Source organism: Cyclopterus lumpus, chromosome 5, assembly GCF_009769545.1.
Source record: "Cyclopterus lumpus isolate fCycLum1 chromosome 5, fCycLum1.pri, whole genome shotgun sequence".
Taxonomy (NCBI): domain Eukaryota; kingdom Metazoa; phylum Chordata; class Actinopteri; order Perciformes; family Cyclopteridae; genus Cyclopterus; species Cyclopterus lumpus.
In genome coordinates this window covers 21,624,089-21,768,267 of record NC_046970.1, presented here as the reverse complement: position 1 = coordinate 21,768,267, position 144,179 = coordinate 21,624,089, and the positions used below count along the sequence as shown (strand labels likewise).

Genomic DNA, 144,179 nt, shown 5'->3' with positions numbered 1-144,179 from the left:
TGCTTAATAATACACAAGGACGCACCGGCATACTGCAGCTAAGCTTTCCCAGAGAATACAAATGTGCCTTTACATTTCATTCGGGTTGGCAGAGGGGTCAAATAATGAATACATTTGATTGATGGAAACCTTGATGATCAAAGTGATTGAAATCATTCCAAGTGAGTGCGGTGGGTGGTGGTGGGGGGGAGGGGGGTCAGTTTGTTCTCCAGCCAGCAGAGAGACTCACCCACATAACTGTACATGCTGCATGGATCCAAGAGCGAGACTGCAATAAACAATCGTGTGCACCGTTTTCCCAAAAACAGACCCATGGTTAAATTCTCGCTAGACCTCCGTTGTTACCTTTTTACAAAGGCTTGTGCTGGAAATGGGAAAATGTGTGTGCAGTGTATATGGAGCCCAGGTTCTAGCTTCATTCTCCTCCCGGCAGACGCCATCTGCTCACTGGGGAGGTTTTCCAAACACTTCCATAGTAAAGACGAGGGAAATGAGACACATGGCTACACTACAAACACAGCAGGCCCCGTTTTTTTAGTATTATTATTTAAAATGAAGAAGAAAAAAACAGGCCACTGGATCTGAAAAAAAAAGAGTGACTGTGCCTAAATAAATATATGCCAAAAATAAAAATGATTGCACTAATTCATGCCCTCATGTTGCATTAGCATATGTATGTGCACACACGCGCATGCACAGATGAATTTCCTCATTTGGTCATTTTTTTTCAGGTTTTCATTCTACAATTAGTGGGCTAGATTTGATCCCAGACAGTTTCTTTATATTCTATACATTAATAGTGTATACAAATAGCGTATAGTCTATGATATTTCAGCTAATGGATACATGATTTGTATGAATAACATAAGTAGGGAGTTCATGAAGACTATTTATTCTGAAATATTATGGGCTATTGACAATCGGAGAGAGGATGTCCTCTAACTGATGGATGGAAATTAAGTGTTTGCTCTTGTAATAGCTATTCACATATAAACAAACGCTATTATCTCGTGAGGTTGTTACATTTTGTGCATTAGTTGTACATTTTGAGTAAAGCAACAACTAGAAATTAGACCACCGAAGAGCCTTTTAACGTTGGTAATAAATCTTGTGAAGAAATTCGCTACTGAATACTGACTTCCTTCGACTGGTATGAATTTGGCACATAACCCAGATTCGGGGCTTATTCCATTCCTATCATTAATAATAATAAAAAAAAAAACGTTTTGGATCTCAGAATTATTAACAATGGAGAGAAAAAAACAACAACACCAGAAAGCTCCAGAAGAGCGATGCTGTGCATTTCCTGAGTCATCATACACCAGATTCTTCCTAGGGCAGCGTTGTGTGAAATGGAGTGTGAAACGAGTGCACTTAACATCCCTGCAGTGGATTAGACACATTATCTTACACCAAAGTTCGAGAGCATCTTGCCTCTCGCCTGCGAATCTGTCATCAAGTTACATTCACCTTTCCTTCAAATCCACTTCATGTTCCCCGCATGCCTCAGTCGATTTGATCAGTCGGTCCACGCCCCGGAGCTCCAGACATGAGTGACAAGAGTTTACTTTCTCGAGTGTCTGGTTAATGCTGATTTGTTAATTGTCTTCTGCTCCTTATTTGTCCCTTTATTACAAACCCTCTATTATATACTTGTATTTAGAGATTGTAGAATGATTTCTATCTTTTATCTAGATAACAAATAAACAGTTGAAATTCAGCTCTGGGTCCTTTGACACATATAAAAGCAGCTATTGCTTATGTACTGTGAATTTCTGTGGCCGTTCACTTGATTGTAATATATCTCTCTTATTCATTTGGATAACGGGGGCCCAAACATAGAAGACGTGGTGGAACTAAAATAAGGCTTTATTTGGCCCTTCTGTGGGAAGTTTTGTCATGCTCCGTGTGAGTTTTCTCTTGTTTCCACTCAAAAGTCCAAAGACATGCAGGTGAGGTTCATTGCTGATTGTAGGTGTGCACGTGAGCATGAATGTGTAATCTGTGGCTTCGTCTGATCGGAGGTGTGTGTGCATGTGTGTGTGTGTCTGTGCCAGGAGTAATTCGATGAATTGTAACAAATGGCAAAAAAAAGTTGCATTAGTTTCGATACGAGCTGCTTTGAATCCGACCGGTGTCTGATATAGGATCACATATCAAAGTGGTCCCCCGATTAATGATTACAAAAATACTAGATTCCATGTGATGGGCCAATTTTTACCTGCAGTCGTATGCAACGTATTCCCTGTGATTGCCTGGCAACCAGTCCAGAGCCTCTCGATGGACCGCCCCGTAAAGGACAAGCGGTTACATACGCCGGATGGAAAAATGGATCCACATTTTTTTATCTCATAACAAAAAAATGATGTCAATTTACAAATGCTTTTTTTGGGGTGTCAAAATAAAGCAGCACAGTGAACAACAATGTCATGATACTTGATGAGGAAGAAAACTGAAATAGTAGAAAGGTAGAAAGATACATGGAGAGCAACACTTATAGTGCACCGATGCAGCAGTGGGCCTACATCACAGACCGGATAGAGGCATCTCTCTCTCAATGTTACTCTCTCCACCATAAGTGGACTAACAAGACTACAGTGCAGTGGGGGCCAAGATCACAGTGTCACTCTTCTGGGTTGCCAAGAGGCATTCTGGGGAAACCAGGACTATGAACCACAAACTGTAGTAGAAAGAGACCAGACAGCTGGATTGAAAATGGGGAACGCAATATAACGTAATATATACTCTTTTTTTGGTCTCCAGCAGGAGGGGGGGAAGGGAACTTGCTCTTTAGCTGCTAAACGTTCCACAGTGATCATCAGTTCGTCACTAACTGTCTATGTCGGCTGTTTGCTTCTGGGAAAGTAGCGTACAATGAAATTCTAGGGGCTATTTCCGTGTAAGCAGCTGCCTGCTGTGACCGTTAAACAAAGCTATGCGAGCGGTGAAGGTGAACCAAAAATGTCAATATGTATTATCGCTGCTTTAGATATGACATAATCTCCGGAATGCACAATAGGTAATGACACATATGGATAATACGGCTAATTAGGATTTGGAATATGTGCCACCGAGAGAGATTTCCCCTTTGATTTGTGTTGACATTTATATTGAATTAATAATTCAGACAAAGTGGCGATGGAGTAACAGTTTCATTAAACCAACGAGGGAGGAAACAAATGAACCCTTCAATAAGTAAAATCCACAAAATCAACAGATGAGATCTTCCCTCCCTAACTCCCAACCTCCCACAGCTCTCAGCTCCCCTCAAGCTCCCCGCATGCCACTTTCCTTCCAAACCACCTCCCCTCCTTCCTCACCTCCCACTATCCCCTCCTTTGCATTAGTAAACTGCATTAGCATACGTACATACACGGGCAGTTATAAAACAATATATATTAAATCGGCAGCCCCCCCAGAATGCATTAAATTACAGCATAAATGGGAGTTTTCTTCTTTTTTTTCCGACCAATGAATGACGGTTACAATCGAGACGAATGTTACCAGTAACTGTCGCCTCCTATCCCCCCCCCCCCCCCCACACAAAAACTAACACCTGTGATTCCTTTCTCTTGCCTTTCGTGTGCGCTCGTGTAATGTTTGCCGATTTTTTTTCCGATTGTAGTGCGCCTGCATAATGAAACGTGCCGGCTCTTCAGAAACCGAACCGCATTCAGACAGATTGCATCTCTCCTCTCCACAACCCCCGGCACAAGCGAGAGATGCTTTTAGTGACAAAATATACTACAAAGATATTTTTTTTGAGCCGCCCAAGCGTGGCCTGAGTAAAATTTAACAACATAGCAACGCTCCCGCTCGGGATCTTCTTTCTACCTCTGAATGTGGGTGTAACCGGACTGAGGCAACAGTCCTCTGAGATCACGCTGCACTGCACAGAGTTTTTAACCCATTTGTGTTCTCACTTTGCCTCGAAACCTCTTCTCAGATTAGCATTGTTGGAGGTAGTTTATTAGTAGGAGGTATAGTATGAATCTTTTCATGTTTACAGGTTATGGCCCGAGACACAACTTTGAAAAAGTCCCAAGTAGCCACAGAAACAGATGATGTTCATTTTCAATGCATTTTTAAAAGAAGTTAGAGCTAAAGGATTTGGCTACAAAAGTCCAAATTAACAAAAGAAACAAAATACATATATTGCGTATACACTTTCCAAGATTGTTGTTCTGGTTTAACGTTAATAAACACAACATGTCTCCACGGACGGGTTTCAGAGTTGGGAGCGCTGACGCTGTCTCCGGCTGCTTGTTGATAGCCCACAACACCGTTATGTAGTTTTTTCCTTTAATTTCTCACGCACATCTTTTTTCAAACTATACCGCCAGATGAGCATTTTGTTTCAAAATCCATATGGCGAATGCTTTTCTTATGCTCTAAAACGCTGTCTTTGTTCTACTTATTGCAGTCACGGACACAATGGGATCCATTCTAGTGAGAGTAACGCCCCCAGAGATTGGTGTCGAAGGGGCACACACACACACACACACAAGAACGAACACACACACACACACACGCACGGCCACACACACACACCCACACACACACACACACACAAGTGTCAGCATGCCTATCGACCAATATAATATCTTCCACAATAATTCTGACACAATTCTGAATCACATACATTTCTTTATTTTTTTTAAAGCTCTATTTAACCCACTTAAGGTGGCATGCCAGTTGAGTATAGATTTCAGGTCATGTAGCTACAATTTATAAGGAACTCTCAATTGACACAACATGGGGGTAAAATAAATCTGCAGTTTTAATGGCACTCTGTGCTGGTTTTACGTTGGTTTCTACAATGGCAGAGGATATTTCTTTACAGCCACCACTTTTCAGCACAGGTGTGGATAAAGGTGCCGTAAATACTGGCTCAGACATCAGCATTACAAAAGGATGCCTGGGCCCGCGGACAGCTCCGGTTCTCATGCTCACACTCTTGCCGGATGGGAGGAAGGCGTTTGATTCAAAAAAAAAAAAGGGGGCCTCCGCTCGGAAATAGATTGCCGGGCTCGCTGTGATGAGATTAGTGGGTTGCAGGTTTCTGGAGAATCGACAGGACATGAAGAAAGCTTTAATATGCTGCTATATGGCTGATCCGCCCTAGAATTAGCGTCTTCGGGCAACCGAAGGCGAAGTCTGAATCCTCCCGATGTCCCGTGGTGATTCATTTAACTTTGCAACGGCTGATTAAACTGTCTCTGCTTTCTTTTTAACGAAGCGCGACAGGCTGACAGTCTGATGGTGAAACCTGTTATATTTCGAAATCTGCGGCGCACCGCATGCAGCCACCGGTGGCATTGGCCTATTTAAGTGAGACTCGCAAGTCTGGTGCAGATGTACATGCAGCCACAGAGAGGCAAAACAGACATAACTCACGGTCTACATCAATAACAACTCCAATTTAGGTTTACGAATTGGGGGTTGCAAATGACTGTGTAAGTGCGTAAGTGTGTTTGGGAGATAGAACTGAAGATGGAAGTAAGGAAGGTGGAGAGAAGGCATGGAAACAAGCAGGAAGGGATTTGTGCTTGTGGTGGCGTGGGGGGGCGTGGTTAGGCTCAGCTGGAGGAGGGGAATGGGGGGAGTGGCTCAGGGAACAGGTGCAGGGAGGCCTAATTGGCCTCAGCTGGAACTAATCAAATGTTTGGTGTCTTCTCTATATTAAGCTGAGGAGGGATGGAGGAGAGCAAGAGTACGCAAGTCACATTAAAGCATTACGAACCGATACCTTGAGTGGGCTTGATCATTGGTGCTGTGGGGGGGTAAACACACTCCTGTTACAGTGCTAAATTGAGTATTTTTCATATCGGGGAAAATAAAAAAAGTAGCTTGAGCAGACCATGTGCCAATTTACTGAATCTCTGTGCTATTTTATTTTAATCCTCCACATTAACAGGGCCTGCCTAAAATTAAAATACCCCCCCTCCCCCAGCCCCACACACTATCTCCTCTGACCAACTGCCGTGCGCACAGTATGATTTAAGTTCTGCGGAAATATCCGTCTCAACCACATCCACCTACACTGTGCACACAGAGCTCAAAAGCATATACGTGGTGTTGAAAGGCACGTACGCGGAGGAAATGATTCACGCTCAGGAATATTGGCACATATTACACATATACGTGCTACACATATGATGCATTACACATATCTAGGAACATGCAAATGCACACACGGCTAGGGGGGGCGGATGCGAAAAGGGAGCGAGTCCATGAGAGCTCTTCTGAGATCCCTTTAGCCCACCGTGGGTGTTTTGTCTTTCCCGCGAGTGATGCTCGTTGTTTTGCGGAGGCATGTTCAGCTGTAGGATTAATGAAAAGCTCCATCTTAGTCATGAAAAGAGCATTTTCACAATCTATTTAACATCATGCGTACCAAAGGCTCACATTAGGCACTGTTGACTTATGCTCGCCTACAGCAGTGTTTTTTCCGATGCATTCATTGCCACTGCTGTGATCTTCTGTGGGTAGGCTGCCCCCCCTCCAACCGTGCCCATTGAGTCGCTTGCATTTCTCATGTTCACTGTCAGAAAACCTCATTCTTCAGCGCGAGATGAAATATGGCACGCAACTGGAAGTCTGAGGGAGTTATTGAAGAAAAGAGAGTAATAAAGCTTCCCAGGACTTGCATGTTTTTTTTTTCTTCTCTCGTTGGGATGATGTCTTTTCTTCCCCCCCGTCACGGCGATGGATGATTGTCCACAGAAACGGAGGATTCGATGGCATCGATGGCACCGAGCATGGCACATTAGCCAATTTAGTTGAAACCTTCATAGGTCAAACACAGCACTCTGTGAGCTCGGGCTAAGTGGTGCCAGGGCGCAGGATTGTAATGCAGGATGTCTCTATCTCAGTGGCCGGGCTGACCCGACAAAGACTAAAGTGGTGTAATAGGCTGCAGTGGAAAACCTCGCAGAAGTGCATTCCACGAGTAGATTTTTACTTCAGCGGTCGCTCCTGTTGAATTATTTAGCGCAAATGGTTGTAATTACACGGTGACTACAGTGAGGACGTTCAGGTTGTGGAGTGTCTAGGTCATTGCGGGGATCACGGGACGGCGTGATAAACTCGAGGCATTCCAGGAACTGCTGGATGCTCCTCGCCACCGCCCTCCTTTCCCTTTTTTGCTCTCTCAGCGTATTTTCTCTTCCGCGAGTGGCCGGCGTCAGGCCGGGCCCTCTCAGAGCTTTTAAAAGGCTGTTAAAGGTCCTTGTGAGACACGGCCTCCTATCCCTCCGCCGCCACCCACGCCGTCCGCCCAGCCCGCACAGTCCGCACACAAAGCCCTCTCAGCAATCACAGCTTCTCGGGATGTCAGCTAGCATTACCGTAACCCCCCCCCTCTCCCCCTTACGCCTGCGATCAGGGCTCAGCCATGCAAGTGGAACCGGGGTAAAGCGAAGGCACTCGCTCGTGGCAGCCAAGGGAAAGACCGGTCATCACCGCCACACTGACCTCTGAGGGCCTTTCGAGGATTGCGATGTGACGGCGTGGGCGGTGAATGATGGTGAAAGTAATGCTCGGCTTCATTTTGTTGGTGTAAACACGGAGCAACTAGCACGGCACAACGAGATGCAGCCGAGGACTCAAATAAGAGACAAATGTCATCCAATTTTTCTTTTCTTTTCTTTTTTTTTTTTTAAGGGTAAGACAACTGGAGGGCCCATTATGCGGCCCCGGCTTTTTCCGACGCTGTCCAGGTTGGTTCGTCTGTCAAGGTAAAGTGGCAGAACTGCAAATTCTGCCTGACAGCCGAAGCTCCCCTCAAGGAGACTAAGTGGCGTCAACCTGTCGTAGTCACACACCGTTACTGACAAGGTGATGATGAACACCTTTCATTAAAAAAGGCAGAAGTTGGGCTTTTTTTTTTTTCCGAGAGTGCATGTTCCGGTCTTAATGTCAAAGGGAGCGGACCGGGGGCCGGACGATAAAAGCCTCGGGGCTCAAGCTCAATATGATTTCATACGCGAAGACCTCCAGTATGTCACCACGATGCGCACACACTCAGAACTCCAATCAGAGTCGCAGGGGAAAAAGTGCATTCCTGGTTGAATTGGAGCCCTCTTTCCGTCGAAGAACGTTTCATTCCGGCCACGAGCCGTCAACTTTGCAGACGCTGCGGTAAACATATGATAATATGCGGATTCACACTGCTCAAAAGCTACACTAAAAGCGATGGGGGCGCCAAATGACAGCGACAGATAACGATTTAGATAATTTAAAAAAAATTCTCTACCCAGAAATCAAGGCTCGGGAAGTCATTACACTGCACACAGCAATTCCGGCTGGTCTGTGATTGCTTTAAAGGGACAGGAGAGCTCATAGCTGGCAGAAGAAAGCATTGCTGAGGCCGGTTTTCTCCGGGTCAGAGCACTGATCGGGAAGCACCTTTTGACTCAAATTGTGATTCATCACTTCTGTGGGCAACCGACACCAGAATGCAATTTGGGAAAAGCAGGGCTAATCAATGTGGTCTCAGTTCAAATTGGATGGCGCCGTTGGCCTGCAGTCTGATTTGAACTGATAACAACAAATGTGTTTTTAAATGAAAATCTCGCCTGCCGTAGCTTCAAAATGCAATATACATGTCGAGCTCCTGGATTTTGAATAAATACTGTATCCTGTAGCTGAAATATTGACTGTTTTCTGGCATCACACTGTCACACTGCCGAGAGCTGTGGACAGATGTTCAGTATTGGGAAGAGGGTTTAAGAGTCAAACTGTGTGGCATTACAGCAAATCCCCTCAACGGCTCATCACAGGCGAAAACATTACTGCTTTCCGTAACACACAACACTAACAATGACATTTATGATAATAATGCCAGCCCTGATACTTTTGCTAAAAGCAATACCGCCACATACGTACGATTACCGTGCGCTCCCGTGTGATAGCAAAGATTGAAACCTACATTTTCATTGATTATTCAGTTAAACAAAAGGAGAATATGTGTCACGGTGGATCCATTAGGGCCCACTGGCAGAATATAAATTATGATGTTAGCAGCAATAAAATAGCTCGGATCTCTCGGTAAACACTAGTGTCTGAAGTACCCTGGCTGCCAGCGTATGGCTTCAAACAAGACACGGCTCCCACACCTACAATCTATCCACAAATCATTACTGGCCTAATGAGCAACATCAAACCCCAGACATTACGAGAATTATACTACCATCTCCATGACAACTGCAATCGCATTTTTAAAAAAAAAGAGCGATCCGTCCCTGGCGAACTTTCCGTTTTCCTTTCGCACGTTGTAGGTTTCACAGCCTAAAACTTTATATCATCACGTTGTTTTTGGCACTGCAGGCGATGGAATTTGTTCTGTTTCAGCTCCTGAAAGTGCAGGTTGGTGCTTTTTTTTTTTTTTTTTTTTTTAACATTAGAGGATTGTATCCGCACTCGCAGCGACCACACATATACATTGATATTTTTTTTGTGTTGTGTGAGAGGAAGGAAGGAAAGTGGAAGAAAATAACTTGGTTACCTGATATTATTTATTATCAGATCATTTAAAAACATAATAAAAACAATAAAAAAAAGAGGATGAAATGAATTTTAGATGTCCACATTTCCATATCCCCGTTTAGTGCAAAATCCCAAATGTTAATGTGTTACCTCAAGTGGAAGGACAAGTTCTTTTTGTTGTTGTTTGTCTTTCCAAACAAATGGTTGTCCATTAAAAGAAACAATACATCTAAGTTCCTCTTTTCATAGTCCTGGTGGAGATATAACTGGGTTTTCCCATTTTGTGATACAGATCGTATATCCTCAGTTGAATTACTAAATTATCATGTTCCTTTTATTCCTTTTTTTTTTCCACATTCTGCACCCCCATCGAGACTAAGACAGTGACGGGAAAAAAAAACAAAAAAAGGAGGAAATTCTGGCGAATGTGTTTTGCTCGTTTTTCGTTTGTCTCTCTCACAACATTTATCTTTCACTGCAGTTCTTTCCATTTGCTTGTTGTGATGTTCCAGCGGTTTCAGGGTCCCATATCATGTTTACATGCATACGGTAAAAAAAGGCAATTGTAAAGTCATTACGGCATGACTGAGTGAGGTGGGCCTCGTGTACATTGTGCTGTTTGCATGATGATGCTTTTAGCCAGAGAAAGCATCGCTGCAGATACATACGTGGAGTGTTCAGCTTTTACCGGCATTCAAGACCATTAAAGACGCGTTATTATCTTAATGGGTAATCAATTTGGGTAATGTTCTCTTATGACACGCAAACATGGATTAATGATATACAGTATGTGGAGTGGTATGAGCAGCTGTTACTGTACTTGGACTATTATTAAGATTCATTTTAATACCAATTTCTGTACATATGTTTGTTTTTTTTAGGTACATTAGCTGTGCGGCTGAAATATCTTAATTCATTATAGGATTCATTTGCAATACCATACTGATATTAATTAATTTGGTGATCGGTGATATTTTTTTATTCATCCAGTGAAATATATCAACATATATGATATATTGAAATCTTGAATTTGGCGTTTTGACAATCATGTTCCCATCAAGATTATTTTGTCCAAGACTTTTTGGTCCATGACCAATTATCAGCATGCTAACACGCTAAACTGGCATGACGACCATGGTAAACAGCAGCATGCTAACATCGTCAAGGCTCCCCCTTATAGAGCCACAAGCATGCCGCACGCCCGTAGTCTTGTTTTATACATGATATCATTTATTTATTATCACGGTGCAGGCTACACAGTCCTGCCACATATCTTTGTGAGCTGGGGCTCTAGTGAAGCAGAACTTTCTATTACGAGGGTACGGGGAGAACCGCGGGACTTTAAGCGTTAAGAGCCGGGGTCAAAGTTCCTCTATGACGAGTTTCCCTTCAAGAATAAGTCCAAATTTTATCTGGTTTCAGATATCCGTTATTACAGGAGTTGTATTCTGGACGCAAGGATACACGCCCCCCCCCCCCGCACCGAGTGTGAAACATGTACATAAATAATATGCAATCCCTCTCACTTTGTGCTGAAAGGACCATTTCTAGTTTTTGCAGAGTACCACCTGTTCATGAATATCTCATCCCGCCGCACTTTGTTACACAAGAAGCAAGGACTCAAGGATAATTTATTGGTATTACGCAACACAGGCTTGCACAACGCAGAGCCTATTTGTTGCGCATGGAGAAGAAAAAAAAAACATGACAAAACGTAAACAGCGGTGCATTCCTCTTTTGGGAAAAAAAAAGAAAGAATCTGCATTGGGGAGGAATGAAAACGGCAATAATTCTCTGGGCATCTCAACATGAAAAAAATCCGACATTCATACCTCGCGAGCGTTACTGTTTTGCATGCGGATGCAGAGCTCGAGTTGATGTGCTTGTTGAGTTAAATGTTCATCACAGCAAATTGGACGGCAGTTTAATAAGTGGCGCTAACATTTTTTAAAAACCGAAATGGATTTGCCCGACACGGCCGTTTCCTTGTTTAGTTATTACTTCAGATACCGACAACATACATAAGAGATATACAGTGCCATCTTCCAAATGGATTTACGAGTAAATCCTTGTGTAGACATAATGGGCTGCGAGATGGGGGCTGCGAGGAAAAAGTAATCAGAATTTGGTTTTAGGGTTGTGTCAGTTAATTAACACCTGATTAAGCGGTCAGTGGAGATGGCCGCATGCTGCTCTGAGAGGACGGCTGCTGCGCGAGCACAATCAAAAGAGTGTCCATTAAGTATTAGAAATGTTTCAGAGGGTCACTCACCCTCTCTGCACGGCGTAGAAACAAAAAAGAGTGTCACGCAATTACACAACGACGTAATGAAATGGAGCATTTAATGTCCCCGCATTTAGTGATACACGACGAGAGCAAAGGAAGAAAGTCTTATTTAGGATTTCTGTGCAGGGAAGAGACTTTTTAAAAAAAAAAAATGTTATGGAGGTATTGCCACGAAATCTCATCAGCAGTTGAGCTTTGCGCTCCAAAGAAAAAATCCTTTTGTTTTCATGCCCCTGAAGACTTGTTACAGTGTTTCAGGGCCAACTCGTTGAAGTCACGGCGGTGTCGACCGATGTTTTTTGAGTGAGAGGCGGTATTATTTTCTGGAAGAGACATCTTTCTCCTCAAACAATGTCCCTTTTCTTTCTCATTCAGATAATCTCATTTGAGATTGCATTGTTGTGCTGTCCTCCCGAAGCGTCACGTCGCTATTACGTTCTTGAAAAGACCTGCGATAGTGTGCGTTATTCTCACTTGTCGGGCTGATATGAAGGGAATTTCTGATTATTGATTTTTTCTTTGGCCTTAAAGAGTCTTAAAGATCCAAATGCACTTGTTTGGTTTGGCCTACAGGTTAGTCTCCTCCAACAGTCACAACAGTAGGCCTTTAACCGCATCTCCATTACTCCATTCTTCATGTAAATTCTGTCAACTGGTTGCATTTGGATACAGCTTTCTATGCATTGTGTGTGTGTGTGTGTCCTGAAAGAAACGCTGTGAACATGTCTGGTTATTAATCCAAAGGGTGAGCCTCAGGCGACCAGAGACAGGTGTCAGAAAAGTATAGATCAAAGTGTCACAACGTGACCGCTGCTTCGACCACTATCTACCAAACCAATCAATGGGACTATGACATGAATAGTGCCATCGACACACACGCATCGAGGTACCACGTTGACGTGTATTTGTATATTGTCAATGCACTTTCTTACTTGTTAGGACAAAAAATAAATACAAAATAACCTGTGAAATTGTCTCTTATCGCACAGAACAGAGGTCTTAAGCAAATATGTGTTAATCCCCTAATCAAGCAAAAGCATCCTCTTATCCAAACCACCTGTCCCTATAGAGCCAATCACAGTTGCAGGCTTTCATTAACGGTCTGCACTAAACGTCTGTGTTTATTTCTCTTTTTTTTTCTTCTTGCAGGATTCTCTGCCACAACATCCAGTTTTTTTTTTTTACTGAGCTTGAATTGGGTGAGTTTTTTATTTTTTATTGTCGGGCACTTTAGTCTGTTGCCAGTTACCATTTTTGCTGCATTAGACTAAAGCTGGCGGACAGAAGGCTTCTCGGCCTCCACACTGACCATGCATTACGTGGCGAGTGCCCACCTGCAGCTTTTGAAGGAGACACCTTCGCCGCCAACACCTGCTGCAGGTCTCAATGTGTTCGTCTTTGGTTTATCACGAGAGTTCGAAGAATAACGAGAGCTTTGTTCTTGAAAGGAGAACAAAAAAAAAGAAATCCACACAAACGTTCAAACTTTGTTTGTTGTTACACCCTAAACATGTTTGAAAGGTACGGGGTTAAGGAACAGGTGTTCACACTCGTGAGCCGGCAGTATAATTAAATCAATTATGCATGACAACAATATTTAGTAATAAAGTCTCTCTGTATATAGAGAGAAAACAGATAGATCCAGCATCTGCTGCGGCGAGCATCGGAAATATCAGCATAATGTTATTTCTTTTTACTTTTACTCACAGATGCATTCATTTATTTCGTTCACTAGCAGAATGAAAACAAGCGGACAGATAGGTCTACACCAACACGCTGACATGAATAGGAATGCAACTAATTTTCAGTGAGGAATCACTATCAACGCATTCATAATTGTGTCTACAGAGCATCATAAAATGGTAAATAAATGTCCATTATAATCTCCTTGAGTCCTTGGTAACATCTACAAATTGTTTTTTTTTAATCCAACCAACGGGTGTTAAAGAAAAAGCAACAAACCACAACACTGGAGAAGCTGCAATTGCTTTAAAAGTGACTAAAAGATTAAACAATATGGATTTTCAGTTGACAGGCTGAGTGATTAACCAGCTAGTTGTTTCAGTTGTAGACATGAGGCAAAGCTTATAAAGATTATAATAAATAAACATCCTGACTGTATTTAAACTGACCCTCCAAAGAGACTATTTCATGCAATGTTTGCTGAGATGCTGGCTAAAAAGAAAAAAAAAAACACTTGCATCTATTTCAATTAAACTCTTACTTTCCTTAGAATATATAATATAATTAATCACATAACATTTACGTCTTTGTGGTTTTCTTTCCACAATACTTACGTTGAATTTGTGCTTCTGGTGAAACAGCGCCCTCTAGAACAAACGTGCAGTCACTGCCAATCGACGTCCATATTTACATGCAGGCACGCACGCCGAATTGAAGTTAGTGAAGTGAAGTTAGCGTCAACATACAAAGTACACAACTAAGTAGACGTCGCTAATTAGCTGCTAACGGCCAGGATTCTGTAAAAAGAAAAAGGGAAATGCACTCCTCGTCTGTCTTGTTTTGTGTGTGTTTGTTTTTTTACCGATGGCCACAGCCCACCGTGCCACGGCCTCTGACCCGGGGCGGTTGTAATTAATGCTTAATATGCGCTTCCTTTTGTTTTGGCTGGGTTCGTGTCACAGAACAGTAAAGTTAGTTCACGCGTTCATACACAGACCCGAGAAGCGCTTCCTCGGGGCTCCTCGGGAAGAAGCCACCCGTTGACTGCTTTAAGGTCACACAGGTGGTCTGGTTGTTGCATCTTTTAGATGTTTTCATCCTGTGGGAATAAACGGTATGTTATTGACATCAAAATTAAATGAATGGAGGGACGGTGGTGTGCAAGTTACATATTTAATACAGGCATCCGGGTTCTTTTTAGAGGTGATGAGCTTTAAAATCTGTGAATGGATACGTGGTTTGTTGTATTAACTCCACAATCTGTACTCTGATTGAAAAGCTACAGGTTTAAATGATACTATATATATATATAGTACAATTTATTATTTCATGGCTTGAACATGAATCTAAATATCATTTGAATATCATTTTGAATTGCTCAAGTAACTGAATGCCATGTGGTTTTGTGCTCAGCAGCAAAGTTGAGCCTCTTTCAAGTATTTCTTACAGTCGGTTGTAAGTCAAACATGAGGTTGGGACACATGCAGTGAGGCTCTGTGGGACAGCAAGCAAGCAACTGTAATACAACGAAGGGCAGAACTACTGAACATTGGACTGAAAAGCAGTACAAGGCATCATTTGATTTGGTATTTTCTCCAAAATTCTGACACATTTTCCAACTATTTTGTCTTATTTCAGAAAAAAATGGGTTTAGTGTGAGCTTGTTTTTTTCTTCTTTTCTTTCGGTTGTTCCTTTTCGTAACTATTTCTCAAGGTTTGTTTGACGAGGAACACGAGGAGCTGTTTGTCAGCCGGTTCCCCTCCTTTTAATCTGTGCTTCATAAGTAAGAGGTTCCACATAATCGGGCCTTTCTGTATCTTTCTCTCGGTTACGCTGGAAAAGAAAAGTCACGTACTCTGGAGGGGGGTGGAGATAATTCCTCAGAAAGTTCTGGATTCCTCCCCAGAGTCCCTGGGTCTTGCACATTTTGTATCAACTGCAGGAGATTAAATATTATTAGTACTATTAATAAGATTTGCATTATCGGTTTCGTGAAGGTGGCGCCTCCGCCATAGAAAAATGTCCCTCTTGCGTTTCTTTTCTCACCACGACAATTTATGTAAAACACTTTGATAAGAGACTTGATAAGAATCGGATTCAAGGGGGAAGATTTGAGGTCAGATTGAGACTCAAACCTCAACTGCAGCCTCGAGAACACGGGGCACTGGCAGCTATTTGTGAGACTTTACGCAGCCCTTGTTCCCATTATCTCTGGAAATCCAACAAACCCCAGAATATACTGATGTGCCCTAGTTTTCCATATGTTGCAGCATCAAGAGATTCTGTTGGAAATAGGTCTCTCGGGGGCCAGCGGTTTGATAAGACATAAATTCCTTAATCCTGACAGGCAGGCAGGTCTAGCTCAACGGATACAGTAAATCAATCAATGTGCCTGATAAGTCGCAGCCTTCTGTATCGACTGTGAGCCCCCCCCCCCCCCCCCCCCCCCCCTCCACTTTTCACAGACACTTTCTAGGACACGCTTGACAGTGACGGCTTGTGATATAGACTTCACATTTCAGCTTCCCACTACTACAAAACGAAAAGGAAGAAAGAGGAGGGAGTGTATTTGACCCACGCTATGAAGTATGCTAGGCATCATTAGCGACCAGCTCTTAGAGAGTCAACAGGAGGCTGGAGATGGTTCACCTCGTGCCATCTTTTCACCGGTACATTAACCAGCCTCACAGAAGGGAAGTGAGCGAGCGAGAGCGCAGCCTTCAGTGCCAGAGGCTGCGAGACACCAGGACGTTTGGATATATTTTAACCTGTAGCTTCAAAATTCAAGCCTGCCCTCTCTGAATCATATTCAATTCAGGCCCCAAGGTGCAGCATGTGATGATAGGTAGGAATTGAAAGCTTTAAAGAGAGGAAACCTGGTAGCGGGGGATGAATACCAAGTAGAGTTGGCACATTCTTTCTTCTTCTTCTTCTTCTCGGAAAGCAGAGCTTAAACAAGTGTAGGAGCCTCTGTGAATAAAGGATAAGACTCTGTAAAGAGGAACGGTGGGAACCGAGGGATACGGGGGTGTGCATTTCATCATTACAGCGAGATGTTAGTCATTGAATCAGTCAAGTCAGTGAACGGGAAGTCAACAATTTTTAATACGCTCCTCTGACTTCCCCGTCGGAGCATCTTCATCCTTTTTTTTTTTTAAAGCGGCATGAGATTTCTCACATTTCAGTCCATTTGTATTTCCTTCCAGACGCAGCTCGGTGATCTCGGCCCGCCATTAGCCGGCACGGGGAAAAAGCACCCAGTGCCAGTAAACAAAAAAATTAAGGGATGGCCCATTTGTTCCTTAAACCGACTGTTCCTCAACCCCGTCTTCAGGCCTGACTTACCATTTCCTCGAAGCGAGGGCGTTACATTCTCCGGTTTGACAAATCGCAGCTCTGGCCTTCGTGTTAACGAGCCTGGTTTCGCCGGGGCCCCAAAATGTCTGCAGCCGGTGCAGAAATGGAGCGTCTCTCTGTCTCGCAGTTGTCGTGAAAAGTTGATATTCGGCGAGATAAATTGCACCCGTGTTTCCTCAGGGTCCTCGGCGAAGAGGGATTCCGACGGCCACATTTCAGCCATTGCGTAATCCCATATTTTGAGCAAGAATAAGCACATATCTCAGGGTTCTAAATAAATCACAACTGTCACCCGGGTTTTGCCGTTTATGTAATTAATGCGCCCTAGAGTCAAGATATTCAAGAGCTCCATCTTGCTTGCTGTCCAACAGTGACAACACACATCACACGTCAAGGGGAAAGAGATCATTTCAATCATTTTAATTTTTTTTTTTGGGGGGGGGGGGGGGGGGGGGGGGGGGGGGTGAAAAATGCTTTTCCCAGAAGACACCTCTCTCAGTGATGTGCAAAATACATACATCATACCGGACATGATCCCATCTATTCTGTTTTATTAAAAATCATTACTGCACACTTTCACGGTAAAGTCTGAGAGAGTTGAGACACATAAAACAACACAAATAATTAATATATTATATTGTAGGTGCAAAGCAATTAGTACATCTCTGACATTGCAGTACACTCACTAGTCATAGTTATCTGCCCTCTGTATTGTATTTCAGCACTGAAACGATCTTTAAATTATAATTAAAAGTCAGAAATTAGACAGTGCTGAGGAGTGTGCTGCAGAAATTTTCCAAAATTGATACTGATATAGTAATTATTATTGCGAGAGAGCGAGGCTGATTTCCCTCAGGAAGGATGATCATACTGAAATAAACAAGGTTTTACTGTGGAGATTGATTGTGATTAGTCGTACCCTGGCTCTTCGGCAGTTGTGTAGAAAATGCTTACGGTGGCCTAAAATGAAAACGGGGTCACGTTTACCCAAACAAGAGCAAACAAAAATACGCAGTCAGGTGACGTGACAATTGTTTGGAAAGCTTTAACGGTAATTTCCCGTAATTTGGTCCTCTCTACTACTGTATCGCACACTTCAGCCTGCCCTACTTTTCTCTCTGCCAACTGTTTACTCTGACAACCGTAGCCGGTTATTATTGTGAAGTATTTCAAAAGTGGTGGGGAACACCGACTCAGCTTGCAGGCTTTGGCTGAGCGGCTGTTTTAAAAAAAAGAGAGAAAAAAAAGGAAACGGTTGAAATGTGAGAGAAGAAGCATGCACATTGGGGGGGGGGGGGACTTCAGAGATCTGAGCGAGTGGAGGCTTCGCACTATCGTCACGTACTGACACAAACTGATATCAAGGTCTCAAATCCATAGTGAGGCATAAAGACTCCGTTCACCAAGGACGCTTTCTGAAAGGCCTGAAGATTAATAACTCTGCGAGGAGAATTGTGTCACAAATTGCCCGTCTTATTAGTTTTCATTCTGTTTTCATGGTTTAATTGACTCTCTTTGTCATTTCAGACCCGGTCATTCACACATTGATCGTCCTGCATTCCCTTCATCTGGTTCTCACGCCCATCTCACCTGCAGCCCGTTCCCTCGTTAGCCACTCACTCACTAGATCCCCTCACTCCACTTGTCCTCTGCCGGATTGTCTTGTGTTTTCGTGCCAAGCGCTCCAGCATTACGTTAGTCTCTATTCCTGATCTGCCTGTTCTGACCCTGCCTTCCTGCCCCGTCCTTCGACTTCCTGCCTGCACCGTCCTTCGACTTCCTGCCTGCCCCGTCCTTCGACTTCCTGCCTGCACCGTCCTTCGACTTCCTGCCTGCCTCGACTTCCTGCCTGCCCCGTCCTTCGACTCTCTGCCTGCACCGTCCTTCATCTTCCTGCCTGCCCCGTCCTTCGACTTCCTGCCTGCACCGTCCTTCGACTCTCTGCCTGCCCCGTCCTTCGACTCTCTGCCTGCACCGTCCTTCGACTTCCTGCCTGCCCCGTCCTTCGACTTCCTGCCTGCCTCGTCCTTCGACTTCCTGCATGCACCGTCCTTCGACTTCCTGCCTGCACCGTCCTTCGACTTCCTGCCTGCCCTGTCCTTCAACTTCCTGCCTGCCTCGTCCTTCGACTTCCTGCATGCACCGTCCTTTGACTTCCTGCCTGCCCCGTCCTTCGACTTCCTGCCTGCCCCAGTTTGGACTTGTTTGCCGCATGGACTGATCTCCCGGTTCTGACCCTGCCTATACAAAGTAAAGACGCTCTTCTTTGTTACCCCCTGTCTCCCGAGTCGTGCTTTTGGGTTCCAGTTTGTAACACCTGTTACAAATTGTGCGGTGATCCAAATGCACCATACTAAAGAAAAGTATAGATGGAAAAAAATGTTTTTGTTTGTTGAACTCTCGAGCAGAAATGGTTGGATGGACAATACCTGCGGTATCCGTTCAGGTTTTGAACTGTTGGGCGGACCACACGAGAGATTTGAAGACATCTCCTTGGACTCACTCTGATTAATAACGGGCATTTTAAACATCGGTGACAATTCATACACGAGGAGATGAGTCTATCCATCAAGAAAATAAACGGGAGATTAATGAACTATGGAAATATAAGTTAATTGACTAGTGTTACCTGATGTATCGATGAATGCTATAGATTATTAGAATGCTGCACAAACATGATGCTGAAAACGACATTGCAGCTAATGGCGACAACGCAATGAAATTGCTGTTAAAAGTAGAACAGTGTCAACATTTTTCAGACCGTGTTGACGTGCTGGAAAAAGAACAGAACAGTGACAGATGGCCGACTCGGCTGAGTGTGTGTGACGCTGATTGTATTGCAGTTGTTTCTGGTTTTGCTGCTTTAAAAAAAAGAAAAGAAGAAGAAGTTTTTACCCTCCAGACCACTTAAAAAATTATTGATGCATGCTTTTAATGCTCATTTCAGTCATTTTTTTTCTTCTTCTCTCCTTTTCGCTTGAAACATAGTGGCAACCTTTTTCTAATCTCTCCAGTCCTTGTCTGCAGCTTAGGCCGGGGCACTCTCCATACTCCTTCCTCGGGGCAGCCTTCCTCTACCTTCCTATTGATCTGCTGTGCATCATCAACATGCCGGAGTGTCAATTAGAGAGCCCCTCCTGCCCATCTGTGAGAGGAGAGCTAAAACACATCTATAAAAGTTTCCCTTGGCTGGCTTCGCCATCCAGCAGCTGCTCGATCTCAAAAGATGAAGAGGGGAACAATCTGCTGAAAATAAATATAGATATTAACTGGATATTGGTGTCCTTGTTTGTATTCATAATATTCCACTTGCTAAACCGATGGGACTGTAAAATGCTTGGGCCATAGCGGCAAAAAAAACTCCAGCATGAAGTGCTGGGGAAAAAAAGAGAAACACGAGGCAGTTTCAAGGGAGTCGGCTGATCTGCACAGAACATTCTTCTCCTTCAAAGAGAGCACATCTTGGGTTTTCATTCAGGTGGCGCACAATTGTAAAGGGCCAGGCGAGTCGAGGAGAGTGGAAGCGCGTTCCATATTGAAAAGAGTCGCCGGGCCGTGGCGATGCTACTCTTTCGCTAACGCCCGGTTAGACGGTGTGTTTCGCCACATCTTTTCCGGATCAAATCTTTTCTATAAACCTCCTCCAGACATTATGAAACGTTGCGAGACCAGACGGCCACACGGTGTGTGTGTGTGTGTGTGTGTGTGTGTTCTTGTGCAATCAACGTCTTCTTGTTTTGATAATATTTCATTCCAGAATATTCATTAAGTGAAACCTGCACAAATTGAAGTTGTCAAAACAGACATCTTCAATGTGCAAAAGTAAATACGGACTGTTTCGAATGTGTTTTTTTCCGTAAATAGACATGTTTTTGCACTTATCATAATTTGGCCGTTTCAGTAGATTCGGCATGCTGTCGCTGGCGTGGCCGTCTATAGCAACACACTCTTATTTGCCTAAAGGTTATTGTATGGCCTTTTTTTAAAATTAATGCATAGTCTATTCCCGAAAAAACCTGCTTTGGGCACCTGAGGAAAGGTTGTTCCCCTGTGAGGAAATCTCCAGTCATTCCTGCAGCTGTCTTTGACATTTTGTAGCTGGTAAGCATTTTAGTTTTTTTCGCCATTAAGGGCTCATGTGTAGATATGCACACATTACGGTGCCTCCGAAACTGAGGGTGGCTTACAGTTACACTGTATATCTAAAATAAGATATACAGTGTAAACCGGACTCAGTGAAACATTGATAAAATGTAACCGGATTTCACTGTATTTCCATTCGCTTCCTAGGTACGTGTCATGTTGAATTGATGCCTTCAACCAAGGTTGAATGTTTAAAAATGGCAATCACAGGTTTCAAAAGAGTGATGTTAGTTTCTGAAATGATTTATTCAGAGGATATAGCCAGCTGTCACCTGAAGCCCTGAGTGAGTTCTTTAAAGAGTGATTTGCATATACGTCGCGGTTCGAGGATGGAAACAGTTGATAATGCATCTGAAACGAGACAAAACAAGCTGATTAACACGACGATGCTCGACGTGATCTCGTGAGGGAGATGTTTTTCCTCCGGTTGCACTCGAGATGCTCCCTCAGATTGGCTCGCTGTTTGTGAGTCTGAAGGAGAACGCGGGCTTGTCTCTCCCACCAGCTCTATTCTTTTGTGCAAACATGACGTTTGATGACATCTTTCTTAAAACCCGGAGTCTTTCGCGGAACAGTTTTTGAGCCCCGTCAATTTTTTTTTACTGCTTTGTCTTTCTCCTGCCTACCTCATGCAGAGGTGTGTTGGCAGCTCGCTGCCTTCTCCTCGGCGTATGCTCAGATGTTATGGTTTGTATTTGGTTGCGCGCGGGGGGGGCCAAGGTGAGTTCGCTGGCTTTGCGGCTGTCATGTGCTCTGCAGCAGTTGGAGTGAACCTGCAGTGAATGGACTCGGGGGGAGGGGGGGGAGAATTACTTCTCCATCAAGAGGAGATAGTTGGGTGTATTCAAAGGACCTTGTCACTTCCAATATGCTCTCAATGAATCTCAGCCTTCAACCCCACTCCGCTGGAAAACCAACGGCCACAGCTCCATTCTGTCTCAGTGTGCAGGGAGATTGTTTCGGGTTTGGGTGTCTATAGTTTGTGTCGGAGGAAGAAGGAAATAAAACAAACAAACAGAAGCGAGGGAATGATATTCTCAGATTGTGTATGAAAGAATGCAGACTGGAAACTCGAAATCCAGTTTTGAAATCTGCATTACGCACCTCACCAGCATGTTTATACTTAAATCGTGCATCTAATAGCTGTCACAGCGGTAAAAGCCCGTTGTGGCGAGGTGAAACAATTTGTTGATTGTTGCTCTGTAATGCGTCGTCAGTGGCCCTCGGTGCAACATGTTTATACCCCTTCACGGGGGAAGATCACAGGCCCCACCAGGGATCTAGATGACAGCGCTGTCATTCTGAAAATGTTCGCGTGCTAATGGTTTGAGCAATATGTTAATGAGTGCTTAGAATCAGAAGTCGGCTTGCTTATTGCAGGGATTTTCTTGAGGTGGGTATTTCCCCTTTTTGCCGACTGTGGATATAAAAGCTGCTCTCCATCTGTAATGACATAATTACAATTTCAAACTCATTTCGGAGACCATACCCCCATTGGTTTGTTGTACTTTTTTTTAGCCTACAAGGCACCGATTTTGACAAGCTTAAGAGACTCCCGAGACCCACATATGAATGCCATTATAATATATGTAATTGATTTGTCCTGTAGTAGGCAGAAATACATGGGTAAGAGGTCCATTTGGCACAAAGAGATATCAGCTTTATCTGGAGCCCATTCAGTCATTTTGAACTTCCCTTTTTAAATCCTTAATGTTTCTGATGCTTTGTCAGGCTTTGAAGAAATAATATGGCAGCAATGGTGAGATATTTTCTGGTAAATAAGGATTTCTTATCCAAGTACTACAGTCCTGTCCTCCTGGAACCATAAAACAGTCCTTTTTTCAATTTGATTTAAAAATCCGTTTGATGTGAAATCAATGGCAAGAATAGGAAATGTAATAGTCAAAGAATGCCACATTATTGTGATCGCTGGCTATATGGACATCCACGGTGAAGGTTGATGGTCAAGAGGAAAGAGCATGTGGCTCTGACTGTCAAACTCGAGAGTCCACGGAAACCCTTTTGAATTCAAAATGGTAGATGACGGAAGACCGTATGAGAAAAATAAATTAGTTTGGGAGCTGAACTGTCTCTTCATGCCACATAACGCCGCACTAAAAAGGTTAAGCACCAAAAAAAAAAAAGAAGAGGTATTGAAAAAGCAAATCACCTTGCCTCCTTTGCTGTTCTGTTTTCACTGTGCATTGTCTCACTGTCTTCTCTTTTTCATCTTTCAGGAATTCGCTCTGAAGCCTGTGGACCTAAGCAGGCCTGAGGGCTCTGACATATACCAAATCCCTGCCCAGGGGAACAGGGGAGATTAAAAACTTCTGATTGAGGTGGAGAGGAAAGAGACACACAGAGAGAGAGAGAGAGAGAGAGAGAGAGAGAGAGAAGGGGGGGAAAGACGGAGAGAGAAAAAAAAGCTTATCGTTCACCTTTGTTCTTCCTAATGCCCCGAGTGAAGGATCTACATAGGCGAGTCTGTGAATAACAACAGGCACCAGAGCAGCTGCCCACCACTATGGTCAGATGACGGAGTGAAAGAGGAGAAGAGAACAGGATCACGCCCCATGAAATAGCCAACCTCGTATTCCAAAATTAATTGAATGACTGGGAGAAAGGAGAGACATGAGAGGAAGCCTTTTCTGTGCCAACTGCTTCAAGAGGTCTTGCAATTAACCGCCTGGCCGTCCTAAAACAATACCCGGCTTCCGCTGCTTTCTGATTGCCGGCTCTGGTCGTAACCGCGTGGAATGCGCGCTCGGGCCGCGGCCATGTTTCAACCCCCGGTGTGTCGACCGGATTGGAACAGCTGGATTCTGCTGCTGCTGCTGCTTCTCTACGGCTCCTTCAAGGCCGCTCAGGCCGCGAAACCCAAAGGGCCGGGACAAACGCATTTGAACTCCATCCGCATCGACGGGGATATCTCCTTAGGTGGGCTGTTTCCGGTACACGCTCGGGGCCACGACGGCAAGCCGTGCGGGGAGCTAAAGAAGGAGAAGGGCATACACAGGCTGGAGGCCATGCTCTTTGCCCTTGACCGCATCAATAATGACCACAACCTGCTGCCTAACATCACGCTGGGAGCGCGCATCCTGGACACCTGTTCCAGGGACACGCACGCCTTGGAGCAGTCGCTCACCTTCGTGCAGGCTCTGATCGAGAAGGACGGGACAGATGTTAAATGTCTGGGCGGGGGAGCGCCGATCATCACCAAACCAGAGAGGGTGGTGGGCGTCATTGGAGCCTCCTCCAGCTCCGTCTCCATCATGGTGGCAAACATACTGCGCCTGTTTAAGGTAAGACGTACTCCTTTTTTTTCCTTCTTTATCTAGATTTGATTGTCCACTTCTTCGTATGCGTGAAATTCGCAAAAAACAAAGAATATGAGCTCGCTGTTTCGATACCGCACACACCTGTGATTTGTGTTGTTTTTGCTTTATTGATCCTCCTGTGTTTTTGTTTTTCTTTAATTATTAATAACGCTGGCTGAAATAAAAAAAATAAAATAATAGGAGCTGCAGAACACTGTTGGAGATCTGCCGCCACACAATGGACACTTTAGAGAGAAGATACGATGGTAAATCTCATCACTGGCTGTTGCCCTGCAGGAGTTGGTTGCTAAGCAGCGAGAGGTATTGCCTGTCACAATACACTAGTGATTAATAGGATATGACTTAATTTTATTTAAACCCCATAGCCCGTCTTCCAATCGGTTTGTTGTATACATTTGTTCCACGGTGGGGAAAAATATCTTCTGTTCATGTACATTTTGAACATTTGATGAATTATTGAACACATTGTGTGTCTTCTATCCAGCCATCCACGGCGCGTGTAATAACTCTTTCTACTTTACTGAAGCTTTCATTGCTATTTACTGCTCGACTCACTGCAAAATAATACACACCTTTTTTTTGGGGGGGGAAATTTGAAAATAATGACGTTTTACGAATTACTGTCATGTGTTTCCAACAGTTTCATGGGTAATTTTAACACAGATATTACTCAAATCACGGGCGAGGGAGTGGCTTATTCACATGTTGTGTAGGAAAATTTTAATTTCTTTGCTCGGATAACGCTAAAACCAACTTTAAAATATAATTTCAGATCCGCCGCTCTGCTTTCACCTAAACAGCAGATTATAATCCTGATTTCAAAATGTACTTTCACCTTGATCTCGTGTGAAAATGTATTCCCTTGTACTGGAAGTACTGGGAGGTCAGCTGGTGGCTCAGTCACGTAACTATCACCGCAACTGATTCAGTGTTTTAATTACGGACACCTCAGAAGGCCAAGTGTTTACTGTCAGCGTCAGACTGTTGGTGGTTATTGCACAAAGCAATCCCAGGATAACAACATGGCAGGTTACACATTTTAAAGACCTATCCTCAAAATGACCCCACTGCAATGTTTTGTGTGTGAATGCAATGGAATAATGAAGAGTGATCTCACTATTTTGAAAATCAATTTATAATTTGGATCCATTGTGCTTTTCTTCATTATCCAATTACAACTTCTCAATTGTGAGGAACAGCTGCTTTTCTTTCTCTTGGGCGATACATAAATGTCTGTTTTTGCTAACATCTGACATTTTATAGAACTGGTGGATCAATTAATTCTGAAAATAATCATTCCTTGAGGGAAATGAAAGCTAGAGCTGTGTGTTGTGTGCCCTTTGAGGCTCTGGGCTCATGATACTGAATGCTAGACTACTCTTCAACCAGACTCTGGCACTGCTTCGAATGGTGTCTTCAAGTGCGAGCAACACTACGCCAATGCCATGCTGGGGAGATGCTTGGCAGGCAGATCGGATATTATTATTATTATTGAGCCGTGATTAGGATAGCACTTTTTATTCCGTTGGCTGCGGGAACCCTGTGTTTTCACATCACTGTTGGCCATCACGTTTGATGTATGGTGAGTCATGAGGTAGAACCTGATTTCACATGTCGGCCGTGTAGGGCGACATGTGAAATCATCCATAACAGATTTACATAAAGTGAGTCAGCGCTGTTACACTGTAGCAGGTAAGTGTGGGATGTTTGGTGGATTACCTTTTTTAAAATTTGTATCTGCCTCAAGTAGCTCCAGATTTTTGAGGCTTTTATAACATAAAAATGTACACGGTGCAGTGTGTGAGAGTTGGCGGCATCGAGCAGTGATTGAAACCGACTGAACCTTCTCTTGTGTGCCAAGTGTGTAGAAGAACTACAGTAATCGACACAAATACGGGAGTGGCAATATCTAGAGCCAGTGTTTGGTTTGTCCCTTCTGGGCTACTGTAGAAACATTGCGTCTGGCTCTGTGAAGAGGACCAAACGACTCATTCTAAAAGGTAATGATTCTTAATTTCAAGTGATCATACACTAAAGAAAACATATATTATTTATATTAAATTCCATATAGGCCAAAAGATCCAATAGTGTGTGTGTAGTAGTTCATCTAATATGCAGCAGCCTGCAGTGTATGTATGGTTTAATAAGCTCCCTGGTCCCAGAGTGTCACAAACCACATGGGACGCATCCTGTTTGTCGAGGCCCCCGGCGTAAACTGGAGTGAACCCACTGCCTCTTTTTATATTGTAACGTTTCGATACGTTTCCCTCACGACACGGAGACAGATTGTTGTCCTTGGAGGAACGCTTTATTGTTAGCCGTTACCAACCCACTGACGAGGCACTCGCATGCTACCAGCGCAGACGGTTTTAACAACACGGCACCCGTCTAACACACTTAACTCACTCCTGTTTTCCCCGCACGGGCCGAAAACCCGCCTCCCCTCTGCTCCACCAATCACAGGCACGCACCTCCACCAGCGCCCCTGCGATTGCTAGAGAGAAGGGGTTGTCGTCCGACCCCTCCCAATACAAAGCCCCCTTTACAGGGTCGCTACAATATGTTCTAAGGTACCCCTCTAAGGTATTATTATCCTGTAGATCTACAAACGAGCATGCAGGAACTCTTATATTTCTTTCGGTCTCGCACATAAATTATGCGTCGCTGCACAGGTAGAAGTCGGCACGCGGTAATGAGCCTCTCCAGCGGCGTGTTCTCGATCCCTAGCTCACGCGGAAGCCTCAAATCTTTCGTCATTAGCGCAGCGCTCTTTCCCGCTTCATTAATGCACGCAAGCCCCCATCCTTGCATATTTAATTTAGATTTCTCTGATCTCCTTCCTCTTCTTCTCAATGTGTATATTAGCATTTTCCCCCTCATCTCCCCTTTTTTTTTTTTTTTGCATTCAGACAGCTGGAGGTTAAGAAAGCAAGCTTCGGGTGAGACGACCGGTTGAGTCGATCAACGCCGTGAGATTGTACCGGTTCATCTTCAGCTACCGCCACCCGGGTTATCAAGCCGCCGTCTCGAAGATCAAACACTATCCAAGATAGTCGCCGATCAATCAACATCCACTCTAATTGAATAACGGTCATTGCTAATTGAATAACGGTCATTATAACGATCAAAAAGGAGAAAAAGGCTCCCGACGTGCAGTAAAGCGGTCTGGTCTGTTATATAGATTAAACCGTTAAACCTTTAATGGAGAGTGGTGTGTGGTCATTTAGGTGGAGCCTTGAGTTATGGCTTCCCAGCCATCCATAGGTTAGCCAGATGCCAGCTGGCTCTCCCGGTCCTCCTGGACCTGCTGATGGTCCAGCTTAACTTTACGACCGCCTCACATAACATGCCCTGCGCCAGTAAGACATCCTTTGCTACATAATCTCGCATGCATGAGAGAGAGAAGAGGTACAACCTCGTATACTAGACATAAATGTTTGCTTTAAACGGGGGAGGGGGGGGGGGGGGGGGGGGGCAATGCCTGCAGTCGAGGGCAAACTCGACATTTGTAGACATGCACATTTACTGCAGCGTGTAAAAAAGCACACGTGTGCACACTTACCATGTGCAAAAACTCTGCCGCTCCAACACACACCCATGTCTGTAAACACTTCACACACAGAAATACACGCGTCCACTTGATAGCGCATTTGCGCGCAAAAAAACAAAAACATAAAAAAAACACTTGGGAAAGCCGGCATCAGCGTCAGCCAGCACGGTGTTGTTAGCAGGTTTATAAAAAAGTGTTTCGTCAGCACTCCGCTGCATACAGATGTGGTCCGGAGCAGCGGTGATGAATATTTTACTCCAACCTTACGTAATGGTAACACTAGGCAGCGGGGAGCCGGAGATCATTTTTAGCGTGGTTTGACCGGGAGGTGGGAGAACGCTGTGACAAGCAGGGGGGGGCGGGGGGGGGGGGGGGGGGGGGAGGGGGAAAGATAATTCACGATCACAGACGAGATATGTCGTATGATTACATTATTCACTTGCGCAGCAGATGCGTGCATGAAGTTGACACGCATCTGCTACAACGCATTGCACTACCAGGTATGTCCCACTTTAATCGTGTATATATATATATATATATATATATATATCAGCAGGTGATCCTGACATGGATTTTTTTTCTTCTTCTTCTCCCAATCAAGTTTGGCTCGTGTTCAGTGAAAAGAAAAAAGTATTTTTCCTTTAGTGAATTTTTGTGACGCACACGAGTAACCCAATAGAGAAGGCAGTGAACCAGGAATAAGACGCCTTCTAGTCCGCGCCGCTCATTGGAAAACATTGTAGTGGGTTTCTTGTTCTGACATTACAGTTCACCGCTGGCTGGACAAAGCATCTCGCATTCACTGAAGTGGCTAGTATCAGTATTAAAGGGGACCACGCAAGAGTAACAAAGGGTCCATTTAGAGGAAGAAAAATGTAAAATTCATGCAAGAGCACACAGGCCTTCAGCATCCCACTCATTCTGGCATTGTTTTTTCCTCTCACCCCTTAGTTCACACAGAAGCTGACCTACTGAGTAATTGTAGATGCACATTCACATTGTGTAGGAACCTTCTCAACTGTCTCACACATCAATCTACGTGTCTCAGAGGGTCTCAAGAGGCACAAAACAAAACAACAACCACCACATGATCTTTTCTTTTTTCACATTTGATCCAGACCTGTGCTGCTGCCACACACACCATCTCAAGTTAAAGGAGCTCATCAACCTTGAAACTTTAAAGACTCGTGTGAGAGAAATTGGAGCGGCTTCATACCGCACTTGTTCTTGTTTTGGTGTGAATCCGGAGCTTTAGTCCTGTTGCATTATCTTTTTTTTAAATTTTTAATTTAATTACATTTTTTGTGTTATGTGATTTCTGTTGTGTCCTGTGACTGTTGCAATTGTTCTATGCTGCTGTCTTGGGCAGGATTCCCTTGAAAAAGAGGTAATTGTATCTCAATGGGACCGACCTGGTTAAATAAAGGCTAATAAAAAATAAAAATAATAAACACCGCTTTAGCACGGCATCGCTGTAATTAGTGTTGTGGCGGTTAAATTGGTCTCAATCCTCCACGGGTTTAGTTAAGCGCTTCAAACTGTCAACGAAAAGTCAAGCAAATAATATTTAGTGCAGGAGAAACACTATATGTAATGAAAAGTTGATTAGAGATTGCCCGGAGCTGCCATTGAGGAGCCATGAATTCCTTCTTGGCGTTTGTAAAATTGCTGATAAAATCATGTAAATAATGAACCACGGTGTTGAATAATACATTTTTAAGACAGACTAGCAGCAATATGCTGGTTATTATTCACACACTATGAGATCACACAATGAAAATCAAAAGGGGATTCTAGCTGTATTTTTGGGCAAGCAACCAGCATTTTGGGTATTAAAAGAAAAAGACACCGTTTTACACTAATAATGTTAAGCTAATGTTTGCTTTTAGTGGCGCGTTTGCGTGACTCATGTGTGCGCTTAAAAAAAAAAAAAAATCACTTATAGTAACGCTGCAATTATATGACAGCTGTGACGGTAAAAGCTATCAGTGTCAATCTCCTGTCGAAATATATGCAAAAGGTGAAAACTCGGCCACCCAGCGTACTGTGGGCAGGATGGCACACGTCATTAGCAGCTGACAGTTTCTTTCATGATTCCTTGAATGAGCGAGTCGATCCATTCTGCAGCTGTTTTGTGGTCAAAGCTCCACCGCATCCCTCTTTCCCAGAGGTGCTCACCATCTGCTTTGTTGCAACCTCCTTTGAGTGAGATAATGATTATTTCCCTCCAGTGGATCCTCTGCTACTGTTAACATTTTTTTTTTTTGCTTCAGACCTGTTTTAGTATTATCAGTCAGGGTTAGTATTAATGCGCCACAACACCTCGCACGTTTCTCTCTTTGGCAACTCATAGATGAGTTTTTTCTGTCCTACGCATTAAATCGGCTGCGTTTGATTTGTCTATGTAACGAAAAATCGAAGTCCAACCTTTGTGCCGAAGAGCTATCTATTTATTTTTTATTCTTTTTTTCAATTCACCTTATTTTCATTATAGGTTTTCTGTGAGAACGAGGGTTGGGCCAGAGTAAAACATGTCCTACTGGTTTGATATGAAGCCAAGCCACCGGACTGGACTGGTATATCTGATTTTACCACTTGGTAAACTAACTAACTAAGCAGTCACTCCACCAAAGTAACCATATCAAAATTAAAATGCTGTCTGAATCAAATGTGTCCCCAGTGGCTGCTCTGGTTGCCCTGTTAGGAATGCACCTCACAACCCCAGTGTGTGTGGTGTAATATTTTATGAAACAACACGAGATACTGTGCCACCATGAGTATGCACATTTTATTACCTTTCACTTCTTTCTCTCTCTCTCTCTCTCTCTCTCTCTCTCTCTCTCACACACAGACACAAACAGCAAGCGATGCAGCGCTCGGCCCTCAATTGTGTCTGTAACATCAATTGTCGCAGTCCTCAGTCCACAAGTCCAAATGGATTGAAAAAAAAAAAAAAAAGTGCAATACAATAACTTTTTTACCAATTCACAACACGTTGCCACTTGGCCATCAGGATCTGAACTAATGCACAGTCACACCCTCGCCATGGCGGGGGCCTTCGGGAGCAATTCGGGGGTTCAGTATCTTACCCAAGGACCATTCGACATGCGGGCTGGATTAGCCGGGGACTGAAACACCGATCTCACGATTGGAGGACGACCCGCTCTACCTCCCCGTAACGGCTCCACAGACATTGGAAAGCTCCATTCGAAAAGCTCAGTTGAAGCTTGCTGGCCACTCCGGTCTATGAGCAGAGAACCGGACTGACTGCTGAGCCCAGCCACTGGCTGGCGTTTGATCTACGAGTCAATTTAACATGCAGATCCCTACAAGCAAGACATGGGAACATGGCTCGGGTCTTGATGTGTAGCATTGATTAATCATCAAATGGCCTAAACTCCACACAGTACACACAGCGCTGCTACGCTAACAAACTAACACAACATGTGCTGTGCGCCTCTTTCCAAACCTTTTCTGCGGTGGATTGTGCACGGCCTGCTGGGCACTAGTGGCTCCATTAGTCTGTTTTCATAAACGCACATAATATTAATCACATTGTCGTATTGCCACTGGAATAGGAGCGGAATTGGTCGGTTCTGCTGGTTTGCACAAAATCACATTGGACCAAACCCAAACGGTCAGCTTTTCAAAACATTTAATTCAAGCTTATCTTTTAGCCACTGGGCAGCGCTTCTATAGAAAATGTTATCAAATTTATTAATTTAAATGCACGCTTTTCATGTTAATTTAGAGTTCGTACTCTAAAAAATAAAATAATTTAATCCACTTGAAGAATAGGGTATTAATAATCTTAAGCTTTAAGATGTGGGTTTTATTTCGGTCCATGTTTTTCTGTGTACATGTAAACAGAATTTAAAGATTGACAGACCTTGAAATTTAGCATGAGTGGCCGTATTTCATATGGCACTTATTCCTTTTCTTTACACTGTTTCATCACTGCTTGATTGAAATTTAGTTGTTTCTTGCATTTCATCACTGTGGTTGCCCAAACGTGTAGTGACTCTGGATAAGCCTGACAAATAGCATGGGCCCAATCATTTAATATCCATTACATTTCTTTAAATTTGAACCTCGTTTTGGACCAAAACACGGTGCATTCTCAAAACAAGAAAAAACAGGTCCATGTCATGAAATGTGACGCTTCATCTCACCTTGTTCTGATTTCTACTCCCCTATAAACCTTCTAGTGACACGGTAGAATGACTGCCCTGTGTCACAATTGATTTAGCAGCTCATTTGGGGGAATGACAGCTAAATCAAGATAAACTAGTATCAGCCCATCGAGGCATCTCACTTCAAGCTAACGCCCTCGTTCAGAGAGCCAGTGACGACGCGGTTGTTCGCACCGATTGCTTCTCTATGGAGCCATTAAAGACGGTTTTCTTCCTCGGAAGTACGTGCACTTTAATTTCATGCAAGAAGGTAATCATAAATTGTTAGTGAGAGCAATTTGCCGTGTACTATATGTAGTTCCATGACAAATATGCACAATTTACCAGCCACCATATTGGGCCTATATAATTGGCCAATGTGAGCCAATCGCAGATATATCTGTAACAATGCATATCCAGTTTGATTTGCACAGATATGGATTTTTTTTTTTTTAAAGAATCTAATATGGAAAGTGCCTCTTGAGTAATTTGGAAATAGTGCCATCACATAGTTGATCCAGCAGAGTGAGGTCCTACTTACAATACAGTGACGGGCCGGCTTGGCACGAGAAGTAAGACTTCTGCAATGCCAACCCAATGTTTCATGACATAGAGGACCAGAACTGTGTGGCAAAATACAGCCACTTAACCAGCCCCTGAGTCCAGCACCAGGCGGTAAGCCGTCCCTATCGCTACAATACACGTTAGTTACGTTAGCTTAAGCCTATTGCATTTTACACTAGCGGCTAGCGGCCCTTCCCTTACTTAAAACCGTTCTACTCTTATTGGTTTTAAGTCACTGCATTCCCCGGTTGAACACCGCTATTGAATTTGAGCCTGCATGCATGTTTTTTTCAGCCTAACTTTATTGAAACAGACCAGCTAATATCCTACCGGTAGCGATGGCCACGAGCGATGAGACCCTCCTCATTGAAGCACAGGAGAGGAGAGAATCGAGGGAAAGTAAAGACTCTTCACAATGAGCTGACATAAAATGAGTGCGCATTAAATCTAGTAAATAAAATGTTTTGTTTGTTTCTTTCAGGCAATCTTAAGGGAAACACTCAAGTTTGTACTGTAGCTGTAAAATATCCTGCCTTCTTTACATAATATATATATATATATATATATATATATATATATATATATATATATATTATATAATAATTCGCTATCAACATTTTTCTACTCCCTAATGAATGGTCTCAAATATTCCGTATTGGTCAGGTTATGTTAGATTTACTTACATATTTCAGTATAAGCACAGTTTAACAGAAAGCTGGATTGCATCAATGTTGCTTCAAACAGGAAAGCTGCAGCACAAATGGAAAGATATTACAGGGCATTATTACTTTGTAATTTTGAAATGAGAGCCATCTTGGCCAGAGTATACTGTAAGTCAATGTGTGAGCTGCAGATAATAATCCTGCTCAGTTCAGGGAGATAATATCTGTTCCAATTATTCCTTTGCCATGTCTCCTCACACCCCCCCCCCCTATGTCCTCCAACTACTCCATTAACAAAATACTGACTGTCTAATTGATCTGTCTCTGCTTTTGATTTTGATCAGTCAAGATATTACTTGGTAACAGTTGTTCTTTGACCACTGGCTTCATTCAGCATCATCCACGTCATTTGCTTCTGCTCATGCACACACTTGGCTGCACCTCCCAGTGCAAGGCTCTGTCTGTCTCAACACATGAGAGGAGCAATTTGTGGAAATATTTTTTTCCCCCTGATTTGACCAAATCCAAAATCGGATCCCTCCCCCTTAAAAAAAATAGAAGGGGTTTACAGAATGGCTCAGATTTGATGGATGGATATGCCGTAGAGTCATTTTCTGCAGGCCCTGTAGACCTGTGAAGGTGGAAGGTAGTTTGATCCCGTATATATTGGTACTGGCTGTTGATTCGTGTCCCTGCTTTTAACTTAATGTTTTACAATGTTTTTGGCTTGTGACCCTTTTGAATTGAAGCAATATCTTCTTGTGACCCCTTGTCCCCAGCTACATAGCAGTTCTTTTTTTTGGAGTCTTGAAAAAAATACAATTACCCAGAAACCCTGAAGTGAAGACACAAAGCAAAGATTGGTCTCAACCCCCTGATGGAAAACCCCCGTTTCAGTTGTATTTTTAAAGTTAAATTAGATTGTCAGTGTAAACAACGGCCTGTCATGGAATATATTCTAAATCAACCTTGGGGTTGATATTGTGTATTTGTTTCCACTGGTTTACAATATGTCATTTTCTACTTAATATTCACTGTAAGCTTAACTGTAAGCCCTTTAAATTGGAAATAAAAATAAATAATAAAAAAATGTATACCACCCAATACTGGCCTTTTGAGGCCTATACAGATGTTATTATTTGGGAGTTTAAAATTCTGATCTATATATACATCTTTAACATAAGCACATGCAATCCTGATATGATTATTGGCTGACATTGATACTAATAAATATCTGCAATGAGTCGATATAGTTAAACTGGATAGGTCAACATTTTGGTGTAACTCTAATACAGACAATTACATCGGCGTGTGTACTATGTACATTACGCTTTGACGTAATGGACCAACTGATGAAATACAATTGGATTGCTATTTTATCACTCAGGGAAATAACAATATCTTCATAATGGCTTTATTTTCCACTTGTGTAATTTTGCTGCTTGGTGAGTAAGTGTCGATTCACGGTGACTCATTTGTCTGAAGACGATCCGTCGACACACACAAGGCCGCAAGACAGACACTTTACAATAACAACTGTAATTATATGTCAAATATGCCTCCTGAGGTTTTCACAAAGTTAAAAGAGTGTACGCGATTTAGATACATTTTTTATTTTTTTAAAATTTGGAACAATTCCTGATGTTGTTTGTTGTGATCATTTGTGATCGGTGTTTTCTTTCTCTTCAGTTTGTTTTCCTCGCATCAAAAAGAGACAAATTACCGGTGGCGGGTTTTGGCCTCCTCTGGAGGATTTGTGTGTAACTGCTTAATTATATTGTTTTACTCTATGATCATATTTTTTTTTTTCTTCGTCGTGATCTCATCTCACCAAACGCTCAGCGTCTGATTCTTCGTCGCAAATCAGACATAACGACATTTCTGTGTCTTCAGTAATTGACGAACGTCCATCCAGAATCCAAATCCAGACCTTCCTCCATCTGTCAGCTTCCTGCATGCCAGAGACGCTCGTGTTTGTCTGTACGTGTGTGTGTGTGTGTGTGTGTGTGTGTGTGTGTGTGTGTGGGTGGGTGGGTTTGACCACATATGTGCAAGTGTCTTACAGGCTGCGAATTTACATATTTCACTGTGTATATCTGTTTAGTAATATGGACATGACTCCAATTCAATGGACAAATGTTTCTGATAAAACTGCCTGTATTCCCTTTTGGCTCAACTTGATGTCAACAGAAAGCACATTTTTACTGCATAAAATCCATCAACGTTTATTCTTTTTTATTCTATTGGTGTGGATTCGTGTGGCTTTTATGGAACCACTGAATGGGATGGCAGAAGTGAGTTGGAGTTAATGATAGTTAATGTATATTTTTTACTTTATTTTAGCCGTAACCCACGGAGGCTAATTCTAATCTTTACAATCAGTTCCTCAGCTGCTTCACTGGAGTTACAGTCCAAACTTCTGAATTATGGCTAAAATACTATATCACCAAATAGGTCAATTTCATCACTCGACAACAATAATCTTAGATTTGTTTTGTCATTTTTGAAGTTAACAAAACATTTAGTCCATTTAGTCAACTACCAGCAGTAGTTTTATGAGGTAATGTGGCATGGCCTGTAAATCTAGATTGGATATTATAAATGTTTCCGTCAAATACTAACTTTAAACTTTTAAATGAACGTTACAGATGGGCAGCATTAGCCACTAATATGCTACGAGGTGCACAACACACCTCCAAGCATTGCACCACTTTGTGTGTATTGGCTATTAGTGGCTTACGTGCATCTCTTCAGGAGATTCTAAATTCTTTCAGAAGATCACTTTAAGATCTACTTTCTGATGTTGGCAATCTGGTTTTGGTAACTTAGTCAGAATGCTGACACGTAAAAAACGAACTGGACCAATTACAATCCAGCTGATCCTGCTCAGCAGCTGGCAGTAAAACCGACAGCCACTCGGCTACACTGCACTTTGCCCCTGGGGGGAACATTATCTTTAAAAATAAAACATAGCTCACGCATATTTATACCACAGGTGGATATTTCACAAGCGCAAACTTCCAATGTATCCTCAGCACTACCCGACAAGTCAAGTATATAACTGAATACATCAATAAATGATATTGCAAGTTAAAAGATTCAAACCAACTATAAAAAGAATTATAAAGCTTCTACTTTTACGTCCTCTAATCGGTTTTCGAAAAAGAAGATTTTTAGACAGAATTTTAGAACGTGTAACTGATGGTGATATTTTTTTACATGGATTTGTACTTTACTTTATTTGAAGTTAAAAATGACGATAATCAACACCATTCATTCATTTTGGAGTGGTTTTATAAACATGACGGACTAAACATATTTAGATATTTTTCACTCTCAAATAACAGGCCGTGTGCAAAGGCCTTTAGTCATATAGCATTAGCAAGATTATTCCTATAGAACTTGTACTACTGGCGCATTAGTAATGCAGTCGGAATAAGTCACACGTGATGATTTGAAAGTGACAAGATTTTCAACTTTTTGGTCTTACCGACAAACGGACATTCTGGTTGCCTTAAAAGTTGCGAAGGATAATAATTACAGATATGTGTATTCTTTTTATTCAAAAATAGCGCTGAATTGTTAAATTATGCAGATATTTAATCAGGCAAGTGGAAAATAAATGATCTTCACTGCGGCTGCCCCGACCGATTGGCTGCTGATCGTTACCAGCTGATCCCAGATATCGCTACAAGGTGAAAGAAAAACAATCTGTGCAAAGGAGAGCTCGTTAGCGGTTAGCTGCCAGTGGGCAGGATGTCCTGGACGTTGCATTGAGTCACTTCCTGATGCATTAAAGCTCTATTATGGAGGAATTAGTATTGGGTGAAGGTATATTATACCTGTTTTTGAGATGTTTTCTCTCATTTTGTAAAATGTAGTTTTTGGTGAGAATCTTTAATCAATACAGTTGTTTTAAAAAAAAAAAAAGGAGATGTTTTCACAGAAATATGAAATAGACATTAGAGGGAGATGAGTGACCTGTGGGACTTCCTAACACTAGCTCTCAGTATCTACAATACATGATTAAAACTACTAAGGCCAATTATTTTTAATCAGGCTTGTATTCACAAATAACCACATAACACAACATCATAAAAAAAAAAGGAGAACATTAACATTTTGATATTTTATTTATCTTTTTTTTGTCCTCCAATTGTTATATAATGTTCTTTTTTATAAAATAGGCCCCACATATCTTTGGGCTTTTTGACTGTCCGTTGCTGGGAAATTGTGATCAGTATTTTTCACTCGTTTACGAGCTTTTGCTACTATTATATGGACAAAGCGATTATTCCATGGCCTTTGATAACCAATCCAAGCAAAGAAAAGACATGCTATGGAATGAGGTATGCAATGATTTGGATATTGACGTGTGGGTGTATGTCGTCAAACCTCTGATAGCAGATGTCAATTTATCATGAAAAGGTCCATAACACCCGCTGCCCTAATATATCTGTCGACGGGCGAATGGTCGAAGTGGTTTATTATTGGACAAGATGATGTATTGATCTCTTATGGTTAAGGCCCGCCTTCCGTGGCTTAGCTATGCTCTTTTCATCCTTATCATACCCAAGCCAACACCTATACAAGTGATTACAGCTCCGTACCGACCGCTGCTGTAATAGACTGGTGTCAGATGGGGGGGGCGAGGCCAGGCTGTGCCCACAAAACATAATCAGCTGTCTCTGGGAAGCCTGAGCACTTCTTATCAAGCAGCTCGACTGAGCAACACAGATCGATTGTCAAGATGCTGTAATATCAGATTGACCAGGAGAGAGAGAGAGAGAGAGAGAGAGAGAGAGAGGAGCTAAAAACCTGTGATGGGACGTTATTTAAAAAGAAAATCTGGTTCATGAAATATCATAACCTTTTCTAAACATGAAAAGTACCCAGTGTTTCACCTGCGGCCGCTGCAGTTGTGATTGAGTTAGTAATTAGCTTGTTTTTCGAGACGCCTCGGACAACACGCAAATTAGGTTTGACCTCCGGCGATCGTCAGTCTGACACCGAAGCCGACGAATGCCAAACGCTGGAGAGAAACCTGCAAAAAACGCGCTCTGCTCGTGTGTTTCCTCCTCTCTGTGGCGCACGTCCGTGTGCTTAAGCGCCTTTCAACCTGTGTGTGTGTGTGTGTGTGTGTGTGTGTGTGTGTGTGTGTGTGTGTGTGCGCAGTCCGGGTGTCTTGTTTGTGAAAAGGCCACTGGACCTGTCGGAAATTGTTGAGGAGCAATGTTAACCCACCGTTCAATTCTCTATGTAGTCTTTCGCAGACTGAAGACAGTCTGCAGCGAGGCGTGAGAGAGACCATTACACACATGTCTGGCACGCTTTAGATGATGAAGAGGTCTGGGAACCCATCCTCCTCGTGGAAACCCGCCTCTGGCCCGAGACGGTGCACGCAGCGAATACGGGCCACAGCCAAGCTTTGCCGGGCTCTGCTGACACGACACACACATGGTGGAAGCGGCGCTGTGTCACACTCGGGTGTTAATAATGGAAGGAAATGAATAGTGATCCCGCGTCAAGAGGAAGATGGGAATAAAAGACACACAGGGATTTTATATTATTAGTGGGGCTACGAAGGAAAAGAGCATTAAGAAAAATTCCGGATTCATCTTCTTTGTGGCTCATTTGACATATTTGCTGTCATTGTAAAAGTCCAGAGAATCTCGACCTGCCTGGTGCTTGGAAGAAGAAGCTCCGAAGCCAGAGATATATAATAATCATTATTTAATCATAACAAGAGTCATCTGTATACATACATGGTCCCGGCCTGGACGCGCTCACGTGATTTCGCTTCCACAGTCTCCTGACTTAGCCAGCAGGTTCTATAAGGTCACCACGTAAGAGACCGAATTCGCGTCTTACAATTAGATTTATTATTCTCAGTCCATTCGCTGAGCTAAGCTCCCATTGGTTAGTGGAGGTATTCATGCAAATACCTTTCAGAGACATAAGGTTCACACCTGAAGGTTAGTTCCATTGGCCACTTCAAAGAATGCCTTCAATCGATAAGCTAGCGGGGTCAAAGCTCACACTTCCGGCCAAGGACAGGAAGTTCCCCTTCAGAATAAAACCTATTATCCTGCCTTCAGAATAAAAGCAACATCTCAGGTTTCAATCGCCATCCCTTTTGACTATGAACAATAAAATATTCATTCTCATGCATCATACAATAAATCATTACATTTGTCAGCAACAAACAGAATAATAAAACAGTGATCCTCTCTTATGCTTTATAATACATTCCTCAGAATATTCCTCAAATTAATTATCATAACTTAATTATCATAACTTTCTTCATGTATTAATTTAAAACATAACCTCTTATTTACATGTGCAAGTGTATATAAAATCCACTACAACTCAACATAATATACATCATTCTTGTAGAAAATGTTAGCGTCTCCTTGCGTTGGTATTTCCTTTAAATCTATTTGCCAACTTCTATACAACAAATCACCTCTGGCCAGATCCTCCTCGAATTGAACATCAATAAAACCTTGCACCGCTTTTCACTTTATACTTTATATACAGTATACACTTAAATTCATTTTAATTACATTTTTACATTTTCATTTCCTTTTATTATTTAAATGCTTGCTTTAATGTAATATGACCCGCCCTGCTATTTTATCTCTCTTATCCTATATTGCAACATCCATCTTAACCACATTATAAATGTACTTTAGGCATTGATATATCTTGTTTTTAATAAAAAAGGGAATCCCCATTGCAACAATCTCCTGGGATTCACTTACTTTTCCGGTGACTTTAAATGCTCATGTTGTTGTGTGTGAGAGAACCGCGTCAATGAAGCAATTAGGGGAATTGGGACTGCAATCGAGTGTTAAGTAGTCAGAAAGCACGTCTGCCTAATCAATTCTGACCAATACATCTTGTCGGCTGCTTCACTCGACTGAAGGAGCGAGAATCCCAAAGTTTCTTACGATGTGATTTTGATTTAGTGTGTTTTAGATTATTATGATAATTATTATGATGTATGAGGATTTCTTTCGACTTAGCCTCAATTAGACTAATCCATAATGGGAAAAAAAGAAAGATGTATTTACTTCTTTAGTATTTAGCTAACCGCCGAAACATGTGGGCACAGCAGTTAAACGTTTGTAATATCACTACCAACATTTTCCTTTATCTGTTAATTACCCGGTCTCAACCAACTTTATGAGAGGCAGCCAAATCAAAGAGATATGTACATTTTAAAACCACCTGTCGTTTTCTGCATTCACATCTTAATGGTTGAGCTGGTGTTAAAACCCATTTAAGACTAAACACCCTTCTCAGCAGGATGAGCAGTTATTTATTTATAACAAACCTTGTTTATTTATCAGTTTTAAAAACTCAACAAATCTCACAGTTGAGTAAATATAAACTTTCAATATTCCACATGAATAATGCATTTGCACTCATGGGTCAGTAACTTTACAATCCTCCCACAAAAAAAGAAAAAAGGCCTTCGCAAGATAATTAAGATTAGACGTTGACCTTGGATGGTTAAAGGTTAAAGACAGTTCAACCCTGTTTTATTTTTTTTCCGACATACTGTGTTTTCCGTTTACTATTGTCTGTATTCTGTGTTTATGATTTAGGCAAAATTACATCTTTAAAAAAAGATTGTGAGAGCAGAGGAGAGAAAAGCAGGCGCGCAAATGTCACCAAAACATAGCGACATAGTTTTTCTGTTCATTCAATATGCTGTGAAAAGATGTTCATACCATCCACACATTCACCTTTTTTGCATCTGAGGGACAACATCTTAAAAAAGTAACAACTTGGAAGTAAAATGCATCCAAAATGCACTGCATCCCCATTCTGGCAAATTCTACAATATTCCGGCATTTACAACCGATTCCATTTTTATCATCAAATTCCCCAATCAAATTCATAGAGCCATATAGTCCACATACCTTGTTGTGAGCAGTTTATTGAAGGAACTAATATAGTATAGTATAATATTGTTTGGGTGAACTGTCGTCGGGCAGACTGGCAATTGTTGTGGGTAATCTAAACACAAAAAGAAAAAAGCATGAATTTACCAGCTTCACTGTCACATTTTCTACAAAGGCGCTATCATTCTTCAGCACAACAACGGTATGCCAACTAGGCCTTGGCATGTAAACGTCTCCATTCGGTGAGAGAGTCTTTTGTCCCGGCGATATTGTGAATCTTGAATATAAAAAAAAAAAAAGTCAGTGCAACAGCCTCGACTTATTTTCCAACGAGGCTGTTTTTCCCTCGTCATCACTCGCTGCTTTTGCGCCAACGTCATGTACACAAACCAACAGACCGACTGCCGTCTAGCCCGCTGTACTCAGTCTGAAAGAACAGCTGTAGACTCGCTCTGGCCTCATCTTTAATTAAAAAAGAGGATGAGAAACGGGGAGGAGCAGCGTGGGATTGGAGTCAAATGTGAGTGACTTCATCCCTGGGCTGGTTTGGCCCAACTGTAAACTGGTAACTTCATAACCTGCATTTAAGTGTTAATTTAAGTAGTAAACAAACAAGAATGGGAGCATAAACTGTTGTCTTATCATAAATCTAATGTTATTTCATTTCGTGCATTTTGACACATTTCATTGGAGGCTGTACAAGGAAACAAATCACTGAGGATCCATCATCCTAAAACGTCTGATCTGGTTCTAAAAAAAACTGAGTGCAGGATTTTCTTCTCATTAATATGTCTATGAGTATATTAATAGTAAATGTTCTGTAAATGTAATATTATCTTTGTTGATAAGACTGTCACAATAATTACTATATCGATTTATTGTAAAATAGACTTGACGTCAATCATTTCTATTAAAAAAATGTTAGATTCCAATTCCAGTCTGAATATCTTTGAATGGTAAAAATTAATTGCTCTCTGAAGGGTGCACTTGCAATATTATACCAGTGACATAAATCTGTGTCATAAAATGACAATATCGTGTATGGCCATTATTTATATCCTCCAGTATATCATCCAACTAAATTAGTCATTGTGAAAGGCCTAGTTGTTGATTAAAAAAAAAAAAAAGAGTATTAAAATGAGAAAACGTCTTGATTATGTACGCCCACATATTTCTTCTTTTAAGACTAATCATATTCCAAAGCATTTAGAAAGCTGCACATTTCAGCTGACATCAACTAAACAAATTTGTATTAAAAGGACGAAAATCACCATATTGCTGAGCATCAGCATGCTGTCAAGAACCAAGCAGAACACAAGGTTTTTATGACTCAGCGGTGGTGATTACATTACGGTGGTTTAAGTGTGGTTTTCTTTCCCACAGTTCAATAATTCCCTTGCTAATTATGATAATGTAACAGACATATGAAAATGATGAAGTGACGATATTTAGTACAGAAATGGATGTTAACTGCAATTTATGGGGTCAGATCTGTCTCAATAATTGCACACAGAGAGATTCACAAACGCAAACACAAAGATTCACAACAAAATGTGTGAATCTCTCTGTGGCCATTTGCAATTATTGAGACTGATCTGACCCCATAGAAATTTGATTGGACGAGCCGAGGCATACAACAGCGAGGCGATAATGCACTTGTTGCATTAGAAGAAAGATGGAAAAAAAAAGATGTCAAGTAGGACAAATAAACCCTGGAACAAAGTGAGTAAAGGTGGAGGAAATGTGTCACCGCCAGGACCTCACCTAGATCAGGCTGTCCCTCCATGATGGATGATGGTGAGCCTCATCGGGGGACCCGAGATGCCACAGCAACCTTAAAAAAGAGGGCCGCGCAGTACGGTGGAGTCTGTTTTTAAAACACGTTTGAGTGCCTTGTGTTGTTCTCAGTGGTAAGATGGTAAAATGTAGGCTGGACCAGTTTCAATAAGACGTCGGTCTCGACAAACAACGAGGGCGCATGCTCTACAGCCTATAGATTAAAAACAAGATAAAGTACTTTTTTGGTATTAATAAAAAAAAAAAAAAAATTGTTAAAGTTCCATAAAAGGTTTTGACTCTGTGGGTGCGCGCCAGAGAAGATGAATCACTTCACACCCTTCAAATCCACAGGATAGAGCTTCTACTGGTGAGCAGCGTGGTGCTTCTCTTGCAGCGAGTGTGACAAAAGGCCCGGTCAGGCTGCAGGGGGAAAGTGAACGGCTCAAAACACCAACATACGCTAAGCTGTGAAAGAGATACGGCGCCCTCTGCACAAAAAAAAAAAAAATGAACACGGCAGAAGGGATTTCCATTTTCAGCATCACAACAATCTTAAGCATGCAAACCAAAAGAATGGACCGATTGAAGAGAATTGAGGCTAGAAGGAGGCCAAATGTATTAATTCATGCATCTCGATGTTAATCCGTTACCCACGCATTTTTTGGAATAGTGAACACGACATCCTTCCTCATTAGAGTGATCATATTAAAAAGTCTCCTTTCATAGAAAAATACACTTTACAGTTTGGCATAATCAAACGACATTTACATACAGGACTGAGATCTTAGTAACATTACCACATGTAAAGTAGAGGGGAAATGCAGCTAGTTCTGCATTACTAAACGATGATGACTATATATATATATATATATATATATATATATATATATATATATAAGACATCGCTTGGGAAACTTAAATGGATATTATAATGTCTCCTCTGGCTCTAGAGGAGCTCTCACTGAATCTCTGTCATTTTAAATTTAGTTTGTCTCCTGTGTCCCTGTTAGTACTTCAAGATATTTGCATTATTTCACCATTAGCTGTCTAGGAGTGGTTAAGTTACTGCTGATGAAAACCCAACATTTTCATCAGTGGCGCATGAATTTGAACCTCTCATTGTCTCTCCTTCCTCACCGGCCTCTCTCCTCTGTTTTGCTTTAAAAAAAAAAAAAATCAGCTATAGACTACTTCATTTTTTTAAACGCAGTAACCAGGATACGGATCGTTTTCTTTATTCAGTCCGAGGTCGCTACGTAACACACGCATCACACAAGTACACTTGCATGCTATTTAATTAGTCTCCACCCGCACACGAGTGCATGTGAAAATGAGGCAAAAAAAAGAAAAGAAAAAAAGAAGCTTCCTTGTTATAGAGCATTTCTGCTCCTTGTGCTTAAATTGGGTCCCGGGGGGGGGGGGGGGGGGGGGGCTGTGACGAATGAAGGCTTGACCATCCCCACGCAATGTCTCCGCTCAGGCGTGGGTGGGGAACCGATGATGAAGATCTGCATGCATTGGCAAGAAGGGGACCACGTGACACTTGAATTGCATTATGCGACAACTTTGTTTGCACTCTTCTAGCCCTGGCCACGGATCAGTCCGCTGCTTTTCTAACGTAATGGACTCAAAGAGAAGCGCGTCATTACTCGGCCTTGTTTTCTAATGAAGAAGCACGTCCCCGGCATGCCGAGTTGAGGCCAGCCAGCGCATCTGTGGACAAAGCCTATAAAAGTCCCGATGCCGAGACCAAACCTTTTTATTTTCATCGTCTCCCAACTTTATGGATGTGCAATACTGGTTAGAGTGCCCCTTGAAAGTCTAATTCCGGTCTCTTACGATTAGATAGATCTCTATGGGAACCTTCCAGTGCAGGAAAGAAAAAATATGTGTTCAACATTCTTAAAGTAGCCAAGAAAATGATGGACAGCAGCAGATTTCTTGAGCAATGTCTATATGACAGACACGCTTCGCCTAAAGCCCGGTGGGTTTGTTTTTCTCCCTTCTGGGTGGAAATGCAGGTCCCCTAGGGTAAAAAGCAATTTATCCAAATGCAATAAAAGTTGCTTAATTTGCACTATGGTTTCATACTTTTAATGGACCGTCTCTTATGTTTGTGTTTGTGATTTTGCCCTCTACTGTAAGCCACATTTCCCCCGAGGGACGATAAAGATGAACTGAACTAACCTGTGAGTTTGTCTAAAAGCTGTTCGGTTCTCTCACCATCTCTGACCCTTTTATAGTTTAGCTAAATCCTCACATCTCTGACATCATCTATTTAGTATTACAGAACAAATGATGGCTGACACTCACATCAAAGTTGTCATAAAACCAGAATTAGCCCTTTTACACGAATAAAACAAAAGACTTGAATCGAGGTGTGATTATGATTCAGCCGTATCTACTTGTGGTTCCATCTCTCCCAAGTGTTAATTGAAGGGTGTGAATATTTGTGTCTCCAAGGTGTCTTCAGCGCATTGTTAGGCGCACACACAGCCACAGTGAGCAACGCAGCTTCGGGTGGAGCGCCGGTGCAAGGTGTGCAACTGTTCAAGACTCGAAAAAAAAAAAAAAAGAGGCATCGTTACCGAGCTGTCGATAACAACGATGGTGTGAATGCGGGGCCCCTAGTCATCGTGCAGCTGCTATGGCCACGTGTTGCCTGGATAACGCTGAACCATCCATCCATTATCACCCGCTTATCCGGGGTCGGGTCGCGGTGGCAGCAGGTTCAGCAGGCCGACCCAGGCTTCCCTCTCCAGCATTCAACCAGCATGCATTTCTCGATGCATAATTCAACCAGCCGGGAAAAAAGAAACTCCAGGAATGAAAGGGGATTGCGTGACTCAGAAAAAGGTGTTAGCCTGACTGCACACCGATTTGTGTGTCTGTATTCAGCTTGCACTCATTTCAGGCTCCAAAGTGAAGTGTGTTGGTTTTAAAATACCCCAAAACTCACCCTCGCCTCCCTTTTCTTGAAATCATGACCGTTCGTATAGTAAAGTTTGTATCTAATAACTTCTCCGATGGTGTTGGCTGCCTCTTTAACTCAAACAGACTGTGGGTTTTGTTTAAGTGTCAGATGGTGTCGTTTCATATGACTGAGTTGTGATAACGCTGAGCAATACTTGGAAACATTTAATGATCACGCTTTTTGCTGTCATTACTGTACACAATGTTTGATGTGTTTTCTGTTATTTTCAACATTAATGTATTCAATAATCCTCTTGACAGTAACGACATTGCTATCGCCATCGCGTTCCCTTATTTGGCAATAAATGGTGACTTTACAGACATTTATTGAAATGAAAATCAGCACAGAACAGTGAGAACAGTTTCGCCCCATTATCTACCTCTTCATGTTGACCTATTGTTCAATAGGTCAACATTTAACCAGGAGGATGTAGACAGTACAAGTATATATTTATACTTTATTTATCCCCGGGGGAAAATTTGTTTGAAGCCGCAGCAAGCATGTTTACAATATATACAATAAAATAAAATAGCAGGGCAGGCAGGACATATTACATTTAAGAAATTAAAGTGACAAATATGAATTATCCTGTAATTTAATGTAATTGTATTGCAGATCCTACAAAGCCTCGGTAGTTAATAAGTACAAGGGGATTCATTAACAGGGAAATGTAGAGAAATAACCATATTAAGTCTCTATTGTTAGGGAGTCTTGACTTTCCTTGGACCCGCATGTTGTGACTCATAACACATCTCGCCTAAACAGGCAATTGGAAATTATTGTTTTCACATCTTTATGAAGAAAAATACTCGCTCACACTCTTGGACTCACGGGACAACACATCGCTAATAACAGGGAGTCTCTGATTAGTTCATAAAATTACATAGAGAAAAAGCAGAACACTGTCCACACTAATGCTAAATAAGTAATCCAAATAATGAGCCTATTCACGGAGCAAACAAAAGCAAGAAGTACAAGCTGCTGTTTCTGGAACTATCTTTCTGAGTGAAGCAGCCAAGCGGGCTGAGGAACGCTAGCACAATCCACCCTTTTTTTTTCTCTTCTCAGTAAATTGAAGAAAGTCGAAGTTCGCGTACGCACTTAACACCCAACGAACCAAAATTCCATTTCCGAAATTATCCCAAAAATAAACTTGAGGAGCATTTCTGTCGAGCACAGTGATACCTTTGACAACATGTGTTTGCTTTCCAACTCAAACGTAACCCCCGATTGGACCCTTCACATACACTTATGTTGTTTTATCTGCCCTACATAAGTCTGGTGGTATTCTAGTTTTACTTTATTGTCAACAATGCCATCAAAAGACCCAAACTAAAAAAGAATCAATCTCACTAACAAGCTTATTAATGCTGTCTGCTCCATTGTCTATTGAGAATACATGAATGAGGCACACTGTGAGACATGTCCGTCTAATACAATGAAGATGGCGCTGTGGTCTATCCCACATGCACCGTGCTGCTGCTGCTGCTGCTGTTAATAGTGCACCAATTGAGATGAATCTGCAGAATGAAAATGTCCTCCTGTTCAAGTAATTTGTTGTTGTTTTTTGGGGCGATACAAATACATTGAATTGAACTGAAAATCAATATGTTGAATAAGCCCTACTCTTTAAGTTACTTCAGATGACACGTGTGTGAATGGGTGGTGTCCAGTTGGTGCATTTGCTTTACGATCCAAACAGTAGAATTAAGTGATCACGTTAATTGCATCGTCTGTGCTCATTTCCCCAAAATCGATGTGTGCGCTACCTTTTTTATTGATAAGCAAAGTTAATTTGGGTTTCTTTACAAAATTACGAGAGAAAGAACGTATTCTTTCCGTTAATGACTGTAGGACTGTTTGCTAAAAGGTCAAATAAATAATGCTCCACTTTCTCAATAGCAATGAATCGAAATACAAATATTAGTAAAAATGTCACCATCGCAGACATCTGATCTGCTGTACAGTTAAAACCGAATGGTGAATTACATTAATGAGATCAAACATGAAAGTTTAATTTGTATGCAATTAAATATGACATTTTATTTTTGCCTCACACTAATTCGATTTTAATCAGCTCACTGGACACTTTTCCGGCACGACGTTTTTGCAATGTAATTATCTAATGTAAATAAATATGTAATTTATGCTGTTATTTTATTGGTTATCAATCAGTTCCACGACGACTGATAACCTAGTTTTATGTCAGCTTTACAAACGTGCCATGAGCTCTTAAAAAAAAAAAAAAAGCAAAGCAAACTCACTGTAGTGGGAATAAAAATGTACATGAATAACCAACTAAGATTGGCCTTTGCAGCCACCGTAGAATATCACTAACCCTAACACCCAACCCAGTGTAATGTGAATTCCTCTTCAATTCCCCACCATAATGACAAGAGAAGGAAACCCCTGAATAGCTAGAAGGAGGCATGTTTATCACTTTGTTGCACAATGTGAATCAAATCTTTTGTGAGAAGGGGAGATTTTCCTTTTAGTCGCTCCTAACACCGGGTGAAAATGATCCGAGCTTGGGAACGCTTTCGGCTCCTTTTAGAGTCTGGCGATAATGGAGTGACGACAATGTAAATATCGACGTCACAGCGACATGCTGCGATCAATCGATCAGATTGATCAAACCTGGTGGTGATGAATTGAGGATTGATGCTCACCTCTTGAGGAGCTTTGGTCCGGCTGCTCTTTGTGGACGGAGTCGGTGGCAAACTGTCAAGATGATGGGAGCGCATGTTTGTGGCGTGTCCATCTTCACGTTCTCTCATGGCTTTGCTTCGTTTGGTTCAAAAACCAAAGATTTGGCATTTTATTTATGATAGCGGATCATCTTTTCCAGTAAGAGTAAATTAGTATCGTTACTAAGAGTTGTAGCGACAAGTTTGAAGCTTCATTCGCAGCGTAGACATTTGGAGTTGTTATTTGTAATAACTTCCACCTTCTCTTCCCCCTCTGTCTCTCAAACACACACACACACACACTTGTATTCATAACAGTCGCCACATAATTGAATATTGTCTGTTATGGAGGACAAGTGAGGGACCGACCGGTGAACATGGTGAAGTGTAATGTCATCAAATCGACTGAGCTTAGTTTCTTACGGCCCTGAAAGCCTTTTTGCTTTAGGTCATTGGAACACTTGTCGTGGGCGAAGTGTTTTGCTGATGGCCGTGACTTCATAACCCTTTGGTTTTTTTTTTTTTGTACATCATATATAGCGTTTGACCGATGGCGCCGTTGAAAATGTTCTTTTGTACAAAATTAAGACATTTTTATGTTTGGTGATAATTGAATTGTCAGGAATAAGTGTAGCATATAATTGTGTTTTTGACATTTTCCATTGAGAGCTTACTTTTTTTGAAAAATTGAGCTCAGAGGTGAACAAGATGAAGTAAATTAAGCGTCCCCATCGCTTGCAGCATGCGTCTAAACCTGTGGGAGTAAAAAAAAGATGAGGACTTCTCTCAAATCCCTCCCCTTTTTTCCACTTCTGCTTTATTGCTTTACCTTTTTTTCTTCCTCATTTTTTTTTGTGTTGCCCCAGTGTCTGAAAATGTGTTTTGCCAGTTTCCCTTTCCATTTAAATCCCCCCCCCCCCCCCCCCCCCCCCCCCCCCCCCCCCCCCTCTCACCCTTTCTATTTTCATAGTATTTTTCATGTCTTAGTTGATGGGCTCTCGTTGGCTGAATGAGTTCATTCTGTTATCCTCACTTTCTTCTGCTGACTATGTCCCATTCAGCTCAGGAGTCTCTTAGGGGCCAGGCGGTGATGCAGACCGCCATATTACAGCGATTGCATAGCATTTGGTGAAGCAAAGCTTTTGCTGTGAAATAATAAAAGTCTGGTGTGTCAGCAAAGGGTATTATTTTTGGAATACACCTTCTTAGGGAAGAGGAGTGATTCTATTTAAACACAAAAAGAAGATTAATCTTATATCCCTCTCTATTTTTGAAGTTTTGGAGACTTGATCGTAGTCATTCTAATTAATCTTCCCTACTTTGAAAGGGTCCACTTCCGTCACATGTATTCTTCTCTCTGCCTTTATCGTGGGGCCGGGCAATGCAATTTTCTCCTCTCTAAACTCTGATGGTGACTGTAGAACGTAGTCTTTCAAAAAGGAACTCCAGTGGGTATTCATGAAAAATGCATGAGCGCCGGCTGCACATGGACGCTCACTTACGCTGAGGCTCGGAAAATATGACAGTGACAAACAATGGCCGGATATGTCAGCGCTACTACACGGAAGAGGAGTATCTGAACGAATGTGTTGGTGTGTTGCATGATTATATGTTTATTCCAGACTCTGGTGGGGCTGGTGTGTAAACCCAGACTGTTGCCAAAACCTCAGAGGGACTTTCCTTGCGTCTTCCTCAACTTCCAGGACAGTAAACCTAAAAAAAAAAAAAATTGTACAAGAAGAAACACTCAGGCGGCCTCTTGTTCTCGTTTAATGCTTAATCAGGAATTGTTATGCTGCATCTTTCCCTCATGTCTTTGAAATCAACATCGTGAGCAGGGTTTCCGTTATCCGGTTAGAACTGTTATTATTTTACAGGGACAATCTGGCGAATCGGCAATATAAATCTCTACCGTGATAATGTCTGACGAAAATAATTTTCCATCCAAGCACAATTTGAATTCACGATTGGCTCAGAGAAAATGTCCACAATAGAGCAAGAGCACATTTTCTGGAACTAAGCAGAGGGGGGGGGGGGGGGGGGGGGGGGGGGGGGGACAATGACGTCAATGAGTCTGATTTACATGTGAAGTCAGATTTGATGATCTTCACTCTTTTATAGCCGGCTTTTTAAGCTCAATAAAGCGGATCATATATAACCGGTATGTCTCCCCCGTTTGTCCGGGACATTGAAAATCTTCTAGGACATGTTGACTGACACGAAAGCCTGATTGTGAGATCAAAAAAAAAAAAAGAAAAAGAAAAGACCAATAAAATTATTCTTTTGTGCGAACGTTGTCTTAGATTATTTTATGGATAGAGAAAGAAGATGAAGCAAATCACCAAATGGAAATAGTGTTTGATCAAATGTAAGCGGCGAGCCTATGGTGATGGGTTCTTGCGATAATCCTTCGTGACACATGTTGCTTTGTGTTCCCCCCAGAGAACCTCAGCAGATTGAAACTATATAATTTATGAAATACGACCCTTTCAATCTTGAACCCCTTACCTCGATTCTCCAAAACAAGGGCCTCTAAATCAAATTGATCTATTGAAGTATGAAACAAGGCAATACATAAATTCTTGTAATGTCTTCCTGTAACACTGTTTTGTGGTCACAGTTATCACAGGGGTGACACGGCATACGGTGGGAGGGGGGAGGGGGGGGGGGGGGGGGGGGGGGCTGATAAGCCAGAGTCTCACATGAAAGACATGAATAGCTAACAGGCCGACATTAAGGCGGTTTTCCCCTCTAATGCTGATAGTCATGGTCTATTTCAACCGCATAACACAATGATACGAGCAGGAGCTACAGGAGGTGAGGAAAAGTCGACTGGGAGGAAGAGAGGAGTCACCGTGAAAGTGAAATAAATGAAACAAGACCGATATTCTGGGCTATGTTTTAGTGAATCGAGGGAACAATGGCAAGGTAGTGAGGTGAAAAGAGTCAAATTAACTAAACGTAATGAAAGGAGAGAGAAAGGATGAAGAGTTAGCGCAGTCAAATTGCAACATTACTTTTGCCAAATGTCAGCAAAGCATATTTTACCTAAGGGAAGAGAAAAAAAACAGCTGTTGGGTATGTCTTTAATCAGCTGGCAAAAAAAGAGTGTTGATAGTAATTTTTTTATTTTTTCACAGAAGTACCTCTCTTTCACATTTTTTTTTTGTAATCCGAGTCAACCTAATATTTTGGGATTGATTTTTGGCTGGGTGTTGCCATGCTTTCACTTTTAGCTCATGCCCAAAGCCTGCTTGGTAATGGAATTTGAGGACGCCCTTTTTTTGGTGACTCACATCTCCGTTCCATGAAAGGAAAAGAAGGTCACATTAAATGGGGATTTACATAAGGCTATCTGCACGACGATGAATTCCCAAGCTGTGATGTCAGATCTCAAAAGGCACATAAATGCTCTTTTGGAGAAAATCAAAAATTCATCAGAGACAAAAAAAAAAAATGATTGAGGGATCTGTGGCAGAGACCCTTTTGGCTATCTTGTCTTTTTAGTATCGCTCGGTGAAGTGCGCACCATTTTTGTTACGTGGGTGAAGACATAATGTCATATCACCGTCTTCAGGGATTTGCTTTCAAAATGTCTTTGCTAAAAAAGACCCAAACAGACAAATTTCTACCCCCTGAAAACAAAAAGAAGCTCTCGTTGTCACTGTCAAAGGCTCTGCATGGCTTCCCATCACTCTCAGAATGACAGAATAAATGTTTGATGGTGCATCGGGGGAAACACCACAACAAAAAACATCAAGTTCTCACCCTGTCGAGCAGAACGTTGTACAATATTGTAGCCTCCGTCGAACGGTGGTACAAAGATTTACAATCCCAGGTGGCCCTGTTCACAATATTGGACATATTGTAATATTGGACAGCACATAAAAGACACTGATCTATTTAGGCTGGTGTTATTCCATATAGGCAGGGCATTGATAAGAGCGGCCTAATTGAACGGCGAGTTGAACGGGGAATCGATGGCACACGGTGGAGAGAGCTCTCCTTGTGGCTAGTCGCATTATTAGATTTCATACAATCTGATAACGCTTTTTGCTTTTTGATTGATCTCTTCCATTTCAAACATTCAGGACTCAGATCAATGGGTTCTGCCCCGCAGCCTCAAAGCAGTAGGAGTCCTGGACAAGCGGGACACGGGTCATTACCCTGAGGACCTGCATTCAAGTAACATTGCGTGTTGTGAATTTTGAAGGCGTCGGTTAATCTCTTTAACCGATCCTGGCAATACACGTCATGAACAATATTTACACCGAAACATCGAATAAGAGCCAATTCCTGTCCCGTTTGTTTTTTTTTAAATTCTTTCTTGATAAGCTTCTGTCAAAAAATATTTGCGGAGCAGTGATGCTTTAATAGAGCCTGTCAGATGAGAATCAAAAAGAGCTTTTCACTGTCCGGGTCTTCACATTATTCCATGTGATCTTTCCACAGTGTGTTTCTAAAGAAGTGGGATTTGACAGCGAGGGGAGGAGAGTGAGTAAGCAGAGCTAAGTGCCCCTCTCTATTCTCTCAGCCTGAATCTCTTGAGATGGTCTCCTGGAGCCGGTGGGTGTAGCCATATGAACCGAAGGGCTGAATGAACTGTAATGAGATTAGTAACTACAGTACACAGGAACAACCATTTTATGGGGCTGCATGGCTGGTATTGAATATCCTCTTTGAGCTGATCCTGCTGCTGAGCTCAGGCTAAGTGTATGTCGCTTATGAGAATATAATCTTTAAAGATAAAGCTACTCAGCATATACATGTTTTCTAAAGGCGTTCACAGAAAAGCTTCGGCGTCTACAGTATGTTATTTATATCTAGACGTAATCCATACATTGAAGAAATGCTCACATGGTACACAATAGACGGGAAGAGAGCGGCAAAAGAGATGGATGACGGTGTCGTTTAAAAATTTTTTTTTTTTTATTATAGATTGATTCCAAGCATCTGTAGTTCCGTTCATTTGGTCCGGGACATAAGTGAAAAATACATTGTTTTTATTTTTGTGGTGATGGTCCGCCTGCATCATCCGGCGCAAAAATACAATTATGGTAGAAATAGAGATGTGCGGATACATTTTTTTTCCTTTCCATCTCTTTTGTGTTGTTGTGAAAACATCAACTGTATTTATGAAATTTTCTCCCCCAAAAAAACACAATTTGAAGACATTCCTTATAATGTTATAATTTAACTTAACCCAATGAACATTTTTGACTCATGGGCCTTGAACGCATCATAATATGACACAATGGAGGCCTCCGTTACTTAGCGCTGCCCACCGGCTGCTAACAAACTAACGCTACTAGCCCTCCAGATTTCAACTGAGATTTGTTTAGTTCACAAAGTAGCATTTTCAGGGGGAAAATATGCTCGACAGTACGACATATGTACTGCTAGCTGGGCAGTTAGAGAGTGACACAGCTGATTATATGATGACGGTTCGGTGCCGCACTCCAGCATTTTGATAATTATGGTTTTGATTTTTGCGTCAATTCTGGACCAAACAATGATTTTTTCATAAGTCTGTAGAATATGAAGTGTAAGCCAGGACATCTTTCGTGACGATATTTAATTTAAAAAGGGTATTTGACTACAATTCTGCCTTTTGACAAATATAACGATTGTGCGGTTAGTTACTTACTTACTTTCAAATGTGTGCTATAATCACATATCTACTGTCATGAAATCCTGTGAACACTATAAAAAGCACACAATCATTTCCTTTGGAGACCCACGTTTTCGATGCTCTTGATCCACTTCCTGACCGTGGCGTGAAAGCAAAAAGCACCGACCATGAGGTTTTGTGATTTATGATATATGATTATAGTATCAAGTCAGAATGTAAACTATTATTAAAGCCCTCTGCTGATTTGTATGCACGTCAACATGTGAGTGCAGGGAGTGAATGGAAGTTGTTTTGTGCTTTTGTCCGTCTCCGTGTATTTTGGCAGTTCCTCATCATAAATTAAGCGAATCATAGCTTCTTCTTCTTCTTCTAGACCACACAATAATATAGTTTTTTTTTTTTTTTTGGCTAGCTCTTTGTGACACCACAGACCACAAAATAAACACATGAGAACATTAAAGTGCTGCATGACTCATCATCAGTCACCATTATTGGTCCGTGCAGCGCTGATGAAGATGGATGACAGTCACCAAAACTGTCAATCAGTGAGTTTGCTTTCAGTCCAAAAGACTTCACTTTCGCAAGACTCGATACGTTAAAAAAAAACCCAATATTGAACACAAAGCAGACCATTAAAAAAAAGGTAACTGATATCTTTCAATCCCTGGTGTTGTCCAAAATGAATTTGATATATATATATATTTGTCACAGTCATGGGTAGTCTCTCAAACAAATGAAGTAGCACCATGTTTCTCCATTTCTTAGCATTCATTTTCCAATTCTGCTTCCAGATGACATTTTGATCTGGCAGTTGGGTTTTTATAAAACTCTGTGGTTCTCACACTGCATGCTTTTACCCTTGAATTCATCCTCATGAAAAGTTAATGCATTCTCATATAAAAGCAGAGAAAGATCACCGGCTGATGATGAGGGGGATACGAGCAACACGCTCCCCCCGGTGAGCTTCCATATTTTAAAGCGAAGTGAAAACGGAAGCAAAAAATAACACTGTCGTGCTCCACACCTCTCATTTTACCGTATTAAATCCAAACGCACTATTGAACAATGAATGAAATGAAATACCCCCAAAAAATGTCATAGAAATCCATAACCTTGGAAACACTTTTGGATGCAGAAAACTGTCGTGAAGTTTTTTTTCTTCCCAATAGTGACACCATGAAGGGCTACTTATCACAAATGATATTGTTCAGCTTCCACCAGCACCTTTTTATTGTTTCCCTGACCACCTACAATACTCATTCATTTCCACTTCATACATTCTGTCATATTTCATGTAATGTGTTTATGTAACTTTGTAAATGCTGTTTCATTCTGTACACATGACATCTATTGCATCTGTCCATCCGGGGAGAGGGATCCTCCTCTGTTGCTCTCCTGAAAGTTTCTTCCCTTTCTTCCCTGTGAAAGGTTATTTTTTGGGGGAGTTTTTCCTGATTCGATGTGAGGTCAAAGGTCAGGGATGTCGTATGTGTACAGATTGTAAAGCCCTCTGAGGCAAATTTGTAATTTGTGATATTGGGCTATACAAAAATAAACTGAATTGAAATTGAATTGAAAATTCAGACTGGCGACCTGGAGAAATGCACGGTCCTCCTTGTTGCTGCCTCATTTAAAGCCTTCTCCAGGTCACGTTATCTTAATTAATGCAAAGGGGACACAAATGGCCTCACTGGCTTCAATTAGGACTTCACGGCCACTGCTACAATGCTCATTTTGACAATTGTTCCTCTAGTAATGCGACACGAAGTGGAATCGAGGGTTGGGCTTACAGCATCCATATTCTCTCCATCCCTAATTCATTAAATTAAAGATGAATATAACTGCATTTAGTACTTGGTATTATTAGCCTTTTCGAGCTTGAACCAGTTTGCTTAAAGCCATTATTGAATAACATATTTCTTATAAGCTGGCTTCTCCACTTGTAGCAAAGTAATTGCTCACCCCCGACCCCTATGATCTGTGGTGCGATAACTAATGAGCTTATGAAAATCATAAGTTCCTGGCAGAAACAGCGCTTAATATTAATGAATATACCCCAAACTGATTTTTGGATATGAAATTAAACATGAGGATACACTGCACTCTATCTCAAAGTTTGGATTCATTTATTTTGTGTTACAGCTGACAACCATCGTAGAACATCGACTTATTGGAGAGAGGAGAGACAATAACATAAATTGGTGGCAGGGTCGAGGTTGGGGGTGGGTTAGAAGTGGCGATCGGCATAATTAGGTGGAGTAATTAGGTTGTAGTAATCACTCGCCCAACATTGTCACGGAGTCTTGGAAGCATCCCCTGAATTATGCAGGGGGAAGTAGGTCCGACGCTACAATGACTCTGTTTTAATGAGTGGAAAAGAAATGGTGTTGAAATAAATATTTGATTAGTCAAGCAACGGCAACAGTAGTGATTATTGCTAGAATGATTGATTTGATTATTTGTTGCCCAATTAGTGTAAATTAAAAGCTGATATGGCGAACTTCTTATTTACAAATCCAGCAATCAAAAGGTATTATTAGTCTTTATTTGAGGTTGTTTTTCTGACCACCTGATATGAATATTGTTACTTTTAGCTCCGTTTTGGGCTCAACCAGCTCAGGAGTGAACGTGTCAGGCCTTTTGCACCTGCATACCTCACTATGTTCAACATCTGGTTGCTAAGCGTGTCCGTCTGCAGTGTGGCGCGGGCCAGGAGGCTCACGGGAGGGTTCATCCGAGCTTTTATTCCAGAAATGCCGCTGATCAGAGTCAAAAGCTGTCGACTGGAAAAGCGCCGAAAGACTAATACGCTCTTTGGATCGGAGGCCAACCAGTCGAGTCTGAACTGTTTCTCACTATGATCGACCACTTTCACATTACTCATAGTCACTTAATCCGTTGTTATTACAAGAGAATTGACAATTTAACAAAAAGAGAGAATTAAAAAGAAAAAACTCTTAGTTTCAGCTCTATTTGGGGTATTGTTCAGTAATATCCACAGTAACCCCGTGGAGCCTTTGTTGTGACCCTAATTCAAACGTCGTAGACATGGCTGAATCTATTGCAACATGTCAAATTCAATATTCATCCTAACATTAGAATTATGAATAGATTACATTTTAACTCACTTTCTTCTGCCCGTCAGATCTAATTAGCCCCGGGCCTCATGGCTCAGGGAGTGGATTCTCTTTCTTCTCTTTCTTCTTCTTCTTCTTCTTCATCTTCTTCCTCTTCATATTCTTCTTCTTCATCTATTTCTTCTTCTTCTTCTTCTTCATCTTCTTCCTCTTCCTCCTTGCCAGCCTCCTGTGACCCTGCTGTCTGTGGTAGGAAGCTGGCCATCATGCTGTTATAATCATTTAGCCCACCCGTCCTGAAAGCAGGCTGTGAAGTGCCAATCCCTCCCACCATGTGGCAGCCTGCACCGGGCCTCCTGATCTGGGAGAACATGTGCCAGAAAGGGAGTGTCCACGGGCACCGTCCCCGGGCTATTTGAAGGTTGCTGTGTGGCACACTTCCACGGGGCACACGTCACTTGTCGATCTCTAGTATTGTATGATAAGATGTCTCCATGCATACCGTGAGGTATACTGCGTATATACAGTAATCTGGTGAAACATGCACACACAAGGATCCCTCCACGTTTGCTCCTGAGGTTTCCTCCATCTTTCACCTGTTGGGGTTCTTTTGGTCAAGGGACCGAGGATGTTGTATATTGTACTTATTGTAAAGTCCCTCAGGGTTAATTTTTTGATTTAGGGCTACGTACATATAATTACTCCGCTTGACATCAAATGAAATGCAGGGGTCTGCCGTGTTCAGTTTTCAGTTTTTAGCCTTATTCTCATGGGTCATGATGCAAGCTAAACTGGAAAAAAACCCACACATAATCGGAGAGAGAGAGCGGAAGGGAAAGGTGAACTCGCACATCTTGACACGCTTTTGAAGGCTGAACAGAAGTGACTTGCACGTCACGCCGAACGTGTTAATTACTTTGTGACTCGAAAGCGTGATAGAGGGATCTCATGAGAAATAAGCCACACCTTTCTAGAGAGGAAAAGCAGGATTTCATGGGAGAAGAAGCTCCCAGCTCGGAGACTTCCATTTTGAATGACTTGCTGTGACCAATAGCATTTTCTCCAGCTGTTGCAATTCTCTAGCTTATTCTTGGGGCCAGGGAGACTATCTCACTGACTTGCCAATAAAATGTCTGTTGCAACTGGAAAAGAGCAAGAACTGCCAATTGGTTTCACCTTATCTACCTTAAACATGCCTCTGCTGACTTCATGCTTCTTCCCCATTTCTTTTTCATTGCACTTTTACCATTGTCTCCCTCTCCACATGCACATAAAGAATTTAGCAAATGACTGAAAATACATTATCAAGCTGGAGCTTTTAAAACAAGTAACTTTGCTTTAATAATTAAAGGTTAATTTAAAAAAAAAAAAGTTAATTTAGTGTTTGTCTCGTTGTACAATGATTAACTTAAACATCAAAACAATATTGAATAATCCGTTGATTTGATTTTGTCTCCTTAGGGTCTGACACTAAAGGAGATTGTATAATATGAACAGTTTTGTCGATAATTGAGTGTTCATGCTCTCTTTGACAGGGACTGGATATCTCTTTCTTTCTGGAGACAAGAGAGGAGGTCAGGGGAGGTACAACTGGTCCCCGAGTGCTCCTCAAAATCAGGGCTCCAAAACAATTGTGGAAATATAGATGACAAAGCCTGGCCAGGGAATTGCTCTCAAAGGGTCTGATTGAAAGCTTGTGTTAGGGAGGCAGAAGCAATCAAAGGACTTGTGTATTTGAAGGGAAAGGAGGTCATGTTGAGAGCATGATAAATCCAGCATCCTGATCCACCATTCAAAGGCCGCTGTTCTTCAATTATTGGTGCTGCTTGCTTGTGTTTGGCACTCTGAAATATTGTCTCCCCGTCTGCTTTTGATGTGCAACAGTCCTTTAACGTGTCCGAAGAGAGGCGTGGCGTTGTCGATGCAGTTGCATCTCATTGAATGACCTATTTCCATATACTACATGCCTGTGGCATTGTAATGACACAACGCTAATATTAAGACCGAATGTGGAGTTGGAGCTTTTCTTTTAGGTGGAGGCAATCTGAAAACACTGAGGTGCCACGCTGGCAAGTTTGCCTTGCAGGAAACTATACCCGGTAATTGAGAAGCTGCCTGTTGGCTCCCAGCGCCGCCACCATGCCAATTATCACAAGGCACAAGGCACCTGCCGGCTCACAGAGGAGAGCCATGTTGGCTATTAGGGCTCGACCAAGTCAAATCTTAGACCACAAACATTCGTGCGATTTTAGTCGACAGATCATTTAGGTAAATTAGTTATTAACTTTATCAGTAAAACTAACGTTCTCCACAAAGAATTATCCCCCCAAAACAGCAATTTTAGTCACAGGACATGCATTCATAAGCTTCTTGAAAATAAGTCATTCAGTGGGAAAAAAGCATCGACTTAAGAAATCTTAGTCAACTAAAACGATCGATGAGTAAACTATCGACGAAGAGGAAGTAAACATCTATACGTCTACAGCAAAAGGCTTCCATAATGTTAAAGCTGCGCTTGTCCATGTATTTATTGATCAAATGAAGAAATTGGAGTGACAAGATGAAAAAAGAAAATATCAGCAGCTCTGCTGGCTGCTTTAGCTTCTTTAAAGCTACTAGTTTGGCTTTTCTGTCCGACACCTTTACTGTTTAGTTGACTTGTACAGTTGCTGTTGTCATCAGCAGCCGCAACAGGCAGATCTTTTTAAGCAAAAATATTCTAATAAAACCCACTGCCCTGCACCAAAAGTTAGCGGTTAGCTGGTGAACATAATGGTGGATCTAGCAACTAAACAGTCAGGTGTTTTCCCCCTTCGGTTAATGGAGAGCAACGTGAAGCTGGAAGGATGAGCTACATTAGTCAGGTGGACAGAAACATGCCTCCAAATAGCTTTCTGTCTGCCGGGTTTGTAAATAGGCAATATTGGCTGTTCATGTTTGCCATATCAAAGTCATAATGTGATAATATGCCAATGTTGTGTTTACAACTTGTTCCAATGCGCCCCCCCCAAAAAAAATCAATATATGCAGTTATTATTTTTTTGGCCTCTTGCCTTTTAATAGATGGGACATGTTGAGACTGGTAAGGGGGAGAAAGAAGCACTTTTCCACCCTTGTGACACCACGAACCATATCGGTGTGCACTCGGCACTAATCATCACAATTAAGCAGATGTTGTTTTTTTTTTCTCCCTCCAAGCCACTATATCACCCGCATTAACCCTGGCACTGCTTTCAACTTCAGGCACATTTAATAATGAAAGAACTCCAAGATCATCAATCAATAATTGAGTCGTTTATTCATTAAACAACAAAAGGAAAGCAACAGGAACAGAGTCGGTAAAGAAGATTCCGCACTATTTATACCGAGCTGACAGGGAAGCCTGATCTTTAGACTGGAGATTGGACTAAACTATTTTATAAATGACATATTGGGACTAATATCTCTTGCGGTTTGCCGACAGGTCCTCCAGTAGGATGACAGATATGTGGTATGGATAATTGGGCTGGCGATAACTGTAATCTAGGCACTTCATGAAGATAATCGGCTCTTGGTTTGACAGCTCAGTTAGGGCTATACAATGTTTAACTCCCTGTACATACATAAAAAAAAAAAAATAGGTAAACATATATTTTTATATTTTATTCAGCTCAGCAAGAGAACTTTAAAGTTCCACTTTCTGTGTTTCAGTGTGATTAACTGTGTGTCAAGGGACTAGTAGCTCAAGTAGCCGTACCTCCCTCACCTCCTGATCACAAACAAGACAAAAGCTACTCAAGAGCATGGTTTTTATAGCTATTGAAGACTATAAAAGACTGCGAGTATCCCTCCATTTGTTTAGTATTTTTACTGCATTTTTCCTTGGCTTTGCAAATGCTGTGTGGATAGCATTAAAAAATGCAGAGCCGCTGCCATCAGCAACTTGCATACTAATGTAAATCATGGGGAGAACTTTATTATTGGACTCCCAATTTATTCACCGTTAACAGCTAGCAGCTACTCATCCCATGAAAAATAGAAAATAGTCTAGAGAAGTGTTTTTATTCTCAAGCTCTGACTGAACCTGCTCCGTACAAAAGTGATACTTACATTTGAGGGGAATACTGGGCAACGTTTGGCTGAATTCATTCATTTGTGATGTATGCGGTGATGAATTGGTGATGGGCTGTTTTTTCAAAAGACCACACTTAGAAGTATGTGTGTGTGTGTGTGTGGGTGTGTGGGCGTGGGTGGGGGGTGAGGGGGGGGGGGGGGGGGGGTCGCGCCTCTCGTGTGATTTTATGATTTTATGCAAATGAGAAAATGTTCAATTGCTTATTGTGGTGCACATATATCACCAAATGGTTATTGTCTTAAGCATCGCCCATATTATCATCTATATTTGTCCGGGGGACAGAACTTCTATCAAGGCCGTTGTAATTGTGATTTATTTCACTGAGCAGAAACAGGAAAAAATAAATAAAAAATTCTTCCGAGTACAACCGAACCTGATTTCAGTCACACGCCGTAAATCATGACAAACAGACTCACTGTTCGTTCTAATGAGATTCATTTTAGGCTATTTATTTTCATTGACTACGTGAGGAACACTGTCCGAGTCAAGCAGTGCATGCGTGTGTGTGTGTGTGTGTGTGTGTGTGTGTGTGTGTGTGTGTGTGTGCGCACTGGGTTTGTTTGAATGATTTCTAGTTTGCGAACTCTAACATAACACCTTTGCCTTGGCCGTTAGATAGAAGATTATGGTATTTGCAGGGGATTTATTCATTTCATGTGTCGTAAAATAGTGTTACTGTTTCACTTTCCTAGAGCGAAAGGTGACGTCTTCAAGTGTCTGGTTTGGTCTGAAGAAAAGTCTGGCTCAGTTCAGTGTATTATAAAATCTGTTGCATGTGTTGACCATTAATATTCTTTCCCCTCCGTCCCGTTCTGATGTCTCGGGAACACCTCGAGGAAATACATTCAGATTTGGTCGAAGATCAAGGTCAGTGTGACCTGACAAAACACTGTGTAGCCATAACTCAAGAATTCATACGTTAATTATGACAAAGACACACAACCTCTTCATGAAATTCCTTCAAAGATGATATTACATGAGGTTGTTATTGTAGTATTATCACATGAGGGAGAAACTAAACGTGTGTGTCACTGTGGACCAATCATTGTGCAATCATATGCTCTAATTAGTCCACTAATCGGACATTTCCATAAGCAATTGGATGTAAATGAATGCAAAACCTTTTCTTTTCACGATACGGTATGTGGACTTAGTTTAAATTTGATCCTTTCTTGCTTTTATGTAATGCTATTCATCAATAGACTCTGAATAAAGACACGATTTGAACACTCCCAACAGTCACACAGAACACACAAAACAGCAGGCCAGAGTAATGATTTATGTCCAACCGTGCATGTTCAGTCATTTTAGGAGAGGACCATAATAGGTTATTGACCAGCAGTGCAGTGAGACTGATGTTGCCGTGGAGGCATTCATAATTACAAATTCTCCCCGTCAACTTGACCACCTCTCGTCTTTTTTTTTTTTCGAAAAAATATTCGAAAGTCTTAAAGTTTAATTGGACGCTTTCTGTTTGCATACGAACTGTGTATAAATATATCAGGCACTTTATAGAAAGTATGCAGCAGGAGACATTCTGAACATAAAAGTTATGACTTTTTGCCCTTTTTATGCTGTAGCATTTTAATGTCTGTTCGGGAACGCGGCACATCAACATTAAAGAGCAGAAAATCACACGGAATGTTAAATAAACCCTCAAATGCAACCGTTCCCTTTTTCTTTTCTTTTTTTTCATTTCCATCCGCTGGATGGAGACGAACGAGCGACTTGAAACGAGTGCTGGAGGTGAACCGATGTAAGATAACACAAAAGGGAGAACATAACCTCATAACATAACCTGCCAGTACTGATAAGGGTGTGGATTGACTCGAGCGTTTTTTAAAGGCGCGTGCATTAAAGAACAACCTTTTTTTTTTTTCAGGGTCAGTGAATGTGACACCCTGTGCAAGCTCTGTGGTCTGTCCAGTTTGGGGAGAATAATTTGAGGGCCAAGGCAAACATCTGTCACTGTAATCCAAGCAGCGCAATAACGTTGATGGTCGGGTTATAAAGTGGCATTTTATTGGTTTGTTGATGGTTTCCATCTTGATTTTCAGTCTCTCTCTTAAGCACACTGCAGAGAAAAGAGACCTTTCTTTTTATCCGTCCCAGACCATCGCTAACACTTTTTTTGTCATTATCTACCAGCTGGAAGTGTTAGTGTGTGTGTGTGTGTGTGTGTGTTTTTTTTCTACCACCATATGGTTTCCAAAAGGTGGGTCGCCATGTGCCGCCGCCGTGTCTCCGTGGAACCTGTGTTATCTTTTGTGCTCGTGGCTGTGTCTCCTCAGGCGTTTCGTGTCTTCCTGGTTGCATCAGCGTTAGTGACGGATAACCGGGCCATGCACCGCGGAGGACTCCCGCATGTGCTGTATGTTGTGCAACAAGACACGAGGACGTGACCCGTGTCTTGTTGCACTCTCGCCGCTCGCATTTGTTTTGATCTGCGGCGGTGGAGAAACTGGAAGCGGTTCAAGCTGTTTCGCTGAAAGCTGTTGGTGTTTTTTTTGGCAAATAAATCCATCGCTCTTTGTGAAGGTTGACACGCGACCAATGAAGGAGCTGGCCACTGTGCAAGTGTTAACGGCACCTTTTTTTTTTTTTTAAATTGTTGATGTAATTTGTCTCACAATACAATCTGTGTGCGCTGCTGTGCCTTTTTCACAGCAGGGAATTGTTTTACTTGTACTTGGCTGGAAAAGCACGAGAAGTTCAAACCTCATCCATTTAAAAAAAAAAAAAAAGGAAAAAAATGGTTTTGAAAGTGTGGTTTTCATATTTCATCAGAAGCTTTTAGTAGCGGTGGTGTTTGCATTTTACATTCAGGTGTTCAGTTTCTGAGATTCAAATAATTTATATAGTCTTTGCTTCCATATTAAAAAAAAACAACAACAATTTCAGTATTTATAATCTGATTCATTTAAAAAAAAAAGATAAACGCTATTGGAATTAAAACAATAAAATACACCAAGTGTATTTGGTACACTTATAATGTACTCTAATGTTATTAAAGTCCTAGTGAAGGGTTAATCAACTCCATGACCATTTTAGTGGAAAACGCTTGTGGTGCTGCTGAATTGCACGAAGTGATATTCTGATAATTAGTCAACCCTCTTTAATCTACATTGGGTGGATTAAATATTAGAAGTCAAACAAGATTTAAAATAAAAAATTAAAAAGGGCTTAACCTTTGAAGGAAACCTTTAAAATTGTTCCACTAAGTTATACCCAGAAGAACATAATTTCCTCGAGCACTGAAACAATTTTCTACATTGTTAATATCATTTTGGGAGGTTATCCTCAACATCAGTTAGCCTGTGCGAAGCAGCCACTCATTATCTCGACATGTTGCCTTATCTTTACAGATCGTAAACCCCTCAGAGGCACATTTGAGATTTTTGGGCTACACAAAACAAATTAAATTGAATTGAATTAAATGGCGCGTGAAGGAAAGTTAAGTCCCTATATGAGCTGACAGCTGCTTCTGGGTTAATAGATGATAGTGTTTTTCAAATGGTGCCTCTTTCCTATAAAACCTGAAACCAGCCTGGAGCCACGATGTAAGTATTGAAATGTCAGTAATCTCTTCTTTTTGACTCTCATGGAGAGACAGTCGTGGTGGAAGATGATTTCAGCCAACAAAACGGGTCAAACAGGTGCTGTCCAAGTTGGCAGAACTCAGTGTGTGTGTGTGTGCGTGTGTGTGTGTGTGGTCTCAAATAACCCCCTTTAGAAGGTGTGAATGGACACGCATTCCCTCTGAGCTGCGGGACGTCATCGTCATATCAGACAGAGACGGATGATGTGAGGAGGCGTTTCGATGATGGATCTGTAGGCTGGACCAGGACTGAATGTGACACACTGAGCTGACCAAAAAAATGCTTCTGGAGTAACATCCTCTGTTGTCAGATTAGAGCAATCCTGTTTCTCAAGGAAAATTTGAGCAGCCGCCCCCCCCCCCCCCCCCCATTGTGTTGTGTTCCCACATTTACGATTAAAGATCGAGAGGATGTTGAAAATTGTTTTTCAGGGGTCCTTCGGTCTTCGTCTGCGCCGCTAGAGTGCGAAGGAGTTGTTTTCGGAGGCCCTCTCATGTGTCATCCGTGGACTCGAGGATATGTTCTACAAACCTCAGCAGCTTGAGTAAAGAGGTCACTAGAGGTGCCATCTTTGGTGCACAGAGAGGAGGAGAGAAGAGAGTCGGAGACCCAGATAGCGAGGAGTCGATTCCTCACACACTTTGTCATGAGGCCTTTAACAGATGGGAGGTGCTATGTTTAGCACAGATGTGAAGTGCTTCAAAGAAGCTCGCAGCATGTTGTATATTCAAAGGGATCCATGGGAACCCATGTGGCGAAGTCTGGACTTGCAGCGTGTACTCTGCATTGGAGCTTCCTGTATTAATAGTGAGCGTGTGCTTCATTTTTGGTAAGTATTAAAGTGTTAGTAGGGCCGGCAGATATGGAGGAAAACTATTATATCATACTCATGTATGTACAAAATGAAAAAGGGACACACCACTCAAAACATTATTCAATTTCACTCTATTGGTAATGTAAGGGACCATAACTGTATGCTGAACGACCTGAATCTCAGCCATAAAGAATATTTGGACAAAGAAGGTTTTTTTTTCCCCACATATTTACTACATTTTTAATAATTTTTAAAGCTTTTTATTTTTTTTTTATACCTCTTTTACATCTCCGAAGAAACGTAATGCTGATATAACAAAGTGTGCGTTGTGCGTATAATCGACGTGGAGGGCGTGTCGTGGCCGAGCGTGACATCGGTGACAGTGAAGAAAGGTTTTACTCATGTGATTTAAAAGGTGTTTCATTAAATATATCAGAATACACACAAAAGGAAAGACCTCCTTTTCATGGATTATTGAGCTTTTCAATATGCAAGCTGGGTTGGAAGGAGTTAAAGTCTGAAAGGCTCAAGATATTTAACAATGTCCTCTTATTCCTTTGTCTGAGACTTAGTCTTCCAGGTCTAAAAGGTGAAACTGTATTTAATATCTCACCACCAAACTGTTCAATACTCAGCGGATTAGTTTCCCATATAACTGATGTGTTTTTTTTTGGTGATGGCTAAACATACTCTAAGTTTCTTGTTGTCACTTGACATCCATTTTGATATAAATCAAATCTTTCGCATGTGATTGGACCGCTAAAAAAAACATTTGACTTCCCTTGAATGAATTAGACCTCAGTCACATTGTTTTGGAAATTAACTCAACGTTCATGCTCACTTCTATCAAAACACTCATGTCTTTTTATCTCTCCATATGGCTGTGAGATATACATATTTATTTGCATATAAACAGAGATAATGGAACATTCAACAGTGTACTAAAAGGTTTACTTTAGTGTGAAAGAGAAACACAACTAGCTGCATGTAGCTGCTTTAAACCTCTGTACACATTTAATTTATGATACATTATCACTGACTGCCATAAACGGAAACAATATTCACTTACAGGTTGAAACAATAACCTACATTAAATGTTACTGCACTGTGACAACTTGATTTATCCGTCTTTATTGTACTAGTTAATTGACTTCCTCCTTCATATTGTAAAAGCTCATTAACGGGTCTATGCATTTTAAAAGTTCTCCAACTTCAGCATTTTCTGCAGCACAAAGCAGATTCTTTGAGTTTTTCCAAGAATCTCTATCAAATACAGAATAGCTTCAAATGGGGCACATGTGTTTAGTTTGCAGGCTAACACGAGTAACATTTATTTGTAATCAATCTCGGGTCAAACAAGAAGCTCTGCTCGGTAACCGTAAGGTCATTGCTCTCATCAATTCCAGACTAAATCAAAAGGTTGACAACTTGTTGAGCTAATGTGAGAACGCGGAGCAGAGGTGAGACACAAAAATCCATATCTGGAAAGTCCTCCAAAGGAAAACAGACGCGCACACAGAAGCACCCACACACACACCCTCAGTGTGCAAGAGGCTATCTGGGTCCATCGTGTGTGGTAGTCGAGCTCAACTGGTCCGCGTGGTGGGAGAAGCTTTTTACTCAAGAAGTACCACAGTGTTTTAAAAATACCCTGGTACAAGTAAAAGCAATTCAAAATCTAACGTAAGTATATGTAGAGCATCAAAATATACATACGGTCCGAAAAAATATTCATTATGCAGAATGTCTTATTTCAGAATAGTATATATATAATATAGCTGGATTGTAATTAGTGATGCATTAATGTGTAAGTATCACTAATGTGGCTGATTAAGGCAGGGATTATTTGAACTGGCTTTTTATCCTGCCAGGTAGCTTAATCTATGAAAATACATTATCATTCATTTTATTACTATTGGTATCTAATAATTATATAGTGGCATTAAAAAGTACAATATTCACTTCCAAAATCTGGTGTGGAAGAATAAAGAAGAAATGCTCTGACTAGTGTCTAGAAGAGCTATATAAATTCGAGGTATTATTATTATATGATATGGCAGAACTTGTACTTTAATAAACGTATTCACATTCCACCTCTGCTTTTTACATTTTTATTACTATTGGATAACTTATTGGATTTGACCAAACAGGTATCATCATTTGCAACCATGCCTCTATTATAAAAAAGTAATACTTTTGAGAAAATCACATTCATTTGTTCATACAAACTTTATAATATAGCAGGAAGTGGTCTTATTTGACTGTGCGACAGTATTTCAGAAAACAAGGCAGCTGTACATTATTTCTGCCATCACGGGGTTGGATGTGGGTTTTTCCGTGTGTGAGGACAAACAAGCCGAGGCCACCTCCCCCGCTGTCCATGATCCTCACTGGTCACATCAGCAGCATGTTCAGCATAGTTCACAAAACTTATATTTTTTTTAACTTAAAAGAGTTTCCATCACTTCAGTGGAGCTGAAGCAGGCGGTGGAGAGACTACAGTTCCCCAGAGTGATCTCCGATATTGAAGCAGGACTTATGTCGCTCTCAGTGGAAGACAAAGCAGGATGAGTTCAATTTTATTGGCTTTGACTTCTTCTCTCAATTCATTGGAATGTCAAAATATTAAAGGTCAGCTCTGAGCGATGGAAATATTCTGAAAAGGTCTCGAGCATGCTTAGAAATCTTATTGGCAGCCTCTTGGGGCCCAGCATTTGACAGCGGCCGGTATGGCCTCACTCGTGCAGCTGTATGTGACTGCACTGGAGATAGGCAGCGTTCTGTTGGCTTACAGTTTACAATTGTAACCTCAATCAACACTCCGCTTAGCCCCGCCCCCGCTGTCGGGAGCCCACACCGTCACTAACTGCACTAAATAAGATCAAATCATTTGGGGTGAAAGAATAAATAAATTCCAGACATAAGGGTCTGCAATATGCGCTAGAAGGATCTATAAGAAAGAAGCTGAAGACTACAAATCACAGTGTAAAAGTGAACCCCCACATCAGAGACAAGACAATAAAAATGAATTAAGGAACACAACTGTGGAGCCGGGTAGGTCTTTATTCCCCGTCACTATTATTAAAAAGCAAAAGTAACATCTGTGTACATTCAGTATACCTTCATTAGCTAGCACAGCAGAGTACGAGTGCTAGATAATAAGGTTCTAATATACGTTTTTAGAAAATTACGCAATGTTTAACCTTGACGTGCTCAAAATGCACAAAACCAGCCAGAGCGTATAGCCAACGGTCAATTAGCCGTTGACCTAAACTCATAATTACTCTGCAGTGATTAAAAATAAACAAGGAAAAACACACAGGGGGCACAGAAAGACATGAGTGGCCAAGAAAAATAATGGAGATGATCAATTTATTTGCACTTCATGTGATATGGCATCGGCCCGAAAGTCGTAGCCGAATGTCCCCATTGTGTTCAGAGCTGTTTTGTTAAATCATTATGCGGGAATTGGTTTTCTATTCAGGAGGCTCGGCTATTTGCTGCTCCACTTACTCTGACGGTGACAAAGTGAAACTTTAATCTCCCCTCAGTGTCAACAGCAGCTGATGGGCAATTAAGGAGAAACGCCCGGATACTGAAGTGGTGCGTTTGACTCAAAGCGTTCACCCCGCATCCCTCACTGCAAAAAAAAAAAAGAAAAAAAAGAAAGAAATTCAACGACTTCTCTTAATGCCGACGCTTTCCGGACCCTGAATATATTTTACGGCCCTTAAATTGAATTAAAAAGCCATGCGAAAGAAGTAAGTCAGCGTGTCTCTATTGTCTGCGTCTGTGCAGATTTCGAGCGCCCGTGAGTCTACGTGAGTTTCCATTATATAGTTAAACAACATAAAATTAGATGCCATGATGTCAGTAAATTGAATCTGCATGAAGCTTGAGCAGAAAACTGCAGGCATTATCTCGGCCTGAATATAGTGTCTACACTGCTGTTTTTGCCGACTGACACTTATATATAATAATAATAATAATAATAATAAGGCAGCTGTTGCTGTACTGCAGCCAACACACAAAGCTCCCGCGTTGTGAGTGTGCAGCTCTCTGACACAGAGCACAACAAAGCCAAACCCCACTGCTCACGCAGGGAGAACGCAGACCTTGAACTATTTAGACTTTGGAGCCTGGCAGATATTTTAGGATTTTCGTATGTGATTATCTCGACTGCTCGTCTTTTTTACATCTCCACTTGTCGAAAGACGGCAGGCAGAGCGGGTAAATGTCGATGAGAAGAAGAAAAGCCAATGTGAAAGCGTCTTAAACATGCATTTTACTCTACTGGCCATCGTCTGGCAACTCCTCTGGTTGTAAAAAAAAAGAAGAAAAAAAAGAAAAGTGGAATTGAATAAAAGTCTATGAGAAAGTGACCCTACTTCTCAGTAAACATTGTAAGCATGAGTTTATGGTTTCAATCGCTAGACTCGAGTCATTTTCAGTACAGCATGATGTTCATTTAGTAAATTATGGTCCCGTTTAGAGCGAGCAGGATATGATTTAGGGCGTGGCTACCTTGTGTACGACCTCTCGAAGTCCGCAGTACAAACATGGTCACTTCTGCTCACTGGTTGCAAAAAAAAAGAAGCAAGATGGCTACCGTCAAAATCCAGGAGGATGTCAAAAAAAAAAAAAAAAAGATCATTCTAGCAAAAAACTTGTTGAATGCATTTATTTCTACATGGATTACTGTCAAAGTGGAATTGCTGCGTATCTTCACACTTACCCACCACCTCTAAGTCAATGGCACAGTGTGAAGCCATCCTCAGGACTTTGTATTTCATTGGTGTGTGCGTGCATCCTTAAGTGATATCTATTAAGGATCTTTCAGCTTTTATCACCAAGTTAATGTTTTTTTTCTTCTTCTTTTTAACAAAGTTTATGATATGTAATGTGAAAATTGATACAGACTAACACAATTGGAAAACAAGGAATATGATACTAAAGAAAAAAAAATCAAACTGTTCCCATAAGGCTGGGGTCATGAAGATAATCAGCCTGGCTCAGCTCATGCTGCGTTGAAAACGGCATTCTTTTTTGCGATGGAATAAAGATTGCAAAGTAGTGGGGGATAAACTGTGTTTACCCATCCATGTTTTCCATATACAGCTTGATTGAAGCAGATGCTCTGCATTTGCACCACGCTGCAGGTTGCAAGGATCTGTCAGGTGACTGCATTACAGATGCAAATATAGTCAGCTATTTTGCATGCCAGCATAATTTGCACAGAATTCACCTACACCTCAGGTCCCAAACATTATCATCATTAAGTTGGCCCCCTCATCTTAACAGGATGCTCAACAAACCAAACAATGGAGATAAATGCGCCCTCTAAAAAGTCTTAAATGATGTTGTAAAACAAAAAGGGATGCTACACAATATGTCTATGCTTTTTCGGAGCCCAGGGGCGATCTCGTGATCTTTGGAAATGTTAAATTCAAATTGATATCAATAGGGCAAAACTTTAATTAGAAATCCGGCATTTCAGAGTAAATAGTCAAATCGTGGAGATTTTCCATGGTACTGATGAGCAAAACCTTCTTCGCTTACCTATGCATCTCCATATAGATTCAGGGAATAGATCATTGTCTTTTAATAGGAGCTATTTGTGCCTAAATGAATGTAGAGTCTTGAGACTCAAATATAATGTAATGTGAGACAGGTGCTGCAGTAAGAGCTGTTTTTTTCTCTCTCTCTCCAGTCAAGTCAACATATACGCTGTGTCACACGATTGTCACTGGAATGCATTCATGTTATACATCCCCCTCAGCAAACAGCAACTTGTCACCTTTCACAACAAAAAGAAAACTGCAGCGTTCGCCGAAAAAATCTGCTATTTTGGTCCCAAAAGTGTGCCCGCTAATATAAACGACTTTGCACTCAGCTGAGTCCTCGATGAGAACGTTGCATGCCAAGCAAGCGCGGAGGCTTCCTTCGAATAATTCACTCAGAGTGCAAGCTAATTAACGGGATTACGTAGATTTTATTAATCCATGCATCATGTTCTGCACACTTAGGGAGTTCTTCTTCATCATTTGGTGCAGTATGTGGAGGAAGAAGAACAAGGATGAAGAGGAGGGCAACACATCTGGCAAAACCCTGTAAAAAGTGTGTAATTAGTCAAGATGTGCTTATTCACAAAAACATAACGATACAATAACTTTAATTACAAGGACACATTGTGTGCTAATTTCAAGTGTCGACAGAGACCTTTACTAGAAAAGCAGCGTTAATAGAGAAGAAAGTGCAGTGAACATTTTTCAAGGAACCTTTTAGTTACATGAAGTATATCTATTTGTATTCCCTAAATAACCTCAATCAGATGTATGTTTGGATTTGTTGGGCGAGCTCGTGAAATTGCAGCCCATTAATACACGGTGCCATTATTCCATTATGCTTTCCATATCATTATTTCATGTTTTTCCCCGGCCGAGGCTCTCCCAGGCGAGTCATCTTCAGGTCCTTGTACTTAAGTGAATGGCCTCAGGGACTCGAACCTGTCGAGCTGTGTTAGCTTGGACAAGCTGTGGTGGAGCGGACTGAAAATACCACAAACAAACCCCCATGTACCAGACAACAGTATAAATACTTCTTTCTTTTTTTTTTTTTCCCATGTAATTGGTCGAAGAAATCTGAACTTTTCCTTCCAGATATTAAAACTATTGGTTTGGTTTGAATGAAATAATAAAAAGCAAACAAACAAAAGATGCGAGCTCTGTCCCTAATTCATACTACATCTATACGATATGTACAACGTTCTAATTGTCATTTTTGCCTGTTGTTTGATCACTGAGTATACAAATATAACAACACGTTTTTTTTTTTTTTTTTACATTTCATACCAAAAGGAAATGACGTGTGACGTAATGCAACTAAAAGCTACTGCGGACTAATCTTCACAAAGGGAACATAAAACGTTTATTTAGCTGTTTTTTTTTGTATATATTTTTCCTTTGTGCATTGTAGTGTGGGGAGAAAAGTGTTTGTCACATTCCAAATTTGTAATCAATATGCGTTCTGTTTGATTTGAGTGTCACTTTTCTACTGTGAACACTACACACTAAAAAACAACGTAGACCTATTTTGCATTATGGAATTGGGACATAGTGACATATTCAATCCAACATGGTACGTGGACATCACAAAATACAAAATGAAACAAACCATAACTAGCATATAACATAGTGAGTATTTATATTCAATTAAAGACACTAAACCTGACTGCTGTTTCTCTGCTATATATACTGTTTGTGTGAAATACTATACATAGTGTTCTACTGAACCCATCTCATGATATCACGCCATCTGGTGAGATGTCTATTAATGTTGACACAACTTTGATTATGTCTACTGGAGACCAAACACCTTCGAATTGATCTCATCTCCCGGTTTCCTCCTCAATTCAGAGTATTCAATTGATGTTACATGCTTAGCTCTAGTCCACTCAAACACCTGTAGAAAATGGTGCTCGTGGCTGAACAGCGACACGTGTAAGCGATGTTTAACTGTGGGCGTCTTGGAATTTCCTTAAAGGGGCAGTGGACACTTTTCCCCCTCTTTGTCTTACCAAGTCGTATTAATGTCGATGCTGCGGCCTGTTTTTTTTTTTTATTTCTTCTGCTGCCGGTGGTAGTTACTGCAAGAAAACGTACATTGATGCTCTTTGGTAACTGGGGAGAGCTACCCATAGCAACCGGGGGAAAACACAAGCGCTATCATCGTCTTGCTTTGGTTGCTCGGTGTTTTGACTCCTCTCCTCTTGTGCCGTACATCAAGCCTTCATTTTACCGGCAGATCACACCTGGTGGCAGAAAGAATTGCTTCGTAAAAAAAAAAAAAAGTCGAGGCTTAAAGACATCCAATTTAAAAAAAGTTAAAGCAACAAAAAAAAACTAGCGACACTTTAGTATTCATGCCATCAAATCTTACACAAATGATTTGTTTACCAATTCTCGTTAGTATCACCCAGATAGTTTATTAGATCCACACCTTTCTCCAGGTTTCCGTCTTCTTTTCTAGTCTCTGTTCTCTTTTTGTGTCACATGCGCCCTGTAGCCCAGGGCCCAGTCCAGATGAAGCTCCAGTTCCGTGTCTTTTATATATATTTCTATCCAAATAAGTGAGTTTGGCTACAGTGGTTTTCATCTTAGTGGGAGGAGTTTGCCTTGAAGTTCCATTTTTAATAACAAGGGTTATCTCTGTGTGTGTGTGTGTGTGTTTCACAGCCTACAGGTCTGGTGTCTGTGATAATGAAATGCCAGATGAGGCAAAGAGGCATCTAGCAACAAAAAACGGGCTGTTTTTCATTAGGATGGTGTATCTCTGAGTGCACCTTCTCCTCATTTTGTTTAGGCACACCCAAAAAAAATATGATGTCTGATCCTCATTAAAAGGGCACACTGTGTATCATTACCAGGAAACACCCCGGCTGTCTGTTTGGTGAATCAATGTGAGCCATAGGGATAAAAAAAATGTTTTTTTTTTTAAAATCCATTTACCCAAACACAGTTTACATATTAAAAGAAAAAATGACACATTCCCCCATTGTGAAGCACAACAACCACTGCCATGAAAATCCACAAATGATGGTCACTCAAGACTGGCTTCTTGCTTCAGCTGACCTATTTATTTTCTTATGTAACTTTTTTTTTTTTTTCTTCAGCACACGCATCAGTAAAATCTTTAGAGCAGTGGGAGCAACAGACGCCCGCCATGATGCAATATCTCGCATTCACAAAGCTTTACTCTTCTAAAAGCTGCTGCTGCTGTGTTTCTATCTGTGTATACACCAGTGGATCGTTTTTTATTTTTTTTTGTATTCATCAAAGATGCTGCAGCAGCTAAGCAAGCACATTCTGTGGTGTGTGAAACACGCTGTGTTCGGATGCTAAGAGACGTGTTTATGTTAAGCAAGTGACCTCGAGTCCTCGGTCGGACGCGCTCGTCGTCTCCGCCCAGCCTGCTGCAGCATGAGCGGGTACTGAGCCTGTGTCTCTAAAGGCTTGGTGGGGGTTCAGGATCCGTATCTCTGTTTGGAATCTCAAAAGGGATGAAGGATATTGGATGCCCACAGACTTGACTTTTTTTTTTTTCTTCTTCTTCTTTATTTTGCCCTTTGTGAAAGATAAACAGAAATATTTGCTTGCGGAGCCGAAGAAGAGCGATTCAAAAGTCAGCGCTCAGCTTCAGTTGCTGTTGTTTAAGACCACAAAACCAAGAAAGAAATCTTCCGGGAAATCATCCTCCCGTCACCTCAAGAACATATAAAGAAGTAAAGGACTTGTGGATCGCATCAAACCATTTCTCAGATTTGTACACATGTCAAAGAGTTTAAGATACGAGTGCTGGCCTCCAAAGCTCTTTACTGGTTCATCCAGACCTCTCAGATTGGTCTGGTTCAGGTCTGGTTCAGGTCTGCTTCCTGTCCCCAGAGACCAAACTAAACACGGAGAAGCAGCTTCCAGTTAGTTATGGAGCCTCGGAAAACTTAAGGGTGCAATAACAGTAACAAATCATGTTTTCCGACTATTTATTCATATCTTGCATTGCACTGTAATTTGTATTCCCATTTAATCAGCTGTATTGTATTTATCTTTTTTTTTTAATCTTTAATACCTTTTTATATGGTCTCTACGCACTTTTTTGAATTAGCCTTGTTTTTGAAAGGAGCAACTACAATAAACTTGTATTCATCAATCCCTACCCCATAAGTATTTTCACTAAACGCTACTTCAAGCTCATAACACTATCAATATTCTCCCCTGTGCAGATACCGCAGGTGAGCTACGCCTCCACCGCTCCAGAGCTCAGTGACAACACCCGCTACGACTTCTTCTCGCGTGTCGTGCCCCCAGACACCTACCAGGCCCAGGCCATGGTGGACATTGTGAAGGCCATGCGCTGGAACTACGTGTCCACGGTGGCCTCGGAGGGGAACTACGGAGAAAGCGGCGTCGATGCCTTCATTCAGAAGTCTCGGGAGGACGGTGAGTGCACTCGGCTTCGTATATCGTCACTGCGAAGATATTACTCATGCGAGCGTTCTGTATTTGAGAAAATCTGTGAATCTGACACTTAAAGTGTTCAAAAAAAGTCCAAAAAGACTCTGCAGGACCAAAATGATTCGTACACAATCAGGGCTCTATACTTTTATTTATTTCATTATTATTATTATTTGTATTTTTTTTAAATAACAATAATGCATCTCTTTCAACATTAAACTGACAGAGTGCAAGATGCCGGGTGCAACTGATTTAACTAAGATGACGATAAAGACAAAATAACAGGATGTACACGAGAACTAAAAAAGGACAATAATGCTCATAATGCTTCATTCTCGCATGCTTACAATGTTGTTGTCATGCATTTATTGGTGAAAATGGACGTTTTTTCCTCTTCAGTCAGAACCGAAGTAAACAATTCAGTGTTTTTTGTGTAGAGTGTAGCATGAGTGAGTTTCTTAGGAATCAATGTTTTTTTTCTTCTTTCCTCTGGCCCAAACATAAACTGCAGTGTGTTGGAGTGCCGTGCCTCTCATCCCCCGACCCACCAATATGTACCTGCAGGCAACCATTTTCATAGACAAGCTCAGACAAGCAACATAAACCCTTCCTGCCAGCGAAAGCAGTTCACAGTTGAGCATCTAGCAGAGGTTTTCCAAGGAGTTTGTGAAGATTGAGCTCACCGGCATGCTCATGTGTGCTCTGGATGTATAAGTGGGCAGTTGTTCAGACTTCGGATATGCTAGAGTCTGTATTGGAGTTTCACGTCATCTAGTGTTCACAATTAGCTTATGAGACTAGATTAAACGCAGTTATTAGGCTTCAGGATTTGCAACTAAGCTTTGATTTGATTTCAAAAACATATATATTCCAGTAATCCAGTAAGAAAGAAACAAAACAGATCTAAAAGACCTCTCCGTCGGTTTAACGAATCAAACTAAATGTACATCAGCATTTTATGGTAGAAAGAAAAAAGTCATTTCTCTCATAAGTAATACACCACGACTTTTCAGTTGGCGAGTTTGACATTTTTTTAAATTATTTTTTTTACCCCAATCCAGCAAATTAAGTCTACTAAAAGATTTCCCAATTAGTGTGAGTGTTTTGGTTGGCAAAGTGCGAGTGTAATTAAAAAGGATGAGACTTCAAGGTGTCTCAGTCGTGTCTCCGGCTTGAACTGTGCCTGGACAGAATGAGACCAGCTTGGCTGCGGTTGCCCATCAATTATGTCTGCCTCACTCTCTCTGAACACTTAATGGCCTCGTCTGTGAGCGCTGAGGGATGGAACATGAGAGATGCTGGGTAAAACATGGTAGGGATTTTATCTGGGCTGGAGAAAAAAAAAATCTGAAAAAATGCACGTCTCTGCAAATTGCAACCTATGTAGTGAGTCCTAAACTGAGGTACAGTGTCACACATGAGGTAAAAACAATGCTTAAATGAACCGACAGTGTCATGTTCAAGGCAATCAAAGACGGATCCGTAACAACTCTCGATGAACATCCTTATCTTACCAGACAGAACCGTGAAGGATGAATCCATGGGGAATTTTTTATTCTTAGGATGCTTTTAAATACGTTTTGGTCCAGAATCCAAAAATCAGGGAATTCTTCTGTCTGAAGAATGGGAACAGATGTGCACATCGCTCAGTGGACGTAAAGGCGACATTAATGACGAAGTACACAATCCAAGCCGCATCTTTATGGACGGGAAAGAAATGTTTTTAATTCCCATCTAGCAGTTTTAAACGTAAAATACAAAAACACAAACGTACATTGAGCCCATTACAATCTGTAGACTTTTAACACTTGCAAGCATCTATAGCGGTATTGTAATTGATGAATTGAAGCATTATCAATACTCATTTGTCTGCTCTCTCGCTCTACACACACACACGCACACACACGCGGCGAGCGGGGCGGTCATGTTTGAAGAACCCGTGCGGAGCGAGCGTAGTTCAACAACAACCATAATGGATGCAGAGAACTCAGCCGCAGAGAGACACTGACACTGTTTCCTCACAGCACGTCTCACCACTTAAATATCGGCGTGCAGAATGGGGGATGGACGTCAATTTTTTGCAAAAATAGACATTTGAATATATTTGACGATGCCTTTAATGGCACTCAGTCACCGTACATCACGCAAGACCATGTGATAGAAACATTATATGATGAAATAAACACATTTGACAACAATAAAGGTGCTTTTATAAGACACAGTTTGTTCACGTAGGCCAAATCGGAGTGAAACGTACTCTTTTGGTTTGTTTTCTATTTTAGTCCGCTTCAGTTTCACGGTGCACAAATTATATCGGACCAAATAAAAACAAATGCTTTGCTGAGGGACATGTTCAAGGGAGCATGGCAGGGCTGGATATGTATTTCCAGAAGTCCGGCAGCCCCTTTACTCCATGCAATTGGGTCAGATTACCTTTTAACTTGCAATCACTATTCACGTGCGTTTGCTCAGAACAAACTTGCCAGACTTGGTCTTGGATCGGTTGTTTTGGTCCTCACCATAATTAAAATACTGTGGGTCGGCTGTAGCTCAGTTGGGGGAGAGTGGTCGTCCCGTAACCACAAGGTACCCGGTTCGAACCCTGCTTCTCCCCATGGTGGCATATTGAAGTGTCCTTGAGAAAGACACTGAACCCCCAGTTGTTCCCCGAGGACGAGTCTAATGCAGAGAAGAATTTCCCCACAGGGATCAATAAAGGATTTATTATCATTATTATTATTATTATTATTAGTGTGCTCTCACATCTGTCCAAACTAACGGTCCAGAGTTCGATAGAAAACAGACTTACGGCCGGCTTGTCAAACAACAAATGAACAGAGCAGTTGAGTTCAAATTGGTATATAATAAGATGCAGTCGCTATAACTTCCTAAGTGAGTTTCTATTTTGTTAGCCAAACTAGAACATTTGTTAATTAATCATTAGTAGAAAAATAGACAAGCGATCGTCTTCTTTTTTCAACAAAAGTTCTCAAATTTAAGGTTTTAATTGTTTTCCTGCTTTATCATATGCGATAATAAACTGACTCTATCACGCTTTGGGGTCTCAACGAATTTGTTGGTGTTACTTTTTGCTTTATGAATAATCAAAATTCCATCTGAAGAATTGGATAAAAATAGTCATTAATTGTCGCCATAATCTGCAGTACCTAACGTACTATTGTTGGTTGTATTGTTGCGCTTTGTAGTTATGGATCGACTTCACAAGTTATGATACTGTCCATCAAATGCTTTTCATGTATAACTTTGTAGCGTTTTTCATTTCTTCTCCACAGCATAATGTCTTTTTTCATAAATGAACCGGGCTTTAATTGAACGTCTTAGTCATCATAAAGTTCAGTCCAAGTTTGTTTCATTTCTGAGTGGATAACAATTTCTCTAATCAAACCTTATCAAATCAGAGTAATTACATATTTTCCTGCCAAGTGATTAGCATGGAGTTTGATCCCTTAATTGAAATGTTTTCCAGTAGTGTGCTCTTGCAGTATTAAACCAGCAAATCCCTCTACTGTGGAAAGATTTTTTATGTTGATATATATGGCCTATTTTGCATATATACTGTTAATTTGCTGCTGCACTTTGCCAGATAGCATCGTTTTGAGCAAAATGTACCATGAAAAAAAAAAAAGCCGAAAATGATTCAGCTCCCATAGCAGCAGCAACCCTGGCAGCCACCTGCTTGGAGTTGGACCAGCACAGCTTTACCCTCTCTCCCTTAAGAGGGCTGGCAAATATAACTGAGTACAATGTGGACAAAAAGCGGATGATGAAAGGTAAATATGAATTCCAGGTGTTTTTTTTTTAAATTTCAATCTGCGCTTTTATATCTCTCTTCTCCGGCATGCGGGTACCTAGAGCCGGGGAATCGATGGCCTTCAGTGCTCCGGTTCTCGGGTTATTTGAGGGCGAGCATCTTCTCATCCCTCATGCACTGACCCAGGATGTGACACCTCCTAAAGGGAGATAGAAGAGTAGATGTAGGATGCATAGAGATGGGGAAAGAAATCCCTTTGGTCTGAAAGAAAACGCTTCACAAAAAACATCAGATGTGCAAGAGCCTGTTGGTCTTCAAATATCAACTCAGACGCGGTCCTATTGACAGTGCAATACATTGAAATTAGAGTGTAGTGTCGATGATTTTTAACGCTTGTGTTGGACTAAGACCTTTTCTTGACCTTTCTTTAGTTCCAGACTATACGAGGCTTTCCTGGCAATGTGCATTTTTGTATGTGTTTTTAAATGATGAATAAATCAAAGTAAACAGCAGGACAGTGGGCACTTATATCACCAAATAATTTAGTAGGAGCATCTTAATTGATGTATTCCTATCCTGGGCTTGATATTCACACAGTTTATTTCTCTACTTTCACAGGGCCTATTTTTCTGAAACAATGCAATCAGTTTCCTGAAATGGAAAGTTCCTAATGGTCATCCGGGGTCTACTTAATGGTCTCTCACTGCATGCTAGGTGGGTATTTATGAATACAAGATCATTTTTGAATGCAGCCTTTTGGAAAACAAAACGGGACCCAGAGAGGCCAGTCGAGTGTGGGCAGAAGAAGACCAGAAAGTCCTCGTCTTTGACTGCAGACAGCTTCCTCTGGGCAGAGATGTTGATCACCATTGGATCGCCCGCCCCAATAGATGCCATTAATCAAGTTAATGAAACACGACGTCAATAAGAACCCTAACGAGATGCCCATGCCAACCGACGGCCTGCCTGACATCAACATGAGGAACACTTCTAATGGAGTAACTGCCGTCCCCGGTTTGACGGGCAGGATTTCAAGATGGGATGTCGCATGTGGGGCCAAAAAAAGGAGTGCTACGTACGTTTGTTCATGACTACTAACTTACTTGTTAGTAGGATACATTAATTTTTGGTCTTTTCATTTGATGTAATTGAGAGACATTAAATACCGTCAGACATATCCTTTTTTAATAGGTAAATTAATGTGAAAACGTTGCAGGACGTGGTGATTGGGTTAGAGAAAGGTCCTGTAGGTCTCCACACAGAGCAACATGGAGACTTTTGAACATCTGTATTCTAAATGGCTGCAGTGTTCCTGCTTCTACCCCAAGTGGCCTTTTAATCTCTGCTTCACACCTGCGTGTGGCGTGTCATGTCTTTATTTATTATTTGACATCACGCAAATGACCCCTAAGTGCCTCAGATATGTTCTCTTGCAATTTGCTTAAACCGTTTCTTGTCTTTGCTTAATTGGGCAAAGTGAATGGCTGAATGATCGGCACTCATCTTCCCTCGCTTCTCTCTCTCTCTCTCTCTTTCACTCAGAGGCTGGTTATGTGTCACTCTTAATGCATAGATAGTGTAAAAGCCAATTCTTTTTTAATGTTTGGTATTAGATATAGTACCCAGGAGAAACGGTAGGTCAGTATGTCCTGAGCTTTACTTAAACTGAAAGGTAAACCTACATGACAGCGTTTTCCCATATGCGAGCGCGTAATATTCAAATGAGGAAGAACATTATATAACCTGTTGCCGATCCAATCCAAAAGAGCAGGAAACCAAAGCAATGGATTAGGGTACGGGGGAGGTTACGGGGGATGCTGCAGCTTAATTTATCCCCAACTACCTCGCTGAATGCTGCACAAATTGGCAGCGAAAAGCGATGCCAATTGGTACAGATAAGGCTGGTGGCTGCTCGGCTAATACACTATACGCATGATTACATGGAGAATATTAAAAAAAAAAAGAGATACAAAGAGGATGCTGGCAAATGTGAGAGATCAATACCACGTTTGCTGTCAATCAATAGACAGCTGCGTTGTCACATGCCTAAAAAGTCATTGGGTGTCACGTTGCACTCGGCAACAGGAGATAATCAATTTACTGTACGTTAATGATTAAAAGCAACACATTAAACATGTTTGGGGAAAAAGGGCTGAATGAAACAAACCTAGTTCAGTTGCGTAATAGCTCCATGGTTTGGACAGTTTTTGGAAACTACTTATTTTAAAGTGTTAACAAGGTTTCAAGGATAGTGGATTAGATTTTTTTGAAAGATACTTAAATCTGCCCTTATCTTCTATCCTGTGAGGAAGGAAGGGATTAGACGGCGTAAGACTATATTGTAAATTGGACAGCTCCAGTGCAACTAATCTGGATTACAATTATGTAGCTAATCCATACAGCTCCTCTTCATTAGAACATATCTATCACTTTTGTCAGAAGGATAAGGATTCCTCAGCTTCCACTAAGCACTTTCTAAACGGCGTCATGTTATCACCATTGGACCAAGCTTACATTTTTTATTATTCAGTATAATAAAGCTTTGATGAAAACATGTTGGAGACATTTATATATTTAACTGAAATCCAATTATGTGGTTATTAAAAGGACTTTCAAAAGTCAAAGCTGTAAGAAAACAGAACAAATAAATACTTAAAAAATCAATGCAAGAGTTGACGCTGTTTGACATGTCAGTAATGTCTGTGACTGATTTGGAGCAAGAAAGAAATCTTGTATTAACGAGGTAAAGAAATTCGCCAAATTATAGTTTTGCATAGAACTTATGTAGTTTGTATTGTCATTAAGGAAATATCAGGTACATCATGTTTACAAAACTATGAAAATGGATATTACATAACTATTAAACTATATCTTAAACCCCACCAAACCAAATTGAACAAAGTGAATGGTTTTCTCTCTTTAGTAATAGTAGTATTTATTTTGTCCTTCCCTTCCTGGCATCCCATTCATGAATTCACCCAAACAATGTGCTTAAACATACACTTCTTTGCCACTTAAATAAGAGCACAGCTATAAAATGTAATGCAATCCAGTACAACTAACCTGACCAAAAAAATCTTAATTTAGGAAGATTATAGCCAGTTTTTGTTGACACCCCATGTTTGTAAATGTAAAACATTAGACACACTTCTCAATACAATGCACTCCAGTACAACACCACCTCAATAATACGCCTAAAGTTTAATTAATTAATTACTTAAATGTGTGCTGCTCACTTAAAGGCATATCGACTTTTTGTCTTTGTAGTAAAGAGAATATTGTTTTTTTAAACATATTAAATGACCACCTCCAGAGGACACGAGGTGGAGAAGTATGATACAGTAACCTCTGACGAGCTTCACATATTATTTTTTTTATTTTCGTGACATTTCAAGAGTCAGCAGTTTCTATGAGCGAGCATCTTCCTTCTTTGAAATTGTATCCAATAGAAATGTTATTTTGAGCTGCAGTATTTTCTCCACTGCACCAACACGAGGTCACCTGACAATCCATCAGCACTGTGACATCCGTCTTCTTTGATCCTCTATGTCAACAGAAGTTATTTTCCTGGTTGGCTTCAATGGCTCCGGGTCTGCTATACTGTATATCTCTTAATGATGAATCTTCACAAATCAATCAGTGTTGCTGTACCAGAACCAACATCTTGTCACATTGTCACATTTGGATGTAAAGCATGTCACTTTTCGATGGCGCCCAACAGCAGACAAAAGCAGTGACAGAGGACCCCCGAACATGATTATTTGTCCTGAGCTGGTAATATTTCGAGGATTTCTCCCGATCATGGCAGCATTACTGCTGGGAGAAGTCCGGACATTGTTAACTACCTCATCTGGACACCCCCCCCCCCCCCCCCACCACCCCCACCCGCCCAGGGAAAGTATCGGCGTTGTGTATTTTAACTGCCGACGCCGTCAAAAACTAGTCGTGACATTTTTTTGCAGCAGTCTTTTCCAAAGTGACATCTGTAGCTTTTCCTAATTTGCACATTTGACATCTGGATTACCAGACCCATGTAGCCAGTGGCATCATAAAGCAGCAATGGCCTTTAGATTAAGTCATTGAGTTAGAGTTATTGATTCCCTCTGGGAAATTAGCTCATTCCAGCAGCACAAGTGCTAAGATTTAGCATATAGGCAAAGACAAGGATGATGTAATCACACAAATGTTCAATAATGAAAAAGGAGTTCAGCGGAGCTCAGTTTGATGGGCACAAAATATAAGGGAAGTAATTATTGGATGTTCAGTATTTGTCACTAATTTCTCCTTCTTGACATTGACATCTTGACAGTCACTCAATATTTGTACAATGGAAACGGCTACAAAAGGCTTCCGTGAACTGGATATAGATGAAATCATATTTATTTTACGCAGGGGAGTGTCAGTCATGCACGGTATCTGCATCGGAGCAGACGTTTGCTGCGCGGCTCCGTTGTGATCTGTCTAGCGGGCAAAGCGTCGCACAGCATGGGGCCTTGTATGACAAATTCAAAATGGAAGGCATATACATCTTTCAGTACATTTCCCTTCAGAACTACTGTTTCTTTTCAAGCTTGTTCCCGCTAATGAGCAGGTGGAAAATAATATTGTTTAGTCAGCTTCTGCTCCAATCAGATTCTTCATCCTGGAAAAAAACATCTTCTTCCAAAGACAGCAGCTCATGTTAAAACACGCACACGTCTACTGTAACCCCAATTTTGGGGGGTTTTCATGTTAAAACAGGAGGTGTTTAATCTTGATTAGTTTAGTTGTTTGTATTTATTCCTTTTCTCAGGACTGTGTGGGCGGGACACACTCCTCTGTTGGTGTCGTTGCACCTGTCAGGTATAGACGTGCACGTCTATGATTCTTTGTTGTTAAAAAAAGCTAGTTTTTTCTCACTAGCTTACTTGTAAAAGCGTTGACATGCTTTCTGAATCGACAAGCGTCTCCGGACACTGCGACTGCTGCGAGGCGGTGACTCAAAAGTGTAATTATTTACCTTTTCCATCACAATCTATCTCTGTAATATGCTGCACATTTGCTTATGGAAAAAGACTCATTTCCATTCACACTGCACCTTCTTTACCACAAAATAGAGAAACAGACTTCCGTTTATTGAAATGGAAATTCTGGCTTGGAACAGATTCAAAAGGATAAAAACATTATTGATGACCATAAGTCATCCCCACCACTTATGTAACTGGAAATGTCCATAAAAGTTGTCATTATACTGTATGATTCAAAAGGATCCAAGATCAACACCGTAGCGATTATTGTTTAAGTGGTAATAATCTGTCTCTGTAGCTGTGCTTAAAATGTAAAGACTCATCTAATATTGAGGAGAGCCGATTATTCACACACCTGCTTAGAGACCCTGAAGTGAGTCCTTGGTCTCTTGCCACACTGAAAACCAACCTTTTGCCTTGTTTCCATAATAATGTCATTACTCTAGTGTTCACCACTGTCGCAAAAGGGCCAACAATTTCTTTAAAAACTGCATGCTTCCTCTAATGGAACATAAATGCAATTTCATTCCTGCACAAGGACCTTGAAGGGTCAATTTGGAAGCCGTGGTAAGGCCCCCCCCCCCCCCCTCGTGTAAGCGAGGCAGTGGGACCACAATAGGGGATCAATATGGGATTTGGTGCCTCGCGTGAGGGGAAAACATTGGCATGAACCAACCAATGACTATCGGGGACAAGTAATCTGCATACGCAGTACGCTGAAATAGCCTGGATGGTCGAGAGTGAATTTGATTTAGCAACAAAACGAAACGTCGCTGTATTTTGAACAAGATTTCCATACGGTAATAGGCTGCATAGTGAGACACAGATTGGCCCATTAGCTGGACGAAATCAGGAAATTGTGTAGGCAAGGTAAAGGCATCCGCAATTGATCAAAGGGAATGTCAGAGCAATTATTGTTATTCTTGACCAAAAGCATTAGCTTTTCTGACCACAGCTGCGCAACAGATGTGTTCTACCTTGTAGTAATGTATTATGTGGGTTGGGATTCTCCCTAAAGCATTTTGATTTAAATATGCTGATTAATGTGTCTTTTTAAACTAAGTCGGTTGTGGTTTTGCATTTCGGACCAACTGAGCATTTAAAAAAAACCTTCACATTGTATTCCTCACTCACCTGTTTAACTTTAAGGTTAAAACGATCTTTCACAGCTTCATCAACATCAGCGTGTAAGAAAAAGTCTTTCTTTGTTGAGGTATAAGAAGAAGACGCTATTTCAGTGGAGAAGAGAAAGACAAACAGCCTTTCATTTAATTGTTACCATTTAAAAGTGGTACATAATCCTCCCCCCCCCCCTCCTCCTATTTTCTGGCAGATTTTTTAGTTTGTTATGGAAGCTCTGTGGGAGGGTTTCTAATTTGATTCTGAATGAAGAATAGAGCGAGAGTGATTTAACCTGGCAGGAATCACAGAATACAATTTTGACGTTATGTCACTGTGACTCAGGGCGTGTCAATTTCATTACAAATGACAAGCCGCTCACCAGTCAGTTAAAACACTGTCAGAGAGAGAGAGAGAGAGAGAGAGAGAGAGAGAGAGGGAGAGAACGAGGGGGAGGTGTGTGGGTGAGACGAAAGCAGGATCACATTTGAAGGCAGGGAAAAAAGGGAAATGTTTGCCGAATGCATAGAAGCAGCTGTTTGATCAGCCCGTAGCGAGCAAGCTGCTGTAACTCTGGTATTCGTATTACTCATTTGTTCTTTAGTCAGTCAGAGAAAGGTGTGATCGAAAAGGAAAACGGTTCGTCCGTTACCGTTCGTTAGGAAACAAACACGAACCGTAACGTACCTTCTTCCGGTTTCCTCGCAGTTAGCAGGTCAACCTGTTGGGGACGGGCTCGGGATGTTGATTCGGGGGCGAAATCTATCGTTTTTTAATCTCACACTTCCTTTTTTGTATTGACCCATTTTGTACCATCGTGGATGGATTAAGCCACTGTGCAAACAAAGAGAATACAGTGTCCCGACATGAACGGTGTGATCAATGGCAGAGACACACCGGGTCAACAGTCTCAATGCCTGTGTTTACTGAGGCAAACTCAGAGTGGCTGGGCGGAATAGAGGGTGCAAACTAGAATCAATACAGTAGCTATCATCATTTGCAGGGTTTATTAATGGCTTCGCCCCAAGCCGGCAACGAAAGAGAGAGAGAGAGAGAACACTCACTTGCATTTAGGGAACCAACACTCCAGTGTTTATGCAGCTCTCTTCCTATCAATCATCACGGTGTAAGTTGCTCTCAGCAATGGTATGGCTACCTCCACTTACCTCGCAACCCCCCCCCCCCCACCAAACCCTCCCCTCCTCTCCCTCAATCATGTAATGAATGGCATCAATTTCCGCGGCGAGGCATGCCAAGGTATACAAATGATCCAGAATGGGTCAAAGTCTAAAGGCGAGAAAAAAGTGCACGGCTGAGTTTAATTCACTTTCTTTCCCCCCTCTCCTTCTTTGCTCAATAGAGTTTTCATGAATTTTAAAAAGGTATACCCACCTGTTCCAAGACTGACAACAGCATCAGTCACATGGGATACAGCCACGGGGCACACAAGCTCTTCCACCAACAGGTGCTGCCTATCCTCGCAGTCGAGGAGATTCCTCGTCGATAAGGATTTAAGAGACCGCAGAACATGTCGGTCTACCGCGTCAGGAAAAAAAAGAGACTCACTGCTTTCCACAGGAAGTAGCGGCCCTGTTGAAGAGAACGGGTTTAAGCCAACGAACAAGACATTTTCCCCACTGTCAAATGAGCCCGTCGAAATCTACGTGAAAAAGATGAGCACAAACAGAAATAAAGGTCTGCTATTTTACTTTATGATCAATATAGAGGAAGAGATATGATTAAAGAGTCAACCGGGAGCCATGACACAAACCCTTCGCAGAATATTGTCGAAATTTCAATACAATAGAACGAGGAGAGGATTATCAACTCTCGAGGTGCATAAAACGGCCAAATGATGATTTTTTATCCTTGTTCTTCTTCTTCTTCTGTATGGCTCTCAGGTCTTCAGTCCCTCACCAGATTAGACTAGTGCTGGCCTCAAGGTGCCACGGGATTATCCCACTTTAACACAGCTCCCACTGCGCTGACCCACAGATTGAGAAATTGTAGTCCTGCTTGACAAAGCCTGGTCCACACAAGAGGAGGGTATACCGGATCCAAGATTACCATATTTGGGGCCCAGAGCTGTTGGAGTACGCGGACACGGCGCGAAGATTTTCCCGTCTCGTCTTCTTTATGCCACAGTACAAGGCTGAAAGTGAATCGGCATCCCCTTGTGTACGACTTCAGTACATCTGCAGCACCTGGCAGCAGCACAACGAAGTAGGAGTGTGTTGAGCTGTCTGAAGGAAGTGTTTAAAGGTGTATTCATACTTCCACATACTGTATCGCGGTAACCGTGTCACACTGTCACTGCGTTCATTTGACAAGTCGCACAAGGCAACAGCTTTAATTGAAATCTTCGGATAACGTGACGGCAGGGCAGATGAAGAATAATTCTCTCTTTCTGTCATTCATCATTCGAGGAGTAAGAACCTCTTTTTCTAGAGTAATTTACCACGGGGCACAAATGTCATGGAGACTCCTTCTTAGTGTTCTTTTATTGCAGAGCTGGGAAATGAACAATGTGTGCATTCTGCTGTGAATTATCCACATAATTCTTGGCAAGGCTTGAAAGAAATTGCATGCATGAAATAGTCAGATCTCCATATGTTTGATTGTGGAAGTAGAATATATGTCTGCATGCAAATGAGGGGGGTGCCTTTTTCCTTTTTGTCTTTTCAAAAACAGGTACTTCCACTTATTTGTCTCGTGTCTCTTTGTCCATGAATCTCGACCTACAGGAAACATACAAAGCAATTTGCAAAAAGTATTTATATGTGTGTTGAATTGCAATAAACTCAATATGTTGGGTTTGTTATTATTAAGGCTGGCGTTATAAGATAAACCATATTTTTAAGTAGGCCCTGCACACATTCAAATTCCCACTTTAAACAAAGATGCAGCAAATCTATTTTTCACATTTAGCTAATCCAAATTATCTTTAAATACAACACTCATCCACAGTTTGCCTTCAGTCATAAGATTGGGATGTTTACTACAATATGCATATTAAACACAAATTAGCACAGGAAAAGAGACTGGGCTGGCTGAGTGGGTGATATGCCATGTCTTCAGGAGAACATCAACATCTTCTAGTAGCGAGCCCCGAGGCCACCAGCATATTACACTCTCTTCATTATCTGACTTTACTCATATTGTTTATACCTTATGAAATGAGTGTCTGGGAGGAACGGTTGAGACGTTTCTAGCTGAGGGCAGTCTTTAATGTGCCAGCGTGCATTAAAAAATAAATAAATAAATGAACTTCGGCGGTAGCCTGAAGATTAAATAAATTGTAACAGAAAGTGTCCCAGTTTGGAGACTCACTTGAGCTGAATTGACTTTGTAATAATTTCTTTAGAAAGCTCGGATTTAACATATAGCAACGCTGTGGCAGTAAGATAAAAGTGTTCTCCGTTGTAATGTTTTCAATACATTATGCAGAAAGGAACCATAACATGATATTTAAGTACGGTTGGTCCATTTATATTGATGTGATTTACATAGCATGTAGGTTTTTTGGTTATACTACCATAATTATATAAAGCACAATAACCATCATGAGTTGTTTTCTGCTTGAGTGAAGAAAATGTATATGGATCTAATAGTGTATGAAATACTATTTCTGGAGCTTCAAAGCATGGTAGATAAATACTTTACGATATTCAAGATTTATACGGATAACTCACCCACATGCACACTTAAACACACACACACACACACACACACACACACATAAACACATATGAAATACTATTTTTGGAGCTTCAAAGCCTTGTAGATACATATTTTACGATATTCAAGATTTATACGGATAATTCACACACATGCACACTTAAACACACACACACACACACACACACATAAACACATATGAAATACTATTTTTGGAGCTTCAAAGCCTAGTAGATACATATTTTACGATATTCAAGATTTATACGGATAATTCACACACATGCACACTTAAACACACACACACATAGAATATAAAGAATTAACATTGTGTTGTCTGTTTATTATTATTTACTTATATTGTTCTTTACTCTGCTGTTATTATCTACTGTGAGATGACAACACAAATCCAAACTTCAAAGATATCCCTTTTTTTTATTGTCACAGAAGCGGCTACAAATTGTGCAGATGTAGATATCTAAAAACAATAAAAATAATAGATTAATAAATATACAGTAGCCTAAGCCAATGTAGCTATAATACTGCAAGACATGGACGTCTGCTATTACAAGCATTTTACAAAATGTTATAATAATAATAATAGTGATAATACACTTTTTGATAATACGCTATAAAAGGTACTCAAAGGCACTTTCACATGTTAAAAACAGAAACAAAAAATATATAAACGAGAGAGAGAGAGAGATGCCATAACCGTAAGAAACAAAAAACATAATGAACTAGCATCACAGGTTAAAAGCAGATTTAAATAAACAAGTTTAAAGTGCAGTTTTGAAAGTGGCGCGTGACAGAGAATTTCTGAGGTGCTGGAGGAGAGAGTTCCCGAGGGAGGGGGCAGCAATGCAGAAGGCCCTGACCCCCCCAGGTCCGATGCCTGCACAGAGTAAGGGGAGGGGGGGGGGGGGCAAGGAGGTATGAAGGGGCTCGGTTAAGAAGGGCTTTGTATGTGATGAGAATCTTGAACTGTAGTCGTTGCTATATGGGGAATTGAAGGTCAGGATCAGAAAGTGCTAAAGGACACAGAGTTCATAAACTGCGTGTGTTTACAACACTGTGATATTTATTGGCATCTTGCGAGCAGAAAAAAAACACGTTTGAATGTTGCCAAAAATCGAGAACGCTGCATTTGTAGAAGAAATGTTGCTGCAAAAGATTTCAGGGGAAATTATATCACTCTCGCCTTGAATTCTTTTCATCTGGCTTCTTTTGATGCAAAATTGGTTTGGTGCAGCTGAGCACTCAACAACATCACAGGGTGTGTGAAACATGTTCCTTCCTGCACGCAGTCCTGTTCTTGGGGCCTGTTTTTGTCAGTGACAACACTCACGTCTTTGTTTAATGTTATCTCACAAGTGCAGCTTCAAGATCAGCGTGTACATTGGCTGTTACAATTTCACAGACCGTAAACAAACTACCGTTAACTCGAGAGTATCGTAACACACACACACAAGCACCAAGACGCACACAAATACAAAGAAAACATTATCCGCCACTGGTTTTTTTAGCCAGTCCTAAACCTGAGCCAGCCCTAACTATAAACCTGAACCAGCCCTAACTATAAACCTGAACCAGCCCTAACTCTAAACCTGAACCAGCCCTAACTATAAACCTGAGCCAGCCCTAACTATAAACCTGAGCCAGCCCTAACTATAAACCTGAACTAGCCCTAACTATAAACCTGAACTAGCCCTAACTATAAACCTGAACCAGCCCTAACTATAAACCTGAACTAGCCCTAACTATAAACCTGAGCCAGCCCTAACTATAAACCTGAACCAGCCCTAACTATAAACCTGAACTAGCCCTAACTATAAACCTGAACCAGCCCTAACTATAAACCTGAACCAGCCCTAACTATAAACCTGAACCAGCCCTAACTATAAACCTGAACCAGCCCTAACTATAAACCTGAACCAGCCCTAACTATAAACCTGAGCCAGCCCTAACTATAAACCTGAACCAGCCCTAACTATAAACCTGAACTAGCCCTAACTATAAACCTGAACCAGCCCTAACTATAAACCTGAACTAGCCCTAACTATAAACCTGAACCAGCCCTAACTATAAACCTGAACTAGCCCTAACTATAAACCTGAACCAGCCCTAACTATAAACCTGAGCCAGCCCTAACTATAAACCTGAACCAGCCCTAACTATAAACCTGAACCAGCCCTAACTATAAACCTGAACTAGCCCTAACTCTAAACCTGAGCCAGCCCTAACTATAAACCTGAACCAGCCCTAACTCTAAACCTGAACCAGCCCTAACTATAAACCTGAACCAGCCCTAACTATAAACATGAACCAGCCCTAACCATAAACCTGAGCCAGCCCTAACTATAAACCTGAGCCAGCCCTAACTATAAACCTGAACCAGCCCTAACTCTAAACCTGAACCAGCCCTAACTATAAACCTGAACCAGCCCTAACTATAAACATGAACCAGCCCTAACCATAAACCTGAGCCAGCCCTAACTATAAACCTGAGCCAGCCCTAACTATAAATATGAACCAGCCCTAACTATAAACCTGAACCAGCCCTAACCTGAACCAGCCCTAACTATAAACCTGAACCAGCCCTAACTATAAACCTGAACCAGCCCTAACTATAAACCTGAACCAGCCCTAACCATAAACCTGAACCAGCCCTAACTATAAACCTGAGCCCCGTACTGAAAGTGAAAGCTGGTTCCATAGAAGAGGAGCTTAATAATAGTGATGTAATTTAGAAGGTATGTCACGTTCAACACCTTTTATTTTGCCCAAAGGACGAGACAAATTACGACATTATGATAGAAGCAGATGTGTTTCGAGATCACAAAAGTAACTGCTATTCATCCCAAGGGGAAAATTAAAGTCTGTACTAAATTCTAATCTGTCCCATAGTTGTTGGGACAATTCAGTCAAAGCCACGCATGTAATCCTCCTGGTGGCGCTGAAGGGAAACGTCTGGGCTGGATTCATCCTCTCTGGAACATAAATCTCTCGTACATTTCACGTGGCGATCTATCCAATAGCTGCGATGGTCCGGACCTTCAGCGCTCTGTATGCGTCAGGTCTGTATCTGGCACGATTAATGCAGAGCTCTGCTCACGCTGGAGTTAGGGAGCTGCCACGATGCTTTGTGGGTATTCTGTGCTGAAATGGGCAACGACTGGCCCGTCCTGGTGTGTTTCCTGCTGGCATATTTCACCGTTTTTTCCACGTCTGCATGCATTGTGACAGTTTGAATCCAGACATGCTGCACAGACATGTGGATCAAGTTTTCTGAGTCAGCATCGAAAGGAATTAATTTGAGTCGACCGGTTTCAGAGATGTTTTTGTTTAAATGGGAGTGATTTATTTGTAATTATTTTATTTAGAGCACCAACAATATTGTGGAAAAAAAAACACGTCTCAAACTTCAAGCTGTTAATAATAACTTCATGAGCTCCTTATTTTGAAGCTGTGGTACTAGATTGTGTTGTTTGTGAGGTATTCCTGTTATTTTGTCCATCCGTGTATTTTTGGTTGCCAATTTATCAGATTGGTATTTTGTGTGTCACAGAGACTTAACCAGACTTAATCAGAGATCTATCTTTATATATTGTGTTGTTTTAGGGATATCTATTTCTAAATCTCTGTAATCAGAGTTGGTTGATTAGGTGGAAACACTGTAATTTACTGTGATTTTTATGGATGAATCAAATGAACCGTGAGGCTTGAAATAGCATCGTTGTGGAGACATTTAAATATTCTATATATGAGTGCAAAATATTGATTATTGGGTCTACTTGTTTAAAAATAAATGCCTTAGAGAACCGTCTTAGTCGAACACTAATCGTCTACAAGAAAGAAAACGTCAGTTTTTCCTCTTTGGCCTCAGAGAAACTGAAAGCTACTTGATATCAAACTTATCCTTCACCAAGAATCGCAAACAGCTCTCTAATGAAAAATAGTCTCAGCAAAATCCATTTCATAAACACCAATTGTCCTGAAGGGTGAAGTTAATACAGATCCCTGATGAATGGTTTGTGTATGGAGATGTGTCCATGCCTAAGGATGAGCTATTGTTAAGGTATTTTCCAGATAAATACAATGACAACTAAATCTTTTTAAGAACTCCCACACAAGTCGGTCTCCGATTTAGGATATTTCTAAACATGTTGAAGATGAACTCAGTTTTACATTATTTCTGTCTACATTTCTATTCCAAAGGGACTCGACAGCATAAACAAATTAGCAAAACAAAACACTTGACTTTTTATATGAATTCCCAAATGGTGTTTCTATCACTTTTCCCACATCAGTGGGCCCACTAAAGCTGAAAAACAGGCAAATCAATCAGTCATTTAGAAGATGAAAGCAGCTGCTTCCTCTGCAGTGTGTTGTCGGCCTTTGATTGGGGGTGAAGATGACGAATGGACGGAGGTCATTCATCTCCTGCAGAGGAGGTTTTCTTCACGACCGGAAACAATCAAAGGCTTTTTATTTTATTTTAATTTATTTTCTATTCAGAAAATGAACCGTGCACATTATTCAGCCATTTTGAAAAACACTTTACTTTACACATCAGTCTCGAGGTTGCACCTACTTTCCTCTCTTTTTTTTTTTTGTATTATCAAATGTTCCTCCAGGTCTGCATTCATTATGTAAAACAGAAGGCTTGATATGATTTCTATAACCCAAAGTGCGCTTGTTTGTTGCCCACATATTTTACCCATATCTCTGCAGCACTGTTATCTCTCAGACCTGGAAGCTTAAGGGCTGGAATCTTCCTCCTTGGAAGCTCCTGTGCTCCCAGGCAACAGGTCCCTCTAATGATGGGAAATGATGCTTGTGGCACGTCAATTATGGTGCAAAAATACTCTTGAGCAGCTGTGTATCATTTTATTTTTTTAAGGCTTAGCATTCCTCTCATAAGAGGTTTTCTGTCCCTTCCCACTCACAGTATCTCTCACAATGAAATATTGGGCAAAAACAAACTATTTCACAATTTGACGAGAAGGAAAGGTAAAGTGGTGTAGCCAAATGTGTGAGTGAGCCACGTGTGATCCAACAGAGCAGATGTATTAAGCACCAGCAGCATGTGAAGACCTATTACCTAATACTTGTCAGCATGTCACTTAAAATGACCTCATCTCCACAGAAACACAGAGAGAAGCAGCAAAGCGAAAAAAAACCTAAAAAACAGCACATACTAAACAACATAAGTACTAATATGGATCATTTTTAGCTCCATTTTGGTCTCCACCAACCCATCAGGCTTTTTAGCTGCTAAATGCTGTTATATATATATATATATATATATATATATATGTTATATATATACAAACAAAAACATCTCTGAAACCTTTCAATGCTGACTAAGACTTGCTGTGATCCACATGTACAGCATGTCTGGATTCAAACTGACACAATGCATGCATACTTGGAAAAGCTATCTGCTGACTTTTTTTCCAATTTTCCATCGGTGTAGGTAGTGTACTGTCATTGTTTCCCCCTAAACCAGCTGGTTGCTACGTCCGACAATGACACCAACAGATTATAACAGAATTATTACGGCCCTGTCTTTAAAAAATAACCGACAGTCTAAAGGCAACCAGTGACCCTTTTACATCCTTGTGTTGATCCATTGCTCACATCAAAATAGTAAATAGTAATAGTAAAGTGCCACTTTAAAACATGTCATGATAGATGGTTATATATCACGTCTGTTGACATGTTGATGTAACTTGGACTGATCCATTCTAAATGCAGGGGGTAATATCTATCCAATGCTAGATATGCATTGTTTTTGATGCTCCCCGTCGTGTTAAGGTGCGATACACTTGGAGTCGTCGTATCAGTATTTGTACCAGTGTGGCCAAAGCTTGCTTGAAAACTCATTCAATTTGGTGGCACTGAACTCTGACACTATTGAAGAGTCAATTTGGTAGGCAACAGTCAAATACTGCTAATCGGAGGGCTTAGTGTGCGGACTCAGCTCTGCCCGGGGCGTTTCTGGACCGCAGTCATAAGAAAGTCAGGCGGAAGTCAATTGGTTTGATTGTAACTCCTGGCCTTACTTTAAAGAGGAGGTGACAAAGTTTGTCCTTGCACTTCGAAAAAAGAGGAACTGCAATTGATGATGGGATATCTCTGGGGATTAGGAGATGCACCGATGGATCAGTCGTTGACCAGAATCGGACGATTTTCAGCTCGATCGGCCGTGACCGGTGACTTGAAATAGACAATTCTGTGGCGGTCGAGACGTAAAAAAGCATGTCGTGCACGGTGGTTACAGACGGTGACTGACTGTTGCCAGCGCGGGGTCTCTCCCTCTCCTCGGGCAGGAAGTGTGGGGAAGGCAGGACGTAGCCACGCCCCGCAGGAGTGGGAGTTGACATAATATAATACACATACTCATACACATGAATAGATACTGATTCCTTTCGTTTTATATAGATGATTCTCTATAACAGGCCTACTTACACTGTATATCATGTTTTCTATTGTTCTCTTATATGTATAATATATTTACAGTTGAGGGATGATTAATTCGGGCACTTTGTTCCAGAGTTACAGTGATTAGCTTGTTGGAGGTGTTACTAACTAAAGGTCACATTGATTAAATGATGATATGTTTGGACTCCTCCACCATCGCCCGATCCAAAGTGTTAAACAAATTATGTAATTTTGATGCACAACAACATTGTCAAAGTTCTGTCACCTCGCACTTTATTTTTCTGTCATCGCTTCTTGTATATTGTGTAAATACCGCCGTCATCGCAAGTGTTGTATTTTAGTAATACTTGTAACGATGTCAACAAAAGGTTTAAGTAAAGAATGTCAGTCATTATGAGAAGAATCATGTTTTTTTGTTGTTTTTTTTACATTAAAGCATGTAAACATGTTCTAGTAAAAACCCAACATACAATTAACCTCACGTTAGCATAATATGCATTCCTGAGACTGTGTCCGGGTCCAGATTTGCACCCAAAAAAACAATCTCAAGTGTCTCAAGTTTTATATAAAATTGTGGTGGAGATAGCTTGCAAACAAACAAACAAACAAACAAACATGGCTGTAAACACAACCTCCCATGCAGAGATCAAAAATGACAAAACCTCATATACATTTTTAGTTTGTTTTTTTAGAGTAGCTGTTGCACATGAAGATGGCTCAACTGCGTGTTATAATGTTTTGAAATATTAACAAATGTTTGAACATCCAGATTAGAAACCAAAAGGCGATGCACATTATTTTTATAACATTTTGTATTGTTCTATTTTCTGAAAATGTAGTCCCCGGTGCTCTCATTTGATTTCAAGATAATATCTCAAGCTGAAGTCTGAGATTTAACCAACTTTTGCACACTCGCCGCTTCCAGTCAAATAGTCTGTCCAACTGGTTCATTATTTACGTGACTCGCTCCACACAAAACGACATGCGAACGAATAACGGGGAAAGATGTACAATTAGGAAACTCAGCGGAGCGGAGACACAACAAATTGTGTGTTCAGACTTAATACTATTGTATTCCTTTGGTCTAATTGAAGTTCAGTATTGACACAGCATAGCAGATTGAAGTCTACAACCAAGCCACGCTGTCGGGGGGGGGGCTTGCGGTGAGAGAAACTTTGTCTCGGAAACTTTTTTTTTGAAAAACAAAAAATGTCTTTGTTGGACGGGAATTTCTTTTCTGGCACGTCGGACCCACATAGGCAGTTAAAGTATGCACTTGGCAACAAACGGGAGTCATTTGCAAGAGGAAGTCATTTAAAATCTCCTCACACATCCTCAAAAAACAAGCTCCTGATGCGAAGCATGCCAACAGCAACCGTAAGATTCCTCTTTGTATTGTAAATGCAGTCGGAAGGTAAAAACCATCACACACAAAGTTACTTTGGAGCATCAAACAGTTTCTCGGGATCCGGTTTCTCGCTCCGAGTTCAGTACTTAAAGAAAAAACCCTCCGTGAACTTTTATGACTTTTCATAAGCCGACGAACATTGTGACGGTGAATAGTTCACACGTGTCATTTTTAATGTCATGTCACCTCTGTTCATATCAAATAGATATGATCATATTCAGACATCCTCACTATTCCAGCAATAACTGGCCGTTAATGCTGATTTAGTGCTATCGGCATTCAGCACGAGGACAGCTGTGTCTTGTTGTGTTGTTGTGAATAACTTTGCTCCCTGACTAAGAGGTCTTTACATAATGCATTCAAATTAGAGCACAGAGCCACAGCTCTGACGTTTTTCAATGGAATTAAAAACCAGACGCTTTTTTTTTTTTTTTTTTTAAGGACTGCTGCAAGGTTAGCAAGCTCGTGATTTAAGCAGGAAATTACAGAATGTTTTACTTTGAATTTTTACACCAAAGCTATGCGATATCAAAAACGTGGGGCTGCTGCTGATGCAAAACAAAGGAAGTGACACTAAAGTTCCCGTAACAATAAAAAACTTTTGTTGTCAGCTCATGTGGAGTTCAGCGTCGTTGAAATGTAATCCCGGATTTACAAGCAGCTGATGCAACACAGTGCACTGTGCAATACATACAAGACACTGTATACTTCTAATGCCCCTCATAAACACAAATATTTATGCGTGCGTTCCCATATGAGCTTTAGTGTTGTTTGTGTGAGATTGTGTCAAGCGTAATTTTAGGGGTCAAAGGTTAAAGTTACGGTGACCTCACATCAGTCCATTGTTCATGAACCTGATACCTCAGGAAAACCTTGAACTAATCTCTTCAGATTTTGCACATACGTCTACTTGGTATCAAGGACGAACTGATTATATTTTGGTTACCTCACAAAAAAACACGTCTTTAGCCACTACTCAAGAATTCCTATGTTAATTATGACGATTCCACACGAATGTCTAACAGGATAAATCCATTGATTATTGAAATGAATGGAATGTTATTTAATAGTGTTCATTGAAAATCGATGTTCAGATAATGATGACAATGTTCATTATTATTTCTCATCATTTAATTGATAAAAAAAAAATGTCTAAAAACTAAGGCGCAAAATAATTCCTCAATAATTATAATTCAGTAATGTAATACATTATTCTGAAATGAGCTTCTGCATAGTGAGTACATACTTATGTAACATCATTCACTAAAGTATTTCTACACTGCTGGATTACTACTTTAATAACAGCTAGAAATTAACGTGAACAACGCTGATGAGAGCGATGAGACTGAACAGATGTGTGGGCCGTAAAAACAAAACAATAAGCTGAAAGATGGTAAAACATTGTAAAGAGTTATCAACCAGCTTTCACATTACACAAAGCAATTTGATCCATTCCTCATGCAAACATACCAATTAGCCCAACTTTGAGCAAAACACAAACCAAATCCTAAAAGCAAAAGGGAGAAAAACTTTAGATGACGCATAAAGTCAACATTTAGAAAGGAAGAAATTCTCCAAATTAAAAAATACAAAAATACAAATGTAGGAAACACATTCACCACTTTGACAACACAAATGTGCCTTAAGGGAACACACTGAAACATTGACACACTTAAAACTGACAAATACGTCGATCACTTGTAAACGACACATTGCATCCGACTAATTACTCGTGTTATAGTTTTTAGAATCTCCCATAAGCGTATTGTTGTGACTTTGTTTCATGGTGCTCTATGGCTAGAAGCATGACTTTAGTTTTCTGTATTTTCAGCAGACGTCTTGGATCTTTTTCTCTTTATTTTCCATACGGAATGGGATGTTATTATCTTTTCCTCATATTTCGTCTCTTTGCATGTGTTACATGTGTTTGACGAGATGCAACCTCACTTGCCAACTTGCTGTTAAGTGTATAACTGAAGTTGTTTTAATTGCCAAGTATTTGAATATACATTGGCAGTATGGTATTATAATGAAGTGTTGTGCGTATTGGTTGTGGAAATCACATCCCAATGGGTTTATCATAAGTGCAATGTTACTTCATTTAATATGTTCAGTGTGATGGGCACACAGAGTGGATGTGCATCAAACGGTGGTCGAGTGAGAGGACATCGTTGACTGTGCCTGAATTTGGTCTCTGATGACCATCGGTCGTTAAACACATTTGTGACATTTTCTAATCTCCATTTTTTTAAACAAACAGAGCTTCTCTCTGCAGCCTAAATCTATTCGTCAGCTTATTTGATCATCATTTTATTTTTTTGCCGTTATGAAATCCGGTGTACAAAGAAAATGCAGAGGTGGCTGACGTGTTGACTTGATCTCACACGCAGTGTGTGTGTGTGTGAGTGTGTGTGTGTGTGTGTGTGTGTGTGTGTCCGTCGTTATCCGCAAGGCATCTAAATATAAATGAAAAGCGTAAAATGAAAGCTGCTCAGCCGTCGTGGCAAAGACGGATTACACGTCTGCGGCGGTCCTGATCCCGCCGCAGCTATTTGTCAACATTATGTTCCAATCATTTCAGGGAACACGTTCCTGAGAGGACAACGGGAGAGTCCTCCGCCGTGCCGTGTGAGAACCTCAAAGTGTGGGGGAGGGTGTGTGTGTGTGTGTGTGGTTTGCGTTCACTCATCTAAACCCAGCAATTTGATTAAACACCCCAAAATGGCCGATAATAGAGTCTGTTTGAGTCGACTGGACAAGTGGGTCAAGACAAACACTCCCTTCAGCCGTCTGGCGGAAGCAAAAAGATGATGAGTAGCAACCAGACAGTTAAAGTGAGTTTTTTTTAACATTTTTATTTATTTTTTTTACGGATACCAAAAAAAAAAATCCCTTCTTGGATCAAATACTCAATGGATGTCCCGCTCAAAATCTGTAATACATCCCAGAGAAAAGTGTTGGATGTGTCGAAGAAACCTTTTTAGGAAACTGAACCGACTTCAAATCGGCCTTGTCAGAACATTGGACTTGACAGAGCTGCACTAGAAGCCATTAATCCATAAACTATTCATGTTTACTTATAAAGAATGAAGAATCTACAAATCTAATCTCCAACCCAGTTTCACCGCTGAATCACCAAATCCTGTTGTTGCCGCTTCCCTCAGTCAGAGGAACAATTGCCCAATCGAAGCTTTGCACACGGGATCCTCCCACATAGCCACCGAGCTACATCCACAAAAAGATGGAGACGGAAAAAAATGCTCTGGCTAAAAATGTATCACGCAAATAAAAGATTTAGTGTTTTGACTTGGTGGTGAGTGATCGTGATATCCGGCTGTCCCGCCTTTATCTTGCCTTTTTTTTTCTTTTCTGTTTTTTTTTTTTTTTGCCTAATTAAGTCCCAAAAAAAAAAAAACTGAGCCGGAGAAGAAAGAGAAGCTTACAAAATCTATTTCATGTGCAGTAATCTATGCTGGAAAAAGATGATACGTTTGGACAGAATAAGTCGGGGGGAGGGGGGGTTCTTCACAAACTCTCATTAGCTATTGCAGCAAATAATTCTCGAAACTTGCAGGATTGTTCGCAGTTTTGTTCTTCTTTTGCTGAAACAAAATTAAGAAACAGGGTCAGAAATTCTGTCCGACCTTCTCAAACTTAACGAGGTTCGGTGACAGCTGTGAACGAACGAGAGAGCTTCATCCCACACGGGGGGGGGGGGGGGACCTCAACTCTCTCCCTCAGACAGCTCAGTCTGGAGTTGGCTGCCTCCTCATCGAGTTGGGCACGAGGGAGGAAGACCGCAGGATGACAGGAGTCTAGTCCAGCAACAGGCACGCAGGACAATAACACACAATACTAACACAACTATGATAGAAGCCTTTCTGCTGTTGTATTTTATTATTATTTTTTTTTAACTGCGTCACAGTCGAAGACGCGACTCTGCTGACGGAGAGGGAGGTGTCACTTTAATTAATGTTGCAGGTAATCGTTTCGATTGTTTCAGCGGTTGTTTCCACCTGATGGCTTCTTTTTTTTTGGGAGAACACCCGTGTCGGGCTGGAGAGTTCATCTTAATCTTTCGTGATGACGCCGCAAACACAAAGAATGAATTACATATTTTTCCGCTTCCCTGACTCTGAAACCTGGTCTCCGACCTTCTTGTGCGCCACATAAGCTCTTTCGGCGAGCGTACAGGATGTACCGAGACGCGTCTCGGTCGTGTCCCCGACCGTCCTGAGAGCTGCAGGATGAGAAGAAGCAATCCGTCAGACAAACGCGCCACACTGAGGCACTCTAAATCTCCCCGAAGAAATCCTGTTGGAGAAGCACTGGAAACATTGCAGCGCCGGCACAAAAAACACATCGCAACGTCCTTTTTTTTTCTTTGTTTGTTTTCTGGGTACTTTTGTGAAGACTCTTAAGAGTTGGTCATATTGTGTGTGTGTGTGTGTGTGTGTGTGTGTGTGTGTGTGTGCTGTATTATGGGGTCTAAAGGTGGGGGCGATTCAGGCCAAAAGCGTCAGTAAATGCTCCGTGCCAGTCATCACCGTCTGCAAGACACATGCCTCCAAAAAACGTATTCGGCAAAAAAAACACCCGATAGAAAATGTTTAGTTTACTGGGGGAAAAAAACCCAGAACGGAAGGATTTGGTGAAGCTCGCTGTTCTTTTATCAATAATGGAACATTCCCTATTATTGGAAAGGGAACACCTCTATATGGAGATATATTTTACAGCAGAAAAATACAATAGCATCGATTTGGAATCATGGGGAAAGTAAGGAGTGTAACACACTTATGTTAAAAGTAACATGAAAGTACGAGATGAATCCACATTGGAATGTACAGGAATGTATAAAGCCCTGTTAAAATAATATGCATACACACTATAACACATAATCACATCATTCCCAACTGATAAACAGCATACTGTAAGAAAATGCCTTGTATTAAGAAACTCTTAGAGAGCTGCTTCTTTCTTTCAGAAGCCAATTAACATCCCATCGGTCAACGCAGCGTTTCTCAGTTTGACTTTTTTATGCACAACCTGGAAAACTGACAACTCAAAGCCCTCGATTTCATTACCTCGTTGTTTTTTTTGTACCCAATTACCTTTTTTTTTGTTGTGTGAATTGAATTCAAATGTGACATTTGTCATGTTTAATTCATGTTAACTTTCATTTTTATTTGATACCGTGAAGGTATAAATGTTCCGCAGTTTCTCTAAAACTATCACTTTGGTTTTAGGGGGCGTGTGCATCTCCCAGTCCGTCAAGATTCCCCGGGAGCCCAAGCAGGGAGAGTTCGACAAGGTCATCCGACGCCTCCGAGAAAACCCAAACGCAAGAGTCGTCGTACTTTTTGCCAACGAAGATGATATCAGGTAGGTCCTGGTAATAGCTCCACCACACTCCATTGAAGATTAGAGCGGCATCAGAGCAACAGCGGACCGCTGTGCAGCCAATTGCAAAAACAAAATCAAAGTGGAGCCGGCCGGGATGCTGACCTTATCCGCGGCAACATCTGTTTCCTCACCTTCTTCTTTGCAGGCGGCTGCTCCACGCGGCTAAAAAGGCCAACCAGACAGGTCATTTCATCTGGGTGGGGTCGGACAGCTGGGGCTCAAAGATCTCTCCGGTTGTGCACCAGGAGGAGATGGCGGAGGGAGCCGTCACCATCCTGCCCAAGCGGCAGTCCATCAAAGGTACGGAGACGCGCATTGTGCTCCGTGCATGTATCGGATCTCCCCCGTATAAATACCACGGCGTGCATATTTCAGTGAGATATTCTTTTCATGTGATGCAGGGGGCTGTGTCTGTTTTTTGCAGAAGGAGACAATTTTGTTGTTGTCGTCGTTGCAACGCTTCACCATTGATCACCACTCATCACAAGTTTAAAACCTAAAAAATGCATTCAAACAGAGCTACAAAGTTAATTGAAAATAACGTGATGTATCGCGACTGCCGTTGTTTGATCCGTCCAGGGTTTGATCGTTACTTCATCAGCCGAACGCTGGAGAACAACAGAAGGAATATCTGGTTTGCTGAGTTCTGGGAGAACAACTTCAGCTGCAAGCTCAGCCGTCACGCCGTGAAGAAAGGGTCCGGGCTGAAGAAGTGCACAAGTAAGATACTCTCCTCCTGTGGGCAAAAAAAGAAGCTGTTTCACGCTCTTTTTGTTCAAACTTTTTAAGTGACGTGGACAAAAACAAAACAAAACAAAAAACGCTCTTCTGATGTCTTAAGGGACACATTTGGCTCGGGATCCGGGGCAGTTATGGATTCAATATTCAAACCCCGCAGTTATTCTCACAGCTCTTTTCTGTGTTTCTGCTGAGTCGAGTGTGTTTACCCACATGGCCATAACAAGTGCACGGCTCAGCTGGGCTGCATGGTTAAAGCTTCAGGCTCTCATACGTTATACAGCTGTGCGGAGCACACAATCTGTCTCGCGAAAAAAAAACACTGCACATTTTTTTATTAAGATTTATTCACCAATTAAGTAGTACAATATATGTTTAAAAGATGCGGGGTAAAATAATGTCGTCTGGGGGCAGAATTAGCCCCGGTCCTAAGTAAAGCTTGGTTGTAACTACAGTTTCCTACATTAATAATGGTCAATATAAAAGATGCTTCACAATAATAACTTTAATGTAATACGTGTAATGAACATGGTAATCGTTTTGGGTGTCACACAAGTGGCATTATTATACATTCAAGATATTCATGATAATATTTTCTTTTTTTTTGCATTTGTGCCTACCTAAGCATATTCATATTCAGCTGGTTAAAACTACTGGTCGACCATATTAAACAGCAACTACAATGACATTTTACTTTTTAAAAAATGGTTAGCAGCGCAGTGTGATGAACCACAGGGCAGCTGATGTGAGCGGCTCAATCAGTGGCCCGTTAATGCATCAGCTTCACAGAGGGAAACTTTAAAGAACGCATTTTGTACTTTGTTTTGTTTTCACTTTTTTACATTTGGAAAACAAACCTCGGTGCTCGCTAATGACAAAAGTAAATACTATAATAATTCAGCTGGCTAGCTCAACAATGTTACCTTGTATGACACCTAGAAAAATGACATCTATGACATCCACTTGTAGTATTTATTCCACTCTGCTGGAGCTCTGCTTTTCACACCCCGCATTTAAAATCATTTATAGAAAATGTGGTTAAAAGAAATTACAAAGCCACTTATGTCTGGTTTCCAGTATCTAAACAATGTAGACCGACAATTCCCTTTTAGAATTTGGATTTTCTTAGTTTAATCTAACATAAAAGCACAATAAAGGATACTTTATAATTCAATTGTAGTCATTCTGCATTTAACATGAGATAACACTCAACATGTGACCAAGAAGGTCCACGTTTAGACTCTTGAGAATGTTTATGGTTCATGTCGTAGATGTGCATCCGCTAACTGGAAGCATTAAAACCACAAAGTTTTAATTTGTATTTGTTTGTAATGGGACATCACAAAAAAGTGTACGTACATGAAGCTCAACTCTCGGTGGTCAATATGTACAATAATTCCACCCCACTCATAACATTTCAGCACAGTGACTGCACCCCGCTGGCTTAATACATATTTCACCCACTTACTTTTCTTGTGAGTGAGAAGCTAAATGTTTGCCAGCACACGAGTCTTCACGTTAAGGTTAAAATACAAGAGAAGACACCGACCAGAGGCACACGTTTATGGTGTAGCTTCTTCGGCGTCCAGAGCCTTTTGACCTCACCCAGGAGCAGGCGAGCCGGACGGCAGAAGTTAAAGCTCCGGAATTGGATTCTCCGAGTTTTTCCGAGCTCCCCGTTTGAATCAGAGACCTTTCTGTCTTTTACCTTTTGACTTGTTTCAAGGAGCCAGGCTTTTCTTTTTTTTAATCACTGACGCTTCCCAAAGTGACGAGGCCAGCTGAGGACGGAGCTCACACCACATTCTTAAAAGCTATAGATCCACTCATTCTGATGCATTTTGGTCCATTATCAGGTTTGATACAACATGTATTTGTTCTTGCTGTAAAGTAATCCACCTTTTAAATTTCATTTTGAGTCATGTGCAACAACAACAAAAAAAACAGCATCGTTTCATGAGGCAAGGCAAGTTTATTTATAGAGCACAATGCGCACGCAAGGAAATTTACAGCTAAAATTACAAAAAGGCAAATAAAATCATTCCGTAAAAACATGAAAAATAATCATTAATTAATTATATTAAAAGCGGAGAGTGCAGATAAACTACTTTCAGTTGTCATAACATAATCATGTACACATAGTTGCAAAACTCATCCACTCTCACATTCATACTTACGGGCAATTTTAAATGTCTTGTCCAGCTGAATAATGTGTCTTTAGGTGGAAATATCACACACACACACACACACACACACACACACACACACACACACGCACACACACACTTGGTGGCGGCGCTAACCACTGAGCCACCGCGCTGCCCTGGAGGTGGATGTGTGTGTGTGTGTACAATCTGCATACCTCCCACACAGAGACTGGTGTCTACATGCCGTGGAGACACTTGTACGTCCACTCATGCGTTATTACGTTGTTTTCTAGACTTCAGTGAAAGAGAAAACGTCAGAGAGGGAATCTGGGAACAGCAATTCATTTGGATATTTTCACGGTTTTTATTACAGAGCAGCATTTATGAATGTGCTACAAGTCGATAATGCAAATACAATCCAAATTCAAAATATACAGCAATGTGGTAATAGGTTGTGTAACAATAACAATTATATGTGTGTGTGTATTTATATAAACAAGTTTCTTTTAATAAACAGCACTACATTCTACATCATCCAAAACCAAACGACACCTCTCAAAACATCATCAATACACATAATGACGTTTCACTGAAATTATCTGTGTGGCTGGGATTAACTCATAATAAAAAGAGATGTTCAGTGATCTAGATTTATTTATTGATTTGTTATTATTTTGACTTAAATGTTCAATCAAAGTTACCCAGTTTGTACAGTCTGTAATAAGTCAGACGGGGGTGTCGGTCGATAAATTTGCTTTTATTTTCTTAAAACTATTGCTTTTATATTTTTAGAAACAGTCCCAATCAATCGACCTCTCGTTATTATGAATCACACTCCAGCGGTTTTTCACTAGCTGGATAAACTAATAAACTAGCAGCTGAGTGTATTATGAGCCTCATGCAGCAGCATTCTCTTACATTTTCTCCTTTATTGTATACGAAGAAAACATAAGAGGACATTTGTTGACGCATTTCTTCCATCACGAGTTCCATTACCTTACAATATTGTATGCACCATTAACGGCTGGTCATCATTATTGGGTGATGAGATGGAGATGCCACAAGCTCACAGTAATGTGTTCACTCTCCGAGTTTCTGCCGCACCGTTAATGGTTAACTCTCCATTTAATGCGTGATGGTCACGGACCAATCAGTGCGCAGGACTGCTTTATGGTAATATTGAATTTCCAGCCTATTTGTATCTATGAGATGAAAACCTTGATTTAGCAGGTATTCAAAGAATTTCCATCACACATTTCCATCTGATTGTTTATCTCTAAATATATATATATACATATATATATGTAAATAAACATACACAGTTTAAATAGATAGGTTTATTTCTATGGATGTATAGGTTGATATCCATATACAGTATATATATATATATATATATATATATATACACACACATTTAGATATATATGGCTATATGTGTGTATATGTATATATATATATATATATATATATATATTTTTATATATATATATGTGTGTATATATATATGTATGTGTATATATATATACATATATGTAAATATATGTGTAATATACACACACACATGCACATGCACAGTTTAAATGGATAGTTTGATATCCGTTCATATATTTGCTGTAATGATGTCTGTAATAATAAGAGATAAGGAATTGTGTTTAGAGGCTCAAAACTCAGGAGGGTCTTGTTTCATTTTTTTTTATTTATAGCCTCGTGATTTAACAAAGGGAGATCTTGGCAAAGCGGTAAACAACTACAGCAGTTCTGCGGAAACCGTACAGACTCAACTAAATGCACTGGAGAGAAAGTACAACTTTCACTCAGGAGGCGGCCTTCAAAAGCGACTGCTGGCAACGTCTTCACAGCCCCGACGCTCGGCACAAGAGATAACACGGAGGGTTGTGTCTACTGCGCGTACGCTCAGACGGATTAGCTAATACCGACAGAGGAGTTAGTCTCGAGATTGGAACGAGTGACCCCTGGTTACCTGCCGGTTAGCTCCGGGGGGACGGTTCAGGAGCGTGCCGTCTGATCGTCGCTCTGGATAACGCTCAAAAACACTTGTTTACATTTTTTTTCGGAGCATATGGAAAGGTTGTGTATCCAGGGGGTTTAGTATTTGGCTTAAAGACGGTGTGTATTTCATTTGAGCTTTTTTTGGTCTGGAATTTAAAAAAAGAGTTTCATGCATCTGTCCCTGGAGTCCTACTACAGAGGGTTACCTATATTAGTTTATTATAAGAACAGTGGAGTAAAAACAAAGTTGTGCAGTGAATTGGCTCACGCACATGCCACCAGGTTTTAATGCATACGCCTGGGAATATGATCTATTCTTCCAACATACGATGCCACAGTTCAGTCAGATATTCAGGTGAGTTCTACCCGTAGCGGCTAAAGTAGCCTCGAGCTACTCGCCTCAAACGGCCGAGATCAGGACACGATAATCAACATTAACGCCACATCTGCAGATCTTTTTGCATTTTCAAACTAGTCTTCAAACCGATGCTTGAGGCTATATTAAATCAGACTTTGCGCAACTCAGTCTAAAGCCACAAAAAGGCTTTATACAACTTTTTTTCTTTTTGTCACGAATGCACTCCCACTCCACAACACTATGAAAGTCATCGTACGACAATGGAGTTCTATGGCACGGATGACAAATAAATATATATTTGACATAGGGCCTTCGCCCTATGTCAGCTGGGATAGGCTCCAGCGCCCCCGCGACCCTAATGAGGATAAGCGGTATTGAAAATGGATGGATGGATGGATGGATATATTATTAAGTATCATACATAACATGTAGGCAGCACATTGTTTTAGTCTTTTGAAGGCAGAGATTATTTATATGGCACATTTCAGCAATACGGCGATTCAAAGCACCTTACGTTAAATATTAAAAGCATCGAGACGCGAATGAAACGCAGAATAAAAGGACATTTAGATACCATTAAAAACATTATTGATAAGCCAAGAGAATATATATATAAAAGAGAAGCTAAAATAGAAAAGGGTCTTCAATAACAGGAGAGTGAAGAATAACATATCACCAGACCTATCCCTTATAATGAAGACGGGCTGTTCACTAGAGTTGGATTGAATCTGCAGTTTTGTAAACAAGACAAGAGGCGTGAAAAATGAAAACCGCAAAAGGGGGGAAAGAGAACATATCTGCCACGATGTTGAATAAACGGATTATGAGACACTCTAAATCTTGAGCACTCAACCAAATAATTGACTGAAGTGATCACAAGTGCTGTAAGACATCAAATACCCAGTCAAAGTTAATGTAAAAGTAAATGATCCTTTAATGATTACACGCTTTTGGCTCATTTTTGTACTCTTAATGTTCGTGTACATAATTTACTCATCACGAACCCCTCGGGGCAAGCGTGTCAACTCCGTGACTCTGAACATGGTAAACACACACTTGAGCAGGAGGGGTTGCCGTAGGCAACGGTATCACTCAGTCAGTAGCTCTTCTGTGACGTTTGTCGTTATAAACCTGTAAGTGTTAAACATATCTATGGGCTTTATGGGGGCAGAGAGTCCTGCAGCATTTGTCTGAGGTTAACACTGCAGAGCCTTGCCGAGTCTCTGAGGCAGCTGTGAGAGAACCGCATGGGGCGTTCATCGGTGTCCTGAGAGGGTTCAACTGCTCAGCGCGATCAAAGGATAAGGCATGAAGGACTTGGGGGGGGGGGGGGAGAAAGGGAGACTTGTCTTTTGTAGGTGAATGAAGGAGATGTACAACTGACAGTGATTAGTGTGGAGAGGAGCTGCGAGGTAAGGTATGAGACCCATCTCACCGGCTCCTTATTCCTCCTGCATATTAATGATGTGGGCACAGCAGGAAACGCAGCAATGAAAGATAAACCAAGCATGTGCTTTGCCTTTTCATCCAAGTATCTATTTTTTATTATTTTTTTTAAACCGCTTATCCTGTTCATGGTTGCAGGAAGCTGGAGCCTTTCCCAGCATGCATTGGGTTAGAGATGGGGCCTTTTTTTTTTGTGTGTATGATAAAAATAAATACAACATAGAATACATGTGAGGTAGAATATATATTGGAGGAGAATATATAAACTATATCCTGGAGGCATTATGTACCAGTGAATATCAGGTAGATGTCACATGTTCAGTGACTTAGACAAAGGTTTTGTTCAAGGCTTTTCAAATACTGTTCACAGTATGAGACGCAAATGTTGTAATTTATAAAATGTTAAAGGTAAGATGCACTCTTTAAATCCCATTTTGGATATTGTTACCCTAAAGTATAAGTCCAATCATTGCTTGATCAACAGCTTTGATAACAAAGTTTGTGATTCATGAAGAAAGAAAGTGATTCATTTTTACCTTAAGTTCGCTGCTTTCTCTGTTTCAGATCCGTGAAAATGTAAAATCTTTTTATTGGGAAAAAAAACAAGCAACTTGAAGACATTATCGTCGGTTCTAGAACATTGTGATTGACATCTTTCACTGTTTTTTTGATATTGTATAGTCCAAGTAAACATCCTTTCAATCGAAAAAACATCTTTTACAGATTAATCAATAATGAAAAGAATTGTAAACCCCCCCGACCCTAAAAAAAAGTAAATAGCGGCTTTAGCTGTTTCATTTAGATGAAACAAAAAATGAAATAAATAAGAGCAGCGCACAAGCGCCAGTGTCAGATTAATTTAAGAGGCACAATATTTTGGCAGGAGCGAACTGGATGGCTCGTGGCCAATCGCAAGATGAAAAAAATGGTCAAAGGTCTAAGCCCCCACACGCTGTCACCGAATGTCTTGCGCGACACCTCAAGAGTGGAAGACACCCACACTTCACATTTTACTTCCCCTTAATCCTAAAGGGTTTTCTCTGAAAGCAAAACGCCCGCCTGCAAAAATGTGTGTGAAAGAGCCAAGATGCCAACGAGGGAGGGGGGGGGGGGTGGTCTTATTGAGAAGAGGCAATACAAAGTTAGTGTGGGTGGCCTGCCGAGCCGGCAAGAGAAATATCCCTCTCACTCCCATTCTGGCTCGCGAGATTCCCAAATGGCATAAGCATGTAGGCCAAACTGTGACAATCTCTGCCCAATCAATGCCCTGTGGCCCTTAATTACTGAGCCGTAACCTCCAACAATAATTCATGCATTTCAAAAGCTCACGAGATAATCGGAGGGCATTAAAACCCCTCTGGTGTGAAGCGAGAGTTGGAGATTGCGGTAAATGAACGATGGCTAACAGAAGGAGACCTTTGCTGATTTGGGGGGCTTGGCACTCTCTCAGATTGAAGTGGCTTTTTTTTTTGGAAGATTGCTTGCACCTGAAGAGGACAGATGTTGCATAAAGAATGACTGATCTGTCACAAAATGTTCGGTAATGCGTCGCTAGAAACCTACAGCCTTAAAATGTGAAGAAAGAGGAATAAAGGTTCTGAACCAGATATTTCCACATAAACACTCAATATATGTGCAACCAATTAAATAAAACACTTATTTCTTTATTAATTTATGGTAATTAATAAACAAGCAGGAACAAGGTTAAACATGTATTTACATATTTAGATATAGTTTTCATGGTGTCACCTTGTTACATTCTGTATTTGGGAACTGTATGTGTTTTATTCAACAAGAATCATTCCTATACATCGATGTTATTTCAAGGTTTTACTGTATATTGTTGTGACATGCTTCTTTTGAGGTAGTCCAATACGTAGCTCGTAGATAACAGAAGTATGATTGTATCAAATGTACATATTGCCTTTTGGGTTATTAGTAGTCCCAACATCAAAGGTATATTTATGTGTGCTGTAATTATTTTAACTCTGCGACATAAAGTGCTTTTGTATCTAAAACCTTTCATGGTAGAAAATATATATTTGCTTTGTTAAGGAAAATCATCAACAAAACAAAACATTGTGAACAAAAAAGGTCTGATGAGCTGCAGCAATACTGATGTTGGATATTGTTCCAGTACTAACTCAAATGGCTGGATCAGTTATCAATAAATATGGAGCGATCTAGTATCGGATACCATTATTTCAATAAATAACAATTCACTACATTTAAAGTATGTCTATGCATTTATTTGTTATATCAAGCCTGATGTTGCCACAAGGCGTACAGCTTATTAATGTAACACTGGCATTAGATCTGTACTCGGTATCGGCCGATAACTCTTATTAAGTCAACACATTTTGGTTCATAACTTCCAAATTAAGAAACTTAATTCTTGTAAAAAAAAAACATTATATCCATGTATTTCTTACATTGTTTCTACAGTCATTGATAAAGCCCACGTCAATATTTGTCTCACAATATCCCGCAAAAAAAGAAAAATCCATCATTTGTTCATTTTTTTACTTGGTTAAGATGCTCAACTTTGCACTTTGCACTATGCCAAATAACTGTCTTTGTATGTTGTACAGCGTCAATTTAGAAAAGCTCTCCGGTTGATTTATGATGTCAAACCTAAATTATTAACAATGTTTAACACAGTTGGATTAATCCTCTGGGCACCATAGATATCTGCACCACATTTCATGGCAATCCATCTAATAGCTGTTGAGATATCGTATTTTCCACATTAGGAGTTATTTCACATTTATAGATTTGATGGAAAACGGTAGCACACACCACCAGGTAATTCTGCACCAACAATCAAAGCATTTATTTTAGAAATGACACCAGAACCCCCTCTTCCCCTGTGCTTATTAACTTGCAAAGCCTAATGAATAAATCCATTTGGCATGTATATAAATATGTGCGGCTCCATCATTAGCTCATCCCTGGTAATTAGTCTACTATTAATCTCAACCTGCGTTTTATAATCTCTTCTGCACATTAAGCAGAGTTGCATTGAGACGGCTTTTCCGATTTGAGACCGGAGAGGAGAAAGGAGAAGTTGGGATTGGCATGTTGTATCTCTCCCCCCACCGCCTCATAGCAATTAGCAATCACAAACACCTATGGAACACCCTGGGCCAGGATTAATAAACTCCTATCGCAAGTTATTACATAAAGCCTATGAGGGGATTACGCCTGTCCGGTGAATGGATGTCTCCATTTCCTGGGTCTCTTGATTCCTCTCTGACTTCATTGGCAGTTGGACACTCAGCCGAGCAGGTCAGGATTCGATCACAATGGAACATGTATCCGCTTTATTTTTTGGGATTTCTTGAAGTTGCTAATGGAAAATTTGCACGAGGCATATACTGTGAGTAATAGTTAATGGAATAGATATGTAGGTCCGAGTCCTAATGTGTACAGAATCACTCAGAGGGAAATCCAACGTATTCCTGCTGGAGAGACGAGAAATACTTTTTTGATTTATTTATTTTTTTTTAAACCAATGAGATTTCCCGGAGGAGAAAAAAACCCTGCACTCCAGAAATTGGAATTGATTTGGTCCTCTGCAGCGGTCCAGATATTTACCGTATAGATAATAGCAAGAGGCAAGACCCATTCAGTGTAGAAAGAATAAGACCCACCGAGCAGTGCATCTTCTTCTCCGCCATGGCTTTTGGACTGACGCCACACCCTCCATTTTAAGAGGTTCACGGAATTGTCCAGTACAACCTGAGCGGCTCTACAAAGTGTGTGTGTGTGTGTGTGTGTGTGTGTGTGTGTGTGTGTGAGAGGGCTAGAAAAAAAGACCGATTTTTACACAAGTAGTATCTTCAAGTTATTCTATAATTGAGTTTCAAGATGGATCGCTTCAAAAATGTTTTGTTTTTTTAATACCGTTACGGATATTAGTTGTCTGGGACGAGCACCTAAATATGCCATTCATCATCAGCCTCCTTCAAAGCGAGGGTCAGAGACACGCTCGCGAGGAGATAATTCTTTAAGCTGTCCCCGTTCATTGAAACCACTCGAGTCCTTAAGTGAACACGTTTCTGATTGCATGATGTGGCTGATAGAATTACCAATGGAGTATTTCAAATACTCTTTTGAAATCCTTGTTGAACTACATGGATACAAAATGTGAGACTCGACCTCCCATTTGACATTAGGTTAGCTATGAGCTAATCGAGTGACCCCCCCCCCCCCCTCCACAGGATGCATCACCCAACGTGTGTAATAACCTGCGACTTTCTGTGCCTTGCAGATCAGGAGCGGATAGGAAAGGACTCGAACTACGAGCAGGAAGGAAAGGTGCAGTTTGTTATCGACGCCGTCTACGCCATGGCTCACGCCCTGCACGACATGCACCGGGAGCTCTGCCCGGGGAAGGTGGGCCTCTGCGCTAAAATGGATCCCATCAACGGCACTCATCTGCTGAAGAACATCCGCCGTCTGAACTTTGCAGGTCAGTCACTCTGTGTTGATGATGCTGTGAGTGCGCGTTTGCCTCAACTCAAGAGGAATTGTTACGCCGGCTTTTCAAGTCAGTTTAGTTTGTGGTCATTCATCGTTGACGCCGTTAAAATTCAGCTCTTTAATGTTTTACCGTTCTGGGAAAAACAAGAGTTAAGAGTCTGCAGCCACGTCGGCATGCTAACATGCTAACATGCTAACATGCTCACATGTGACACATGCGAACGTGCTCTTTCTTTGTTCAGCATTCGTCACGTTCACCATCTCAGTTCAGCTTGCAAAATACCATTTTTTTTAATTTAAATGTAGTTGCCCACACATCATATTCTCCAGACGTGTTCGGTGCAGATCACTGAAAAATCACTGCGCGATCACGTGGTTTTTCATTGAAAATGAGAAGGATGCAAAAGCAAATAATGATTCCGTCTAATCATATCATAAATGCAATACCCCGTAAAAGATAATCCGACATTTTTATTTCTCTGGCACAATCTGTCAAACATCTCGTGCATCACAAATCAGCGCCTCTTTACTTTATTCTGTTGTTTGACCCATTTTCCGTTTCCTCCATGTAGCCGTAAGGTTATACGAGCCATCAGTCAAGTTCACATCCACGACTGACATATTAATAATTAACTGCTTTAACAAAAAGAGCAGTGGTCCTTCGTGTCATTATATAGACACTGAAGCAGTTTAAGACCATTCAAATTCCCTCTCAGAGACTTGAGTATGCAGTGTTTGTACAGATACATTATTCATGTGAACTCCTGATCTTCAAGCTAATTTGTCATTCTAATATCTACTTGTTGCATTAGTAAAATGTCAATTCAATGTTTAATTCATATCCGAGAAGTAAAAGAAAGTATTTCCTTAAAAATATTGAATGGGCGATTTGAAAGACTATTGTGTGCGTCAGTGTGTGTGGATATATATATATATATATATATATATATATATATATATATATATACACACAGTATACACAGTATACACCGCATATGGGAATGGTGGAAGTTTTCTTCGTTTCCAAACCTCTCTTCCACATGATACTCAATATTTGTTCAGATCAAAGTGAAGCCTCGGTGTAAATCGGGTAGAAAAAGTAAATACTCTTCAACAACAACAACAACAACAACAACAACAACAACAACTACCATTCGGATGCCCTTAACCTCCAACTTCCCCAACTGAGCGGCTGAGAATCCAATAGCGTACGGGAGGAAACGACCGATGGGTTTGGTGGGTTCACCGGTTCTCATGGTCTGTTTCTAATGGTATCTGTCGAGATGAAGGAGGTTTATATAACGGTCAACCAAGCTTATTTTCAATTGGCATACTCGGTGTGAAATGTCTTATTTCATCTTTATGTCATTTTTGTTCTTACACAACTGAGACTGGCACAAATTCAAGAGTTTTTGGTTTAAAATGCAAACCGCTCTTGGGAAAACACGCCAGCTTTCATTACTCCCTTTTAGCACTGATGTTTGATTTCTTCTGCAAGGAATGTTTTGGAGTTTTGGACTACTGAAACAAGATATTGCCAAAAAAAAAAAAAAGATGACAGCTAGGGCTTCATGGATTAAATATTAAAAAATAGTAAACGGTACACATATCACAGGAGCACCGGGCAAATGGAAACGACTATCTAACTTCAATGTGTAAATTGGAACGGCACCCATCACAGAAATCTAAACTTTTTTTCCATTTTAAATGTAATGAGGGACCGAGTGCTGCCTCTTTATGAAGTGGCCTCCGTTTCTAGCCTGCCACGGGGACATAAAGTGCCCTTTGAGCTGGCCGTCTGACACTACACGCCACACAATTGCATCAGCACGCTTCATTATATTGAACTTGTACATAAAAACAACTATTTTCTAAGAATAATATTTCTCTCTGCGTTGTGGTTGGTGTTAGTCTGTTATGCACCAGTAAACACGCGGGGTAACAGCTTCTTCTTTGTTGTTACTGTGATGAATCATTCTTGAGGCTGAGCCAGCAAGAATCTATTGTTACGCATTTTCTGTTTATTGTCAGCAGTTATGGTGGACATCTGCTAAAAATAATTCACATGTCTTCCTCTGCAGAGCCGCACAGCACTCAAGGGTCCAGTTAGACGACATCCAGAGCAAATGGATTGCGTCTTAGGATGCATGCATATGAAACTCTGTTGTTAAAGGTCAAATGTCAAAGAGCTTTTTATTCCAAACAAAGGCGCCCACAGTGGCCATACACCTGGCACGCTCACAAAAAACATTTATCTGTGTATATCTCAGCAGGGGATGTATATCATAAGCCAGCTCATGACAGATAACCTTTTAGAAAAGATGACAAGTAATCCGACGGAAGCATTCGCTCCACTGGGATATTTTCAGTACATTTATTCAAATGCTATGCAGTACACATTCTAGGTAATTGTACTGTTTTTGTTTGCAATATTGTCATTTTTACTCAATTACATTTATCTCAAACCTTTTGAGATTACAATTCTTCAAACCCTTCCCACGCAGTGAAAACCGTGTAGCAGCGTATTTGTTGATTTTCAATGTGATTTATGTATTTTGTTCATTATCCTACTTCCTACAATATGGAAATTCATTAAAAATCTTCTTTGATTACCTGGACAATGCATCGGCAACAAGCTGAAAACAGGAGCCGGAGATGCGTGGTTCTTTTAGGACATCGGCGCTACAAACATATGGCCATTGCTGTGGTTTAAGATGATATAAGATAATCCTTTATTAGTCCCGCTGTGGGGACATTTACAGGATTACAGCAGCAAAGGGATAAAGTGCACACAAGAAACGTAGTAAAAAAAGATGAAAACAGTAATAGAATCTACAGTAACATTATATATACACAGGCAGAATAAATATTTATTTTCCACCGTGTATTAATATTGCACAGGTTGGGGTGATTACACAATAGTAGATAAAGGAATTCAAATTTGGTCAACCGTAAACATCTACTGCAGTAAAAATGCCACATACTGGTAATATTAATCCACAAACAACATGTATAATAGTTAAACACTGATCATGTCACCGCATGATGAGTTATTTTAATTTAAGTCATATTTTTTGAATGCAGGACTTTTACTTGCCGTGCAGTATTTTCATTGTGCGGTATTAGTCATTTTGACTGGAATAAAGGATCTTAATACTTCCTCCGCCACTCGATGTCTCTGGAGTTGCAGCTTAATTCTAAATCCTCCACTTTTCAAAGTGCTCATTTGCTCATTCAGCAGCCGCCGACGGAGCCGAGGAATCAAACACCTCCAGTCTTTGTGCCCCGCTTGACTTCAGAGCCTCCTCCTTCACTCGCTCCCTCCTCGGCATCCGATGTGTCGAGGAGTTGCTCAGACTTCAATGAGCCGCAATCGAATGGAGCTTCTCATCAGTTGTTCATGTCTCTCTCTCGCTACCACGTCGAAGGAAAAAGTGTGTTTGCTCTGCTCGGCAGACTCAAAAGCAGTGAGTGGCCTCTCCGCCGTCATTCTCACCGGGGGACGGCTGTTTTAAGTGCGGAGTAAAGTCGAGATCTGAGGCTTTCCCACCGCCGCACACCTACCGCTCTCCCTCTCTCTCTCTCTGCTCGCGCATGTGCAACGTCTTCATTGTTTTGTGATGCTTCTCTGCTAGAGAAAATGTCTTTTTCTTTTCCTGGCATGACACCCAAGCTCGTTGTTCACAAACATGTGTCTATCAGCATCTCGACATGATAAGAAGCAATAGATACATTCATCTAAGTGTAGTATCCCAACACCTGTTGCTCACACTGCGATTGCCACAAGAAATACAGATAAGTACTGTAAATTCTTAAATAGTGGCTAAGGCCGGTAACTCTGCTCAACAGAAGCGAGAACCATGACTTTATTGAAAAAGGCTCACTTATGTGAGAAGCAGACCTCTATTTTCCATTTTTTTTTCTTTTCTTTTTTAGCATCTCCCTGTTTTGTGATCCTGCTCCCCTTTTAAAAATGCTATTAAAGCACACGACCATAAGACACAAGCCCCGCCACCTCCTTAACCCATGCGTCACCCTCCTCCAGCAGAGATATATATATATATATATAAATATACAGATATAAACAACTAATCTGTAGTGCTGCCGTTTCAGTGACACCTCATTTTTCACATGGCACAAAGTTGCATCCCAAAACTGGAAATGAATCTTTGAAAAATGAAAAGGACGACTCGTCTATCTTCACGAAGTCGTCGTAGGATAATGCACATGTCCACATCACGACTCGCCATTTCATACAAAACTCTTTCTTCTGGAACAGAAATACCCTTTTCATTCACCGCTAAGTTCACCCGCCAGTTAAACTCAACGCCTCCTGCACTGATGTCGTACATTTAAATCCGTCCTGTGACTCAAAGAGTGTAATTCGCCCCGTTTTCCCCCCGTGCAGCTCTGACTGTGAAACATCGACAGTAAGTGCGAACTCGTACGGAAAAACAACTTAATCACAAAATGCTGTTTGAATGATGGAATGAGTGAACAAAAAAAAACAAAAGGAAAAACCATAAGCGGCAAATTGGTGAAATTAGCGCCGTGGAAATTGTACAGAACATTTAGCTGAATGTACCTCGGTGGGCTTCGGCCCAGTCGGAGAGAGCAGGAACAGCATGCCAATGTCTGGACAAAGACACACACACACACCTACGGGTGTGGGTGAAGTGTATCTGTGGTAAATTCTGCATGACCTGCGGGTCATTAAGCGTTAACGACCGAGCGGAGGGCATGAAAAGCGGCGCTGTCCTTCACCGCGGTGTCCCGGTTGTGCATCCGTGCGCATGTTGGATTAATGATCACAGTCACAGGTAATTCTTAAGGTGTGTGTGTGTGTGTGTGTGTGTGGAAGAGAGGGAGCTAGAGAGAGAGAGAGAGAGGGGGTGGGGCTGGGCCACGATAACGATCATTACATATTACATATAATCACAAGCACCTCATTAACCTCCAGCGCTTCGTCGAGGAGGAAACGAGTGCCGGCGAACACACACGTGTGCGACCCCCGGGCTACGCTGTCACATTAGTGCACAGCACAGTGCAGCGGTGGCAGAGGAGCCTCTGAAGGGACTCATTATGCCCCCCTGACTAGTGAGAGGACTGTTTAGACAAGCAATTTGTGCCACATGACAGGCCTAATTCCTCATCTGCAACTCAAACATTGACCATATGCCCCCAAAAAAAAATGCAGCGCTCTCTTCACTCTTAATGTAGAGGACGCCGCCGCCGCTGCCTCTGGAAGAACGCGCAGCGAACCCCCGGGCAGCATTTCCCCCACAGTGCCTTTTTAATCCGTCAATTACCGCGGACATAGAAGCCAGATTTGTCTTGTCCATTTATTTTATCGTTACGGGGTACCACAGGAGATGTATGATGTTCCGTTCCAGCACACAATGCCGTCTGAAAACGTATCATGTGTTGAAGTGTTTAAGTTGCATTAATAGATACTATTCATACTCATTTGGGCTGTCGTCACACACACATGTTGAGATAAGAGAACACAAATGAGGTGATTTTGCCTTCGCACGCAGACGACAGCTGAAGAAAAAAAAGAATTAATGCATCGCAGATAACTGCTGTGAGTGGTAATATGTCAGGACGTTGTTTTATTTTTGAACTACATTTCCCAGGAAATTATTTCCAACAGCGCGATCAATCGCGTATTGAATTCGCGGTGGTTATTGCCGCTGTCGCTGATTACTTTCCTCACTGATTTATTTCCTCACTGATTTATTTCACACTGTTGTCATTACTGTCAGATATGCGTACCTGTGATGAAGATTGTTTTCGCAGGAAACACCTGATGTTCCAACAGCAGAAGCTCTCTGCTGTTGGAACAACGGTCTTCATGAACCTGTGACAAACGAAACAATGGAGGACAAAAAAGACACACCGGTTAACCTCTTTGATTTGATGCGATATTATGTGTACATATAGCTGTAAACTCTAACCAAAATGAAGATTAGGCCATACAACTTTTAGTCCAAAACATTTTTTTTTTTCATCTTAAAATCACTTGCGTGTGTGTGTGTGTGTGTGTGTGTGTGTGTGTGTGTGTGTGTGTGTGTGCGTGTGTTCGAAATGAGCAATGGAAACTTATAAAGGCAATAGTGAGGAAGGAGAGCTGTCAGTCTATGAAAGGCCTGGAATTGAAGAAAAGACCCATGAAGCTATTAAATACAGTATAATCATAAACTAACCCCCATGGTGGCATTCAGGGTCCATTTTGCTCTTTCAGTCCATGTGAAAAAACTTCACACAACTCCAATCTTCGATGGAAAATATAAAAGCGTACAAATAGTGTTGATGTGCTTTGTATGTAAACATATTGCCTCTCTGCTTCATAAAGTCCCCTTAATCCTCCCCTGATCATGAACTGCTTGCGATGTGGGCGGCATCGTCACAGATGCACGTCTGAGAGAAACCGTACGGCTGTAATCCAGCGCGGCTGACTCATCAAGATGTAGATTAGGGCGCCGCGTCCTTCTACCTCGAAAAAAAAAAAAAAAAAAAAAGCAGGAACAACAACAAAAGGAGACTCATCGGCAGAAATCCATCAGCAGCAATTGGCCACGTTAGGTGTGTTGTTCTTATTTAGTAAAACAACAGCTTTCCTTTGTTTGAAGGGAGAGAGCTTTCGTGTAAATTGAAGTGAAAAGCAATTATACGATGAAGTTCCCTTCTTGTCCCCCTACGGAGAACCTTTCCACGTTCCACCATGATTAAATGGATCGCTTTACGGGAAGTGTGGTTGTGGAATTGTTGATTTTAAAAGCTCTGATTATGCTCAATGACATTTTTCTTTTCTATTATGTAAAATGCAACCACAGTATTCTTAAAATAAGGAAGGTTGGAGGTTAATGTGGGGCTGCACGGTGGCGTAGTGGCTAGCACTGTCGCCTCACAGCAAGAGGGCCGCGGGTTCGATTCCCGGTCGGAGCGGTCCTTCTGTGTGGAGTTTGCATGTTCTCCCCGTGGCAGCGTGGGTTCTCTCCGGGCTCTCCGGCTTCCTCCCACAGTCCAAAGACATGCTGCAGGTTAATTGATCTCTAAATGGCCCATAGGTGTGAATGTGAGAGTGAATGGTTGTATGTCCCTACATGTGCCCTCGATGGACTGGCGGCCTGTCCAGGGTGTCCCCTGCCTTCGCCCTATGTCAGCTGGGATAGGCTCCAGCGCCCCGCGACCCTAATGAGGATAAGCGGTATTGAAAATGGATGGATGGAGGTTAATGTTTGATTTCATTTGCTAATCAGACTTAATTGCCTTTTTGATTTCTGTTTGCGATGGGGGGGGGGGGGGGTGTTTTCTGTTTTGCTTCATCCAATCGGCGGCAATCAATTTATCCATCATGCTGACATCGTTTTAATGCGACAGCGATTAGTAGGGGCATTAAATAATTGTATGACTTTATGACCTATTTTCATGGAGGTGCCTAGGTGGTTAGGTAGCTATTATCGTTAATTAAGAATATGTTGCCGTTCTCAAGCCCACCTACAAAGCTCTGAGTGGATGATTGTTTCTCCAATCGGGGGGGGAAAGCGGTTTCCAAAGAGAAACATTATTGTCGCAAATTGGAGATATGGGTGGTGAGTTCAATATATGAATCCAGACTTGATGACGATTATAAAAGAATTGTTGTGCTGTGAAGGGACATGAACTGCAATCTTCGGCATCGGGATATTGTCAAACTGTACAATTCACCAGCCCGACCTTCACATCACTCACATCGCAAACTGAGCTCCGCAAGTTGGCAATGAACAGAAATCATTGTGCATTCAAAAACGAACATAATTCCTCGGGTACATGCTGAATGTTCTCATTAGGAAAACGGTGGTTGAGAATATGTTCTCGGCCATCTCGCCAAAGGAGGGAGACAGTAAAATAGTTTTGATTTCTAATGTCGTGGAATAATAACTTTAGTTTGCTCTCGTAGATTCACGCTCGCTCCACAGAACAAAACGATGTGATGATGATGATGATGATGATGATGATGATGATGACGATTGTTCTCTCATTTTAGGCATAGCTGGGAACCCAGTGCTCTTTAATGAAAACGGAGATGCTCCTGGACGATACGAGATCTACCAATACCAGATCAGAAACCAAACGGCCGAATACAAAATAATTGGCCACTGGACGGATCAACTCAATCTCAACGTAAGCATCGCCTTTTTCCCCGTTCCCGTTCGTGTTCATGTCAAAAAATATTGTTTTGTCCAGCTCTGCAGCTGCGTGTTTGCTCAGCGACTCCTCCCCAAACCATTTGATAGCGCTTAGTGCCATCTTCAAAGGTGTAAATATCCAGAGGGCGCTTTAAATGATTAACAGGGCGGACTGTGATGAAAAGAAAGCCACGAGAGCTTAAGGACAGACGTATTTAATATCATCTCTCCAGACGACATCGCTGACTTCCAAAAAACATCACCGTGTGATGAAGTAACGGCATTATAACAGTAAATTACATAAAGGAACCAAACTAATTCTGTTTTGACGAAACGAAGAGGAAGCCTTGGGCAGCCAGACGAAAGTACAAATGAAGACATGAGGCAGCTTGAGAGGAGCTTTTTTCCTTCTTTACCTCTTTCAACAACATGTGCCGTGGAAGAAAAAAGAAGGGAAAAAAAAAAGCAACGTTTGTCGTGGGAATGTGCCAGTTCTGACTCTAAAGCCGTATTTAATTAGCGTTTCTTTGAGTTCTTAATTAAATGAACATTTAGAGACACATTTACCGGCTTTGAATGAACAGCCACAATTGAATAAAATTGATAACGTAACATCAAAGAGAAGCGGACACGTTTGAAAATGACGTATTTCATTTATTCTGTGCAAGTGTGCTCTTAAATCCACAAGGGAGTCGTATCCTGAGACGGAATTCATCCATTTCTCTTCTCTACCAAAGAGAAAACACCACGTCGGTTCCTTGCAGAACAAACAATAGGTTTCCTTTTTTCCTTTGGAAAATGTAACCTCCAAACTGGAAGACATTTAACCCCTAGTTTGCCCATTTACACCCCACACCCAAGTAAATAAATAAAACCAAGTAGCATGGGCGAATACCGAATGGTACTTCTGGCCAGGTGCAAACACTCCTACAGCAAGTAGCCACCGTTTAGATTTTCCTCGACCTCCAGGTGGGCTGCAGGGGTCTTTTTTTGTTTATCGATAAAGCATCGCTCTCTCTACATTTTCAAGGATACGAACGGTTCAGTTCTCTTCTGCCTTTGTCTTTCCTCTCTAACGTCCGTCTGCGTCCCCTTCGCCTCCTTCGCAGGTCCGCACGATGCAGTGGCCCGGCGGTGTCCGTCAGATCCCTTCCTCAATCTGCAGCCATCCCTGTCAGGCCGGCGAGCGCAAGAAGATCGTGAAGGGCATGCCTTGCTGTTGGCACTGCGAGCGCTGCGATGGCTATCAGTACCAGGCAGACACCTACACGTGTAAGATGTGTCGCTTTGATTTACGGCCCAACGTCAATCGCACCGGCTGCGTCGCGATCCCCATCGTCAAGCTGGAGTGGAGCTCTCCGTGGGCAGTCTTCCCCGTGCTGATCGCGGTCGTCGGCATCATGGCCACCGTGTTCGTGGTGGTCACGTTCATCCGCTACAACGACACCCCCATCGTGAAAGCGTCAGGCCGAGAGCTGAGCTACGTGCTGCTGACTGGCATCTTCCTCTGTTACGCCACGACGTTCCTCATGATTTCCACCCCCGATGTGGGCATTTGCTCCCTCCGGAGGATCTTCTTGGGTCTGGGCATGAGCATTAGTTACGCCGCCCTGCTCACCAAAACCAACCGCATCTACCGCATCTTTGAGCAGGGCTCCATGTCCGTCAGCGCACCCCGGTTAATTTCTCCGGCCTCCCAGCTGGTCATCACGTTCACCCTGGCCTCGGTGCAGCTGCTCGGGGTGTGCATCTGGTTTGGCGTGGACCCCTCCAAGGCCATCATAGACTATGAGGACCAGAGGACCTCTAACCCGGTGATGGCTCGTGGGGTGCTCAAGTGTGACATCTCTGATCTGTCTCTCATCTGCCTGCTGGGCTACAGCATGCTGCTCATGGTCACCTGTACAGTCTACGCCATAAAAACCAGAGGAGTGCCGGAGACCTTCAATGAGGCCAAACCCATCGGTTTCACCATGTACACCACGTGCATCATCTGGCTGGCCTTCATCCCGATCTTCTTTGGCACTTCACAGTCCACGGAGAAGGTAAGCGTATCAGTCCTGTTTATTCCCTAACTCAAGCTTCTTTAATACCAAAACTTATTAGATTGCCTTATTATTTCTATTAACTATTTCTTTGATTATTGCAACATTAATGCAGGAGTGTGCAGGTGCAGATAAAGAAGAAATACACAACACCATTGGTGGAAAGTAATTAAGTATTTCTACAAGTACTGAACTGTAGTACAATGTTGAGGTACTATATACGTTTACTTCTCTACACTTCAGTGTACTTTTAATTCCACTATATTTCTCTGACATCTATGTTTACTTGTTACTTTGAAGCATACATTTTTCATACAAAACATGATCAACAAATAAATTATGAAGCATTGTTGAAGATAAAACCAGTACTTCCAGTACCTTTTTGTTCATCTCCTTAAATAGCTGACAGGGGTTGTTCCAGTCTTCAAACTGTAACCAGTTGAACCACAATACATTGTTTTATTTTATTTTTATTTAGCACCTCCTGACCCATCACATTTGTCTTCTTGACCCACAGATTATAAACTATGAATTTAACTACCCAACAGTATAATAGGCACCTACAATAAGGTCAGCTACATTATAATCTAGTTTCATGTTAATGTATGAATGGAAATGAAATAAATATACGTTTGATATAATATACTGTTTGTTAGGGGCTATCTGGTAATGTATAAAGTGTAATTTTACTTTAATACTCAGTACATTAACTAGTACAGTGCATTCTGCTGTTAATACTTCTGTACCTTTACTTGCTTGAACATTTGAATGTCTGATATATTTATAAGTAGCAATACCACAACTTAAAAGATACTCCATTATTTAAAGCTATGAGTAGTTATTCCACAACTGCACACGAGTCAACTTATTCTTTAAATCAGCAATGTTTAAATGTGTCCCTCAGTCCCACGCAGACCTCCAATGTTCTTTTTCTTATTCTCATACTCCCCTCTGCCTTTGTTTAATGACAAAAGCAATGTCACAGGATGTCATGTGGAAGCCTCATGTCTCAAATGTACAAGTGCATTCCCTAGTAATGCCATGCAAGCCTATGACTCACATGGTGTGTATGTGATGGCTGTGTGCCACAGTGCATTAGAGACTCCTGAGCTGTTTACACAAAGACGAGCTCACACTCGTCTTCTTGTGTCAAATCCATGTGCCTGACCTCGTGGACCTGGATCACATCCAGCCGGAGCTCTGGGGGGGGGAAGGGGGGGGGGGGAGCTACAGGTCAAGTGGGATCCAAAAAGGGGGCATTGGAAAAATGGAGGCCGGGTTTTGGAACTCACATTCAGCGGCGACAGTCTGGGTCTGGAGCCAAAGGGGTAAAACAATGAGTAGAAACGTGTAGAGCCACTTGAAAGAGGTATTTTTTTTTGGCAGTGCAACAGTGGCTACAGTGGTGAGGGGGAAATCCTCACTCTGGCATGGCCACTATCAGCAGTGCCAGCATGGGACTGACAGATGCAACATATTAATCCTTACCTCCTCCCCTCTGGGATTAAACAAAACAATGGATCAAAACGCCGGCTTTGAAAAACTGGCTGTGGTAGTTACCTTTGTGGGAAAGAGAGAGAGAGAGAGAGAGAGAGAGAGAGAGAGAACAATTGTGTGCATTGTGTCACGCCCAGCATCCCAAACATAATGTCCACTGTATCGTCTCCTACTGCATTGCAGAAAATCTGCATATGACTGCAGCCAATTGAATTACATTAATAACGTAGTATGTGACCGGCAGCACAATGACTTATTTTCATATGCTGCATGTCGTGTTACAACCGCAAAGTTCAAACTGCTGTGAAATCTGCATATTGGCCTTCTCCTTCCCCCCACGAATCTCCTGCTGTTAAGACTAAAACCGAGCAACAGCAGCAACATGTTGGGAAACAATGAGAGACCTGCTGCGCTCGACAGATGTCGCTTGTTACGCTGCATTTACTGAAATATATCAAGGGAAATGTTACTGAAATGTCAACCGCGCCTTTGGTCACGACGCGGTCGCGATCGTCACGCGGAGGATCCGAAGAGAAAGTCCGAGTTCAAAGTGCGCGCTGTTTTTTAAAAAATGTTTCACCGCGACTGTTGCACATCTTAAGTCGCATGTCAACAGCAGCCGTGAATGTCAGCGAGTTCTTTGTTTAATCATCCCATCTCCTCTCTCTGAAGATCAAAGAGAATTATACAATCACAGAGAGCGAGCAGCCTTTTTGGAGGATGAGGTAATCCATTAGCTAGCATGGCTTTGAATAGTGAAATAGGAGTGGGGAGAAAAGAAGAAAATATTGAAGGGTATATGTGAAGTCCTACTTTTTTGTTTCTTCTTTTTTCTTTTGTTCTTCTTACAAACCCTGAGAAACTTCCCTCGTCCTGATTAAACATAAAAAGGCACTGCAAATGATATTGTTCACTCATTAATAATCATTTCCTGTGGAAAGCTGAACAAACAATGTCTAGGAGATAGTTTCACTTTTTATCGTTCGGAAAACTTCTCCGTTGCCCTCAGCGATGTTAAGGTAAAACATGAAATGGAAGATAAAACGGAAATCGTGCTGCAGGGAAATGTCCTACTTTTTTTTTTTTTTCTTTCCTCATTTAAGAGAGAATAATCATATTTAATATATATATCAAAAAGGGGGGGGGGGGGGGTTTGAGTGTGCAGTCGGAAAAAAAAACTTGATTTAATTCACAGTCCAATATGGTTTAGTCGAGTCACACCATGCAGGAAGTTACTTTGTTATTCAGGAATGTCCTCCCAAGAAAAAATGACAGCATCAATCCCTAAAAAATGTGTGTTTATGTTGAAGTGACAGCCGAGCAGTGATGGAAGTATTGTGACGCAATTATCCCGTTTGTTTCCTATTTCCAACTCCCCTCTTCTTTTAACCACGACCACGCTTGTTAATACATCTTAACCCAGTCGTCAATTTCAATACAACCAAACTGAATTATTGTTTCTGGTGGGAGGTAAAGAACAAATGATGTCATCGTGGAGATAGATCAGAGAACATCTACAGTGTATGTAAGACGTGTGTAACAGCCTTTTCCTGCCTAACAATAGGGTAGCCGGTGTTGAGTGCTCGGCCTCATGTCAATAAACAAACCCTTTGACTGATACGCCGAGAGGTTACATAAATATATGCTATTTAAATGAATTAACGCATCACAGCAAACACACCTCATAATCATTTTTACTGTAAATGACAGGCCGCTCAAAGCGTCTTTTAGAGCAATTAAGTGCTCCACTTCCTCCGGGGTCTTGATTTACCTTATCGAGCCGCCCGCGTGCTCATCACCGCGCCACAGCGTCACACGCACACAGTCATTTATTTGTCATCTGGTGCCAAGGATAAATGTAACAAAATGCCCCGGGAGGCTTTCGCGCTATCGTTCAAAAAACAGGGACATCTGGTCTATCTGTGGAGCGTCGTGCTAGCGTCAGGAACAGTCGTGACACCTGCTTACCTGGAGAAGACGGGAGGAGAGGCGGCGGACAATAGCGTGCATGGGAATGAGGCTTCGGCACAATAGGCTCAGTTCAAACTCAATCAGCCCACACAAAGTGGTCTTACCATTACATCTCATCAATGGACTGACGAATTGAGTGGTCCCCCCCCCACCCCCGCGACCTGTAACCACCTCCCCCTGGTCCCTCTACATTTCTCCGTCTTTGTCTCTTTTCAGTACAAAGGCAAACTGGAGTAGCGTCCCGCGGGCCCAATGATACATAATGAAGATTGATGCTACAGAGCAGAGGGAGCTCCGCAACATCTCAGACCTCGGGGAGCAGTTGAGTTCATTAGGCCTACAGCGGAGAAGCCCTTCTGGGTCGTGGCCGTTGACCTCTGGGTCCTCCAATAGTAGCAATAACAGGCTGTGAAGCCAATTAAGATCTGAATAAATGACATTCTCCCATGAGGCCATATTATTGTGTCCCTTAGGGCTTCTATTTGTTTATTAGCTTAATTAGAGGGCAATTATAGTGAATTATCATGGAGAAAGCCCCTGTGTTGAACATTTCCATAGCATGCTGAGAAATAAAGCAGTCGCTTCGTGTAGAAAGTAGTTTGCATCCTGCAGCAGGAGCTCTCTAGAGTCGCCGGTTGGAAAATAGAATCTGTTTACATTTATTAACCCTCAAATTAATCTTACATTATCAGCTAACACAGACTCTCAATCAGTCGTGACGCACTCTCTGAAGGCGGCGAGGTGGGATTTCATTAACTCCTCTCATCGTATATATGTTGTGATAGATCCCCTTTGTTTCCCTCTGCGTCTAATTCCTTCGTGAACGATACGCTGCTGCTCCTATGTTCTTTTCTGCCTCGGGCGAGATCTGCTGATTGCAACCCGATACGCGTGTGAGAGCTGTACGGCAACGGGCCGGTGCACGTCAGGTGCACTGCAATCAGGGAGAAAGAAACGAGTGGATGGATAACGGGCGATGAAGCAAAATTAACTATAGCTCTATGAAGCACAGCATTAGGAAGTTGTTGTTGTTGTTGTTTTTTTTGGGGGGGGGGTTAACTTTTTTAGATTACAAGAAATGTTGTATGAGAATACCAAAGATATGTTATTCAATTCAATTCACTTTATTTTGTACAGCCCAATATCACAAATTACAAATTCACTTTAAATATTTTAACTGATTTAAAGGATCTTTTGGTTTACGTGTGTGTGTGTGATTAAAGAATTAATGAATATTAACCATTGTATCGTGATCCTAACACACGATTAGGAGCATTTAGATTGCCTCTCAACGGCTCTCAACGTGGTTCAAGAGCCCGTAGAGCCAACCGTGTTTACCTGAGGGCGAACCAGAGGGGGAACCAGGGGGGGAACAAGAGGAGGAACCAGGGGGCGAACCAGAAGGGGAACCAGGGGGGGAACAAGAGGAGGAACCAGAGGGGGAACCAGGGGGCGAACCAGAAGGGGAACCAGGGGGGGAACCAGAGGGGAAACCAGGGGGGGAACCAGAGGAAGAACCAGAGGGGGAACCAGGGGGCGAACCAGAAGGGGAACCAGGGGGGGAACCAGAGGGGAAACCAGGGGGGGAACCAGAGGAGGAACCAGAGGGGGAACCAGGGGGGGAACCAGAGGAGGAACCAGAGGGGGAACCAGGGGGGGAACAAGAGGAGGAACCAGGGGGCGAACCAGAAGGGGAACCAGGGGGGGAACAAGAGGAGGAACCAGAGGGGGAACCAGGGGGCGAACCAGAAGGGGAACCAGGGGGGGAACCAGAGGGGAAACCAGGGGGGGAACCAGAGGAGGAACCAGAGGGGGAACCAGGGGGGGAACCAGAGGAGGAACCAGAGGGGGAACCGCCACGACGGTATCGGCTTCAACCGTTGTGTGAGCGCAGTTCAGAGCGACGCCTGCGAGCTCACGAGTGGGGCACGCTAACCCGCAGTAACACGCACCAAAAGCATGCGCAGGCCCGACTAGGTCAGCAAAGCAGGGAGAAGCTGGGACAACAACAACAACAACAACAATAACACACAGAGAGAGAGAGCGACTCGGTCCTCTGCTCGGGAAGACATTACTTAAACGTTATCTGCTGCTATTAATGCTCTGAATCCTGAATATTGCACATTAGAACAAGTCCAATATGTGTTTCATTCTTCCCTCATTATCATACAGTGTATACGAAGTGACTACAAGAATGTCTCTCGTTTTTGGTTGAGAGGCAGCAGAGAATGAGTTTTTCTCCGCGAGTAGCAGCTTGGGTTCAACAGTCTGTCCCTGAGGCAGCAGGGAACTGAGCCCAGAGCGGTTTACTGGTTCACTCCCTGCAGCTGGGAGGGAACCACTGCAGCTGTCCCTCCATTCTTTCATCCTTCTCTCCAGCCAGCGGTCCAGCATGGTACCAGGACTGGCTGAGATGAGTGGCAGCACCACAGAGAGACACAAATAATACTAAAAAACAAAACAAGATATTAGTATATTAGTAGAGGTGGAAAACCAGCAAGGACTTACTGGGGGTGGGGGTCACTCAGTGGCTGATGAAACCTCACCCACTAAAAAAGAATGAAATCCAAATATTTACAGTTACAGCTGCCTTACATGGGAGTGTTGTAGTTGCTTATGTCATCTCATGGCCCCAGAAAAGGGTTGATCCTGATCTGCTAGCACGCATTAAGATCATATCTTGGAATACTTTAGTCAGCAGTGGTTTAATTACATTTGTAAATAAGTTTGCGCAGCAGTGTTTCATATTGAAAATCTGCTTTGTCCTTCGTTCATTCAGAGAAAATAGCAATCATTCCTTTATGGGAATTGTTTTTTTGATTCAAAGAAATGTACTTCTGTTGCTGTACTATTTAATAAACTGCCTCTAGAAGACAGGAACTGAACAAATGCCTTATTAAATGCCTTTATATGTCATAAACAAACAAAAACATGAAAAAAAACAAAAAACTTGAGGCGGAGTAAGAACCTATAAAATAGTAGTGATAGATTATGTTTTTTACAATAGCAACAGATGCACACCAGATGCTGGAGCGTCAGGCTTTTGGATAGAAGTGGCAAGTTTTCCTTTTAGACATACTATAAGCCTATATATATATATATATATATATATATATATATATATATATATATAAGTAGACAGATGAACTAACTACAATTAAACTTCAATTATCTATTTCACAATATTTACATAAAGTAGAATAAAAACAGTCGTGTTTTCATATAAGAATATTATTTCCCTGAGACGATGACGCTGACTTCTGCCAGTTAAAGTGAATATACTCTAACATTGAGCCCTCTAAGTCCTTATATCATAAATATATTCTGAATAGGAAGTAGAAGCCTCTGCATCAAACATTAATGTAATTTACAGGTTCAGTTCTACATTATCACTTTCTTATTACATGGTTAGCACACAGCAGTATTGCTCAAATCCCACACAGAGACATTCGCCTCAGCTATTACAGTATTTAGCCCCAAACAATAATAATGTATTGTAAAGTAAAATAATAACTACATACTTTTTTAAACTATTGATGAAAGTGTCCGGGTCTGTCTTTGCTGCTTCTTTCCTCATCAACAGGACAACAGCATACACATTTTTTTTGAACTAAACTCGTCATAACAGAAGAAACTCAATCTGCTTCTTCTGCGTTGCTTTTGTTGCATTTGTGCAATGTTGGCCAAATGGGAAGAACAGGAAAGCCTCCCATTGCTGACCTCGTAGTCCCACTCTAAATATACGTATACGCACCCTAAATAGGATTATTTTGTTGTTCTACATATTTGTAACACGTGTGACCGCATACATACAAATGCTGATTTGTATCTATTAGTGTTCATATTGGATTTTATTTTAATGTCGCTGCTAAACGTTTGTTGACACTTGTCTTTCCCACTCGCTCGCTCATAATTACGGATCTTAGTGATGTGACGTGAACGCACCATCGCTGTGACAAGGTAGCAAACATTGAAAAGCAAAAATAGAGTTTTAACAGAACTGCTGTCAGGAATGTCAACGTTTGCATCAACAAATTCGAACTTGTGTAAGGCAACTTGCAAAGTAATTCTTCTCACATATACAATATAGAAATTACACAAACTTTCCCTCTTCAATACTTTCCTGACGATGACTCATTAATGTGATGCATCGTCATTGTGATTCAGAGGATTTGACCATGTGCAACATTTTCACAATCTTTTTTTTAATTTTTTTTTATTATTATTATTGGCTTGCTTGCTGTGAGCGAGAATAGAATCCAATCGGCTGCTGTTTTCAAATGTGTGTTCAGGTCGACGTGATGGCCATATTAAAACTAGTACGGCAGAAAATTAAACAAACAAGGTGGCCGTGGCTGGTTCAGTACGCGCCGTAAAAAAGCAGACGGGATGCTGATTTATACGAGTTTTATAACATCCCACGCAGTAAATAGTTGTGAAAAGCTTCCATCGGACATAGAAAGTACTTCAACAACAGCTTGGCCAACTAACGGGTCATTGGATGATTAATTTCTAATTACCCGAAGAAGGGGCTAAAACTCTCTGCGTTTTTTTTGCTGTTTTTTTGTTGTTGTTGCAGTTGTACATCCAGACCACCACGCTGACCATCTCCGTGAGCCTGAGCGCCTCCGTGTCCCTCGGGTTGCTCTACATGCCGAAGGTCTACGTGGTTCTCTTCCACCCCGAGCAGAACGTTCCCAAGCGCACACGCAGCCTGAAGGCCGTGGTTACCGCCGCCACCATGTCCAACAAGTTCAACCCCAAGGCCGGACTCAGACCCAACGGAGAAGCCAAGACGGAGCTGTGCGAAAGCCTCGAAACACAAAGTAGGTACACGCATGCTAACGAGGACGCCCGCGACTAAGAACCCACGGTTCCCTGTTCTCTCTCGGGGGCGTCAGTGTCTGCACATCGTACGCGATTGATGCAGAGATATGAAGCAGAGATATGAAGCAGAGATATGAAGCAGAGTGACCAAATTAATAATTACTTATTAAAATATATGTGGCGGTGTTATTTAACGCCTCACTGAATCCAGTAACCACTGTTGTTTATTTACGTATTATTGAACCGCGGAACATGCGGTTTAATAATAGATTAATTCTACTTCAGTAAAACCTTAATTGTCATTTTCTTTTCATCGTTTCGTTGAATTTAGCGGCTACACATGAAATCTAACATCACATGCTAAAAAGGTACCTTCCTTCTTTGGCTATTGCTCTCTGTATTTACACTGAAACAACTAGTTGGTTACTTGACCACACAGGAGACTATTCTGATCATTTAATAATTGTTTAAGTCACACGTTACAAATGCTAATAACTAGGTTGTTCTCTCCTGGTGCTGTAGCCATGAAGTGTTTTTTGACAAGTTTCGCAAACAATAAATCTAGTGATAACGTACGTTTATAAAAGACCTTTTGACCTATTCCACAAGCTTGTTTTTATTTAACCTCGTGAGTATTAAGTTTTGTAAAAGGATAAAGTCTTCACATTTAAGCAGCTTAAACAAGCTGAAAAATGACAAAAATAATAATAAATCTACTATCAAAATAGTAACCCTTTAAACTACGGTCAATCAACTTATCAATTAATTGGCTAATCGTTTCTAAAAATAAATATGAATCAAACATATAGCCAGCCTGTTCCTGATGTCCATACCAATACAACTGCTTGGTGCTACTGCATCAGTGACACACCAATGAAGTAAATAATAACTTCTTAATCGGTCATGTCTGTCAAGAGAAATGCTTTTCCTGCGTTCCGGCTCTATAAACAAGGAAATTGAGCCTTTTGTCAAACATTTTAAAGCTGTTTTCAGCCCATACCTTTCGACAGCAGTGAGAAATGTTTCCCTTCATAGGAGAATAAAAGAGCTGGCAGCGTATTTAGCGTTTACACAGAAAACAGAAATGTGAATATAAACACTGACAATGCACTGTAGTAACAATGGCACATTGTGGCGAGGCCCATCAGAATAGATAGATGTGAACACTCATTGAAACATTAATTTCTATCGTGCTTCAAGTTTTTAAAACGGGGGTCCATTTTCTTCAATAAGTCGGGAAGGTAAAGGCTCGTGAATTGATGGCCGGCAGCAATTTATCCTGATGGCGTTGCCCGTTTACAGTCCGTGCCTATTTGAATAAGAGCCGTTTGTCATTGTCGTCGCCACCGTGGATACATCGCTTGAAGAAATTGCAAAAAAATAAAATAATAAAAAAAGAAAGAAGATCCTGTCTGGGCCGGCTCCCACAACTGCCGTGATCCGGTGGGCGATATGTCAGGATTTATCCGCTCCACCTCAGCGAATCAGCTGACACAGTCAGGGGGAACAACTGGAAAGTTTGAAGCCTGATAGCTGAAGGAAAAGGAGGTGTGATGGGGGGAGGTGGGGGGGGGGCTTCACTAAAACCCCCATCTGCTGTAATACAGGCATGTATTCAGGGGAAAAACATACAGAGTTGAGGGATTTTTTTTGGGAATGATTGGCATTTACGCTACACTGCAGCATGCGGCGACTAACAAGCAACTGAACACATTTTCCGTCACTATTTGACACGTTCATCTTCCACTTGTTGCATCAGGCAAACGAGGCTAAACAAAACAACCACATGCCCTTCAATAATCTTCGTCATCCTCGACGACATTTGAATCTCTCATCTCGCATTCTTCTCTTGCAGCTTTCCCGACAAAGCAAACCTACATCAGCTACAGCAACCACGCAATCTAACGGACAAATGTGCTCATCATAATTTCCACATCGACGGAGAGAAGAAGAAATTAAAAAAAACATACAGTGGAGTATTTTTTTTCCGCAACAGCCGGCATAGAAAAATGGACGTGTCGTCGTGCGGCCCGGAGGATCACGGAAGCGTTTTTTTTTCCCAAATTACGCGAGGACATGGTGAAGGAGAGAGACCACGGGGATGAACAAAACAGGGGACCAGAACCGATAACGGTACGATTGCAAGGTTCCATCTTCTGTCTGCCTCACAAGAACACACACACACACACACACACACACACACACACACACACAAAAGAAAAAAAAGAAAAGAAAAATACTTGCATGGCAGAGGCTGGTGGATGGAGCTTTCCTTTTGAGTGTTTTTTTTCATTTCAGCTATGCCCCTGTTTCAAAAAACACCCACCTCCGTCATCTTGAGCAGCGCTGACTGAAACAGAACTAAAAATCAAGAATATGTTCAGGTGTTCTCAGTGTCAGTTTTGAAAACTGTAATTAATCTTAAGAATCCTCGACGCATCGCAAGGGATTAATCGACACCAAAAAGGCATGAAAACGTGGTCCATGGATTTTCTAAAAGAAGGGTGGGGGGGGGGGGGGGGCTTGTGTTTAGTTTTTTTTTGTTGTAATTTCCAAATGTGTGTTTCCGGTCTCCCGAGTCAAACGACTGGAAACGGGGATCATCTCAACAATGCAACAAAATCTGTGCCAGAATTCAGTTTTTATTCATTTGTTTTCCCTTCTTTCAGGTTTCCACTGAGTCAATAAGAAGGAGTACACATATAAGACGGTCTCTGCCAACATTTTGAGCATGCCAGTTTCAACATCCTGTGTTGTGTTGTTTAAAAACAAAAAAATGAAAAAAATGAAAAAATGAAGAAAATAAATGAGAACAAAAAAAATTAAAAAGAAAAAAAATTCTATCTTTGGAATGCGTTTAAACTCCGTTGCAGCGTCGTTAACAATTGTTTGGGCCCGATGCCCATTGTACGTTTAAAAACTGTTCTCAAAAATGGTGAAGGTCTAGTGAGTGATTATTTATCTGTGCTTGAAGTGAGGCCGTGATTTGTATTACCAGCCAGCCCAAGGCTGCCACTGCCCTCCACATACCCGTGTGTGCTTTGAAACGGTGGCTCGTGGTTACAAACAGCAGCATTTTATCCGGGAGATGTTACTGTAAGCTGTCGTCCAGGATGACCCTCCCATCACTGCCACCAGCTTTCCTCTTGGTCACACGTAGCGTGAGGGTAAAGCTTAGCTGAAGAGATCCATTAGGAGGGGAATTAAGATGAAGTATGCCCTTGAGAGGATTGTGCAATATGACCTGAAGGTGATATCCATAATGGACCAGCTACTGAGAAGATTCATTGCTACACATGTCCTCCTCAGGCACTCTTGTGATAAGAGGGAGGTGTCGGGAAGGTGTAAGGCTTTTCAACAAATGAAAATCTAATTGCAAAAGTATAAAATATCTCTATCAATCACCTCTCAGCTCGCTGAACAGATTAATAGTTGGCTTCGTAAAAGTATAAAGCCCTCTAATGTCTTGGGGGGGGGGGGGGGGGGGGGGACATTGTGGGGGTCATTTGTGTTGTGAAGTCAATGCTGCTCTTCATGCCTCCTTCTGTATTACTTTCAATGCCATTTGGTGTTGCAGAATAAAATGTGAGTGCTGACCAAAATTAAATGGCAAGTTAATGTATGTTATTAAATAGATTGATGATGTCTGCTTTATGTCCTGACATATCCTACAATTGGGGGAGGGGGGGGAATGTACAAAAAGATACAGTGCCTGGCTATCTGAATATGTATTTGTAAAACCCCTATGAAAACTAAAGAAGTGTGTGAAGCATGTTTCGTTTTTTTTTATACAAAACTTTATTTCTATTAAAAATGTTTTAAAAACTTCAAAACGTCCTTGTTTTCAGGTTCTCTTTTTTTTAGCCGTTCATCTTTAACAAGGAAGAGAGGAATACGTTATGTTACTGTCGAAATATGCAACGCATCATCTTCAGCTCAATGATTGGCAGGTGTGTGTGTGTGTGTGTGTGTGTGTGTCTTTTTTTCTTCTTTTCCTGATGTAAACTAATAATACAGATTAAAAAAAAAACATTGTCAGCCCTGAAGGAAAAAAAAGAGAATGGCTGCCATCCTCTGAATGTGTTGCCACTCCTGCTCCTGATAATAGCGCCGGAAAGGCGGAAAAAAGTGGTGGAGGAAAACATGAAATTATATCAAATGAATGGTTTGCTTCCACTTGAAACTAAGGCCTCTGCACGCTGCAGGCTCTCAGGAGCCGTCAGCGTGGCCACGCCTCCCCCATGCTGGGAGCCCACCAGACAAAAGGCTCGGCAATAACCATCGTTGCTCTGCATGGTGCTGAGGATATACAATTAGGACACCGCAGAGACGGAATAAGATGCGTTGGTCTCACGAGACTGCATTGACACACACTGTTGTTGATTTTTTTTTTTTTTTTTTTTTTCTTCAAAGAAATATTTGGAGCCAATCTGGCAGAAACAACAACAACAAAAAACACACAGCATTAAAAAGGGCTAGTCATTTAATTGAAAGTGTATGTGTAAATGATGTAGCATTTAAAGTATATTACTAGCCTAGGAAAAGTATCACATTTCAATTTTGACGGTGACAGTTTTTGATTTTGTATGAAGTCGCGTCTTCATATTTATGCACCGTGAATTTACTTTCTAAGGCACCGAGCGCCCAAGAAATATTTAGTACAGAAATAGAAACGGTTTGTGGCTGGCTGCCAAATAAAAATCTATATACAGCATGAGAGACATTGCGGGGCACGGATGTGGGATACCAACTAAATGCATCAGTAGATGAATATATTATTAATAAATAACACTTGGCTAAAGGCCAATATGATCTGCGAACAAGCACTATGTTGTTTTAGAAATCTCAAAAGTCTACTCAGCTCAAAAAATACACGTTCACGTCAGATTAAACATCTGAAATATAAAAAAATTATTCTCAAAAGAGTAGGACAACAATAAATCCCCCAAAGTAAGGAGAAGCATATCCTTATGGCCACTGACAGTGTAAATGGGAAGTTACTACTTATGAACTCATTCTGACCCTCAGAGATCATAATGAATCAGTAAAAATGTGCTCTTTTTGTTAGAAAGCCAAACTCAAACCAACGACGTGGGGAGCACGACATGAGTTTATCGATTCTTCCTCCATCCATTATTCGGGGGCGAGTGACTAATACAGTTTTGGCCGCAGCATCTTTCTTTACACAAATTAAGCAAATATTAAAGGTTTTTGAAGACCAGAAGGCATATAGAGACATGATTTGTTTTTACTGCACACATCAGACCCAACGCACAGTCCTGTACACATATAAACAGTGTGTATTACATTGTTTTCCTCATTGCATTTTTTTGTAGTATTTATATTTGATTTTATTGTTACACAGATTTCTGTGAATTAATGGATTTAAAAGAAAGACGCAAGAAGAAAGCTCTTTTCTCGAATTTTTTTTCACATTAATATTCATCTATTATGGCAGCACCGTGCACATCAGCTCCAGTCATCAGAGACTTCTGTTTCTCAAACTAAGGACTTCCCTCTTGGCTGTGGCGACGATGCATTATTTCGCAACAGCCGGCTTCTCTACGCGTCGACGCTTCTTAATCTGAGAAAGCCAAGCGATTTTCAAAATGAGCTTGAAGAATATTTAGGACGACACGAGACGTTGTTTGGCAAAAGACGTGGCAAAATGCACTCAGAAACACACTCGTGTGTGTGTGTGTGTGTGTGTGTGTGTGTGCGGTTACACTGACACCACTAGAGAGGTCCAACGGCTGCTGTCGACTCGGTGGTCTTGTGATGTGACAGCAGACAACAAAAAAATGCGCAAAATAAATAAATAAAGAAGAGCGTCATCGACCCCCTCTTCACGATGACAGCTCCTCCAGATTAGCGAAGCTAATTGATTTCTCCTACGTCAGTGGAAATATTACCATGAGCACACGCGTACCCACTCAACCAATCACCCCCCCCCCCATAAGAAAGCTCCCATGAGTAATTTGGTTTAAGTCATCCAATAACAATTTCATTTAATTCATAATTTTTTGTGACCAAACCTTTGTTTGCATTGTTTGAGATTAATTAAGGAGTTAATATACGGGACATTTGATATAACATACTCTACAAGGACCTTTTTTTTCACGACATACATTAATAAACAACCATTTTAACAACATTCTGTGTTGTGGATTTCTTTTTACAATATACTACTTTAATGACATATTATACTATTACTTTTTTTATGACATACTCTGACTTTCTTTGACAGACGATACCATGACTTGTTCTATGTATTTCTTTACATACTATTGTGATGAACTTGGGTTTTTTCCTAATTTATTTAGTTTCCTGCGTTTGTGTGTCTTTGAGAATTTCCCGTCCTCTTTTTCCGCCTTGCTCTGTTTCTTCTGCTTCTTCCACCAACAGTTTTCCGTCCGCCCACCTGTGTCTTATCCTCTGATTAGTTTCTTGTGTATTTATAGTGCCGTCTTTTGTTGTGTGTCGTGTGTTGTGTTGTTGGTTCGTCTTTCTTTGCTTTGTAGCAGCTTGAAACTTCTGTTACCTGGTTGTGACTCGCCTGCCATCTGGACTCTCATTCTGGAAGCTTGCATTCATATCTTTTTTGTTTTTTTCCATTTAAGTGTCTTTATTGCATCTGCCGTCCTCTGAGTCTCCATTTGGGGCTTTGCCCCTTCTCCATGAATCTGCAACCTGAGACTATGCTGTGACAATATGACATTTCAACAGGACACTATACTTTGTCGGATATAACGTTCTAGGACTTTATGACATACTGTACTATATGATATTTTAGAACATGTCTTTAGGAGACACAAACATGTTGTCAGTGTTTTTGTAATAACTCTCACTGCCAGAAGGGGTAGACACAAGTCTGCACTGCATGTTTAACCAAAGGGAATTAAAAAATAATAATAATTAAATATATATTGTTTCATACTATAATATGACTTTTATTACATACTTATTGTAATCCTTATTTGGATTACTTTTTATGATTTTTTTTTTTTTAATCATACATAGCTTTTTTCTATTACTAAGGTAAATCAAATTCATTATAAATGAAGACAAATTATGTTCCCGCAGAAAAATGGAAAATGGTTTGAAGAATATGCCCAGGAAAAGGCACATTGGTGTGCTATGCCCTCGCCGAAAATGTTCAAATTAAATTTGACTACGTTTATTAGAATTTCCAAACCTCCATTGTAAAACTCCCATAATCCTAATTATTAGTTAACCCATTCTTTACCCTCGCCAATGGACCTTGCGCCCCTTTCCAGCTGAGTTCTTAGTTGTTGTTTTTTAAAGCTATAACATTATAAATGTATCTTAAATAGTAATTATTTCCTCTCTTCTCCCCCCCCCCCCCCTGCTAAATATATTTACAATATATATTAGTATATGACAATGACAGACATGCACATCTATAATCCTGACACAACATGGCTATACAATCTACAACGTGTCTATAAGAAGAGCTTCTCAGCCTGCATGCGCCATAATCTTCCTATTGAAAAATTCTAAAAAAAGAACCTCCGATGGTGTTTATGATCATGTGGATATTTCCACCTCATTACCACCATTTCCTTTGCTGCTTTTATTTAACTAAAACATTTTTTTTTTTTGATGGCTTGATAAGGCATGAGAGGAATCATCCTCATTGAAATCCAGGGAACACATAGATCCATGTTATCTAATAAGGTTACTTGGATCCAGAAGGTTTTAACCCCGGATGCATACTCTTTTTTTTTTACCGTGCTTAAAGTCAATTTAATTTGGCAACATTTTCTTGGCAATAAAACCTATGAATTACTTTATTTAGCAACCGACGATTCTAATTACTTGAAGCGGGTGGAATACCATCACTATTATTTATGTTCTATTTCATGAATCATTTACACCGTGTCTGATCGCTGTGGACGAGGAGTCAAAGACATCTTCAGCAACAAAGCGCACAATCCTTATGAAAGTGTGAATAGCTGAGCAGGTGACACGTGTACGCAGTCCAGTCCCTCGTGCACCTGAGCACAACACAATACAACTGCCCTCAGATGACAGAATGAGCACAGGACCACATTTGTCCAGAATTGAGCACCAATATAGAGCCGGATTAAGAGAAGCGATGCGGTGACGCTTCTCTCAAGGGTCCTTTGACTGAGCTCTCTCCGCTGTGCAGTATTGCTATTGTATACCATCATAAATAGACCCAGCACTGACAGTGCCAGCTTTGCTATAAAAAAAATAAATAAAAAGTAGACAAATCTGATCGGGAGGAGTGATCTTCCAGCAGAAGAGACAGCGCTGGTTTGCGAAAGGCTACCGATTCGCTGAGGATGCAGATAGAAGAGCGAGTTTAGGACGAGGAAGTGTCTGCACGAAGCGAAATAACAAAAGAAAAATAGAAGTATTTGTGAAGTGAGGCATCTGAAAACAATGCCAGCAGTGCTCTTATATGACGACATGTGTGTGTGCCCCACAATCTGCTCAGCTATTCGACTAATAATTCATTCACCTTTTGTCTTCGGTAGTGATGAGCGACCCGAGACGTGGTGCCGCATCTTATACATGTACGCGCGTACGCTATGTTGCTAGGAAACAGTAGCTCATGAATACCCTGCAGTTATTGCACATCAAAGGAGTAATGTTCTGATCGTTCAGTGACTGCGCTAAAAAAAAAAAAGAGAGAGACATGTTGGGGCACCTCCCTAAAGGAAAAAACATACATCGATATTTCTATGTGAATATGTATTTCTAAAATACTGTGTTTATACAACACAGATGCACCTTCCAACACGGCGGTCACATGGTGATATGGTCACATAGATGCACCATTTACAGTTGATTTATTACTTCTGATTACAGCAGACTACTTTTTCATTCACGTGTTGCACCATGATTTGTACTTCACCCCTTATATTTACTTATTTAGTTCATATTGCTCTCAAATGTTTGTGCCATTCACGAAAAGAAAAAAATATTACAAAACTAGTTACAAATACCTCGCTTGATAAAATATATCTAATGTCCTGAAACACCTGGGCACGGTAGCTTTTTAGTACATATTTCTCAAACAGGAGTAAATAGTACATTTGTCTGGGACTATTTTCCTCTGCGGACTAATACACATTTCTTGTGCAAGTGAGTATGAAGGAACATGTTACCAACAGTGAGGTGTTTTGACATGTTTGCACAGGTTTTTGGACAAAGATAATTTAGTGATATCAGTTTCACAGACTGTTTTTAGTAACATCAATTCAATGTGAGTTTTGGTCTTATAATGGGATTTTTGGACAAGAAAAGAAAACCGCCACATGTTCCTTCGCTAACATGCAATTATATTTATTCAACTATCTGCCCGCGCCATTATTACACTTACATTGTGAACTCAAAGTCACAGCAGGTTCTTAGCTAGTGCTCGTAAGGGATCCACGTTATTGGACGTAATTATTGGATGGAAATCTATTCGTGGTAAAAAAAAAATATTAATTAGTGTTAAGAAAAATTCATTTGGTCATGCATCTATGAAAAATGTATCAGCTACTGAATCGTGCATCCCAAGTACGTATGTATTTCATATTTCACATTAAACTTTAATTTCTAATGGACTATGTCAAATGACTTGAATTTACCATTGGCTGTATTGTACCAGAGTGAGCTTAAAGTTAATCGGTATACGTATTAATTTCGCAATCTGTACCCAGTTTTGGGGGCCATATAGTTTCTTCGGTAAGAATAAAGTTGTATCTTATTGTCTTAGCACAGGATAGTTTAAGAACAATACATTCTCATTATTAGAATTATAACATCATCAGTCTTAATGCAAGTATCTCCACAAAAGTAATGGCATGTTTGTATTTCCTATTTTGTTCCTGTGTCGTAACAATCGACTTCTTCACTACTAATTAGGTTCATTTGGATTTCATTCAGTGTATTAAGTATTCCCCCCCCCCTGCCCCCGGTCTGTGATCCAGAGCAGACGAAGATGCCGCCGGTCCACTCATCTCACACTCAGACGGGGATCATCTCAACATGTTAAGTCCACTTCTGATTGAGCCCGGGGGAACCAGAGGAACCAGGGGAACCGAACGAGTGCTGTATGCAGAGATCCCCAGGTTAAAGATGGGGCACTTGAATAACATCCCTGTGAGAGGGGGGGGGGGGAATAAATAAAAAACAAGTGCGAGGAGGTGGGTGGAACCTTTACAAAGAAACTAGGCCATTCTAACAAGGACTGAGAAAGACTGTGACAGTAGAAGACAGAGGCGGGTGTACAGCAGCAGCGAAGGTCTCTCACATTCACTGCCAATATTGCTTTCTTTTGCCATTTCCCTCCCTCTCTCTCTCTCCTTTAAGCTCTGCAGACCTCCAATGCATTACCATGTTGTATGGTAAATATATTTCCTTAGGTATTCTGACAGGAAGCTGCTTCTCTTCTGACAAAGAAAGGTTTATGTCTGCGCCTCGCAAGTAATTCTTTTAATCCATATTTTAGTCCTATTTTGTTAATGTTTCATGCTTGAATATATTCATAACCCTTGACAATTGAATTTCCATCTCTGAACTGCCACGTTTCTCTTTCGGGGCACCTAGACATATCTCATATTTACTCATTTGGGTTAAAGAACCTGTGGTGTGATACTTAACATATAAATGTGAGGGATGGCCATGTGGGACCGCCCACTGCTTTGCTGCAGACTGAGACATCGTAACAACTGTTGGATGGATGACATTATATCCCACAATGCAATACACAAAGGAAATGGACGGGTTGTTCTAATACAACACTTCACTCACCATGAATAGTAATTCCCCAACACCAAGGCAGGTGACACGTGCACAATACATTGCTGTTTATACCTTATTAAAATGAACACTTGAAGCTACATTCTTAGATACTTCTTTTGCTTAATAGCGTCAACATCCACACATTTTCAGACAGACCAGAATTATAAATGAAGCTAAAGCCCACATTGTAACATGCACATGAGACACAGACGGCCGTTGTTCTCTCTGATATGAGTCTGGTTGCAAAAAGAAATCTGATGGTATAGAAGTCTATGAGAAAAAACTTGATTTATTACCTCAGTATGAACATTGTAAACATGAGTTTATGGTCTCAATCGGTAGATTTAAGTCTTCTTTAGTACAGGATGATGTTCATTTGGTAAATTATGGTCCCATTTAGAGTAAAGCAGATGATAAAGCAGTGTATGCTTGAGGGCGTGGCTACCTTGTGATTGACAGGTCGCTACCACGGCGTTGGAAGTTTGTTTGTGCTTTTGACGTGGAACTGTGTTTTCAATTTGTGAAAGTTAGATGTAAGCTTTTTGGTTGCATTGAAAAAAAATAAAGGGTTGTATTAATCCCCACCCTCTCGCGTCACCTGGGAAAAAAAACAAAAAACCGAGGTGGCGTCGGCCCAAATGCCACAATTCAAAGGTTTCAAAACCGTAGTCCCATTTTTACAATATAGATGATTAAAATAACCTACAATGAGCTCCAACAGAAGCATTCAGTAAAATAAAAGGAGTGCACATTCATAAATAGTCGCCATAAAGACACTTTAGACACATTCTGTTTACTGGCAAGAGACTGATTCGCTTTTTTTGTTGCCTTTTGTTGCACTTCCCTTCTTTGCTGAGCGAGTGAAAATAGCAGGAGCTGCTGGCAGAGAGGAGTTGTTTCAAAAGGCAAGATGAAACCTCGTTGAAGAAATGTGGAGGCACCGCGAGAGAGCAACAATACGTACTTATTAAAATGGATCTAAGAGAATGATTTAACCAGTCAATCGAGAGAAACACTTCTAATCATC

The 144,179-nt window shown here is 41.3% G+C and overlaps 1 protein-coding gene across 1 annotated transcript; it reads left to right on the top strand.

Annotated features, from left to right (window-relative positions):
* The first annotated feature begins 23,716 nt into the window (after positions 1-23,716).
* On the top strand, positions 23,717-134,275 carry LOC117730858 (metabotropic glutamate receptor 4-like). Its single transcript, XM_034532873.1, has 10 exons — positions 23,717-24,262; positions 75,614-75,830; positions 102,519-102,654; positions 102,821-102,975; positions 103,255-103,395; positions 113,648-113,848; positions 121,889-122,025; positions 123,140-124,075; positions 132,123-132,369; positions 134,226-134,275. Exons 1-10 carry the CDS (start codon positions 23,717-23,719, stop codon positions 134,273-134,275), a joined length of 2,766 nt encoding a protein of 921 aa, XP_034388764.1.
* Positions 134,276-144,179: the final 9,904 nt, after the last annotated feature.

Excerpts from the sequence above, each read along its gene's own strand:
- LOC117730858 (XM_034532873.1), top strand. The coding sequence starts at position 23,717 with ATGCGCGCTCGGGCCGCGGCCATGTTTCAACCCCCGGTGTGTCGACCG. Across the intron at positions 102,655-102,820 it reads GCCAACGAAGATGATATCAG|GCGGCTGCTCCACGCGGCTA; the intron begins GTAGGTCCTGGT and ends TCTTCTTTGCAG. Across the intron at positions 103,396-113,647 it reads CGGGCTGAAGAAGTGCACAA|ATCAGGAGCGGATAGGAAAG; the intron begins GTAAGATACTCT and ends TGTGCCTTGCAG.